The sequence below is a fragment of the Solenopsis invicta genome, chromosome 11 (genome assembly GCF_016802725.1).
Source record: "Solenopsis invicta isolate M01_SB chromosome 11, UNIL_Sinv_3.0, whole genome shotgun sequence".
Taxonomy (NCBI): domain Eukaryota; kingdom Metazoa; phylum Arthropoda; class Insecta; order Hymenoptera; family Formicidae; genus Solenopsis; species Solenopsis invicta.
This window is the reverse complement of record NC_052674.1, coordinates 17,107,871-17,252,049: the sequence shown is the minus strand read 5'-3', so window position 1 is coordinate 17,252,049 and position 144,179 is coordinate 17,107,871. Positions and strand designations below refer to the sequence as shown.

Below are 144,179 nucleotides of genomic sequence, written 5' to 3'. Positions count from 1 at the left end.
ACACCGACCCCGACAAGGTCCGTGTCGTCGCACAGTGGCCAACCCCAACCAGCGTGCGCCAGGTTAGGCAATTTATAGGATTCGCCTCGTGGTACCGCCGTTTTACACCAAACTTTTCTGCAACCGCCGCACCGCTCACTCACCTTACACGGAAAAATGCTCGGTGGACATGAGGATCTAACGCTTTCCGCGAGTTTAAGCGAGTACTAACCTCCGCGTCCACCCTTGCGTGCCCGGACTTCTCACGCCGGTTTATTTTACAAACCAATGCCAGTACGCACGGCCTCGGTGCCGTCCTCTTACAACACTTCGACGAGGGGGAGCGCGTCATCGCGTACGCCAGTCGCACGCTCAACGAGACAAAGAAAAATTACAGCGCCACGGAGCTCGAATGCCTGGCCGTGGTGTGGGGCATCTGGCACATGCGCGGCTACTTGGAGGGCTACGAATTTACGGTCGCAACTGACCACCAGGCCCTCCAGTGGTTGCGTCTCCTGGATTCCCCCACAGGCCGACTCGGACGATAGGCCCTTGAGCTCTAACAGTACTCGTTTGACGTTTGTTAACGCTGACACGCAGAGAAGCTAAACTGAGTCGCCAACGCCCTCTCCAGATTACCGGCCGTATGTAGCAACCACGCGCATCCCACGTGGTACCGCCGCCAATTCCTCCGCGTAAGAGAATGCCCGGGGAATTTTGCGGACTACGAAATACAATGCGGACAGCTTTACCGCCTCATACTCCATTCTACAAACTTCAAGGACGAATCCGCCGAGACACAGTGGAAGCGATGCGTGCCGCGCGACGAAAGGGGGCCGTGTTGACCCGAGTGCCCAACAACCCAACCGCCGGTCACCTATGCGTCGCTAAAATCATTGCCCGAGCTGCACAGTATTATTACTGGCCGGGTATGTTAGCCGATATCGCGCGCTACATACGGGCGTGCGCCAACTGTTTGGCGCACAAGAGTGCACAAGCCCGACCAGCCGGGCTGATGCACGCATCCCACGTAGAAGCGCCCTGGGAGCAAGTCACCGCAGACTTGGTGAAACCCTTCCCGCGATCTACGAACGGGCTTACCTGGTTAATAGTTCTGCAAGACCACTCCACCAAGTGAGTAGAGCTGAGCCCGCTACGACAAGCAACCGCCACCGCCATCGCCAGAACATAGCGGACCGTATCGTTTACCGCCACGGCTGTTGCGAGACCTTGATCTCGGACAAGGGGACACAATTCGTGGTAGGGCACGTGCAAAAGCTGCTGCGCAGCCTCGGCGTCGGGCACCGAATTGATCCGGTCCACGCACCTTACTGCAACCCTGTCGAGAGGACCAATAAAACAATCAAGACCATGATCGCGCAATTCGTAGGGCGGGACCACGGCCGCTGGGATCAACATGTCCCAGCTCTACAATTTGCATATAATATCGTTGTCCACAACGCGACCGGATATACGCCCGCCTATCTGAATTAGGGGCGGAAACCCGAAGTACTGCCACAAAACTGTGCCGGGAAATACGCATCGGCAACCGCTCCAACCGTCAACCAGCAGCGACTGCAAGAGGCGTGGTCCGGACAAATCTGGCTTGGGCCTTTAACTGACAAGAAAAATACTACAATCTAAGGAGACAGACATAAAATCCGGCTATAGAAGATATGGTCTGGAAGAGAGACCACTCCCTCTTGAACAAAAGCAAAGCATTCAATGCCAAGCTGGGGCCCAAGTACGTTGGACCCTTTGAAGTTCGAAAAATTCATTGGCCCGTCATCGTGGATCTGCGGAACAAACGCGGGAAGTGGCACCAACGCATACATGTACAGGACCTTAAGCCCGGTCACCTGCACGAACAGACCAGGGAAGCAGACGACGGGAAAGAAGTCGACGGGAAAGCAGTCGACGCGGAAGCAGATGATGCTGGCGCAGACCACACCGAGGTGGACACCATGACTGACGATGGCGGGACCGACGAATTCAAAGCAGACGACACCGACAATGATGCTGCAAGAACCATGGAAAAAGACGACGACCCCACTGACAACGGGACGCGCTGAGGATCAGGCTAAGACCTCGTGTCGACCGTAGGAAAGGAGCTACCTCCCCCGGTTCAGAGCGATATATAAGGGGGACTACCGCAACCAGGAAGATGCAGAAAAATCTAATCCATTATGAAACCAGACCTAGACGCATTGTTGACTGTGCCAGGCGACGACGCCAAATTCGAGGTGCTCTAGACCAGGGTCATAAGGACCGCACCGAATCGACCGGAGCTGTTTCTGGCACCACCACAACGATGGATAAATCCGGTCGAGATCGCTGCCAGATCACCAGGCCACGCGGCACGGCACCCAACGGCAGAGAACGCTACGGGAGAGCAGCGCCCAAAGGCGCAGGGACCTCCACCTACCAGCTCGGCCTGACCACCAGCACCGGCCCGGGCCACACGCGCGAAGTCCGTCACCGCCATTCGCGCACCACCGCCGGACCTAATACAGGAAGCCAGACCTGTCAAACGCACCGCGACCGCTTCGCCAACCAGGAGAAGAGGAGCCCCAATCATCGGGGTACGAGTACAACGGTCGTCCGCAATGAATGCCAGGAAACTCGCCGCGCTTATGGCCAAACCCCCGTCGTTACCGGGACGAACCAAGCAGCAGGCGACGCCGGGAAATCCGAAGCGGGACCAATTGACGGCACTATTCGGAGACTCGCTGTCCGATCTGGAGAACGAGGTGTCCCCGGTCTCTGCTCCGCAGACGCACGACAATGCCATCACCATGGCACAGGAGAAGACCGCCGCGACGTCTCCACCGACCACCGCAGAAAAGACCAAGACGGTTGCAACCAGCAACAAGAACATGAGGCAGCAAAAGGAGCAACGCATCGGAGTCACCACCGACGACCAGCTGGCAACCGCAGCACTCCCGACGCTAACATCAGTCGCAGCGCCAACCACCGCAACCACGGACAGCGTAAATCCTCCACCTAGAACTCCGGAAGGGACTACCACTGCAAACAAAGCCATCCTTCGCCCGGACCGACCTCCCATATCCGCCCAGGTGCACGACGACCTTACCGTCCATGTCCCTTATAACGCGGCCACGGTATCCCGCGTATACAAGGTCCGCCTCGCCACGCGCCGCTTTACACTGCGTTTCGGCCGGGACGGCCGTTCCCACTACATGCGGGAATTCCCGGCGTAATGGCCAAAGTTCGCCACTCACAAAGAGAAGGGGTAATGTAACAAAACGCCCTTCCATCTCGCGCGCACTGTTACTCCGCTCCGACCGCCCGAGCACCGCAACAGCGAAGACCACGTGCGCGCACCCGGCTAACCTCTCGGCGCGATCACGCGGTAACACACGCGCCGTCCGTGGCGTTCCGCAACGTTCCCACTCCAAGCCAACCGACCAAGCGCGCGGATTGGTGCGTCCAGCCGCGCGCTTGGATATACCAGCTGTAGAAGTATGAAACCGGAATTTCCCTATAGATGGTGTTAACCATCAGTTTAGGATAGAGACCCTGTAATAAGAGTCGCGCCATCAGGCAATCTTGGTAAAATCCAGTGAACGAGAAGTATATATATTCTTATCTCTTTTTTTCTTTAACCTAGATTAAAGAAAGAAAGAGATAAGAGTATATATACTTCTCGCTCACTGGATTTTGCCAAGATCGCCTGATGGCGCAACTCTTATTATAGGATCTCTAGTTTAGGGATTGTAAGACCGCTTCTGCAGCGCCATCATCTCCCTCTCACAGCTGACAAAGATTTTCAACACACAACAATCCAAGTTCCATACACCATATTTTTCTATGTAACGCTGGTACTTTCTCGGTGTCGGTTACGGGAATTTGGTTCAGGATCGGATGCTCGGATGTGCTCGCCGGATGTCCGGGTTCGTATCAAATGACAACGCCGTGGTTTGGTAGTGAAAACGAAAGAGGTTAAATATATTTGGCTATGCTGTAGTACAAAATGAATTATACAGTTCCGATATTGTTATCGGATAATACTGAACTCCTCGAATAGTATTGCGGCGCTTAATTGCGCGGTCGTCGGCCCGCGTGAAACTAAGAGAACGGTCACGATGTATTCGCGGCGTACTTACTATCTAAACGGAGCGGATTCCAGAAACTCCGGAAACGAACGGACAGGTATTATGCGCCAGGCGCTCGGAAGTAATGATCGGAGTGGCCGTGAAGCGGCTAACTTAACTTACGGTTAAACGGGCCGTCATTGGCCCGCGCGACGGACGGTCGCGATATGCAGAATCGGTAGTACGTGGTGCGGCGAACGGTTCCGCGATACGCAAGTGCGGTCGACGGTAGAGACCTAAGCGGTCTCTCCCTGCGGAGTGTTGTCACCCCGTAGGGAACAGGTTTGCGGAATGAGCCTTAGAACGGTGTCGGGCATCCCCAACGGCGGTGCTGGTCTTGAGAATCCCCGAGAACGGAATTGCGGGACGGACGGTTCCTGTTGACCGAGAATACCCAGCCGCGGAAATGACGAGTATTCCCGTCGCGGACGGAGGATGGGATTGGCCGAGTATTCCCAGCCGTTAGGACCGACGAGTATTCCCGTCGCGAGAAAGTTAGAACGAGAATGCCCGTTCCGGGGAAGTGCTTGAGAATGCCCAAGCTAAGGAGCGTCGAGAATACCCGGCGCAGGAGCGGAGTAGGTTTGAGATCGGTGGCTCGGAGCGATCTGATCTCGGCTGCTCGCTGTCGGCTTATATAGCAGTCCGCGCGGTCGCACGCACTAATCAGCGCGCGCGGTGGGGCCGGCCGGAGTGGGGACGCTTGCCGAGCGCGGCGCGCGGCACGCATGGTAGCGCGTGATCGCGGCATGCTTAGCTGAACGCGCGCACGTGTTTGATCTTACGCGTTGCGTTCGGCGGCGGAGAGGCGTAACGTTACATCTATAACCTTAAACATGCCGAGTTTTGTGCATACAAACTACGATTTGCGGACAGCATTGGTTTTCTGTTATCATTTGAAAAAACTGCTGCAGAATTGTATTGAATGCTTGTCAAAGCTTACGGTAAACATGCTCTTGGTAAAACACAGTGTTTCGAGTGGTTCAAAAAATTCAAAAGTGGTGATTTTGACGTGAGAAACGAAGAGCGTAGAAAACCATCGAAAAAGTTTGCAGGTAACGAATTGAAAGCCTTATTGGATGAAGATGATACTCAAACTCAACAAGAACTTGCGGATCAACTGAATGTAACGCGGAAAGTCGTCTCCATTTGTTTGAAAACTATGGGAAAAATTTAGAAAGTGGGTTCCGCATGAACTGAATAAAAGACAGCAAGAAACTCGAAAAACTACTTGTGAAATACTACTCAACAGATACAAAAGAAAGTCATTTCTCCATTGAATTGTGACAGGTAATAAAAAATGGATTTATTTTGAAAATCCTAAGCGTTGTAAATCATGGGTAAATCCAGGCAAACCATCGACATCCACTGCAAGACCAAATCGCTTTTGAAAGAAAACAATGCTCTGTGTTTAGTGAGATCAGAAGGGTGTAATCTATTATGAGCTCCTAAAACCTGGTGAAACCGTTAACATTGATCGCTACCAACAGCAAAATTTAAATCGAGCATTACGTGAAAAACGACCGGAATATGGAAAAAGGTAACACAAAGTCATTTTGCTCCATGATAATACCCCATCACATACAACAAAACGAGTCAGGGAAACGATCGAGGCTTTCAGTTGGGAAATACTATCGCATGCGGCTTATTCTCCAGACTTGGCTCCGTCTGATTATCATCTATTCGCATCACTGGGACACGCTCTCGCTGAAGAACGCTTCAATTCGTATGAAAATGTACGAAAATGGCTCGATAACTGGTTTGCTTTAAAAGAAAAACTGTTTTTTGGCGCGGCATTCATAAACTGTCGGAGAGGTGAAAAAAATGTATAAATAGCAATGGAGATTATTTTGAATAAAATATTTTTTATCATTTTCAAACAACAAACATGTGATTTTTACAAAAAAATTCCGGTTTCATACTTCTACACCTGGTATAAGCCGGCAGTGAGAACTCCGAAGACAGATCTTCCCGGTCCACCGAATCGTACGGGTCGAGTATCCTCGACCGCGTTTCCGACTCCCTCGAGGACGAGAATACTCGCCTCGTCTCGTACTCTTGACGAGAATCCTCGTCGTCCTGAGCAGCCGAGAATCCTCGGCTAACCGTGAGCTACCCTCGTACCGAACACCTTTGCCTCAGCCAATCACGGCAAGCATCCTCGCCAAGTCCCGCAGCCGAGCAACCTTGGCAAATCACATCTCCGCCCGCGATGAGCATCCTTGTCGAGTTCACAGGCTAGGCATTCCTGGCCAATCAGCTCCGTTCTCGAGCATTCCCAGGGAAGACTCACTCACCGCAATATTCGTAAACCAGAATATCATCAGGGCATCCACGCCCTGACGATTTACTCGCCTTTTTTGCACGAAGTGGTTCGGGCAAAGCGCGGAAACGCCACCGTCGCGCCGACCAATCCGCGTCCATCGCATCGACCACGCGTTCCGCAAATCCCCGATCACCCCGGACACCGGGTCCGTATAATCTACGCGTAACATTGTATCTCCATATAGCGATCTAGCAGCAATTGTCTTTTCGTTTATTTCAATTATTACGTTTAATTAAATTGTCGTTTTGTTTTTTCAAGCGGCGCTTTATATTTTCGTTTACTGTAATTAGCGTTTTTGCGTATCAGAGGCGTTTTGTTATTTTGATCCTCGCGAGACAATCACATTTCCGTTTTGTTAAGTTCACTCGTTACGAAATCTTTTTTATTACCAAACCATTTTCAGATGTAACTATTAAGTTCTTCTAAATAAAGATCTAGTATTTTGTTTCTATTTAAACTCCAAGTGCGATTATTTCACCGAACCCGGCAATCCGACAAGCTCATCCACAAACCGAATTCTCGCTGTACCGACACCGCCCGAAAACCACCAGCGTTACTAGCTGTATACCTTTTTCGCTGATCTGAGCTTGGCATTTGACAATGCTAACAGAAAGAAACTATGGGAAACTTTGGAGAAAAAAAACATCAATGGAGGATTAATAGAGAGGTTGAAGGAAATTAATAGAGACACAAGAACAGCAATTAAAACAAAGAAAGGATTATCGGAAGAGTTCAAGACAAAAAAGAGAGTAAGGCAGAGGTGTGTTCTGAGTCCGCTTTTTAATTTGTGTATTGCGGATTTGGATGAATGGTTTGAGAAGAGAGTAATAGGGGGACTGAAGTTACGGAAAGATAGAGTATGGATGTTGGCATATGCAGACGATTTAGTGTTACTAACGAAAAATAGGACTATGGGTGACATAATGGGAACTTTAGAAGAATTTTTAAGAGAGAGGAATTTAGAGCTGAATACAGATAAATAAAAAATGATGGTGTTCAATAAAGATGGAAGGGAAAAGAAAAGGAAATAGGAATGAGGAAAGAAAAAAATCAAGGAAGTACAGACATTCAAATATCTTGGTTTCCATTTTAACAGGAGAGGAGATTATGATTATCATAAAAAGAAATTAAGGAGAAAAGGAAGAATGGCAGCTAACATGGTACGAGGATTAAGAGAAAGAATTTGTAAGAAGGATTTCACAAGGAGATGGATGTTGTTTAGGTATTTGGTGAAGAGTGTCATGTCCTATGGGGCGGAATTATGGGGATGAGAGGAAAGAAAGAAATTAGAGAAGATTTCACTAGATTATATGAGATGAATGTTCAAAATAGATTTTTATACACCAAGATATTTGATTACGCGAGAATTAGGATTGGACAAGCAAAAAGTAGAATGGGGTATTAGAGCGAAAAAATATGAAGGAAAGATTGAAGAAATGGGAGAGGAGCGATCGGTAAAACTGTGCTGGTTGGAAAAAAAGAAGGATGGGTGGAAAAATTTATATGGAAGAGAGAGGAAAAAGTATTATAATAGGAATGACTGAGAGGTTGTAGCGATAGATGGCAGGGATAGAGAGAGGAATTTAATTAAGGAATTAAGGGAAAAGGAGAGGGACGTACAACGACAGGAGGAGCGTAGAATTAAAGAGGCTAGGTATAATAAAAGATATAAAACGTTCACGGATGGGAACAGGACATCTAGTTACTTGGAGGAAAGCAAAGTAAGAAAAAGGAAAAATAGGGAAGGAATAAGAGCGTTTGATGAGATTGAGATGTGGAAATATGGAAGTAGAGAATAAATATTGGTAAAAAGAGAAAGAAAGGAATTGCGTCTTCTGCGAGATGGGAAAAGTTAGTTTAGTGCATTTTACGGGAGAATGCGAAATAACAAAAAACTGAATTAAGAAGTTAGGAGAAAGCGTGAAGAAAAGAATAAGTAAGTTAAAGAGCGACAGTTTAGATGAAAAGAAGGAGGAGGTATTAGTTAAATTTTGGAGGAAAAAGTAGAGAGGCGTAAGAGGAAAACAAGAAGCAGGGGGAGGGGTGTTGATAGGTGTATTCAATGTGTGTTATGTTTGTGACATGTTTTATGTATTTTATATAATTGTTATGTTATGCATTTGTTTGTACAATATGTATTCTATGCATGTTTTCTGCGTGTTTTATATTTTTTTGGTTTTTGTTCCTGAGTAGTGCATAGTTTTTGAATGGAGAAGCGCGTATGTATATAAGAGGATATAAATACGTAGACACGTGCGTATGAAGAAACTCAATGTTTCTAAAACATATATACATATATGTATATACATATATACATATATATATATATATATATATATATAAAGTAGTCTAATAAAAAAGTAATGTACGTTGCTATTGTTATGTTCCATATATTCCAATGATTTATTTTAATTAGTTTCATCTTTTATCTCGTCGTCAGTATACATATAATATTGTCGTGCTTAAATATTAGGTGTTAAACTTAATTCCTGCCGCTCGCTATTAGAGGGTGCTGGCTCCAACGCTGGCTCAGTTTTGACGATGAAATCATATGTCTTTTGTAGTTTAGACATCGCTGAAAATAATTCAATCTTTATAGATTAGATTTCTCGACTCCAAAGACATTTTCCAATCAACTGAAAATGAATCGCGATAAGCTGTTTTTCCTACATGTGCTTCTTCACTACTTTGACCTTAAGAAAACCGCAGCTAAAGCACACCGCTTATTATCTGAAGTGTATGGTGATGCAACTCCATCGGAAAGTACATGTAGAGTTTGGTTTGAACGCTTCCAAAATGCTGATTTTGATGTAAAAGACAAAGAACGTCCAGGACAGCCAAAAAAATTTTTAAATGTAGAGCTGCAAGAATTGCTCGATGAGAATCTAGCCCAAACGCTTTTAGAGTTATCGGAACAGTTAAATGTTACTCCAATGGGCGTCTCAAAACGCATGCATGCCATGGGAAAGATTCATAAGGAAGGGAAATGGCTACCACATGCGTTGTCAGAAAATGCCATTTTGAATTGTTTGACTATTGCGACTTCTTTGCTTGCCAGGCAAAGAAGAAAGAGTTTTTTGTGACTTATCGTGACTGGCAATGAAAAATGGATTTATTTTGAAAATCTCAAGCGGAAATAATCATGGGTAAACTCCGGCCAACTATCCGCTTTAACGCCGAAGAGGAATATTCACGGGCATAAAACCTTGCTGTACGTTTAGTGGAACCAAAAAGGTGTGCTGTATTACGAACTTTTGGCTCCAAATGAAATCTTTACAGCTGATCGCTACCAGCAGCAATTATACCGATTGAATGACGTATTAATGCTAAAAAAATCATCCGTAATCAACAATCGATGCAAAGTCATTCTATTGCATGATAACGCTCGATCGCATGTCGCAAAAAGCGTGAAGCAAGTATTTCGTAAACTTGAATGGGAAGTTCTGCCGCATCCAGCGTACTTTCCAGACTTGGCACCGTCAGATTACCATCTCTTTCGATCAATGCAACATGCACTTACGGAGACACACTTTTCCAGTTACAACGAAGTTCAAAAATGGGGGTTCACCTCGAAAGACACCGCGTTTTACCGTCATGAGATTGCCCTGTTGCCGGCGAGATGAAAAAACGTAGTAAAAAATGAAGGAAATTACTTTGATTAAGGTATTCATTCATCTTCCCTTTGAAACCAATCGATTTTATAGATGAAAAAACGGCAGGAATTAAGTTTAACACCTAATATATCTTTTCAAATATTGTCACGTAATTTCTTGACGCCGGAAAGCAGCGGCGAAATACGCGATCAAACAAAGTAACCGGAATTACGCGCGAAACACGCGCGTGAGCGACGAACGAACCGATAGATATGTTCACACCAAATCGCGAAATTGGACGCCAGACGCGATGATACCGGTCGCGTTTCCGGGTTCACTTTTCAACGCTAAACGCGGATGCACAACACGCGATAGATCGCCAGACGAAAACGCGAAATCGTCGCTCACACGCGGCCGGCTAGCTTCTCTAACCGGTAAAGGGGCGGGGTAGCGGAGACAGGGACGGAGCGGCTCTCTTACGGGAGGAGACGGGTAGGCAAGAAACCAAGTAAAATCAGACCGATATAACAGGTAGAAATAACATATATTATAGCGTATAATAGAGACGGTGTACAGCCAAACACGAAGAAAATATAAGTCAAAGTAAGAAAAAAACGAAAAAAATGAAGAGTTGGCAAAAACGAATAGGCAGAACGCGAGAATTCTCTTAAATCCTACAACAATTACGCTAACGGCGCGAACCATGGCGGCTAGTTCCACGCGGAACACGACAGCCAATCACGCGCGTTCTGAACAGCGCGGTGAGAACACACTAGCCGAACTTTCGCTAACAGACATTAATTAATTCAAAACGAAGCATAATCAAAGAGATCCGCTGACGACAACGCCGTCGTCGCGGCCAAGTTACAAAATTCGTCCTAAAACGCGCGATACGACAACGCACTGATAACGCGGGCGGCCGTGCGACCGCGGCCGGAACACGACTCGCGCACGTGCGCGAGGGCTTTGCGGCTTCCCGAGGAGCCGGTCGTTCGCGAACTTCTACGGCGGAACGGCTCAAACACACGCGGCAACCGACAGCTGGGTGCCTCGACGAGGTCTTGTGCTTGAGGTAGAGAATCAGCCAAACACCAAGAAACAAGGTGCGTTCAATCGCTACGCGGCGGACGCACTCACACACTAACCTAACGGCTCCACCTCAGAGCGCGAGCCAGTCGACACCGACAGCTCGTGGCTTTACACAGCGGTTAGACGGGTCACCTCGACTCTCGGCACGGTCCTCTTCCTCGTCTCCGGGACCCCAGGCAGAGATCGCCAGGCCGGACACCCGATAGCCACTTGCCGGTAGCACAGAACGATATCCTTCTCGCTCGCTCCCGATAACACGCGCTCTCGTCACCGGGTCGCACGCAAAAGTCGAGAAGATCGCGCTCGATGCGCGATCGATGAGCGCCTCTCCCACAGAGTGCGCGATATCCTTGCGCTAAGCGACGCGGCCTATCAGCGGCCGCCCTTATCTAGCTGTGACGTCACGGCAGCACAATGTCGGGTCTCCGCAGGTGTCGCGCGGTCCCCGTCGGCATCCGACAACCTCGCCACTCTCGTCGTCCTCGCGGACGACAGCAGTAGCATTTTCTTGCGACGATTCTTCGCCGCTACCCTCCTCGATGGACAGCCGTCATTCGACGGCACTCGTCCTGGCCGATTGTCCGCCTCAGCCTGTCCATTAGCTGTGCCACTTGCGAGACTCTTTTGCGTGGCGCTTATCTGTCAACGCTTATCGTCACGTCTTGTCTCGTCCTCCTTTCCGTCGGCGGTTTCCTGTGCGCCGGCCCTGGACGATCGCCTTTTTCTTTTCTTGCCGCTGTCTATCTCCCTCGCCGCTGCTGGTCCTTAGGCGGCGTTTGTCGAGGTGCCCGCGGTTACATGAAATAAGCCGCAAATAAGTAAATGAAAATAATACGCTACGCAGCCTCGCCGGAGATTTCGCTCTCTCGCTGAGCGTACCCGGTCACACGCGCCTCCTTGCGCTATGCTTAGGTGGAGGACGAAGTAGCAAGGCAGATAAAACTGCCACGTCACAATATATATCTGTTTTATGTGACGAATGTCAGATATATAGAGATATAAGACCCAAGACGCGTATTAGCACTATAAATAATCATTACTACACTTCATATAATTTTCTTATTTTATTTTAATTTTTTTTTAAATTTATTTTTTTCTCTCTTTGACGTGAACGCAGAGAGCTAGTTTAATCAACGTATTATTTATTTATTGTGTATTATATATTATTTATAATTTATAATGTATTTTTTCGTATACTCTTAGCTACGAGACAATATAATAATCGTGATATACAATGGATAAAAAAAAATTTTCGTTATTAGAGGCCTGCTTGGTAACGAACCAGGAAACAAACTTTTCTGCCGACTCTCGTCACTGCTCCTGCTCGCTCCACAGGAATTGGCGCTCTCTTGCCTTGCTGTCAGTCAATGTCCCGTATGTTATTGTTTCGGCCGCTCGGTTGTGTTCCTGCTAAATGTGTTTCGCCAGCGTCTGTTATTCGTTCTGAAAACAAATACGCTGACTTAATACGATCTATCAAGATCGTTACCTCTTTTCTATGTACGCATATGACAAAATCCTTGCCACCACGTTTTACAACCACGAACGGACTGTCGTAAGACGGCTGTAACATCGTTTTTAGATTGTCGTGCCGGACGAACACCCGGTCGGTCATCTCTAGATCCTTTGAACACAAATGGGCGCCGTTCTCTAGGGCGTGTCCCCTCAATCGGTCGCAGATCGTCAAAGCGGCAGCGCAATTCCTTCACGAAATTAGCACCGTCCTCCGAATCCTCTATTGGCCGTGGAGTCAGAAATTGCCCCGGAAGACAAAGTATCTTTCTATAGACAAGTTTCGCTGCTGTTGTTTGCAGATCCTCTCTCTATGCCACTCGCAAACCCAGCAGAACAGTCGGTAGCACTTGGGTCCAGCGCCTATTTCCGTTACATTTCACCGCCGTCTTAAGCTGACGATGAAACCTATTCACTATACCATTTGCTTACGGATGGTATGCTGCCGTTCCCAGGTGCGTCGTTCCCGTTAATTTGCTCAGCTGGCAGAAGAGATGCGACTCGAATTGACGTTCTTGATATGTGGTGACTTCTAGAGATATTTCGAATCTGCAGATCCATCCTTTGTAGAAAGCTTTGGCAACTGTTTCCGCCTCCTGATCTTCCAGTGGAAATGCCTCCGTCCATCGTGTGGAACAGTCGACACACGTAAGGCAGTATCTCTTCTCTTCAAAGATTGGCATTAAAATAATGTCCAGGTAGACATGTTCAAATCTCTTAGATGGTGCAGAAAACTTTCCAACAAATGCCACGACATGCCGCGTAACCTTGGATTGTTGGCACACACACATGCTCGATCCCAACTCCAACAGTCTATGTTCATTGGCGGTCAAACATATCTCTGGGATATGAGTTTGGTCGTCGCTCTTATTCCTGGGTAGGCCAAATTGTCAATATTTTCAAAAGCTATTCGGCAAAAGGCTTTCATCAAAAATGGTCTCGGCATTGCCGTATTGCAATATACAGCCACCTCTGCTCCGGGATTGTCGACTTTCTTGAACTGTAGGCTTGTTTCATGGTTCAACAAAATTTAAAGTTTCTCCTCAATGCCGCTAGCGCTGCATAATCCATGGGTGACCGCACTTTGTCAACTCTGGAAAATGCATCGGCAACAACATTAATGGAATGTATGTCTGTAGTAAATTGTTTTATAAAATCTAGATGTCTAAATTGGCGCGGCGAGCACCTGTCGGGTCTCTATCAAAATGCAAAAGTCAACGGTTTGTGATCCGTGTATACTGTAAAAGTTCGCGCCTCCAACATATGCCAAAAACGTTTGATCGCAAGATATACCGCGAACAACTCTCTATCGAACGCACTATATTTTACTTTAGCTTGACTTAGCTTTTTCGAGAAGAACGCCAACGATTCCCAATCGTTGTCTCCCTCTTGTTGCAGCGCAGCTCCGACGCTGTGGTCCAAAGCGTCCGTAAACATAACCAGCTCACCTTTGGATGTGCTAACAAAGCGGCCTGTTCCAAACGCGGACCAATTGCCGTCAACGCGTATTCAAACTTTGTCTCGTCAATCCTGATCCCGGCGGCTTGGAAGCTACGATCCACGAAACTGAACCATAGCTTTGGATCCGTGGGTAAAAACTACGACATTTGCATGCTCACGCGACTCACTTCGGATTCAGGCGCAAAATATCCCGGCGGCTCCAATGCCGCAGGCTGCAACGCAGGCTGCGTTGGCGACTGCACCAGCTGCCTGCGGTTGTCCATCGTCATCTTGAAAGAAAGGCATATCGTTGCACACTTGTCCTGTCCGCGCACTCACAAAATCACTCACTTAACACGCCTTAATTCAGCCAAAATTTTCTCTTCAAAAAAGAAATATTAAAAGTCCGAAAAAAAACGAATAATCGATTAAAAGAAATAATAATCACGTCGGGGCCACCGCTTTGGAGATAATGAGTGTGTAAGAGCGAAATAAATAAAAGTCTGAAATTAGTTTTTGTGCCGATTTAATATACTTGCCTATATGGATATATGTATAGGACTCGAGTTACAATAGGTAATATGTATGGTACCACGGATACGCGACGAGTCTCCTTCTTCTCTTCTGCGCATTTTTAAATAACCTCGGTTCGATCGATGGATTTCGCCTAACGGAGATTTTACATTTCCTTGTTTTCCCGTGTATCGAAAGCTGCTGCCTTATTTGTCTTACTTCTCGAAGCTTCTATTTCTCTTCATATTTATACTTCTTTGTTTCGAGTTACCTAATAATACGCTTCTATTCTCAAATTTTTTTATCTATTATCATTTGTTGCTTGGGCTCGTGGCGAGATAATTGCCACACTAATATTTTTTTCTTGCTCTTTTCTGATCTATAATTATTCTATGCTTTCTGTATAATTTTTTCATTTTCTGTTTTTTTTATTTATATTGGTGAAAGTGCTGAAACGATAAATGCTTTAATTTTTGTACTTGCTGATATCTTTCCACGTTAGAAACAAATCGTCGCGTTTTATTTCACACCTAATAGTTATGATGGAGCATTGTTACATTCTATCGTACTTTAAATCATTCAAAAAACTGAAAACGGACTTTACGTGCATAATATTACAAACGACATAGGTTTGAATAATTTAGCAATTTAGCGTTAGTTTTTTTGTTGGTTTCGCTGGACGCAATTCAACAATAACAAACTGAATAATCTATCCCATTGACAATAATTATAAGTTTTGGTTTATCGCTGATGCTGGCCATCTTTTGAAAAAACTAAAATTTTGCTTATTTAATAACAAAATTATTACCTTGCCTTCGAAATTTATTAGCGAAAATAAACTAACGTCCTGTTCGGGATGGCGCGGGGAATAGGGATAGAGCGCGAGGCGTTGTCTCTCTTTCCGACAGACCAACGCGCGCGAGCGGGAAACGAGAGCCGGTCGTCGTCAGGCAATAACAGCCGCAAGTGCGAACATGCGCTCGAGCGTGGCAAACGGTGAGCGAGAACGTGCGCTCGAGCCGTGTTGAATAGCCAGCAAAAAAAATGCCAAATATTGATTCTTATTGTAATCAACGATCCTTCTATCCGTATAACAGGAATGTTGTTGACGCTCTATCGTTTTCCCGCCGAGATCTTTCTAAAAAGATCACAGTCTTTATAAAGCGCGAAAGCGAAACGCGCCTCGCAGTCGCAATTCAAATTTCGAGACGAGTAATATAACAAAATTAGAGTGAGTTATTTTGGAACGACTTTCTTTGTCGGACTTTGATTTGGCATATCGGTTCTGTATTGCTATCGATAGGCGTCGGTGCGTGCGTGACTGTTATGTCAGACCATTGTACGTGAGCAACTTAATATTTTCAAGAGCGGTAAACCCCGCGTCTTATGCGAATAAAACGCTTTCTTTGAGTTGACTCTCTTTTTTTTGTAGGGCAGTCGCCCAGACTATCTCTGTCTCCACTCATTCGCCTCACCGTCCCTCATCCTCTCACGTTACTGTCCTAACGCGAACATTTTGTTGGTCTTTCGAGCCGGATTTCCGTGTTGCCGGTGCCGGAATTTTTTGAGTGAGTACTATGACGGTGATATTGATGACGATCGTTTGGTAAGCGTGCATCTGCAAGATAAAAATGGCTAATCCGTGGGAGGATCTTGTGCAGGCTCAGCACGACCTGTTTGGACTTCTCTCTCGATCCTACGAGAATATGAGGAAGTCGGGAGAAGCTAACATAATACACGGGCTGCTTGAAACCCGCCTCCAGACTTTAGAGAGTTATTGGGGCAAGTTCATTACTCGACATGAGCAGCTGCTCATGAAGTACTGAGACGACTTTGAAGAGCACGAGTATTTGACGATCTTGTTCAGTGGGAAATACTTCAACTTCACGCACTGGATTTCTTGAACGTTTTATTTTTGCAATTGCACAGTTCAAACAAGTTATTACAGTTTTATTTTAATTCACACGTGTATTTATCACGTACTGCGAAACGATTGGAGAAGCACGCGTATGTCCAGAAGGGCGTATTTACCGCGACAACGCGAGAGGCAGTAGCCCTGAGTCCGTAAGGACATCGCCGTGGGACCACTGTCTTGAGTCGCGGAATTGTGAATATAATACATACCTTGTGAGCGTGTCTCTTTCTCGACCGCGGAGGATTACTCGCGTGCACGTCTTTATAGCAAAGCGTTTTCTCCGTCTCGGCAGCGTTAAGGGGCAGCCGCCCTGAGTCCACGAAGAGAACGCCGTAGAGCGATGCGACGCGACTACGCGACTACCCTGCGTCTTGATCCGTAATTGATCTTGACTTCGAAGGGAACAGCAAATGGCTTGCGTGATATTGCACTCGCGATAATTCGTAAATTTAAGAATACGTAATTACTCGTTTGCTCAGCTCTGCGGTGGAGGACGTAATGAAACCGAGACGCGGATTTGGAACAAAAGAAACTGATATTGAATTGCAATTATTTTTAATGAAAAGACGTGCGCTTGGTGACAAGGAATCCCAAAACGCACGTCCGCGTGGTAACAGGCAATCTTGAAGTGCAAAATTCCTTGAATTGATCGGGACTCCTCTTTTGTTTTAATCGCACCGCGCTACCCGTCCATCTTCCGCTCTCGTTGACCAATGCATACATTCGCACGTGTGTGCGAGTGCGTGCCTTGCTTTTATTATAATTATGTTCGCATGTGTGTATGTGGGTGTCGTGCACAACGCGCCTGTGTGAATGTACGTTTGTACTTAACACAAAGTACAAGCAATACTACTGCAATGAACAAATCAGATATCACTAATGCAACAGTGGAGAGATTAACGCAAATATGTTTAAGCAGACAGCGTTTTAATCCAATTACATATGCAAAGAACAAAGAAAAAGAACAGAAGCTTATAACAAAAATTAGAAGTCAAGAGAAATGGGAAACAACCGTTACTCAACAGGAAGAAAGAATACAGTGTTACGAAAAGATGCTAGAATTGAAAGCACCTAATGAGGATGAAAAATTACAGACTGCGAGACAAGACACAATGCTTGCAAAACAGCTACTAAATGAAACAATAGATAGAACTATTAAAAGCAAACGGGATATACACAAGTTGATGGACACATATATTGCAAAAAATCAACAGGGAATCGACAAATTTAAAGTCACGACATACATTGCAATTGAAAAATTATCAGATCAACCAGACGATACCTGCACCTTACTCATCAACTACAGCAACGACCAAATATTTACTAGTGTTTACGCTAACGATGAATCGATCATTCAACTTCCTTTCGAGGAATTGCAAACTGATTCGAATTTCGAAACGATAACCGAAGTAATTGTGTCAAACGCCACTGAAATTCCACCAGAAATTTCTCAATCTGACATTCCACAAACAATCGTTGCATAAGATATTATACAAAAACAACCTTGCACACCAACACATAACAAAGAAATAACAAAACAAAGTATATGTGATAATGAGAATATATTGCAAGACAAAAACGATACAATAGATGAAACAAATACAATTCAATCTTATAAAGAACCATCAATACACCCGTTTCTCTCCCGTCAGAAATACGTCTATTTGGTAAGAGGCACATTAAAAAGAAAATTGTCATATCCGATTCTGATGACTTGTCAATTTCAACGCAAAGTGTATCTACCAAACCAATAAGAAGAAGGAGAAATTTAAACCATCTAACGAAAAAGGAAAAAAACTAGAGAAAGCCAGATTGCGGAAACAAAACAAGAAAATTAATTTTCCCAATATGAGAGACGTATCAAACCGACAAAAAAATGACAAATGGAAATACATCTCCAAATGCAAATACAATCAAGAGGATAAGGAAAACAAAGCCGACGCCGGTGACCAAGACAAAACAAAGAAAACTCCAACAATCATCAACTCCCAAATATTCAAAGCATCACCACAACTTATGATAACGAATCACTTGACTCTTTCAGCTGACTTTCTGAAATTCCGATGTGGAAGTCCTTCCACACCAAAATTGACGGGGAATATGCAACCGCCGTCATTTACTAAGATCATAAAATGGATCTCATTATAGGCTAAGATAAATAGCTGCCAAAGCCCTAGGCAACTTAAGGTAGTAGCGGAAAGAGTGGACGGCGGACTGAAGACGGCATCATTCAAGGACATTCCGTTGAACCAAACGTTGGCCCACCAATCCAGGGAAAATACTAATTAGAATTTTACTTTCAATTATATGATTATAATAAAATAAATTATAACTTCTTTTTAATACAAGCGGTTATAATCCTTTTCCTGTATCTAGTTATATATTAGATTTAAGAAACCAACAGCATGACATAATAATTATCCAGACTCGAATCGCTTAAGACATTTTAGTTATAAAACTAATTATTAACATCATGCAATAATTAATTTTAGTTGTATTCATTGTTATTACACTATGATAGTGTTACGAGCCTTATTTAATTCATTAGATTGTGTTACGAGTCAGAAATGTCATAATTGTGCTTTCGCTCGACTCGACGAGTGACAGTTGCTGTATATTTAAGATTTCACATATCTTGCCGTTGCAAATTTGATTCAATTAGCCCAATTGCTACTTAGAGGTATGTTTTAAAACATTATTTTATTAATATTGATTTGTTTAAAGTCATAATTGACAAAGTTATATTTCATATGTGACAGCCAGAACGTAACTTCTTATATTTCAATTATTGATGCTTCACTATTACGTTAATCAGTTTGTTAATCTTTGTCATAGTTCTATTCTATGTACCACTAATTCAGTGATTTTATTTCATTTTATGTTTTATTTCAATGATTGAAATTTTTAAGTGGCAGGGCGTTACATATATAATCTTATTCTATTAACAATTGACACTTGGTTATTATAAATATAATTTTGTTATCTTATTTCTCACCCAAAGGGAACAATCATTAGTTTATTAATTTTATTTCATTAAAATAAAAAATTGACATTTTACAGATGTGAGGTGACAGGGCGTTACACTTATTCATTAATTATATGTGCATGCTTTTCGATAAAGCGTCTACAGTTTTCGTATAGTTTCTAAGTTACTTTAATACGTGTATGCATGTGTTATTTAGCATGTGCATGTGTTAATTAATAATTATTACTCTTGTACTATGCATGAGAGAGACAGGGAACCAACAATCTGTAATCATTGCCATCTGTGTTCCTAAGGTGGAACCCATTACTACTGCAACGGAAGCAGTAAGAGACCTGCTCTCTTTTGAGAACATTCGAAAAGCTTCTAAAAGGTTCTAGAAGCTTCCATGCTGGCGGGCACGTGACTTCCGGCAATCGTCGTTTCCGAAGGGAGAGCGTGCCATTCGGATAGTGACGGCCATAGGGAATGCACGCAGCATCCCGAGCTATCGTGAGAAAAGTTTCGCGATCTATCCTTTTCATAATTAGCAATTATAATTACTATCGGCGGAACAATACTGCGAGTGCGTAATTTTAGAATAATCGTGTGCGTGGATATTCGGTGAAGTCACCCGAAGGACAAAAATCCGTTAGCGGTTTATAATTATTATAATTACGCATCTTTTTCTTAACTTTAATTAAGTTAATTATTCTTTGCTATATCGCGTTGTGCGTATTGTGCGATCAATCGGCGCAAATTTCCTTTTCATTATATTGACGAGGATTTTGTCATCCTTAGAAACGTTACGAATAACGGCCATTTGGCTACGTGGCGTGCGTCGTTCGCAAAGACGCGATCATTTTGTAATCGGGCGTGTGCATGGACGTATACATGTGCGGGTAAGGCATAAGAAAAGGATGTAAATACGATCGAAGGGCGAACAATTGTGCTAATTCGTAATAAAATTTATTATTTAACACTTTACATCCATCTTGAGTCGAGTACATTATTTAACTTCCCGTGAACAACCCACGCTTCGCACACACGCACGTTATCGTGACGTCATCGATTGCATCATTCCTTGTGCGAGGGGACTCACGAGAAGTCTCTTGTCCAGAGAAGTATCCTGAGCCGAAGATCCAGAGAACCTCGTGGCGACAGCGATCCAGTAAAGGCAAATTTCCCCACGGATGACTATTTTACATCCAGCTTGCACTGTGTATCTTCGCCGTGACCCTGCAACAGCAAAGTAAGAGGTAATCGGTTGTAATCATTACTTGCAAACATCATCATTGCTTTCCTTCCTGTTTACGGTAAAAACAGGTTGCGACCTTCTATATGATATTTTAGTAACGATCCAACAATCGCGATGTTTTCGGGATATAATTAGTACCTACATTCTTCGTCCGGCTACAATCTAACCTTACCTTGTAACATATATGTAACATAAGATACGAAATAAAAAAATGTTTATTTTTAAAATATTTTTATCCAACGATCAATGAGATATTTCAAAGTCGATAAACTTGGAGAAATCGATCTAAAATATATGTCTGATGGACGTCTCGCGAGATCCTCTGTCAATCGGCGTAGTTGAATTTTTAGCGATTTTTCACGATCGAAAAACTTGGAAAAGTTTCGAAAGTTTCAAAAAGTTTCGGTCCAAAATATATGCGTCCAAAAGACGTCTCGCGAGATCCTCTATAGATTGGTGTAATCAAATTTTGGTTGATTTTGTACAAGTAATTCTAAGTGATGCACTTAGAAAATTTACAAAAATTTCAAAAAATTAGTCAAAAATATATGGGTCCAAAAGACATCTCGCGAGGTCTTCTATCGACTGGTATTATCAAATTTTGGTCGATTTTCAAAAAATTAAAAAAAAACTCGAGAACGGTGCGTCCTAGCAAAAAATGACAAAGAACAAAATTGTTCGTCAAGATCTATCAACAGGGATGGTTGAAAAATTTTTGGAAAATTTTTTTCAAGTTATTTCAGCGATAACTACGGAACGGTTGGAGCTACAGACTTTGGCTTTATCGCGTTCGAAAGGGCTCGAAAAATGCTTTCCAATGAGATAAGGTCGAAGTCTTTAGGTCCAACCGTTCGGGAGTTATCGCTGAAATAAATAAGTTTTGTCGATAGATCTCGACAAAAAAAAAAACGATTTTGTTCTTTAACATTTCTTGCTAGGACGCACCGTTCTGAAGTTATCGCGAATCAAAAATCGAGGGGGGGATTTGGTCCCCCCCCCCTCGTGGTACCACCGTTGGAAGTTTTCCCCTAGGTCCACCCGTTCAGAAGTTAGTAATTTTACAAGTTTTTTGCGGTCTCTCTCTATGATCCGCGCTTGTTTGAGGTGCCGGAGAAGACGTGGCTCGGGCCTGTTGCTTTTGGAGCTTCTTGAGGCATCGTAAGTGCAGCCCCAGAGTTTGTGTTTTTGTTAAAGGTGGAAAGTGGCCGTGTTTGGGTTCGTTGAAAAGGTCTCGGCGAGCACTTTCGAACGCGCCCGAAAATGACCCCCCCCCCCTCTTTAATTACAGCCAATTAAAGGGGATGAAAAATTTGATTGGCCATAACTCCCGAACGGTTGAAGCTAAAGATTTCAGTCTTGTCGCGTTCGAAAAGGCTTAAAAAATGCTTTCCAACGAGATAAGGACGAAGTCTCTAGGTCCAACGGTTCGGGAGTTACGGGACGTTTACTCGATAATACAACCTACCCCGGGACCCGTGTGTGGCTTCATCCTCGAACGAATGTTCGAGAAGACGCGAGGCCTATTCTCCAGTACGGAGATACTAATCTTCTCTTCCCTTTTCAGATATAGAGCGATCAGGGCGACCAGTGTGCAATTAACGTGTTACAGAGTGAGGAAACAGTCTTTTTCAAGACTCTCTTCGAAATAATCTTTCTTAAGACTATCCAACCAGTCTTTCTTAAGACTAATACAACGTGTCACGGTGTATTCGCCGAGGTAAGTGACGCAGAGGCGCGTCTATCGCCACGCGCGATCGCTTACGCTTGTTTCATTTTCTTTTTCCAGCATCGACCATCGTCCGAGCGATCGTGCATATTTCTTTGCGCATCACGTTCGCTCTCTGGGCGTGAGAAAAGGAGACGGAGAAATAGAGAAAGAGAAAAAGAGAGAGATGAGTATCTCGGTCCTCGTTGTAGGTTGTATTGTTACGAAAAGGCTCACCGCGCGCGCGAGCCCTTCGTAATAATACAACCTACCCTGCGGGACCCCGGTGAGACAAGATGTCTCGATCAGGGTCATTTCTTTTTTTTTTCTTTTCAGGCACGCGACACAGAGGCACGTCGTACAGCGAGTCACGCAATAAAACTTGTCGCGATTAGACAGGCGCGACCACCGGCGCCGCCTCTCTACGACGAACATCGACGACCATCGGCACCGAGGCCGCCGACACCGCCGTACCATCGACCTCTGGGGGAGAGATCTGGAGGAAGATGTAGTCGTCAACGGCGACATCGACTCGCTATTGACTTATAGCCGATACCGGTGTCGATACGATGCGTACGTTTACACCAGACCCAAATATTACGTCTGCAAAAACGACAAGTTGACGGCCTACCTGGAGGAGCGCGAGCGATTTCTTGCCGTCGATCTAGACGAACCGCGCAAACGCGTGTACCATCGCGGCCACGACGAGGTCGTGCAAAAGCGCGACAGGTACGAGGTCTGCCTCGCCAAGGTAGACGAGAGGCACCTCTTCCTACACTTTCAACTAAACTGCAATTAGAACATCTTGGAGGACGCCCCCAAAAACGCCACACTCAAGGCTCGCGGTCGCGTCGGCGTTGCCGTCAACGCGTTCGTCGACCGCGTGCTTCGCGCGGCGTTAAACAATATTCCGCTAGAAAGAAGAACCGCGCGCGACGGCGCAAGATATCTGACGGAGATCGTGGACACAATGTACATGGTCTACCACGAGGATTGATCCATTTTCGTAGACAGAATGACTACCTAGCTGAAGCCGACGGACCTGGCAAACGACGCCGCCATGTCGTTTGTCAGGTTATATACCTGCATTTACGGCCTGCGAATGACGATGAAGGCTGGACAAAACCTGCTCGACGAAATAATGGACGTGGACCATCCTCATGTGGATGTGGTACAAATCCACAAGGCCACGAGCCTATCGACTTTAAACGAGCAGGACACGTTGCTCGTCAACCTTGACCAGCTGCAAACATTGTACGAAAAAGGTACGAGGCAACGATCGCCAAAAGTTATACCGTACAGGATCGGCTTTCTGGCCGACTATGGCCATTTCAGGTGCCACAAGACACCAACGTATCGCCTGCCGGATAAAAGTGTTACCTTTGCCCAGGCGTACAACGACTTGGTGAAGGTAGCCAGACCAGCTGACTCCGGTTCGTAGGCCACGGCGATGTTATGCTCATTCTAACGCGGGTTAACATTAAAATTTTATGATGCGGGCACGGAAACAAAACAGTATCTCCTCAACCTGCTCAATCATTACTCGTGGAGCGTGCGACGCTCGGCCGTCCTGCGCGTGGAGTCGGTCATTACCGTTGACCCGCTCAGATGCGCGGAAGAAACGGTTTCGCAATTTCTCGCGGTAAGGAATGTCTTCTTATTGCGACACGTGGACCCGGTAACCGGCTAGTTGTTGAGGAACGGGGGATCCACCGCTTACATCTTTGGCAAGAATACGCCGACAGATGCGTTAGCGACGACGTCCGCTTTTTAGCGAGACTCGTCCTCGGCGATGACGAAGAGCGGGAGAACGAGGACGACGAAAACGCGCTGCCATGGACGTGCCCGCCACAAGTAGAGCGCAGAATGCGAGCGGAGTTCCGTCTCCAATTCTTTGTCAACGGCGCGTCGCATCAATACTCATATAAGTTGCAAGAATACATGTTCTGCAAGCAGACGGAATCCGCCTCGATCTACGCCGACACGGTGCGCATCTGTTCCCTCGACGACAACCCGAGGTACGAGGATCACCCCGCGAACTACAACGTGGACGTACGTAGACCAATTTTCGCGTACCCGCTCTACTTCTCGCACGTACCGACTAAAGAGATGCGCGCGGCAAAATTCGCGTAGGAGGTACTCCGCTACACGTGAAGAGTACGCTCCCTGCGGCTGCCCATCGCCGTCGATACTCTCGACGAAGCGGTTCTCATAATGATCACATTATACGCCACTTGGGGCTACGGCACCATTGCGTGGATGGATGAGCGCGAGACCAGCCGGGCACCCCGCTTCATTCATAACGTCGACGACGACGAGGACGACAACGACGACAACGCCGACGACGACGACGACAACGCCGGCGACCATCACCGCCGAGAAGAAAACGGCCGACGAACGACTGCACCGACCAACGTCGACGAGCGATTGCTCCAAAAAATATGCAACCATCCCGATCGCGCGTTCAGCCTCCGACAATTTTTTACAGTGGTACCGAAGACTCGGTCACGCCGGCGTTAAGAACACCACCGTGACCGGGTACGTAACGGCGCATCAATTGGCGAAGGCCATGGTCGAAAAAGCGACTACACTGTTCGGTCGCGTCGTCAAAATGATCATTAAAATCGACGATCGACGGGCCCTTGTCGAGAGGACGGAGAAATTCATAAACGCCTGCGTGCACGTTTTTCCGGCGCACGACTTGCAAGCCAAGAGACCGGCCAACTCCTGATTCTTGGTGAAACGATCGGACGGACGCTCGGCCACGACGATGCGAGATCTAAGAACCAGGCTGAGGACGATACACCAAAGCAAGAGACAACGTACGCCGCCGCGACAGCGACGACGTCTGACACCGCTGTCGACGACGCAGCGACGACCTCGCCCAACGACGCCAACGCAGCAGTCATCAATACCGACGATTCCACCGCAGCAGCCACTGCAACGACCTGCAACGCCGCCGCCATCGCCGCCGCAGGACCGACGACGCTCGGGCCGACCGGCGAAGAAACGACGCGGCCCGCTCGGTCGCGTCCTCGAACAATACAGACCGCGCACGGCGGTAGACAGAGAGCTCGCGCAATTCAAAGCGCACGTTCACGGTCTGGAGCTCGCCCAGACCCAGCCCTGCACGTCGCAGCAAGCGAACTACCTCGACGAGCAGCTTACCGTCGCGCTCGCGCGTCTGCGACAACTAACGCGATACCAAAGAAATTGCGCGTCAACGTCACCACCATCACCATCGCCGCCAGCGCCCGAGGTAGTGCCGATACCGTCGCGGCCCCGTTGCAGTCATCAAGAGGCTACAAATGACTCTCGTCGCGACCGGCGCTAATTCCAGCGGCGCATTTGCATCCCATTGTCTTACTCCACAAATTGCGAATGCCACGACCAGCGCCAGCACCCCGTTCGCCGACCCCGTTGCCGACGCTATCGCCGGAGTTGCCAGCGCCAGCCCCGTCCGAGCCTCGCTAACGCCATCGCCGCCGATCGCCAACGTCGTCTCGAGCTACGACGACGTGACATGGGCTGACTTATGGCCGACCGATGTCGTCGAGGTGCTGATGAGCGGTGACTCGTCAGACTCGAGCGACCGAGACAACGACGGGCTGTCGCGTACACCGGCCACATCACCGGCCGCGACAACGACGATGCGACCACCACCGCCATCACCGACCGCCACCGCCGCCACCTCCTCCTCGGCAATGTCATCGCCCATGAGCATTATTGTTCTCTCCAGCGACGATGACGACAAATTATCAATGGACGTGGACCCCCCGCTGGATCCAGCGCCAGCGCCATCGCCTACGAGCGTTATTGTTCTCTCCAGCGGCGATGACGACGAATTGTTAATGGATGTGGACCCCCCGCTGGATCTAGCGCCAGCGCCATCGGCGACTCTGGACCACATGACCAGCAACAACGACGACACGGACGTCTGGTGGACCACCAGACGACGCATGGCCGGGAGAACAAGGTTCCCATCGAGCGCCGACTCGAAATAGGGTTGTTATTTCTTCCTTTTGTAATATATTTTTCCTTTTGATTCTTTTTTCATTAAACATTTTGTTTCTTTTCCAATTTTTATTTTTTTCCGAAGAGTCATTTTATTTTTATTTTTTTTTGGCAAACTACCGCATTTTGTCTTTCTTTTTTTCGCTTTCTTGTGAATCTTCCGTGATACTTAGAATAATTTCCAGAAATGTTGTAAATCCTCCGTGATACTTGGAATGATTTTAAAGATTGTCTGACATCTGTAAAATTTTCAATGAAATAAAAGAACCCCTTATTTTTATATATAGCAATCATCCGCGTCCTCGTCCGTTGAACTCACACCGCCCCGTGCGCGGAAAAGTCAGGTCATTACAAGAAAGAGGGCAAGCCAGCAAAGGACCCCTTCGCGTACAGGCCCCTATGCTGGATAATGCGGGCAAAATTCACAAACGTGTGATTGCTAACCGCATCATCCGGCATCTGTCCCAGAAAGGTTCCATCTTATCCCCCGGTCAAAAAAAGCACAAAAGAATAAAAAAATACAAATATTTATTTTCATTGACAATGCAAACATTGCAAAAATAAGACAAAATAGGTACAAGCAACTAAAACGACGCAATTAAAGAATTGGTAGTAGATTTGGTACTTAATAAAGTTAAAATAGTAAGTGCAAAAATGATGTGATATTGCGAAACGATGACCCGATAGTTTCGACGATGACGGTATTACGCGTGACCTCTTTTGGCGAGCGCGTTTATTCCAATACGAACGCGTTCGAGCCCTGCCACCGCGACAAGGTGGAAGTCACATCGGCAGGGAGGCAAATTGGCGAAATGTGCAATGCCAATCGGCGGAGATATGTAGAAAGAAAAATATAAAAATGAAATATGTATCTTTTGCGATACCTTTTATTCGGACGACTCACTGGTCGTCAGACCGCATGTATAAATCCGGCGTCGTTTAAATTGTCGTTTATTGTCGTCGCTATTGCTCGTACTTGTGCGTGCAGATGATAGCGCGCGGGATGTAGAAACTCGTGTCAAGTCTACGAACGGATAGTGGTATTGTATCGGTGTAATGTCAAAGTCCGACTCCGTCGACAGAACGGTCTCTGTGTCGCTAAGTATTATTAAGTGTATGCATTAATTTCAAAAGATTTTAAGGTAAACTTACGGCTTTGCTGTGACGAAATACTTACCAAACGACTGGAAATCGTTGATTGATCAACATTTAATAATTCTACAAGTTCTTCTTGCATTTGACTCAGGTCTTGATCGAGGAAAGCTTCCAATTCCTCATCCTCAAACTTTTTCGGCTGGCCTGAACGTTTCTTGTCTTCCATGTTAAAGTCACCTTTTTTATAGCGTCAAAATCAGTACTCGCATGTCGAAATCGATGAAGCATAATTACCATAAGCTTCCGACAGCATTCGTTGACTTTCAGCAACATTTTTCTTTGAATGGAAGCAAAAAAGCAAAGCTTCCTGCAAATGCCGTTTTGTTGGCACAAATTTCGACATATTTAATGCTCAAGAAAACAATGTTGTTTACAATTCGGCATAGTGGCGCATACAGAAAACCAAAGACACTTGATGGTGCTTTGACATGAAGTTAGCAATAATTTGGCCCGATGCGATATAGTTACACTATCTCTTGTAAATCCTTTAAAATTAATGCATACACCTAATATTTACCAGAAGAAGTTATTCGTACTTGAAGGGATATTACCTAAAAGTATGATATAGACGTATAATATAGAGAAAGAAAAATGTTTCTTTTCTCAAGAAAAATATCTTGACTATGAGTAGAAGGGTATATAAACGCGTAAGTATACGTTTTTAAGCCGATGTTGTCAAGGCCCTAAGTCGTCTACAGACGATTCCGAATCTCGACCTCAAAAAACTCATGTTTACCGTTAAACGCCATGTCGTCATAGCGGTGAGATTCCGATCACGGACCGTGTTGCCGTACAGAAACGGTGCCGGCGCGCACACCACACACACACACACACACACACACACACGCACGCACTCACGCATGCATGCACATGCACACGCACACAGTAGAGAGGGTTTGGAGTCACAAAATACTGCGGAAGTGACAAAGATCTACGAACGACCCCCCGTGAGGTCCTTATCTCTGCTGACACACACACGCGCGCGCGATGATGGGACCTTGGTGCCATGGACACTTTTGTTCTACGTGTTGAGAACTGCAACATATCAAATTTTAAAAGAAATTAGCCGAGAGCCATTTCCCATAAGGATTCTGCGGAGTCCTTTACTGTTGTGCCCGGTGGTGGTCTAAGCACGTCGTTAAGTAATTCAGGATCGTTACAACGCCCAAAGAGTTAGGACTCTAGGAAAAGCCGTGTTGATGGGTTAGAGATTAGACACTTTTGAGTTCCCAACGTTAATATAAATGTATATTTTTTCAGTTTTGCTCTCGTTACACTTGTTATGCGACTATATGTGTCACTCGTACACTTGCTTTCCCGGACGGCCCGGTATATATAAGTCGGTGTGTTATCTCTAGATTATGTTACCGGCTCGACGTGTAAGTCACGCACGACAAGTAACATAACGAACAGCTGTTCGTTTGACTCTCCGTTGCTTTCTGATTTGGTCGCTCTATTTATTCACAAATTTGTCACTTGGTTTGACCAATCGTGTTCCTGCAAAATGCAGCTCCCACGGTTAGCCGAAATACGAGTACCGGAAAGCGACTCAGCAATAGCTGGCGTAGCGCGATAATATTTCGAGCCAGAAGCCCGAAAAACCATCAGCGTCTTTCAATTCTTTTATGTATGCGGAATTTGAATCCGCTGCGCATGTGCATAACAATGGGAATCTTAATTTTCTGTTGCTATGCACGCTATTAGCATGGTTGTACTGGGTTGTACAACAAATCACTCTCTTTTTTTCTTTTGGTTATGTGTTCCCCGATTGGGAACTAGTGTCTTTAACCAAATCCTTCGGCTATATGGCATAGGGTCACTTTTCTTAATAGGGATTGTTTTCTCCCCTTTTTTTTACTTTTTGATCTTGATAAACTTATATAATTTTTCCGATTCTCTTAACAAATTTGTAGATGCAGTCCAGTGTTTCCCATCTTCTTTTCTTGAGGGATTCCGTAATGTCAATTTCTTCTACGATGCTTTTTTGTCCAAGTATTGTGTCTAACTTAATTCTCTCGTCGTCGTATTTCTCACATTGCCATAACACTCTAAGCTCTTGCACTCGTTTCCACATTTGCACCTAGCGCTGTCTACAATCCCTTTCCTGACCAAAGATTCTCCGACATTGAAATGGTTTGATCTTAATCTATTTCTTAATGTTATAAAATATTTTTCTTCGTTAAATTTGTGGAACCACGGTTCTTTTTCCTTTTTATTATAAAAATTTTTTAAATAATTTTTAAAATAATATAAATTTATAAAATAATACCTTTAAATTACGGTTCTCTTACTATTGTTTCCTAAGTCATATTTCATGTTTTTTTTAAACTCCTTCCTATAGTCCCCTAGAAAGACTTCAATACTATTATCATTGGATTGGTTTGTTACTTTCTTTGCTAGCTTATCCGCTATTTTGTTGCCCTTTATCCCTACGTAAGCTAGTATCCATATAAATATAACTTTTCTGGCTATCTTTCTTTTTAATTTATATTCAATCTTCTTGATTTCTAATACATATTTATTTTGGTAAACGCTTATTTGATTATTGCTTAGTGCTTGTAAAACTGACTTAGAATCGAACATTATAATAATATTCTTACATTTATTATTAGGTTCTTTATACACAAGCTCCACGGCCGATTTTATTGCAAACGCTTCCGCTGTAAATATACTAGATTCTTTAGGTAGACTTATATTGTAAGCTATATCACGATTTTCTATCACTATGCTCGCTCTTGTAGCTACGCTTTTTTACAATTACTCTCTTCATCATTTTATAAGTTAGCATAACTATAATTAAAATTTCTGTCATATAATATTGCAGAATTCAACTTATCTGCATTACTTTGGATAATTAGTAATATTTTTCACTGATTAACAATGTCTCACTACTAAGAATCCCTGCTTAAAAATTCGCATTAAAACGAATTAAAGTGGATACAATTTGTATCCAAATATAGACATTTTCTATTCGATTACATCCATTTTTTTTCCACTGGAAGGAAAAATTCTATTCAAATCTATCCAATTATTCAGTTGTATTTGAAACTTTCCGAAATTTGTATTCAAAATCTATCTGAATTAATACGATATTTGAATCCTATACGATTTCATAAAGAAAATATATTCAAATCCTATCCAATTCCATCGGAAATCGAATCTTATACGTTTTTGTTCAAACACCGTATTGAGATCCTATCTGAATGATTCCGTGCTCGTATCCGAAATTTTGTGTCTCGTTTCTTTCCATTTCTATACGGCAGATCGGAACAAAAACTTATCTGATTCAGTCCGCAAATCGAACTTTATACATTTTAATATGTCACCGTATTAAGATAATATCCGAATGATTCCGCGCTCGTATCTAAAATTTCCTGTCACGTTTCTTACCATTTCTATATAGGCAATCGGAACAAAAACTTCCGATTCAATCCGCAAAAACTTTATTAAAAAAATTATTTTTAGTTATTGAATTTTTAAAAATAATAAAGGAGAAAAAAGTAATATGCACCCATTTTTATTTTATTGAATAACTTTGTTTATAATAAGTATTTTATATTGAAACTGAAACGATTCTATTTGTCAACGTATTGTTTAACAGATTTTAAAAGTAATAAAACATTTATTACTTAGGACGTGATTTATAGAAATATCCCTTATAGCCACCTGTCTGTGTTGTTGCTGCAATGTTGCCAAAAACTAAAGGTATTAGTTTTCAGCAAATTTAGAACAAAGTGTGGACCTCATTTGCCTTTGGTTTCACATCACACGAATTCAACACGTTTTGCTGCCAATATGCTGCATATTTGCTGTCAACGGTTTATCGCTGTACATAAAGAGCAACATGAAAACAAGTTGCCAACAATATATGCTGAGTCATAAATTTCAGCAAAAATTCAACAACATATCGAAAACGGTTATTTTGTACTCTTATTTATTTCAAATGTATAAAAAATAAATTAATTAATTCTTTTTTCTGTTAAATTGTCACACCCTGCAAAAATGTGCGATTAAAACCGATTAAAGAAAAAGTAATCCGAATTGATCGGGATTTCTGCACCAAAAATATTAACTGAAAATAAGATCGGAACCCAAATAGATTTATTAAAACAAAATATATTAATGTAAACGTAATAAACGTTAGTTTATAAAAGAATATTTCTTGTATCTTTTTTTGTTAAAAAGGATTAAAAAAGATTAAATTTGAATTAAACATTTAATTTATGTACAAGATTAAATAAAAATACAAATTGTTATTTACATGTAAAAATATAAAATTTTATGTGGAACAACGTTCCTCACACATGTCACGTTTGAAAAGAATGAGAGTATTCGTTTCAAGGTTACAACAAGCAGGTCCTAAAAGCTCACTGAAGTATGAGTTGGAGAGTCGACCGCGGTGACGCCTAGATAGAACGCCTGTGGCCGCACTCAACTTACAAGAAAATAGTGTGTGGCCGCCTAGCGGTGTGGCCGCCTAGCGGTGGCGCCAGCACTCACTTGTTAAATCCATTTCAATCCGATTTGATAGCCAAGCATGTTTTACAAACTTAGTACTGAACATGAATTTTCAACTAGTTGCTGTGTATTTACTGAAAATGTAACGCATACGTATTCAACAACATGAGAGCAGATTTGAGACATTTTATATCAGCAAATTTAGAGCAAACGGAGAGCAACTGTTGCTCATTCTGTTGCCAACAAAATGACTTCTATTCATGGAAAACATTTTGCTTTATCAATCGTTTTCAACAACATAAGAGCAACATGATAATAATAAAAAAAGGTAATGATGCTGTGCTTTCGTCGTGTATTTGTTAAAAATATTAAATATATTAATTATTGTCTTGTAGTTAAATAAAATGTCGAAAATGATCCATTTGTGTGTGTGCGCGTGTGCGCGTGTATGATTGTGTGTTTCCGCAAGCGTGTGTAATATAATAAATAAACAAGAGTAATAAATTTATTTTCTTTTATATTTCTATGCGGGCTATTGATATTAATATAAATAACATAAAATTTTATATATTCACATGTAAATATTAATATAAATAACATAAAATTTTATATAATTACATGCAAATACAATTTGTATTATTAGTTTAATTTTCTACATAAATTAAATATTTAATTCAAATTTAATCTTCTTTAATCCTTCTTAACGAAAAAAACGCAAGAAATATATTTTTTGTAAACTAAACAATTATTACGTTTACATTAATGTATTCTGTTTTAATAAATCTATCTGGGTTCCGATTTTATTTTCAATCGATCTTAATACCGTATTTTCGGTGAAGAAACCCCGATCAATTCAGATTACTTTTTCTTTAATCGGTTTTAATTGCACATTTTCGACAGGGTGGTGACAATTCAGCAGAAAGAAAAATTAACTTATTTAATTTTTATATATTTAAAATAAATAAGAGTACCCTCATGAAAAATACACCCAACTAGTGTTCAAAATGACACTCAAATGTGTGTTAACTCTCAAATAAACCTCTTGAAAGGTTTCTCTCAAGTAAACTTGAGAGTTAACACTCAATTGAGTGTCATTTTGAACACTAGTTGGGTGTATTTTTCATGAGGGTATAAAACATATATTTAACCGTTTACATGTTGAAATTTTGCTGAAATCTATGACTCAGCACATGTTATTGGCAACTTGCTCTCATGTTGCTCTTTATGTATAGCAATAAACTGTTAACAGCAAATACGCAGCATATTGGCAGCAAAACGTGCTGAATTCGTATGATGTCAAATCAAAAGCAAATAAGGCACACACTTTGTTCAAAATTTGTTGAAAACTAATACCTTTAGTTTTCGGCAACATTGCAGCAACAACACAGATAGGTGGCTATCATGGCACGTAAAATTTCGAAACAACTTACACACTTATAGCATTTATCACTGGGAAAACTAGTGCGCACTGAGTGTGCACTCGCTGCAGGTAATTAGGCGGTTCCGTTGATACCGTCATCGCGTTAACCGAAAACGTACAATTGCCAGCGGCGAGTGCACACTCAGTGCGTACTAGTTTTCCCAGTAAAAAACTCTATTAATGAAATCTGACTCGCATTTATTTAACTCTTCTGCGCGTGTTTTAAGTAAAATGTATATACTATTTGACGGTAACGCTAAATGCAATGTTGGGTAAGTTAATAAATCTATTTAATTTAATTAAATTAAAGTTGAAGTTAAAGTGCACATAAAATTCGTTTAGTTACGTTAAAAGATATATGAATAAAAAATTAACCGAGTTAAAGGTACGTTAAAATTAAATTAACGTAAGTTAAAATAAAAGTTAATTTTAAAAATCATTATTTACATAAAATTAGAATAACGTATACTGAGAAAAGTATCCAGAGGTTTTGATTGGAAATAGTCGATTAAGTCCTTTTCCGATAATTTTTTAATCGGAAAACAGATCGGATACGAAATGACTAATACTTTTATCCGATGAAATGCTATTTCCAATCAAATGTTATCGGAAATGAGCCGCCATATATTTATCCGTTAAAATATCATAGGATAAACCGACAACTAGATCGGATATTATACTTGAACTGATAAGAAGAGTACGTTTTATCAAATCAAATATGTCATATCCGATGAAAGATAATAACCGATTAGATAAAGGTGTCATTATATAACAATCATTGAAAATTATTATGCTATAGAATCTAAATTTGCGAATTCCTGCTTCTTGATGCTACATTATATTTCATGTGTTGTACAAGACTTTTTAAGTGTGTTGTTTGTAGGATAAAGAAATTCTCGAATCTCTCTGTCCTGCAGCCCAATCAACCATCTTAGAAAGGCTTTGTCGTATAATACGACCCAAGATAGCAAACAATATTTTTTAAATATTTGGAAAAACATTTTTAAAAACGTTAAAAATCATTTGTGAAGTCCCCTTTATTTCCTTAAAGAAAACGTTTTAAGGTATTTTAATAAAAGGATAACTTTTTTTTAACATTTAGAAAAGGTTTTAAAACATTTTAAAAGTATTTATTTAATATTAAAACACATTTTTTCAAATGTTGAAATAAATGTTATTTAATTCATGTTAAAAAATTATCTTATCATAAAAATAAGATAATTATTTTTATTGTATAAAATAGTACTATAATTCAAAAGAAAAAAGCACAAGTAGCATTACAAGTTCAACTATTTCAAGAAAAAAGAAAATGGATTAAAGAAGACTGATCTGTTCTTCTGAAGTGTCCAAATTCTATCAACAATAACAAAAATCCAAGCCCTTCTAATGATATATTTATCATCAGAAATAGTTGGCAACTTATGAATTCAAAAGAAGATGAGGTGCATTCTTGCAGCAAAGTGTTGATAGGTAATTTTTTTTTAGTATTTTTAATAAAATTATTTTTTGATATTTTTATTAAATATTTATATTTCATTATACATTTTTATTATTTATTAATTTCATGTGTGTAAGTAATATTTTGTTCCTTGTTTTTTTTCAGAAACCAAAGTGTATGGTGATAAAACTCCATCGGAAAGAACATGTAGAGTTTGGTTTGAACGTTTCCGAAACGGTGATTTTGATGTGAGAGACAAAGAACGTCCAGGACAGCCGAAAAAATTTGAAGATGTCGAGCTGCAAGAATTGCTCGATGAGAATTTAGCCCAAACGCTTTTAGAGTTGTCGGAACAGTTAAATGTTACTCCAATGCCGTCTCAAAACGCTTGCATGCCATAGAAAAGATTCATAAGGAAGGGAAATGGTTGCCACATGAGTGCTCAGAAAATGCCATTTTGAACCTTTGACTATTGCAACTTCTTTGCTTGCCAGGCAAATAAAAAAGAGTTTTTGTAGCGCATCGTGACTGACGATGAAAAATAGATTTATTTTGATAATCCCAAGCGAAAAAAATCATGGGTGGATTCCGGCCAACCATCCGCTTCAACGCCGAAGAGGAATATTCACGGGCATAAGACCTTGCTGTGCGTTTGGTGGGACCAGAAAGGTGTGCTATATTACGAACTCTTGGGTCCAAATAAAATCTTTACAGCTGATCGCTACCAACAGCAATTATACCGATTGAATGACGTATTAATGCTAAAAAGATAATCCGTAGTCAACAATCGATGCAAAGTCATTTTGTTGCATGATAACGCTCGACCGCATGTCGCAAAAAGCGTGAAGCAGGTACTTTGCGAGCTTGAATGGGAAGTTCGCACCCAGCGTACTCTTCAGGCTTGGCACCGTCGGATTATCATCTCTTTCGATCGATGCAACACGCACTTACGGACACACACTTCAGTTACAACAAAGTCCAAAAATGGATGGATGATTGGTTCGTCTTGAAAGACCGCGTTCTACCGTTGTGGGATTGCCCTGTTGACGGAGAGATGGGAAAAAGTAGTAGAAAATAAAGAAAATTACTTTGATTATGTATTCATTCATTTTTCCTTTGAAACAAATCGATTTTGTAGACGAAAAAACGGCAGGAATTAAGTTTAACAACTAATATATAAATCTATATAAATTTTATACGTATTTAGTCACATTTAATTAAAATTTATAAGATATATATTGGATGTACAATTTAGTTCGGTTCATTTTCAAAAAATGGCTTTAGGTGCTATAAATAGTTAACGGCGACAGCTGATTTTTGCAGTATCGTGAAGTGTCAACATCTGTCAATCAAATATTTACAAGCTTTTGAGTTTTGCACAAAAAGTTGAAGCGCATCGAATACTTATGGAAGTGTATAGTGAATCTGCACCATCGGCTAAATCTTGCAGAGAATGGTTTCGACGTTTAAAAGTGATGATTTTAGTGAAGACAAAGAGCGTTTAGGTCAACTAAAAAAGTTTGAAGATGAAAAATTAGAAACATTACTCAATCAAGATTCGTGTCAAACTCAAAAAAAGCTCGCAAAAACATTGGAAGTTACTCAACAAGCTATTTCGAAACGACTCAAAACCGCAGGATACATCCAAAAGCAAGGAAATTGGGTCCCATACGAATTGAAACAGAGAGATATCGGACGACAATTTTGCATGTCTAAAATGTTGCTTGAACGGTACAAAAAGAAGTCTTTTCTGCATCGAATTATTACCAGGGTCGAAAAATGGATTCATTACGACAACCCAAAACGCAAAAAATCATATGTAAAGCCCAGCCAACCGGGAACATCAACGCCAAAACTAAATATCCATGGTGTCAAGATAATGCTCTGCATTTGCTGGGATCAGAAAAGTTGTGATCCACTATGAGCTGGTCAAGCCATCACGGGAGACTTCTACAGGCAACAATTGATCCATTTAAAGCGAGCTATAGCCGAAAAACGTCCAGAATATGCGACCAGACATGAGTCCATAATTTTTCACTATGACAACGCTCGGCCTCATGTTGCTATTCCGGTTAAAATCTATTTAGAAAATAGCGGATGGAAAGTTCTGGTTCACCCGCCTTATAACCCAGACCTTGCCCCTTCCGATTACCATTTGTTTCGATCGATGCAGAACGCTTTAATTGAAATAAGCTTCACTTCAGAACAGGATATCAAAAATTGGTTCGATTCATTCTTGGCTTCAAAAGATGAACGCTTCTTCCGCGACGGTATCCATAAATTGCCAGAAAGATGGGAAAAAATAATGGCTAGCTATAGACAATAATTTGAATAAGATATTAATTCATTTTATAGTTCAAATAATTGCATTGTTTAAGCAAAAAACGGACCGACTTAAGTTGTACACCCAATAATTACAATATATTATATAAAATATGTACAAGCACGTATATGTACAAGCACATATATATTTTATTATTTTGAATAAAGTAACTTTGAATTATAACTAATCTTTCATTCGTATCTACACCTGACTGATACTTAACATTGACGCTCAAAATGCTTAAAATCGCACTCACTATTGAGTGTCTGCACCAAATCAACACCGAATATTGATGGTCACACTCAAACACCTAATATTGATGTTCAATGCTTAACCGACATTCAATATTGACGCTTAACACTCAACATACAATATTGATGGTTAATACTTAACTTTGATTGTAAACACCCAAATTTGAGTGTTAACACCTAAAATTCAGAGTTTTTTTTCGTGAATGTACCGCGAAAACCATGTGGAAAAGCGCGGAACACCGCGCTCGAATCATTAACATAAATTGCTTAATCTTTTTTTTTAGAATGAAACTAGAACTGTCAATTGTTAAATGATATAACAATACTATGGATGCGAATGACTCTAGTACTTTCAAAACTAATCTAGTGCCCGCTGCTGCAAGAATACGTCATGACTTTTCCGACAACCCCATACTTTTCTTGTTACAGAGAAAGAAAGACAGAGAGAGAGAAAAAGAGAGAGAGAGAGCATACTTGTGTCACAGATATCTATACTAAATTTAGATCGCTAACTTGTGCCATTAACACATGACAGTATTGAAGCAAGAAAGATTTCCGGTTTCAAACATGTTACCTATAACAAAATGGCCGCTTATAGATATAAATGCAGGAGCAGGAACCTTAGAAAATATACCAGGCACACCACTTGTGCTTGGTGTGTCCATATAATCCTCAGTTTTAAAATGCGCACTGCAAATAAGATGATTTTTGGGTGGTTGAAAAACTTCTCTTCCCATTGCGTCAATCCACATTTGCAATATTTCGTGCCGATTTAAAGGAAATTTAAAACGTGTAATAATTATTTAAAATAACTAATTAATTATTTAAAACCTTTATAATTATAAAATAATTATTTAAAACCTTAAAATGTCATAAAATTCGTATGTTATAAACATATACATTCATTTCTTTTTCAACCGGCTCAACTGACAACATATATGCACTAACATACGCATCGGAGCCATTTTCTTGTTGGGTAAGATGGGCGAATCCGGAAATCCTGCTGGACACAGTTATTCAGCCGAACTTAGCGATCTAAGTTCAGTATAGATATTTGTGGCTTGCGTGAACAAGTAGAGCTAGCATTGTGATGTGACAGAGAGAGAGACAGACAGACAGACAGACAGACAGACAAAGCGTTTATTGGCGTTCTAGAGCAGGCCCTCTAAGAACGCAAAAGAAGTAGATACATTGCAGTACAGGATGAAAGAATAAAGTGTCGTATAACAAAGTAGCAGACAATAGTTAGCGCAGGATAAGAAAGAAAAAATGATGACAAAAGTGCTAGAAGAATAAAGATAACGACGAGAATAAGTGTAAATATATAAGTAAAATAAAAATAAAAAAATAAAAGTAAAAACAATAATAATATCTCTCTGAGTACGCGAAGCGGTTGTAACATTAATATTAATAATATACAGGGTGTTTCAGACCACCCGTACACCCCTTTTCTCTTCGCAGGATTAGGACCAATCAAAAATATGTTCAGACGAAAGTTGTAGGGTTTCAAAAGATCTATTCATTGATCTTATCAGTTTGACCTTGGATGGCGTCGCCAAGGTCAGATCGAAATCACATTAAGTTCTTTAAATGGAACACCCTATTTTTGATTCCAGAATCTAATAGCTGGTGTCAAGACCTTTCCTAAACACTATAAGAATGTTTATTTTCGTTGACTACTTTCCGAGTTGTGCGGCTTGAAAGTTACACTACCGCCAGCATCAGCATTACTCAAGATGTACCATGTGGTGGTTACTTAGTCGGATTTAATCTTGTGTGTGGGTGTGTGCATACGTGCATGCGTATGTGTATGGGGGAGGAAAAGGGGAGTCAAAGTTTTATGTACTCTGCTTTTGTTTATTAACTGGATTGATTATGTTTGATGATCAATCATGTCCAGATTGACTGTATGCATTTTCCCGTGCTTAGCATTATCCAGAATGAACGACGTGAACGTGACGAGAATTTCATCCCATTGGGGTGCTTGATTCACGTGAGTCCCCTTGCCTCTCACGTTTGGGGTGCTTGATTCACGTGAGTCCCCTTGCCTCTCACGTTTGGGGTGCTTGATTCACGTGAGTCCCCTTGCCTCTCACGTTTGGGGTGCTTGATTCACGTGAGTCCCCTTGCCTCTCACGTTCGGGAATGAATAAGTGTATGTTTTGTTAAGCGACTAAATGTTCAAAGTGAGCACCATTCTCTGCGATGCAAGCATCAACTCTATTTTGAAAATCATTGGTTGCTCGAAGAATTTCCTCGGCACGTAAGGATCGAATTGCTTCACTTATTCTACGAATCATATTATCCCTCGTAGTCGGACGTTCATGATAGACCAAGTTTTTTATCCTTCCCCAGAAATAATAATCAAGGACGGTGAGATCTGGTGATCAGGGTGGATAATTGATTGGACCGTATACAACTCTCGATGTATGAGACGGACATGCATCTTGTTGGAACCACATGTTCAGGCGCAATTGCAGAGGAATATTTTCTAGTAAGACAGGAAGATCTGTCATTATCAAGGCGGAATATCTATCACCGTTTAGATTTTCGTCAAAGAAAACAGGACCTATGATTTGACTTCCAATAATTCCACACCAAACATTGACTTTCCAAATGGTTTGATGATCTACTTCTCTCAACCAGTGAGGATTATTTTGTGCCCAATAACGAGAGTTCCAAGTATTAACAGATCCATCACTTTTAAGTGTACATTCGTCAGAAAATAAAATTTTCAAGTGGAAATCAAGTGGTTGCTGTCTTATAAAGTTGCAAAATACAAGTCTCTGTCTAATATCGTTATAATTCAACGCTTGATGAACAGACATTCTGTAAGGGTGAAATTTGTTATTTTTTAGAATGCGCCAAACACTGATTTTACTAACACCAGAATCTTGTTCTCGTCGTCTTAAAGAATCATAAGGGTTCAATTCTGTCGATGCAAGAATTTCCACTGTTCTTTCATCCATAATCGGACGACGAATTTGTGTACCTTTGTTATGTTGAGGCTGAACGACACCTTTAATTTTGATTCGTTTAGCCAAACGTGAAAAAACATTTCGCGAGTGAGGAGTCCGATCAGGATAACGTTCCCGCCACAATCTTTCCGCTGCAATGAATGTACCTCGACACTCACCTAAAATTAGCAGTATATCATATGCTTCTTCATTGGAATAGGACATGGCTAAATAAACCTAGACTAATAAAGAGGGTCGGATTTTTGTTGCGCGATTGATACTGATATGACGGTTATTGAAGACGTAGGTGACAAGTTTGAGAGAGTTATTGTCACTCGTGTTGAGTTGAGTCACAATAGCGTTGTGGTGAATACATCTCTACTACATCCTATGCAAATAACAATATGTATAAAATCACGAGTTAGACATCGTTAGACGCAGAAAGCCGCACTCGTTATTGCTCGTGTGCTACCGTTAAAGTAATAATGTAATTACATAATATTATGACATACATATGTATGTGACTATCTACGGTCGCGACAGCTAACTTTCACGATTTTTCATGATCTGTTTTTGTTGGCCCGGCTCGCGTGTTTACTTTCTTTGTGTCGGCTGCACGGCTTTCTGCGTAACGCGTGATTTTATATTGTTATTTACATGGTGTTGGCGGTAGTGTAACTTTCAAGCCGCACAACTCGGAAAGTAGTCAACGAAAATAAACTTTCTTGTAGTGTTTTGGAAAGGTCTTGACACCAGCTATTAGATTCTGGAATCAAAAATAGGGTGTTTCATTTAAAAAACTTAATGTGATTTCGATCTGACCTTGGCGACGCCATCCAAGGTCAAACTGATAAGATCATTGAATAGATCTTTTGAAACCCTACAACTTTCGTCTGAACATATTTTTGATTGGTCCTAATCCTGCGAAGAGAAAAGAGGTGTACGGGTGGTCTGAAACACCCTGTATAACATTAATATAAGGTAACAGATGATAAGTTATTAGCGTAAACTAAGTATGAAACTAACAGAAGCGCAAGAATAATAAGGAAGAAAGCGAAATTAACAAAATAAAGGCAGTACGAAAATAAGATTATATAACTAGATAAGAGAAGAACGTAGACGTGTAAACGTAGAAAGAAGGAGCGGCAGCACGGCGTACCCGAGTATGGAAGAGGCAAGCAGTCCACGTCCACGCACCCCCGCAGGATCCAGGACTGTCAAGCCCGCCTCAGATGAGCGAAGAGTTCCTGTTTGAATGAGGTGATGGTGGGTGATGATCTGATATTGTCGGGAAGGGAGTTCCAGAAGGAAGCAGCGGAGTAGAGAAAGGACCGTTGGAAGGTTGATGTCCGGCAGGAGGGCAGGTCGAGATCCAGCGGAGAAGCGCGAGACGCGCCGCGAGCCCTGTTGATAAAACGGAGGTCGGTAGCAAGGTAGGAAGGAGAGCCAGAGGAGAGGATGTTGAAGAGTAGGGTACAAGTGAGATAGGCTCTTCGGTCATCCGAGGTGAGCCAATCCAGCATCTCGTACAAGTGAGAGACGTGGTCGTCCCTCCGCAAATTGAATATGAACCGTACGCAAGAGTTCATAAGGCGCCTGAGCCTCAACCTCATCTCCCCATTGAGATCCGTGAACACAGCGGCGCAGTAGTCGAAGTGAGGGAAGATGAGGGAAGTCACCAGACGAGTGCGTAAGGTCCGAGAAAGGCTATTTCTAAAGAGTTTCAACCTCCAGAGTATCCCGTTCACCCTTCCCGAGATGAATCGGACGTTTTCCGACCAGCTGAGGGTGGGAGTCATACGGACGCCAAGGTTGGTTACGCCGTCTGCGAGCTCGATGGGTCGGCCGCCAAGTCGAATAGCGATGCTGTTGTTGGCCCGAATGCTGTTGACAAAGCGAGAGCTCCCCAACAGCATCGCTTTTGTTTTGTCGAAGTTGAGGAGCAAAATGTTTGCCTCCGACCACCGCTCAATGGCATCGACGTCCTCCTGCACCCGCGCCACGGCAGTCCCAAGATTGCACGGAGAGAAGTGAAGATAAATTTGCAGGTCGTCGGCATAGAGAATATGGCGGCAGTGGCGCAGGTGGTGCCTGAGGTCGTCAATGAAGACAGCAAACAGCAACGGCCCGAGGACAGACCCCTGGGGGACGCCGCAAATAGTAGACCGCCAAGATGAGAAGGATCCATCTGGTCCGCGCACGCGCTGACGACGAGAGGAGAGGTAGGAGAGAAACCAGTCCAGGACAGGCTGGGAGATCGAATAGCCCGACAACTTACTCAGCAAAAGATCCTGTGCAACGCAATCAAACGTTTTCGAAAAGTCGAACAAGATTAGCAAGGTCACATGTCGCACGTCAACAGCACGGCGAATGTCATCGGTCAATCGGACTAGCGCTGTCTGAGTGCTGTTGCCCGCCCTGAACCCGGTTTGCCGTGGATCGAGGAGAGGCTGGAGATGAGGATATAGTTGGTCTTAGACGAGTTGCTCAAGGACTTTGGAGAGGTAGGGTAATAGGGATTTAGGACGGAATTCAGATGGGGAGGAGGGTGATTTGGATTTAGGGAGGGGAATAGTATGAGATGATTTCCAGGCGGTAGGAAAAGTAGAGGAAGAGAGGGATTTATTGAGGAGGTCAAGAAGGAAAGGAAAAATGATAGGAAAGCTGTCAATGAGAGTTCGACGGCTGAGACCGTCGGGACCAACCGAGTTAGAGCAGCAGCGTGTCAGCGCCCTATTAAGGGTGAAAGGAGTGATGCTGGAGAAGGAGAAGGTGGGTGACTCGTGGAGGCGTTGGAGATGAGTGAGGTGATGAGGGGAGAGACAGTGGAGCAGATGACGAAGGGGAGAGAGAGGGGAGGAGTTGGGACGAGGTGAAGAAGAGGTTAATCGAGGGAAAAATCAGGTGGGAGAGAAGGTAGCTTAGATTTGGACCTCGCGAGGCTAAGAGAGCGAAGCTCAGTCCAAAGGCGCGCGCCGCTCGTGACGCTATTAAGCCTGCGAGAGAGGTAGTTATCTTTGGCCATGTCAATCAGAGACTTGACCTCGTTACGGAGGAGGCGAAATGCGTGGAGTTTCCCGGGTGTAGGGGAAGATTGAAAGACTCTCCTCGCTGCATCCCGCTGCTGCATCTTGGCTCGAATCAACCGATCGAGCCAAGGGGCGGGCGGTTTTTTTGCTCTAAAGGACTGAAGAGGAGCATGGAAGTCCAGGGTATGAAGGAGACCATTGCTGAGAAAGTTAAGCTTCTCGTCAACAGTAGGCGCACAATTAAATACCGACCAGTCTAGAGAGGAGAGAGACTGTAAAAAGACTCTGGATCGAACCGTGAGTAATCGCAAGTAGTAAGAAGTCGAGGAGGAAAACGATAAGCGAGGAAGTTAAGTGTGATTTCAATTAAATCATGCATTGAGAGGAAGGAGAGTGGATATTGGCGGAAGGAGACAAGGAGAGTCTGATGAGGCAGTGGTCGATACGGATGTGGGAGTAGGGAGTGTGATGGGTGTTGGCAAAAGGAACCAGGAAAAGACGATTAGAGGTGCATAGGTCGAGCAAGGATTCAATGTCATGAGTCAAGCGGTTGAGGTCGATATTAAGATCTCCTATGAGCACGGCTACAGAGAAGGTAGGAAGGAGTCTCTCGAAGTCAGCGCGGAAGTTCACCAGGAACCCGAGTTTAGGGGGGGCGATAAATAACGCCTAATAAGAGCGGCAACCAGAAGTCGAGATGCGCACGAGAAGGTATTCCGGCTGGGCGCTATAAGTAGCGGAAGACGAGGCGAGGATAGAGACCCCCAGTCCAGCGCGCACGTAAAGGCCGAGGGAACGTCCCAGTTGCGCACAGAATAAATCGGACACAGCAAGTTGAACGAAACGGACACAGTGACAATTGGACACAGTAGGAAACGGACACACGGTGGTTGCAGTGGGACACAGTGACAATCGGACACAGTAAGAAACGGACACAGTGACAATCGGACACAGTAAGAAACGGACACAGTGACAATCGGACACAGTAAGAAACGGACACAGTGTCAATCGGACACAGTGTCAATCGGACACAGTAGGAAACGGACACACGGTGGTTGCAATCGAACACAGTAGGAAACGGACACACGGTGGTTGCAATCGGACACATATGTTCCGTGACAGTTTTCCTAACCCTAAAAATGTTACTTTAATAACTTTAATTTGTTGATTTTTCGCTTTCTTTCTAATATGTAAATAAATAATTCTGTATATAAAGCCTTCTCTGTTTTATTGCTTTCGTAAACTGTGGCTTATCCGTGGAACATGTTGTCTTCTTAGCATTTAAAATATGTAAGTACAGAAACTCTAACACAATATAAAATAATCATACTTTAAAAAATCAAATGTACATTCACAACACAAATATAAATTGTATACATAATAATTCATACACACAACACAAATTTCATAAATGTACATAAATTTCATCGTTTTTTCCATCACAAACGCATGCTTTTCTCTGAATTGATATGGAAAAGTTGTCTAAATAATTTTCTCATATCTCTAAAGATTTATATATAAATAATCATAAAATGTGATTAAAGATTGAAAGGTAGGCAATTTTTCTATCAATCACTTTAACAATCGTTCCGATTGAAATAGCTTTACGATAAACTTATCCAAGAAATTTTATCAAACATATCAAAGGTTTATGAATGATGTTTATGAATCAAATACACGATTCGATTATATTCAACTATTTTTATTTCATTTTAATAGATTCATAAAACAGAGAAGGCTTTATATACAGAATTATTTATTTACATATTAAAAAGAAAGCGAAAAATCAACAAATTAAAGTTATTAAAGTAACATTTTTAGGGTTAGGAAAACTGTCACGGAACATATGTGTCCGATTGCAACTACCGTGTGTCCGTTTCCTACTGTGCCCGATTGCAACCACCGTGTGTCTGTTTCCTACTATGTCCGATTGACACTGTGTCCGTTTCTTACTGTGTCCGATTGTCACTGTGTCCGTTTCTTACTGTGTCCGATTGTCACTGTGTCCGTTTCTTACTGTGTCCGATTGTCACTGTGTCCGTTTCTTACTGTGTCCGATTGTCACTGTGTCCCACTGCAACCACCGTGTGTCCGTTTCCTACTGTGTCCAATTGTCACTGTGTCCGTTTCGTTCAACTTGCTGTGTCCGAATTATTCTGTGCGCAACTGGGACTCACTCAAGGCCGATCCCCCCTCCGCCTCTTCCCATTCGGTCGAGTCTCACGAGGCGATATCCGCAGAGGTCAACGAGTGCGTCGGGAACGCAAGGCTTGAGCCATGTTTCAAACAAGGCGATGATGTCAAAAGACTCACCGATGAAATGATCGGAGAATTTGCTGAAGTGGGGGAAGAGGGACTGACAATTAACGTGGCATAGTCTTAGATTAGCGTAGCCGTCTGATGCGCGCATAGGGCGTTACTTGTTACGCGATGGGATGAGCCCAGGGTTCTTAGGAACAGCGCCAAGATCGGCGCGCGGCGATCCAGATCTCGCCGATTCCTCGGCCGGTGGGCCCGGGGCACGGGTGGAGCCCGAGGCGACCCCCGCTCCGAGCGTGGAGAGGGTTTCGCCACGAGCCGCCCCCGAGACGACGGACGAGGCCTGGATGGAACGCGGGGCATCGGCGACCAACGTGCGAAGATGGTCCCTCCACCGAAGGCGGATAGGCGAGGTCCCCGGCTGACGTCTGACCAGGACAGATCCATTCCGCACCCAAGCGTGCTGCAGGCGTCCACCCCTCACCGCTTTCCTCGCATCCCCCAGCACCGAGCGTGTTGTGGCCGGAAGCGGTTCATTCACCTCGATGACACCAGGATGCAGACCAGGAACATCGGTACCGTCCAAAGTACCCTTCCTGCGCTTCCCGGCAATCCATTTGTTACGGACTTCATTGGAAGTTAGTTTGACGACGACCGGGCGAGGGCGGTCGCCGTTCGCGCGTATGCGGTAGCAGCTTGCAATGTCGTCCCGAGCGGACGCGATGCCTATAGAATGGCCAATGTTTGCAACAAGTTCGTGGAGACTCTCAGAGGGAGTCTCCCTCGCACCGAAAATTATTAGCTCTGAATCGAAGCGCGCGCATTCGAGGGTCTCCAGAAGCCCCTTTCCAGACGGTCAAGGCCGGAAGACCCAATACCGGCGCTACCCTCGAGGACACTAATCCGCTCGTCGAGCCTGACGTGTTGTTTGCTGAGCTCGTTGATAAAGGCTGACAATGATGCCGTCGTCGCAATAAGCCCCCTCAAGGGCAGTGAGCTGCGGCTTAATAGAGGAGAGATCACGCAACTGCTCCTTGATGTCAGAAAAGTCCCGTAACTGCGTCTCGATCCCTGATAGCTTAGCAAGAAGTGTGCTGCCGATGTCTCCCGACGCGCCGAATCCAAGGCGAGAGGCACCAGACGCAGAGCAGTCAATGGCTGCGGCAGGACCAGCAACCGGAGCGGACGGTGCTCGTTTGGTATGTTGCAGTCTAAAGGGACAGACAACCAGAGATCCGGCCGTCGAGTCCTCAAGAGCTCCAGGACCAGCGAGAGAGGCATATCATTCGTCGTGATAAAAGTGCTTGGTAGAGCAGTCACATTGGAGCGAATGCGCGGCGGAGATAAACTTCTTGCATCCGGAACAGGCGAGAGGCATCCTGGGTTGAAAATCGAAGCCACAGCCAATTACCGCGATATAATAGGTGGAACCCTCTTTGGATGCGTTTAAGAACAGTCCCACTCGGAGTGCGTTCAGGAACGCGGCCCCGAAACGTGAGTTTGAGGAACGCCAAAGTAAACACCAGCGCGCTGCTGTGCACGTGCTCAGGCGTCAAAGAGCGCAGGCGCGTCGCCCGACAGTGATGTGAGGTGCAGCAAAAATCGAGAAAAACTCGTGCAATTTTGCAAGAGGGCTACTCACAGATTCGGAGAACGCGTCAAGCAGAATACCCTTGACTCAGACCTGGAAAATAAGGGCCCCGGAGGGCAGAAACCAGCAGAAAATGGGTCGGAAACACAGAGCTCACACAGACACGTCCACGAGGTACTTACTCTAGAGAGAGAGGGAGAGAGATAGAGAGGGGGGGGGAGAGAGAGAGACTTGTATGTTGTATCAGCTAAGCATATCAGCTGAGCGCAGCAGACGCCTCACAAAACACCCGCGCGTAACGGTGAGTGCGCCGCCCTTACGTACCTTCTGTATTCGACCCGCAATATGCTAACTTAATCGGTTTATATCTCGAAATTTAAGCCTCTGCCAAATTTTTGCCAAAGGAAAAATTGTCTTAGAATTCGACCAGGAATACGTCCCTTGAAGAACAACTAGTTCTTCTGAATCACTTTGTATGTACAAGGTGTGATCAAAAAATAAGGTGACTTTTCATTTTTATAAAAAAATATTCATTTATTCATCCAAAATTATGTTATCCCCTTCAAAATAATCCCCCTCTGATACAATGCATTTGTGCCAGCGCTTTTTCCAGTCGTCAAAACATTTCTAAAATGCACTTTTGGGTATTGCCTTGAGCTCCTTCAGCGATGCAGCCTTAATCTCCTCAATCGTCGCAAATCTTCGTCCTTTCATAGGCCTTTTCAATTTTGGAAAGAGGAAAAAGTCGCAGGGGGCCAAGTCTGGTGAATACGGTGGCTGAGGCATGATGATAGTATTGTTTTTGGCCAAAAAAGTACTCACTAGTAACGACGTGTGCGCATTATCATGGTGCAGAATCCATGAATTTTCTTTCCACACTTCCGAACGTTTTTTTCTTATTGATTCACACAAACGCCGCATAACCTCAAGGTAATATTCCTTGTTTACCGTACGACCTTGTGGTAGGAATTCTTGATGCCCAACGCCATGGTAATCAAAGAAAACTGTGAGCAAAACCTTCACATTCGAACGAACTTGGCGTGCCTTTTTCGGTCTTGGCTCTCCTGGGGCTCTTCCACTGGGATGATTGGGCTTTGGTTTCGACGTCATAACCATATACCCATGTTTCGTCACCAGTTATAACTCTTTGGAGCAGATCGGGATCATCATTGACGTCGTTCAACATGTCTTGGGCGATGTTCATGCGACGTTGCTTCTGATCAAAATTAAGCAGTTTTGGAACGAATTTCGCTGACACACGTGTCATACCCAAAACATCCGTTAAAATTGATTGGCATGAGCCAAACGATATGTTAAGATCATCAGCTATTTCTCTAATCGTGATTCGACGATTTTTCAACACAATTTTTTTCACTTCCTGAACATTTTCGTCGGTTTTTGACGTGCTGGGGCGTCCAGAGCGAGGTTCATCGTTAACATTTTCTCGGCTCTCTTGGAATAACTTATACCATTTATAAACAGTTTTTTTGCTCAAAGTTGACTCACCGTACGTCACTGTCAACATTTCAAGAGTTTGTGAACACTTAATACCATTTTTTACACAATAATTAATACAAACTCTCTGCTCCATTATTTTCAACAGCAAAAAATCGCCGAGCACGCAAATACGAGTCTAACCTTTATGCCTCTCACATAAAAACAACACATGCTATATAGTCAAAACTGTGAACATATGATCGTGACGAGTGTACCAACACAAAAAAAAATTTTAAAATTAGAGTGTACAGAGCGCGCGAAATTCAAAAAGTCACCTTTTTGATCACACCTCGTACCTTCTTCAGAAATTTGGTATCCGAGGTATTCAATATTTTCTTTTTTAAATTTGCATTTGTTATAATTAACTTCAAAATTATACTCCTTGAGGAGAATAAGAACTTCTTTTAAAACCGCTAAATTCTCTTCGATGGAATGTGAAGAAATTAATATATCGTCTATATACACCAGCACCTTGTCTTGGCATATAAACGGTTGCAAAATATGTAAGAGTCTCTTTTGAAACTCGGCCGGGGCCTCGCAATACCCGAAAGGAAGTTTGAAGTATTCGTATTGACTGTCCGGGGTCGCAAAAGCAAAATTTTTAGTCGAACCGTGATGTATATCTACTTGATGAAATCTATCACGTATGTCTAGTAGAGTCATAACTTCAATTCTATCGCCGATTCCGGCGATACAGTTTTTTATCACTGGAAAGGGATAATATTATTTGATCGTTCGGTCATTGAGTGGCCTAAGATCCACGCATAAACGCAAGCTTCCATCTCGCTTCCGCACCGGAACGACGCGAGAACAATAGGGAGAACTACTTTCTTTAATTATGCCCCGCACGAGCAGGTCATCAATTATATTTCTTAGTTGAAAGCGCTCCATCCAAGCGAATCTTCTTGACACAAATGCGAAAGGAGAATGATCTTTCAAAGTGACGGAGACGCAATAACCGTCTTCCACTTTAATTACCTCAGTGTTAATTACCTCGTTAATGATCTGAATCACGCTCTGATCTTCCTGATAACCGAAGTCCGTTAGTATTTCGATCGCGGACGATGACAGAAGGTTATCTTTGACAATGTCCGCGGAAGCGACTTCGTTAAAAAGTTGAATTCGATTTGATGCAACAGGATCAGAAGGATCGTATAACAATTTGAGATTGTTAGCAGTTATAAAATCTCGACCTAAAACTGCATGGGTTAACCATCCCGAATTTTTAAAATTGACTTTGGAGAATAAGTTGTATAACGGTTCTAACTCGATATCCAGACTTACTTCCCCATGAGTTGAGATAATTGAATTATTAAGAGCTTTAAAAGAAACCGTATTGTGAGTAACAACACTCGAGTCCTGACTTTGAATATTTTCAAAAGCTAAAATTTGCAAGAATGAAACCGGGCTACCGGTGTCAATCAACGCGAGTAAATTTGACTTAACGCCGTTAACCGCGATAATTTTGACAATTGTATCGCTTATCTTAAGCTCGTGCTGCAAATTGGTCTCGACGCATCCCACAGTCTCAGGCTCCCCTGGTGATGAGGCAGCGGGCACCGTTGACGTGACTGGATCCTCAGCAACACACCGACTTGCGACGAGGCAGCCTTGAAGCTGGCAGATGAGAGTGATGATTTGGAAGACGCTAGTGCATCAATGGAAGCTGTGGCCTGCTTTTGAGTTTGAAGCAGTCCTCCTTGCTGTGGCCTCTGGCTTTACAGTAGCCACAGTGTAAATCCTTGGCATCCTTTGACCTTTCTGGTTCGACTTCGTAGAAGAGGAAGGCGAGACTTTGCCTCTCTCTTTTTTAACTGACGGAGGAGACATCCTCTTCGACGAGGTAGCGTATGAGCTGGTGATCTCATACATGAGATCTAAGAAGTCATCAATCGTTTGAGCTCTGAGGGCAGCGGCGGTGCCGCTCAGTGATGCACTATTAATGCCGTTGATCAAAAGCTGGATGCAATCACGCTCAGGCAGTTGAAGCGGATGCATTAACTTCAATTTCTGTCTAGCATATTGCTGGAAGTTTTCTTTCAGGAAGTTCCACCTACGGGCGTCGACCTTTTGCAAGGCAAAGTAAATAGGTATTTTACTATTGGACGGAATGCTTTGATCAAAGCGGGCTTCAGCAAAGCCCAAGAGCTGGTAGCTGGCCCGATATTCATGTCATGCCAATCCTTGGCATCTTTGGCAAGTTTCTCAGATGCAGTTAATTTTATGACTTTGTCCGACACACCATGAGTATCGGCGATGTATTCTACTTTTCAAATCCAAAGTTCAACATCTTCCTCCTCTGTTCCACTGAAAGAAGAAATCTGAGATGTTAGCAGTCTCACGGCCTGTCCTGTTGACATGTCCGACAGATGCTGATCCTCGCTCTGAGTTGAGGTACTAAGAGGCGAAGGCCTTGAAGATCTTGGTACCTGCGCACCGGCAGCCTTTCCAAGATTCAGTTGAATCAACAGTTTGATCTGTTCGGTCAATGCCGCGTTTTGATTAGCTAGCTGCTAAAGAGATTGCTGCAGCGTAGCGTTGGAGACATCATAAGGTGTCACCGTCGCCGAAGAGCCACTGCCTGGGTTGTCTGCGCCAAGCAGGTCCAGTGGCCCGTATCTTTCTAGATGAGCCACGAGAGCATCGATACAACGCGACGGATTCTTGTGACTCGGTAGGCCATATTTTTTAAGTTCGGCGTGTAATTCCCCCATAGAGAGCTTTGCGAGCTGCTGGCGGTCCATCCTGGGTTGAGAACCACTTGCGAGAAAACTCGCGAAACCGCAAGACCGAATGCGCAGCGGCGAAATTGAACACACACCGACAAGTGTGAAACCGACGCACACACTCTTACAAAATGGCGACACTTTCGAGCCGTTACGAATGGCGAACACGCGGTCGTCAACGCTGGCTGTATTGCAGCAGCGAAAGAGTCGTGTAAGCGCAAGAACGCGAACACACGGTCATCGAAGCTAGCTGTGATGTAGCCGCGGGAAAGTCGCATAGACACGACACTAATGCGCGATAACGAACGCTGGCTGAGTCAAAGCCGCGGGAAAATGGTGTAGTCACGAAGACGATTTTCCGCACCGAGCCAATGGCGCGAGAATGCTGTCACGTGTGAAGGGTAACACAACGCGGAACGGTGGCGACGAAACACCACGGCGGCCGGGCTAGCTGTCCGAGCTGCATATACTAAGCCGGGTAGCGTGAATGCGCTACGGCGAGAATACCGGAAACCGGTGAACACTGCCCGATACACGTGGAAAACGTAACGCGTGTCGCAGCGGCCACACTCGCGTTTTCGTGAAACCATAAACCGGTGAGAGCCTTAAAACGAGGCACGAACTGTACGAGCACACCGCGAACACGAGAGACGGGAGAACTTGACTTCTGTGCCGGCTTCTTCCGTAGAACCGTCATGCTGACAAGGACAGAGGAAAACGAGGGTGTATCTCACTTCCAATTTTTTTTTTGCTGTAAGGCGGGGAAACTAGATTGTCAGGAATCGCCTGGGAATATTTAAGAAGCCGTAACTGAAGGGCAGAAAGGATGACACTTGTAGGTTTCAGAAAAATACTTTTATATAATAAATGACTGGATACACAAAATGTCCGTCAGCGATGGTTGCCGCACAAGAAGTGCCGTTCTCCTTGCTTCTCCTGCAATGCGGCTTCTTTAAGCCACCAGATGGCAGGTCCGCTAACTCAAGCGGCCAATCGCAGGCCGTCCTAGAGATCACGAGGCCTGAGGGACCAATGTAGTCTCGCGCTTAGTTTCGCGACTAACTGCGGCCAATCGGCTGCAACGGTACGCGAGCGAAGGCGATTCACAGCGCCTTCATGCTCATGCCCTAACCTAACGTAGAACTCCACACGAATCCAAAGGGTGTCGCTTACAACTTAAAGCGCAATTTTTCTCTTCGCACAGTCAATTAGCGACGTGAACAATCGGATAACTTCATTTATATAACTTTAATATCACTCCGGTGATGTTAGTGTTATAATAGTGTTGTTTACAAACAAATTAAAAAAGAAGCTTGTCTGCTAAAGTAAATAAATTATTGTAGTCTGCAGAACAACACAATCACGATAAAATGTATCGACAAAAAAAACATTAATTCTTTGACTATGTATGCGAATCTGAGGTACAACACAATGTAACTATGTCTTAGATAACATTTTCTTAGGTTAGGTAAAGTTAGGCTGAGGCGCGCATACGCCTACGCGGCCATGGCCGGGGCCCTGTACGGGGCCCCAATCTGGTTTCGCGAGGCGTTGGCCAGCCGCCGCATAAGGGATGTGCTGCACGCCGTGCAGCGGCGGCTGGCGCGGAGAATCGTGCGCGCCTATCGCACCGCCCCTAGCGCGGCGACCTTAGTACTGGCGGGACTCCCCCCGCGGAATTCACGGCCGACGCCCTGGCATGGTCATATGCCAGGGCGAAGGCCGTCCGCCTGCAGGGGGAGTGGTTACCCCCAGGGTCGCCGCGCTACTGCGAGAAAGGGCTCGCCGGCGGGCCATGAGGTCTTGGCGGGAGAGTCTCGCCAATGACCCGCCGGCGGCGAGATCTCGGATCTTGGAGGCCGTCCTACCCCACTTGGACGAATGGGTGGGCCGCCCCTGGGGCGGCTTGTAAACCGGACGACACAGGTGCTCACCGGGCATGGCTGCTTCGGTGAGTACCTGTGCAGGATAAGGAAGGAGTTGACGTCGCAGTGCCACCACTGCGAGGCCGACAGGGACTCCGCGCAGCACACGCTGGAACACTGTCCAGCGTGGGATGAGCTGCGCGGAGTCCTTAGAAGAGAAGTTGGAGACGACCTCTCCCTGCGAGCCATCATTAGCCAGATGGTCCGCAGGGAAAGCGCTTGGGTCGCGGTCTCCTCCTTCTGCGAGCAAGATATGCGGCAGAAGGAGGAGGCCGAGACCATCAGAGAGAGGGGGCCGGGGGGACGCATGCCCCCCGGCGACAACAACGACGACAGGGGCGGCGGGGACGGGGACCATGACCCACCTTGGCTCCCCCCCGGTCGCTTCGAAGAAGAAGAAGGCCCGCCCCCCGCCCTTCGGGCCGCAGTGGCCCGTCAGCCAAAAGGCGGCGGGGGTGCGGGCGATCAGCTGCCGTCGCCCCCTCCCTTCCCACAATTAGGGAGGAGGAGGAGAGCGACGGCGCAAACACTGTGAGGGGGCGACCCTCCTCCCCTGCGGCTGCCGGCCCCGCTTTCGGGACGCGCAGTCGGGCGTGGAGGGGGGCCCCTCGATACAATGGAGAACCCGGCGAGGCAGACCCGACCTGACGGTCCGGGGGGGACGACTCTGCGATGTAACGCGGAGCCGTACCCCCCTCTGCCTCGCCGGGGAAGGGGGCGAGGGAAGTTTCTCCCTCCCTCCCCCCCCAGTGCAGTTAGGAGGACCGCGCTGCCGCCAGCGCGGCGCGCGAAGAGGCCCGGGGCGGGGGCCGGATACCCCGGGCTTTACCACCAAACGATCAGGGGAAGAGGCGGGGGGGCTGGTGTCCCCCTCCCCCAACCTAGATCAGGCCCAGCCCTGCCGGGTGCGCCCACGTTAGGGTGCACCCGGCGTGACGAATCGGCCTATGGCCGACTGGGTCCGGGGGGCTCTGGAAGTATGCTGCACGCGTTCCCGGAGCCCCCCAGTCATGGACCAGGGCAGGACATCCGGAGAGGTTTCAGTGGGTATGTCCCCGCCGACACATCGTCGGCGGGGAAGAGCCCCACATAACCACCAGGCCTCCCCCGGGGCCTGTGGTATGCGGTAACGTATTTCCTCTCCGTAAACAAAAAAAAAAAGGGTAAAGTTAGGCTATGTTGCAAGAAGCATTAATTTGCATAAAATACGAAACAATATTATAAAATAACAATATTATAAAACAATATTATGAAGAAATATTATAAAAACTGCTATACCATTTAATAGAAGACACTGTCTAGTTTGTATTCATTTAAAAATTTTTTTTAATGGACCTTATATTGCCCACTGAGATACTCCGTCTTGCCCAACGTACCCGTGGAACAAAATTGGGCAAAATGCCTCTTTTAATTATTTTTAATAATGTTTAATTTTCTGAAGATTTTATTTAACGATAGTTGTATTGAAAGAATGATCTAAGGAATATATTTAAAAAATAACAATAATTCATTAATTATAAAAATTTAATTTTTATTCGTCATCAATTCATCAAACTTTAATTACCTATTGTTGGGTGTAACGTGAGGAAAAATGACACGTTGCGGCATCTCTCCCTTGAAACGAAGATGACTACTTTATTTACGAAAATGAAGGAACTTGCGCACAGTCCTTGTACGCAATCTTCTCGTATCGCTATTACAGGACAAACTAACTGGAGGAACAGAGGTCCCTCGCATTTAGGCCCGTGATATTTAACGGTCCCCTTGAGAGTTAGAATTTCACTAGTGAGTTTTCGTGCAGCGACAAAATTTAAATCTATAGCCTTAATACTCGTCTTGCCCCACCTTTCCCTACTGGGTGTTCCTATCTTAATTTTTCGGATTTGAAACATAAAGAGTTTCTGTAGACTAAATTTTAGACCAAAAAATTAGTTATTATCAATTATTTTGCGAGTTTTATGGAATAACCTGTATGTTTACATTTTATAATTCAATTTTATAAATGTAACCCTATTCCTAAAATAATATATACATTGTTCATTGAACAATAAGTTTTATATTATGGTATATCAAGTCAATTTCCATGTATCAATATTTAAAAATATTAGGCATTAAAAAGCTGCGCAGAATCAAACGAAAATTAGTCTCAAAAAAGACTTTATATTTTTTCACCATAGGACTACGCAGGGCAAAAATAGAAACGTTTATAATGTCACTACTGATAACACAAAACCACAAAAAAAATTTTTTGAGTTATCTCAAACCAGAGTAGGTGTTTCTTATAGATTTTGTGTTGTTGAATACAAATTTGTAAGCCGTTTTGTTCTATTACGTCCAATTTTTTAGGTAATCATGAAAAATCATGGAAAATCTGTGAAAATTGAAATATTTGAGGAAAGAGTAAAAGTAAATATGACATTAAAATCCTAGAATAAATTTAAATATATTTTAATAAGTTAAATAAAATGTAGAAAATAAAAAAAGTTTTTTTTACTAGTGTTATTACAGCCTATACGTCGTAAAACAAATCGACGTAAAGTCGATTATTGTGCAACAGACAGGCGATCTTTATAAGTCTTAGATCTTTTCAGAAATGGATTTTAATCGTTACTGTTGAAAAATAAGTTTGATAAATTAGAAATTAAGTTATTAATCAATTAGTTAATTTGTTAATAAATTAGTTAATTCCTTTTGCATAATTTCATATTTTCATTTTTATATATTATTTTATATTTTATATTTTGATCACATTTACTTAAAAATGTCTGATAGTAGAAAAATATAAAAATATGCAAAAAAATAATTAACTAATTAACTAATTGATTAATAACTTACTTTCTAATTTATCTAACTTATCTTCCAACAGTAATTAAAATCCATTTCTGAAAAGATCTAAGACTTACGAAGATCGCCTGTCTGTTACACAATAGTCGACTTTACGTCGATTTGTTTTATGATGTATAGGCTATACCCAGATAGCCAAATAATTGCAAGTTGTCGACAACTTGTCACAAATATTCATATTAGTTGTCAGCAAAGCAACAGAAGGGGGTATCCTCTTACCATTACGTTCTTGCCAGCAATAGTATTTAAAATATAATACCAGCAGGTATATAAAATATAATTCCAACAACTTATCAGCATTATACTTATTACAAGTTATAAATGGGAATTGTTGCTCACATGTTGCTGTCATGTTGCTATAAACAATTTTTAAAATATAGTAATGGCAAGTTCTAAACACAACTTACCACAATATAATAACACAGATTGACTTCAATAATTTTTCTACATTTGCTCGACAATAAAACTCAGCGTATTGATACTAAATTGACTAAAACATTTTTGTCGCATTAAATAAAAGGCAACGTAATAGCAATTAATAAGCAATTTAATCTGCGCGATGATTTGCTTTAGATTGAGTTATCACGTTTTACTATCTGGGTAATAACACTAGTAAACAAAACTTTTTTTACTTCCTACATTTTATTTAACTTATTAAAATATATTTAAATCCATTCTAGGACCACATTTTAATGTCATATTTATTTTTGCTCTTTCCTCAAATATTTCAATTTTCACAGATTTTCCATGATTTTTCATGATTATCTAAAAAACTGGACGTGATGGAACAAAACGTCTTACGAATTTGTATTCAGCGACCCAAAATCTATAAGAAACACCTACTCTGGTTTGAGATAACTCTCAAAAAATTTTTTTTGAGGTCCTGTGTAATCATTCGTCTATAGCTATGCATTGCATCGTTTGTGAACGTAATAGCCACGGCACCATATAGCTAATGTACATATCATCAAATCGGTGAAATAATAAAATATTTTGTCGGGATTTCATTGAGATTTCGAAAAAAATTTTGATCTTGCTAAGCTGTTGATATTCTAAATCTCGATCTTAATCTCGAATGTTTCAAGTAATCACAATCTCGAACTCAATTTCAAAACAAAATCGAGACAAAATTAGGATTTTTCGTCTCGTGCACATCTCTACTGTTTTAAATTTGGACATGTACGAAAAAAGTAAAATATATTTCAGATTATATAATTATGCATTTGTATTATCTTAAATATTAAAAAACTATACAAAAATTTTTTTAATTTTTAATTTAGAACCTAAAAACCCTTTGAAAAATGTATTACAACTATCTTACAAGTATCTAATTAAGCAAGGAAATTAAACGATATTTATGGAGGGATATCTGATAAAAAGTAATATTTTAAGAGCATTTTTTGAACTTTACTGTACAAGATTAATTATAAATTCGATTTTAAGTTAACATAAATAAAACTATATTCAAAAAATAATTTTTAGTTTGTTTATGAAAATATTTTGTTCGTCCAGAGACAGAAAAATGAATATTTTACTTAACTTGTATTGAATAATAGTAATACAATTGGAATCATGGATAATCATCTGTGCAAGTGCGATTAAGGATATGTTTTTTTTTTATTTTTATCTGATATAGAGAAACGGGGAGCATAGAAGGTACAATTCATATTTGCTGCCGCAATCAGAAATGAAGAGAATTGCACCTTTAATCAAGATTTCTACCAATTTGCGAGCACCGATGACGCAAAGACAAAGCCTATTGTTGCCGTAACTGGTTGGAGCTTCAAGTGTTCCAACGCAATGGTGAGAATCTGATGCATATATAACGGGTGTGCGAACGAGAAAGATCGATATATCAGTTTTCAATGTATCAATAATTTATTTATTATTGATATTAAATATTATTTCACTTTAAATTTTATGCATAATAATGTAGACAAGAGTCATGAGATAACATATGATTTATAATTTGTAAGAATTAATATGATTTTTAGTTATAAACTGATCATTTTTTGATAGTAAATATATGTTCTGTAAATCTGAATTTTTTCTAATATTTGGATGAATTTTTTCTATGAAATTTTTCTAGTATTTCTAAATGATATTAAAAATTTAGAATTATATGTATAAATTATAATGGTTATACTTTTAATTAATTAATATGTAGAAATAAAAGATATATTACTTAAAGTGTGCAGTATAAATGAATATAGACTATTTAAAGGATTTTACAATTTAAAAAGTACACGCGATATAAAATAATGGAAATATACTTTACTCTGAAGATTTAAAATTTTAAAAAGTTTTGAAGTAATTCCTTTTTGAATTACATTTTTATTATGTACATTTCTACTATATTATTTTATGGTACACTGAATTATCGAATTAATTTAGACTTAATTAATTAATTACGAGATGAACAACTACTTAAGGATTACCCCGTATACGCATATCTCCACTGTCGAGGCGGAATTGGAAGAGATGCGTATTCTGTAGTGGAGATTGACGTTCAGGGACTGTCGAACTAGTCGCTTCGCATCCCAGAAGCCTCTACCCTATCATTCGCTTCCGGCTAAATCGCGTCCCAGGCAACTTGAAGCCACTCATAGTTCTGTTTGTGTTTGCTAATTGTGAATTGTCTATTTCTTGCCGGTAGTTTATGTGCATGTGGTAACGAGGGAGATAGACGTTACTTTGAATATGTGAAAAGCAAAAACCGAATAAGAGAAAGATAGAGAAAGAGAGATGGCTAGAGGGAAAGATAAGAGAGAGAGAGAATTAAATTTCGAGCACAAGCCGGCCGCCTCTGCGAAGCAAAGTGAGCTTCCGGCTGAAAGCACATCACCTACGAAATGCTCAAGGAAGGCTGGAGGAAAAGTCATCATTTTATACGGATTAGTTTCTTCATTTTTATAAGTATATTTATATTCATTGTCGCGTTTTTATCAAACACTCAAAGTAGGATGTGTAAAAGTAGCCAATATTTCCCCTAACCGGGAAATAAAATTTGTATGTTTTTTTTAGTTTTGAAGACGCAGATTCACGTGGCGCAATTAGTTTTCCATGAACATGATGGAAACATACGTAAAAATGCAAAAAAAGTGAGTAAATAAGCATAAAATAAACCAGAACAATAAGATACATCTTTATTATGAAAAGTTTCACCCGTGAAAACCATTAAAAGACATTTCCTTGTAATTCCAAATGAAAGACGTTTTGTTGTAATAGGAGTAAAATAGAAAAAAAACAAACTCTTGAATTCATTTTTCATCACTACGCGACATGCGCGCGTGCGTTTCAGTAGTAATAAGAAATGTCGATATTAAAAGTGTATGTAGAAACATTAAGCTGTAAAATATGTTCTAAAACATTTATCATGATTTATCATTTTTATTGATTTATTATGTTTCACTATCTTTTGAAGAGTAACTTCTTTTAATTTTGCTGTTGAACGCTCACTCAATTTTTTCTGAAGTTGTTGAAATAAACTTCGTAAGAAAAAAGTGTAAAACAATCTTTCTGGGCTCATTTTAAACGGCGAAGCCTTTCGATTATCTCAGTTGATTTTCTTTAGAAATTCTTTTACACTAGGAAATGAAATTTAAATAGACAATTCAAAAAAGATTTTAAGGAATCAAAAATTTTGCAAAATTTATAAAAAAAATTTGAGATTTGACGCATCCCCATTTTAATGCGCATAACTTCATAAACAATCTGTAAATTATTTAATGACTTATCAATCTCAAAATTAGAGATTTCAAGCTATAAAATGATTTTTTGAACATTTTACACTTGTCAACAAATAATAGGGAACACTTTCCAGACACCAAAAATTAAGCTATTTTCAAATGGCTGTAGCTCGACGAAAAATTATCGCAGATAAAAAAATGAAAAAAGCATTTTGAAACTTGAAGTTTTAACTTTAACGCTGAATCGACCGATTTTTAAAGTTCTTTTAACTTGTTTTATGCAGTAAAAAAGCACACGTTGTATTGTTTCTTAAAATTTTGTAAGTTTGACACTTTGCAGCTCAACAAAAAAAATTTTTTTTAATAATTCAAACAAAACTTCATAAATTACAACATTTTGCCTACAGAATGTTTTTTTTTTAATTTTTCTACAATTTTTTTTGAGCTAGTTACGCAACTTTGAAGCTAAACCTGCATTTTTTATAAATGATATTTGTACTCCGTGAAAAATCATCGTACACAAAAAATGAAAAAAACATTTTAAAGCTTGAAGTTTCAGCTTCAACACGCTATTAATGATTTTCAAAAATTTTCTCAATTTCTCAGTTTTGTGCCTCAAAAAGATATACTGTTTCTTCCTTAAAATTACGTATTTTTGACGGTTTGTAAATCAATAAAAGAATTTTTTCTCTACAAATGCAATGCAAGTGCAATAAAGTATGACATTTTCTCTAGAAAATGCTTTTTTTTTAATTTTTCTATGATTTTTTTTTTGACCGAGTTACAAGACTTAAAAAAAAAACACATTTTTTACAGTACATTTTTCCGAAAATTAACGTTTACCGCAGACATTGTCATTACTCAATGTACACCACGTGGAAGTTTTTGGTCAGATTTTTGCACATTATATGCATGTGTGCGTATGTGTTTGTGCATGCATACGTGCGTGCGTGCGTGTGTTTGTGTATAGGATAAATACTTGCAATTAGTAATATGTAATTTGCGTGCAAATATCAAATGCTGTAGAAGTGACAAATTGCGAGCTCCTTATGTCTGCTGTAACACACCACACCCACGCACGCACGCAAGCACACACACACACACACACACACACACACACACACACACACACACACACACACACACACACGCAAGCACACACACACACACACACACACACACACACACACACACACACACACACAAACACACACACACACACAAACACACACACACACACACAATTTATTGTAAAGTTATAAAAAAAACCATTAAACAAAAATGAGAAATTGGTCAAAAATCCGCTTTTCCTTCAAAAAATCATATCTTCGCAACAAAAAACTATTGAGGACTTTCATATACGGCGTTTCAAAGCTAAAGAGTCACACTTTCAAAATAAAATTTGGCAAAGTCATTCCTTTTAAAAAGCATAATTATGTAACATGGAGAATGAAGTATTTTTGGAGGTCTAAAAATTCACTTTTTTTAAAGAAATCATATCTTTGCAACAAAAAACTTTTAAGGATTTTACAATACGGCGTTTTAAAACTAAAGATTCATGCTTTCAAAAAAAAGTTATATCATTGTCATTTCTACTAAAAAATGTACTTATGTAACAAAGCGAATATGAGATATTTTTGATTAAATGGTGTCTAAAATTGAAAATTGATGTGTTTCATGATATATTTCGGAAAAACTCCCTTTTCTACAGCATTTTATAGTATTCCATCTTTAAACAGAGTATATGTAAGTAACATCCGCGAACCGACTTGTTCGAACATATTTTGTCCAGCTTTTTTATATAAAATACTCACAAAAAAAGTTTCACTTACACACTATATGGGTCGCATTGACCTTAACAAAACTTTACTGCCGTGCCGTTCGACTTCTAGTTGATCAAAAAAGTTGATCAATCATATCAATCAAAAGAGGAGATTTCAAACTTTTTTTACGTCTTGGTCCGAACCTCCTATCTCATTCCGTCTTCACACAGCAAGCGTTCGAAACTTCATATGGGGTCTCTTAGACCCACTTACGTGTTTAAGGGTTAATAATAATTTGAGTTATTATATTACATTACATCTCATAATTCCAATGAGCAAAACAATATTATTATATTTTAAAAAGCAATTTTCACAAAAAAATTCCATTCTTAAAAATTTTTTCGGAAATTCCCAAGCGGTTACCCATCCATGTCACGATTTCGATGAACGTTGCTTGACCTCTGTGATCGCTGCGAACTGATCCCTCGTGATGACCTGTAAACACTTTGTGCTGATATGTATATATAACTGGTAAATCAGATCAATTATACGTTGTCGAAAAAATGAAATATGTATAATTAAAGCATATCATTTATATAAGGAGGAATAAAATTAGGTTTCACAAATGCGGAATAGCATCTGGAGTAACTTTTGTTATTTGTTTAAATAAGCATACAAATAGAAAAATGTTAATATCATACAATAATTAAATACAAAAAAATTTTTATTAAAAAACATTAAAATAACATTTAAAAAATATGGTCTGCTCATTAGGATATAGATCGAGGTTTCTTCATCCATGAACCTATTTTGTCTATAAGTTCATATGATTATATATCGGCACAGTATAAAAAAGAATAAAGAAGCTGCGCAACAATAATGTAAAGATATCACTAGTTACTTTATTTGTATGTGTGGGTGTGTAACATCACATGTACATGTACATTACATACACAGCCAAAAGTACCATTTTGCATTCTATTATAAGAAATATATGTAGCAGTCAAAACAAAAAATTATTAAATATAATATTTATATATTATTAAAACAGAATAAATCTTTTTATATTTTCTATAAATGAACAAAATATTTATAAAAATGTTTATAAAATATTACTACAAATATTTTTTTTATTTATTATAAATATTTACATTAATATTTTTGGAGGACTTCCGTTTCGGATAGCGAGAGTAATTGACGTGTGTGTGGAGAGTGCGATTGATAAGCAGGTATTAGGGGATAAGGTGAGACGTAATGGAGTGCGAGGAAGTGAAGGGAAAAAGAAGAGGCTGGTGATAGAGGGTGAATAAGGGTAAAAGGCGGGGGTAAGAGAGTGGAGAGATAGAAGGGAAGTAAGTGGATAGGAGTTGGAGGTTAGGCGAGCAGGAGGTAGAGCAAACCACGAACGTAGTTAGTGAAGAAAACACCAAACAAAAGAAAAGGCAGAGATAGCGCCGTCGTGGCAGAAGTGGGAAGCGCAAGGGAAGAGATCAGGCGGGGACGCGGGAAATTTGAAAAGGGAAAAGATAGTAAGATAGGAGAAAAACGGTATGGATGAAGGAAAAAGGAGCAGAGAGAAAAGAAGGGAGATAGAAAGCCAAGAAGAGGGGAAAGATGAGAAGAAGAGGAAGGTGGAAAGACCGAGCATATGTTGTTTTTATGTGAGAGGCATAAAGGTTAGACTCGTGTTTGCGTGCTCGGCGATTTTTTGCTGTTGAAAATAATGGAACAGAGAGTTTGTATTAATTTGTAACGATACGCCCCTCCGCCGTCCGTGCGCCTCCGTTCCGTCCACCGAACGACAAACACCGAGCGTAGCCGGGGAACACGTGCGCGCACGATCGAATTTCGACGTGCGACCACGCGGCGACACGCACGCCGACCGTGGCGTTCCGTAACGCTCCCACTCCGGCTCAGCCGACCGAGCGCGCGGATTGGCCTGCTCAGCCGCACGTTCGGATATATAAGCCGGCAGTGGGAATGCACACGGCAGATCCGTCCGACAATCCGACCCGTCCACAAGACCGAGCATTCTCGATCACTCCTTAAAGACGAGCATTCTCGTTGCACTCCGACATCCTCGACGGGCATTCCCGTCGCTATCCTCGACCAGTCGACTCAGCTATCCTCGACGAGCATTCTCGTCGTCATCACCGGCCGAGCATTCTCGACCAATCACGTCCAAGATCCTCGACGAGCATTCTCGTCGTTATCACCGGCCAAGCATTCTCGACCAATCGCCGTCGTCCTCGAATACCGTCACTGCCGCACCGACGTATAACCCGAATTTCGTAACCTATTCATCGGCAGGGCATAAGCAACCTGCCGATCAAGCGCCCCACTTGCACGGGGCGCACTCGGGCGAATCGCGGCGGCGACCGCGCCGGCAACGGATGTTTTGGGTATGACACGTGTGTCAGCGAAATTCGTTCCAAAACTGCTTAATTTTGATCAGAAGTAGTGTCGCATGAACATCGCCCAAGACATGTTGAACGACGTCAATGATGATCCTGATCTGCTCAAAAGGGTTATAACTGGTGACGAAACATGGGTATATGGTTATGACGTCGAAACCAAAGCCCAATCATCCCAGTGGAAGAGCCCAGGAGAGCCAAGACCGAAAAAGGCACGCCAAGTTTGTTCGAATGTGAAGGTTTTGCTCACAGTTTTCTTTGATTACCATGGCGTTGTGCATCAAGAATTCCTACCACAAGGTCGTACGGTAAACAAGGAGTATTATCTTGAGGTTATGCGGCGTTTTCGTGAATCAATAAGAAAAAAACGTCCGGAAATGTGGAAAGAAAATTCATGGATTCTGCACCATGATAATGCACCTGCGCACACGTCGTTACTGAGTTAGTGAGTACTTTTTTGACCAAAAACAATACTATCATCATGCCTCAGCCACCGTATTCACCAGACTTGGCCCCCTGCGACTTTTTCCTCTTTCCAAAATTGAAAAGGCCTATGAAAGGACGAAGATTTGCGACGGTTGAGGAGATTAAGGCTGCATTGCTGGAGGAGCTCAAGGCAATACCCAAAAGTGCATTTCAGAAATGGTTTGACGACTGGAAAAAGCGCTGGTACAAATGCATTCTATCAGAGGGGGATTATTTTGAAGGAGATAACTTAATTTTGGATGAATAAATGAATATTTTTTTATAAAAATGAAAAGTCACCTTACTTTTTGATCACACTTCGTATATATATATTTCAGCTATTTCCAATGGTTCCGGTGCGTAGAATTCTTTTAACTTTTCAACTAACGTATCGTACGTTAGTGTATGTGGGTCGACAGGATCGAGTCGATCGCTCAAAATTCCAAAAGCTTCTACGCCCACAAAATGTAATAAATAGGCCACTCTATCTTCCACAATTTGAAATACACGAAAGACACCTTCCAACCGCTGCAACCATCTTACTAATGGCTGCCGTTGCGGGTCGAACACGTCGACTTGTAACAGATTTGCAATCGCCACTTTTTGGGCTGGATTTGCTCCGATTACCGGGCTTTGTATACCCAAGCCCGACGACTGTCCTGTGGGCATTTTCACGTTTCTCTTAATTTACTTTTCTTTCCGCTTTAGCTAACGATCACTTTCGCCACGTGGCTCGAAATCTCTTGAACAGTTCGGCTTCACACACACACAGGCGCGCGCGCGCACAAAAAAAATTTTACTCCGTGCACGCTCGCTGCCCGTGTCCGACTAATTACAGCAAATAATCAAGGCAGCGGATAATCGCATCCTCGTCGCCAGCTGTTGAGTTCGTCATTAGAGGATCGCGGAAACTTGGAGGCAGAAAACGAAGTCTCTTTTCGGAACATACGCTATATATTTGACACAGAGATGAAGTACACGAAATACGTCTTTATTCTACGAGAGTTACGCACAGAAGTGAGCAGCGCGCTCCTGCTCGCGCGATCCGTCGGTCTCCCCCGGTGAGGATAACGTTACGCGACGAAATTGGAGTATTTCGCCGATCGGAGCTGAATTATTTGAGAGCGCCGTAAGATGTCGATCTACGGTGCTATTCTGGTATGTGAATACATAACAGATACATTACAAGCAGATATTTTTAAGAAAAGTTTAAAGGTATTGAGATCGCCAGAAAAACAGCAAGAAAAACAGCCGGAAAAGCAGCCGGAAAAGCAGAAAAAAAGGGGGTTGAGTGAGATATTAAGGGAGGTGAGGGAGGGTTTTAAGGAAATTAAAGCAAAATTAAGAAAGGTGAAGGAGGGAAAAGCAGAGATAAGAAAGTGGATGAAAGATATGAGAAAAAGATTAGACAGTTTAAAGAAAAGAGTGGAAGAGATCGAGAAAGATAGGGAGAGAGGAGAAAGAAGAAGGGGGTGAGGAAAGGAAGGAGGAGGAAAAGGTAAAACAGATAAAGAGAAGGAGAAAGGGAGAAATGAAGGAATTAGAAAAAAGGATGAAAAGAATAAAATTAAAAGGGAAAAAGAGGAAAAGGCTAGAGAGGAAGAGGAATATAATCATAAAAAAAGTGAAAGCAAAGGAGAAAGGGATAGAGGGGTTAAGAAAAGAGATAAAAAAGATAGTGGGGGCGACAGCGAGAGTGGAAAGGATAAGGAGTATAGGAAAGAAAGATAAGGAAGGAAGGGAAATGGTATGGGTAAGATTAGCGAGTGTAGAGAAGAAAGTTGAAATGATGAAAGGAAAAGCAAAGAAAAGAAAGGACTGGATAATAGATGATCTGACAGAAAAGGAGAGAAGGATAGAGTGGTGGATAAGGTAGGAAGCGGAAAGGATAAGGAGGGAAGGTAAAAAAGTAAGAGTAGGATATATGAAAATATGGATTGAGGAGAAATTATGGGTATGGGATGAGATTAAGGATGAGTTGAGGGAATAACACGGAAAGAAGTAAAAGAATGGAAGGGGGGATAGAGGAGGGTAAAGGGGTAGAAAAAGAGAAAGGGGATTTTTAGTAGGGTGGTAGACAAAGGGAAAAGGAGAGGGGAAAAAGAAGGAAATATAGAAAATGAGAAGCGCAGAAAAAAAAAGAGGAATAAGAAAAAAGAAGATGGTAAAAGGTATAAGATAGGCTTTTGGAATGTGGCAGGCATGGAAAATAAAGAGAAGGATTTCAGGGAAAAACTAAAAGAATGGGATGTGATATTCCTGAGTGAGACTTGGTTATAGAAGAAGGGATGGAAAGAGTTCAAAAATGGCTGCCAAAAGGATGGATGGGAAGTGCAAGAGGCGGCAAAGAAGAGTAAGAAAAGGAGGGCAATGGAAAAAATGATTATGGGGATAAAGGAAGGGATAGGAAGAGAAAAGGATGATAAGGAAAGAAAGAAGGAGGGATTACAAGCAGTAAAAATAAATTTAGGGTGAGAGTGGTAAAGGAGTGTATGTGAATGCAGATTTGGAGGAAAAAATGGGGGCAGCTGAGAGAGTGGATAGAGGATAGAAAGAAAGGGGTAAGGGTTAATAGGGGGGGGGATTTCAATGCTAGGATGGGAAAAAAGGGGGAAGAGTAGGTGAGGATGAAAAAAGAGGGGTAGAACAGGGGAAAAGGGGAGCTCGAAGGATAAAAAAGTGACTAAAGGAAAGAAATTATGTGATTATATAGGAGAAATGGGATGGTCGATATTGAATAGAAGCGTAAAGGGGGATGAGAAGAGGGAATGGACGTATACAGGCGGTAAAGGAGGGACCGTAATAGATTACGTGATCGGGAATGAGGAGACAAGAAGGAAGGTGGAAAAGATGAAAGTGGAGAATTGAGTGGACTCCGACCATCAGCCGATAACGGTATGGGTAGTAGAAAAAGGGCAGAGGGAAGAAAGGACCGGGAAAGGGGAAGGGAGAGGAAGAAGGATTTGGACGGAAAAGGGAAAAAAGAAATTTGAGGAATACTTTGGGAAGAGGGATAGTGATGATGAGGGAATAAGGGAAGTTTGGAAGAAAATGAAGAGAAGAGTAGAAGTAGCATTAGAGAGAGAGTAAAGAAGGAAGAGAAGAAAGAACGGAAAGGATGGTTGGATGAGGAATGTAGGGATAGGAAAAAAGTGGTTAGGGAGGAATTAAAGAGGTGGAGGAAAAAAGGAAGGGGGGAATATAAGAAAATGAGGAGGTACAGGGAACATTGTGAGGAGAAAAAGAAAAGGGAGAGCGAAGATGGGAGAGATAAATAGAAGGAAAAAGATCCGAAAAGGATGTGTGGAAGGAAGTGAATAAAGGAAGGAGGAAGAGAAAGAGAGTCAGGGAAGGAATTAAAATGGGGAAGTGGAATAAACGCTTTAGAGGGGTGCTGGGGGGAATGGAGTGGAAAATAAGAGGGGAGGTAATAAGGAGAGGGGTAGAGGAGGAAGAAGAGATTAGTAGAGAGAAAATTGGTAGGGCGATAATGAAATTAAAAGAGAGAAAAGCGGTAGAAGGGGATAGGATTATGAATGAAGTATGGGAAATAGGGGGAAAATAAATAAAGGAATAGCTTTGGGAAATATGCAACAGAGTGTGGAAGGGAGAAGGATGGCCGGAAGAATGGAGAGAGGGGATAGTGGTATCGATAGTAAAAAGGAGGGAGGGGGAAAAGATAGAAGACTCTAGAGGGGTTACGCTTACGCAAACGGCATATAGAATGTACGCGGCGGTTTTGGCAGAGAGATTGAAGGAAAAAGTGGAGAATAAAGGAATATTACCACCGAGTCAAACGGGGTTCAGAAGAGGGGTAGAAACGATAGACCACATATACGTGTTAAACTATCTAATAAATAAGAAAATAGCGAAAACAAAAGGCAAAATAGTAGTTATGTTTGTAGACATGAAAGCAGCGTTTGACTCGGTGGATAGGGAAATACTGGTACAGACAATAAGGAGGAAGAGAGTGAGAGAGAATCCGGTGGTGAAGTGTGAGGAAGTTTTGGAGAAGACAATAAGTAGAGTAAAGGTGAGGGAAAGGGAGGGGGGAAACTTTTAGACAGGTAGAGGAGTAAGACAAAAATGTCCGTTAAGCCCATGCATGTTTACACTACTGCTAGCGAATTTGGATGAGGAGTTAGAAAAGGGGAAATGGGAGGGGAAGTAAAGGTAAAGGGAAGAAAAATCTATTCCCTGGCGTATGCGAATAATGTGGCGGTGGTAGCAGAGGATGAAGCAAGGATAAAAGGGTTAATAAAAACATTAGAAAGATATGTAGAACACAAAAGATTAGAGGTAAATGTGGAGAAAACAAAAGTGATAGAAAATATAGAAGAGGGGGTGGGAAACAGAAAAAGGTAATATGGAAATAGAAAGAGAATAAAATAGAAGAGGTGAAAAGGTATAAATATCTAGGGTACATGATAATAGCAAATGGGGGGGCAAAAAGAGCATACAGAGAAGAGAGTCAAAAAAGGAGCGATGGTAATGCGAGAAGTATGGGGAATAAGAAAGAGAAAATTTGGAAAAGACTGGGCTAGAAGGATGTGGTTATTTGATAGGTTGGTGTGGACGGTAGTTAGCTAGGGTGCAGAAATTTGGGGGTGAAAAGAAAGGAAAGGGGTGGAGAGGATTCAAAACAGATATTTGAAATGGGTAATAGGAGTGGGAAGGTACACACCGGGGTACATGGTAAAGGAGGAGATGTACAGGGAAAAATTAAGGGGAAGGGCAGAAAATGAGGGCATGGAGTTATGAAAAGAAAGTGGTAGAAGGAGGAGGAGGAGGAGAGTTGATAAGGTTGTGTTGAGAGAAGATAAGAGATAGAGCGAAGAAAGGAAAGGTGATGGAAAAATGGGTGAAGAAAAGAGAGGTTTCTATGAAGAAAAGAGTTACAATATCAAGGAGATAGAAAAGTTGAGAGAAGAGGGGGGTTAAGGGGGAAGAAGTGGTAGCAAGAGAAAAGAGGCGACAGAAGGAGGAAAGGTGGGAAAGAATTCGGAGCTCGAGGTTCAATAAATGGTAATAACAGAATGAAGGGGAAAGGAGTGCCGGAGTACTTGAAGAGGGATTAGAAAGAGGAAAGATAAAAAAGGATTGCGAGATTTAGGTTAGGAGACGGTATGAGAGGAGGAGGTAGATACTGGGAAGAAAAAGAGGAAAGAAAGTGTAAGATATGTGGATGGGGAGAGGAAACGTGGGAACATATATGGAAGGAAGCACGGATTGGAGGATGAAAAAAGGATGGCAGGAGATGGTAGAAGAGGTTTTAGATGAGAAGAGGGAGGGAGAGGTTTGGATGAAGAGACCGTAGGAGATGAGGGAGGGAGGAGATTGGTTTGAAATGAATGGAAGTATGGAAGGAAGGAAGGAAAATGCGGCGGAAACGGAGGTCCAAGGAATAAGTGTAGAATGATGTATGGATGGATGAGTGTGTATTTCGTTCTCTCTTCTCTCTCGTGCAGACTAAAAAGATGCGAGAAGCATAGGTATTTTGTAAGCGGAGCAAAGGTCCGCAGTGTACCCCGCAAGGAGAATAAAGCACTACTACTACTACATATTTTTGTAAATATTTATCCTTCAATTACCCGGGGGTTGAGATACCTTACCGGGCGCGTCTCCGGGTGGCGGATAGGAGAACGGCCGGAGGGGCCGCGTTCTCGGGAATAAAATCCTGTGTGGGGGGAGGTACCAGGGTACCTCCGGTTAGTGGCGGCTATAATTGGCCTTCCAGGTGTAAAACCCTGCGTGGAGTCAGGAAGACCGCTGCCGTGGACCAGCTCCCTAAGTCAAGCTGTAAGCTATCGTGGCGACGTCTGCGTGGCACTGAGGGAGTAGTGTCTCAAACGATGCCTCTGAGGCACCACGCGACACCCCAGAGTAAATAGCCTTACCCACGCATGCGAGGCTCTGAGTGGGCGGACCTTTATGTCCTTAGCTGCTCGTGGGACTTATATGGACACCTTCAAACAACTGGAAGATGCGGTAAAGGAGATGGAGGGCTCGGGAGTGCGGGACCTCCAGTGCGGAGGCGGAGAGTGGTGCGGACAAGGCTCGTCCGGGCTCCGGAGGCGCCACTGCCGCCGCCTTAGAAAAAAGCTCTCGGACCCTCTTGGAAAGAGAAACCGCTCTGGTGCGGAGAAAAGGAGGGCTAAACGGGAACGAGAGAAGTCTCAGTGTGGGACCTCCTCGGGCACCGTGGTCCCCTCGATACCAAGGCCTAAGGAGAAGGAGGGGCATGCCGGCGGCAAACACCGGAAGGGCTCCATGGACACCCCTCCCTTCGGCGGAAGAACCCGCTAAGAAGCATAGGGCTCAACATACTGGGACTTATGCCAAGGCGGCGAACCCTTTAACTTTGTTAAGGCTTTTGAGACTGGCTGTCAGCAGGGCAATTAGTGGGATCCGAGAAGGACCCATTCCATGCTTTGTCGCACCTTCCTTAGGGGAAGGGCCGCGGTAGATTTAGGTAAGAATGTGGCGTCCCTAATCTGGCTCGTTGAGCGGATAGGGGACTCTCCCTGGAAAAACGCCAAGCTCAAGATGGTGAGCCCGGAGGTGCTTCAAAGGCAGCACAGGGCCGTGGTCTGGGTCCCGGGGGCTCCCGATGAACCGGCCGCGGTCTTGGAGCGGCTGAAGAGGCAGAATCTTGGGCTCAGCACCGGGAGCTGGAAGATTATGGCTGAAAACGTAGGAGCTACCAGGGATGGTAGAAACCTAGTTCTCAGGATTCCAGAGTCCTCAAGCTGAAGGCGCTGGACTTCAAGCCCTACCTCTGGCTCGACCAAGTCACCTTCAAGGTGAGCGGGGCCCCAAGATGGGGATAGGGAGGGCGAGAAAGGGCCCCCTATGGACGAATCGTAAAATTTGATCCTTCAGGGGTGACCTTTATTTAAATCAACTTGCACCATAGCAAAAGGGTGTCGAGGAAACAGGTTGTGGTGCACACTGCCATTTCACTGATACAAGAGTCTTGACTCGTTCGGGGCCGTATCAGTGGCGTGGCAACTTGCGGGAGAATATTTAAGTCTCCGACAGCCGGAAAGCCCAGAGCCTGCGTGGCGGTGAAGGGCATTGACGCCCGATCAATTCTGCATCTATGTTCTAGGGATGTGGTGGTGGTTGAACTTGACGTCGCCGATGCCTCGGGAGGCAGGAGGAAGGTAATAGTGTGCTCCGCGTACTTTCCTCATGATGAGGGGGGCCCGCCGCCGCCGGAGCCGGTGATTAAACTGATGGAATACTGCTAGAACAAGCGGCTTCCCCTGATTGTGGGGTGCGACGCTAACTCGCACCAATACCGTCTGGGAAAACACAGATACCAACGATAGAGATAGGAGGCTGTTGGAATTTCTAGCGTCAACAGATCTAGAGATTCTCAACAGAGGTAACGAGCCCACTTTTTGCACGGCGGTGAGGAAAGAGGTTCTCGATCTTACTGTCTGTTCTAAGTGTATACGAAGGTACGTGGTCGGATGGAGGGTCTCGTGTAAACCTTCACTGTCAGACCATAGGCAAATCATCTTCAAGCTGGCTTGGGCCAGAAGAAAAGTGGCGATGTTCGGGGATCCCAGGAGGACCGATTGGGACTCCTATCGGGTGAACTTGAAATGCTATCTCAAGGGCTTCCCAAGCAGGCACGGAACCGAAGAGAAACTGGAGCTCTACGTGGATCATCTGCAGAGGGCTCTGAGAAGAGTTACAAAAAGAACTGTCCGGAGAGGGCGGTTAAGAACTCCAAGGGCAACTCCTGGTGGAGTCCCAAGCTGCAGGAGCTCAGAAGTGTTGCTCGGAGGGCCTAAAATAGGGCCAAGAACACGGGCCGCCAGTTAGACTGGAAACTTCATAGAAGGGTCAGAAAGGCTACAGAGAGACTCTGTGGTGAGGGCCAAACAAAAAAGCTGGAAAGAGTTCTGCGAGTCCGTAAAAAACGTGCCCGAGACTGCAAAACTATGCAGGATTCTAGCCAAAAACCCAGATGCCGTCCTAGACTCCATTAGTCTCTCTGATGGGATGATGGTGACCGGGGAGCAGTGTCTGGTGCAGACACCGCTCCCCTCTTGCTGGAGGCCAGCTTTTCGGGCTTTCGTAGGGAGCACGGAGAACTGTTTGCCCATGATGCGGCGGGCTCGCGAAGGGCTCGTAAAGCGGACTGGAGATTAGCGGCCAGCATTGTCAAGCCCGAAAAAGTGAAATAGGCAATAATTACCTTCAAACCCTTTAAGTCGGGACCAGATCAAGTCTTTCCGGCTCTTCTACAAGAGGGGCTGAAGTTGGTCGCGGGACCTCTGACAAGGACTTTGAGGGCATGTCTGGCTCTGAGCTACATGCCTAGTGCATGGAAACTGGCGAAAGTGGTGTTCATCCCGAAAGCGGGAAGAGCGAGCTACTCTTCTGCTAAAGACTTCAGACCGATAAGTCTGACTTCATTTCTCCTGAAGACTCTGGAGAAATTGGTCGACGCGTTGTTTTTTTGCGGCGCCCCTTGCACTACGCGCAACATGCATACCGCATAGGGTACTCCACGGAGACGGCTCTTCATGCAACCGTGTCGTTTATTGAGGGGCAGCTGGAGAGGCGCGGCTATGCAGTGAGTACCTTCTTAGATATAGAGGGTGCTTTACACAACACCCCGCACAAGATGGTGTGTGAACAAGCGTTGCAGAGGGGTGTGCCGGAGAAACTTGTGGAGTGGATCCGGGGCATGCTAGGGCAAGGACAGGATTCGATAGCGCACGGTGCATTAGCCCACCAACCAACCATCTTAACTTATCTAACCCAAACACCGGAAAAACTCTAGGCATCGGCCGTTGTGAGTGGTGGTGGGCTATCGGCCATGCGCCATTAGGATCCGCCCCTAGAGCGACGAGTCGTAGCTTCGCCTGAAACAACGAAAGTCAGTGGACGGGTGGAGAAGGGGTGTCCCCAGGGTGGGGTGCTCTTTCCACTGTTATGGTACCTGATGGTGGATGGGCTGCTTGAGAAGCTGAGTGAGATGAGCTTTTTTGTACAGGGCTACGTTGATGACGTGGCTCTACTGGTTTGAGGACCCTTTCTTGAAGCTCATGCAGAATGCACTGGGAATGGTAGAGCGGTGGTGCAGGGGGACCGGTTTGTCAGTGAATCCACTGAAAACAGGGTTTGTTGTCTTCACACGCAAATATAAAGTGGGCACTATAAAAGGGCCCATCTTTGAAGGTACAAAACTAGCCCCAGCTAAATCAGTGAAATATCTGGGATCTTAGATAAGAAGCTGTCCTGGAGGGAACATCTTGAAAGCTGCTGTAAAAGCCTGTGCTCTTACTTCTGCATGTGCAGGAGAATCTTAGGCCAGATGTGGCTGAAGCCCAGGATGGTCTGTTGGATCTACACTGCAATACTTCGATCTAGGCTTACGTACGCAGCAGTTGTGTGGTGGCGCGAAAGAAAGCGGCGGTGGTAGCGCTTGAACACGTCAGGGCTCTGATTTTAAGAGGGGCTCTGGATGCAATGCAAACCACGCCAGTAGCAGCCTGGGCATTATGCTCGGGAGTTAACCACTTCACCAGGTGGTGGTGGGGGCGGTGGTGATTGCTGCACACCGACTAGCTTGTGAATTAAAGTGAAAAGAGAGAACTGCGCACACTAGGTTCCCCAGTGGCGTGTTGACTGATTCCATCTTTGGAATGAAGCAAGATAAGATGCCAGCAGTTCGGGCCTTGGACAGACGCTTTAAAGTGCATGTCACAGGGCTCGCGGACTGGAAAGAACCCGGGACACTAGATCAGGCCTGGGACGGGGAATTCTGGTTTACAGACGGCTCCAAGACGGGTACAAGCTTCGGCGCGAGCATCGTTTGTCGACAAAGGAAGGTGGCGGAAAGCCTGTCCCTGGATGGGTACGCCACAGTTTTTCAGACGGAGATTGTGGCGATCCTAAGATGTGCCCAACTGACCCTGGGAGGAAAGGAGACAGGTGGGCGCGTAAGAATATGCTCGGATAGCCAAGCTGTTATCAAGGCACTTGAGGCTCCGATTTATACCTCGCGGCTGGTCTGGGACTGCAGAAATCCACTGGAGAAGCTGGCGAGGGATAAAGAAGTTATCGTGACCTGGGTCCCCGGTCACTCGGGGATCGAGGGCAATGAGGAGGCTAATCGGCTCGCCAGAGCCGCATCAAGAATGGAGGTGTTCCGGCCGGGACCGCCGCTGGGGGTCCCTTTCTGTCTAAGTAGGAGGAGGATTCGGGCCTGGTTACGGAGTGAGCACCTCGAGTTTTGGAAAAATAAACTGAGGACCAAATGTCGACAGGCCGGAACTCTACTGGGGAAAACACCTGGTGAGGGCCTGGTAAGAGACATAAGGTTCTTGAGTAGAAGAGACGCCAGGCTAGTAGTGCAAATACTGATTGGCCATGGGGTCCTCAATTACAACATGCACAGGCTGGGCCGATCCGATACGGCCGAGTGTAGGGCTTGTGAGGAGGAAGAAAAGACTAGTCTCCACCTTCTTTGTAATTGTCCGGCCTATGCAGGGCTGAGACTAAAACTGCTAGGCTCGGCATTTCCCGAGCCAGGGCAGATTAGCAGGCTACCTATAAGAGACCTGAGTCTCTTTTGGAGAGAATCGGGGCTCTCGTAAGTAGCGAACGACTGGAGGGAGACACAATGGACAATAGTCTGCGTGTCATAGGCGGATCTTCAAACGAGGACCGCCCCTTCAGTTCTATTATTATTATTATTATTATCCTTCAATTACCATAAATATTTTAGAAAATATTTAATAAATATTTTAACAATATTTTGAATAAATATTTTTATAATCTTTTTTGTCATGTATATAAAATATGTATAAAATATTTCTATAATATTTATAAAAAAAAATTATGATAAATATTTATTAATATTGGAAATTTTATACTAATAAGTTTCGTACAGTATTGTCCTTCAGTTGCCTTAAAAACAGTTTCTTTCCTATTCCTTTAAATAGTCTTATACAAAGGGATTAACTTCTGCGATATAACAACATGACTGCAACCAAAGAGAAACTTGTAATTAGCAAGTATTTCTCTTTTTATGCAAAGAATGTAATGCTATCTGGAATGCATTCTTACTCTTGGTGCACATGTAATTACATTCAAATTTTGTGTCTCGTAGAAGCAACATTTTGCAATATAACTTTTTTTAGCTTATTTGTTATACAGTTACAAAATTTTGTACAGAGCCGATTTTTGTAATATGGTCTTTATATAAAATTAAGATAAGATAATAAATAAATTATCTGCACCTCAATTACACTATAGTGTCGATCAAATAACATATGATAAGTTTCTTCTTGCCTTTTTTATTCAATGAATCGCTGTTTACAAAGATGCAGGCAATTCTTCTGATTACAAATATCGTTGTTACATTACGATCTTTCACATCACGATCTTTCAGAAATTGAAAAGAAAATTAATAAAATTATGCAGGAAAATCTATCCGCGATTTTCTAAAATGTGTAAAAGGCGTTGTACATTTTCACATATACAGGGCGTACCAGTAGAATAAAAAAAAATCCATTGTAAGTTTTCAGAATTATTTATTTTAATAACAATCGTATGAAAAACATTTTTATATTTGGGTTAGGGCATTCTTAAAAAACAATTTTATTCTATATAGCCCCCTTCTACTTTGATGACCGCTTCAATTTTGGGCCAGAAGCGCGCGCATGTCTTTGTCAAAAATTCATTCACCATACACGTGAATCATGCCTCAATAGCGGCTTTCAGCAATGCAACGTTAGGATGTCGAGTCTTGTTGGAGTGTCCCTCAAACACGTAGCACACGAAATAATTCAGCGGACAAAGTCCAGGCTGTTAGCAAGCCAAAATGCCTTGCTCCGACACATTTTCATGTTTTCGAAAAGCCAATTCTGCACTAAGTGGCCGTCTTAGAACCTTCTTCGGATCTTTTGGAAGCCGTATAGCGATGAATAATGTCGATTTCGGGTAATCGGAGAACTTTATTATTCCGGATACGGTACGTCCCGCGCAAAGATTTTCAACAAACACGGCTCTTCTCCGGTTATATTCTGGACACTACTTTACCAGCTTGGCCAAGACAAAGTTATGTTTTTGTTCACAATAAATGACGTTTACTTGAATATTATCTAGTTACCGGCTCACAACTTATTATATGGCAAAAATTTTAATTGAAAAATTGTCCGGATTCTACTGGTACACTCTGTATAATTTATTATTTAAAAGAGATTCAGTTGGCGCCGATGTATGTTAAGGTAAGTAATAAAATCATTGTGTTACAACTGTTTGCGCTATGTGATGATATTCCGCTTCCACTTCGGAAATTCCGATCATTCTGCGTTAAAGCAGTACTGAGACCATGCTGATCTCACATGTTTACCTCGTGTCGGTACCTTGCCTTATTCATGTGTCCCAAGCATTTTTGGCCGACACGACGCTCGCCGTAATGTACTGAGTTCAGTTGCTTGAATAAACTCAAATGAGCATTATCTCGCAGTCTCTACTTTACTCAGATCCCTTTTTCATTTTCGAAGAGATTCGACGTCTATCAAAACTCGGCGGGTCCCGATAGCGCACAACCACTCACAATGGCAGATGCCTAGGGATTTTCCGTAGATTGGGTTAGATAAGTCAAGATGATTGGTTGGTGGCCTATCGGGATGTGCGCTATCGGAACCCTCCCATAAGTGGCCACCGCCCTTTATCTTGTAAACTAACAAAGATAGACGCAATAAATATAATATCAAATTAAATGATTTGAACTAAACTTTATTGAGCACAGTGTTACTTAAAGAATTTATCTATGTTAAAGAACGAAGAGACATGCACAACTTTTGCATGGTAAAGTGAATATTTTTATATGATAAAAGTTATAGCGTTTTTTCTAATGAATACAATGATGTATGATTTATCAAAACTATTTTACAAATTGTAGAAGTTATGTCGATTTAAAGTAGGGATGTTCGATTCTCTTATAAAAATCGATTCTTAAATCGATTTTGCATCGAATCATAAAAATCGATTCTGCAAAAAAATTGGAATCAAAGAATCGATCTTGCTAAAATCGATCTAAAAAATCGATCTAAAAATTTATATATATAATTAAAACGTACATTAATATTTAATTAATTATTAACGTTTTATCAATTTTAAATTAACTATTATTAGTTCTAAGATTTTCATTTTTAAAACTTTAACCAATAAATAAAACAGGTAATTATGTAATTAAGCATTAAGTTTTTGAAAAAAAAATTTGTTAAAATATAGGTTGCTTTCATATCATTTTTTGTTTACATACGTTCCTTTTATGTACTTTTATATTTTTTATTTGTAATATAAAATTATATAATGTTTTTATAATTACTAATCTTTAATGGACACTGAATTCAGAAATAACAGCATGGCCGCGTCCAGAATATCATACGTAACTTCAATTTCAGTCTCTATTGTAGACGACGCTTTAAGGGCAACAGGTAAAGAAAAAAAAATAATTTTTAAAAATAAGAATCGGTTTTTCGATTCTTAGAGTAAATAATCGATTTGCAAAAAAATCGAATACCAGAAATCCGATTAAAAAAATCGATTTTTAAACCAAAAAAATCGATCTTGTAAAGAATCGAATCAAACATCCCTAATTTAAAGTTTCGCGGGCGACTAATACCATTTCAGTTTCACCCCTGCGGTGTGGCTAACTTCTGACTCTCGCTTTGGCGATTGACGTGTAACGTGTTAACATCTGATTATAATATTCGATGTACGTAAAATCTAAGTAATAAGAATACAAAATTCTACAGGTTTATAAAATTATTACACCAAATATTATAATCAGATATCAAAATGTTACACGTCAATCACCAAAACGGAAGTCGGAAGTTAGCAACACCGCAGGGGCGAAACTGAAATGGTATTAGTTGCCCGCAAAACTTTAAACCGACATAACTTCTATGATTTGTAAAATAATTTTGATAAATTATACATCATTGTATTTATTAAAAAAAACGCTACAACTTCTGATCAATTTTGACCATTTTCTTAGCATCAAATTTGGATTCAAATCTGAGTCGTTCTTGCAAATGGAAAAAGAAAAATGATATCGAAACGTAAGGTTGGCCATTACAATCACAAGCAAATTCAATTGAGATGCGTGGAAAAAAGTATTTATGGTGAAACAATTATCTCGACAGATTCGATTGATTTGACGATGTATGCCTCGTCAGTGTTAAAAGTCAGAAAATAATTGATAACAGCGGTGATTAAACAGTTTATTAATATAGAGCGTTGTAGCACTAAAAATGTAATTCATATATAATTTTTAAAATTTGTTATAGTAATTTAAAATTTATCTTGGTCACGCTTTTATTAGATAGACTGTATGTCTATGCCGAGCTATGTCTTTAAGTACACATAAAATATTTCAATTTAAGATTTACATTTATTTACTGAATTTTTCTTATAAAAAAGTGTATGAAATCATGAAATTAAATGTGTTTTAATATAATGAATTATAGAAGCTTTATCTTTTCCTAGATGAATAATTATATATTCAAATAATGAATGACATTACAATGTACAAATGGATTCGTAATTATCTCTAAATAGTTATAAATTTTCAATGCTATTGTTTCATTATGTATCATGAACAGTGAGTACATACAGAACTAAGGTTAATTTCTTTCTGATTCCAATATTGAGAGAGATATCAAAAAAAATCTTTTGCCAAATTAACACAAAATATATATATTTACATGTATTTTTATCAAATTGTATTTTTCTGGCTTACTCAAGAAAAAACTACAATTTTTTACAGTTGAATGCTGTTGGAATAGACGATTTCAGCAAAATAATGTCCTGTTCTGGAATGAAATTGAAACAGCATTGGAAACGAAGATTCCAATATACTTAAAAAATTTGTTGACTTTAACTGGATTTGATAATGGGTTATCTTTACGTTCTTTCTCGGAAGAAAATGTAAAAGAATTGGAAGAATTTGGAAAAACCGATATGGAATATTGTCGTGATAAACAAAAACCTGCACAACATTATTATGGCTTGTATGCTAAATGCCCATCCTCATTCAAGATTCCATCAGGCCATAAAATTTTGTTACTTGCTATAGTCAAACATTTTCAGCAAAAAGTTAGAGCCCAAAGCAATGCAACAAAGCAATCGAAACCCAAAAACCTAGGTTGTTCGGTTTCTATATCAGTTGAGAATGACAAAAGTGTTACAAACGACAATATTGACCTAAACAAAGATAGAATGTTAGTGTCCAAATTAATAATAAATTGTATAAAATCGTTTACTGTTGCCAACAACATTAAACTAAAAAAATACGAAAGTGAAAAACTTGCAGTACTTAATATTACTGTGACAATTAATGATGACAATAATATTTCTCAACAAGAGCTTCCTCCGCCAACCACTTTCTCTGCAAGTTGATTGCATTTTTTGCGGTGTTCTACACCGCAAACTGTGGGCAAATTTTCAAATAGGCGGATAATATCAAATTACCAAAGACATTTAAAACGTTGTCATACCAATACCTCTAAAACAAAAACGATACATGAACCAAATGTCAATTCTCCCCTGGTTCAGATGTGGAACAAAAGCACTAAAATTATCTCTAATAAAGATTCAGAAAATATAACTATTGATGCGGATCCTTCTTTACTACTTGGCTATTCTAACGGAAAGGATTCAGAAGATGTCAATACAGGAAAGAAAAAAATATTCAGCAACAGTGGCAACTGTTTATCGTTCAGGTGGAGCAGAAAATTTTGCCGAGAAAGACATTGTCACAGAAGTTACAAAATCTATTTAAAAAAAAATTAAATGCGGATCGAATAAAAATGAAATTACAACTAGATCAGCATTGCAAAAAAATAATACTTCGAATTTTTTGAATTAGAAGAATCTGACGGGGTACAGTTTCTTCGGTGCAACAAAGAGCCCTAATTAAGCTCCAATGATTTGTCAAAATGGAAATTGCCAAAATATTCAAGATTAGAACAACAAAGACGATCTTTAAATCGTGCAACTAAAGGACAATTAAGAATTACGAATTATGTCGATATTCTTGATAGCATGGAATCGGTTTTGGTGAAAAATAATGATCTGAGGAAAACTATATCCGCTTGTTTGGAACAAAAATGTAATGAAAAAACTGCAATCGCGGACTTAATGTCAAATTCAAGTCATTTTCTCAAATCTTTGGTACAAACAGCTACGATTAATAAAAAGAAATATAACAAAAGGCATAGATATCAACAAGATTTAAAGTTGTTTGCATCATATATATTTATTTTAGCTAGACGGAACGTGTATGAAACTTTTAAAAAATATCTACCTGCTTCTTTTCCATCAGCAACAATCAATCGCTTCATACAAAAAGTAAACGAACCTATACGTGAAGGACACTTTTATTTTCATCAGTTAAAAATATAGCTACAAAAACGACGACTCTCTATGTCGGTATGGATAAGCAAAGATGCAACAAAAATTAACGGTCGCATTCAATGATTCTCGATGGGATGAAGTAGTGGGCTTTGTGTTTCCTCTTTAATTCTTTGAAATTAAATGTTATATATTCCATTGAAACTTATTAAAATTGAATACATCCACTTGGGTTAAAATAGAAATATTTTTCAATGGAAGTACAAACATAAGTACTACTTGAATTTTATTTTAGAAAAAATTAATATCACCACTTGGATTAGACTGATTTTGTACTGGGTTAGCATAGAAAAATTTTTCTGTTAAAGTACAAAAATATTACCACTTGGGTTTTAAAGAAAGAAAAATAAAGATTTGAGGTACGTTTATTATACAACAGTTATTTCAAAATAATTATAATTGGCGCAATTTAAAGATTTCACACATTTTTTTGAATACATACCACTTGGATTAGAATAGGAAAATTTTTCAATGAGAATACAAAGTACATTGTAATACTTCAAATTTGTAGAATTAGCAGATTTAATTTTGTAGATTTAAAGTTAAACGTAATTACCACATGGGTTAGCATAGAAAAGTTTTTCTCTTAATACAAAAACAGTACTTGGGTTTTGAAAAAAAATTAAAGACAAGCTGCGCGCGCGCGCGCGCGCACGCACACGCGCACACGCACACACACACACTTTGGCGCCTTTTTTACCTTTTTTTTTGAAAAAGTAAAAATTTTATACTGATCTCACGCGTTTTGTAGTGTTAAGCAATATGTATTTTTTTTTATAATAAAAGACATGATTTCAACATTACAAGATTGTGAAGAATAATAGAAACAACAAGTTCAAATAGATTTTTTAAAATCATTTTGGAACACTTATTAGTTTTCGTTATTACTCGCGTATAATGAAAAAAAACTGGTATGGATTAATCTCGTGTGCATCATAATTTTTTTCTGCATTTCATAGTACCAGAAGTGACGACAATAATTCATTCACCATAAAAATTTCCAATAAATCTTCAAATAAATATGGTTTGAAGTTCCCAGCAGTTTCTTTAATATAAAAATTAATTGATATGAATATTACACTTATCATATAGGACATGCAAGCAAAGGTGAACAAAAGTGTAAGTTGTTCACTGATTCTGAATGTTGAAAATAAAATATCATGTATTATGCTCTTATGAATGCTATGCATTAAATTTTCAAAGTGTTATAACATATGAATGACAAAGTGCACATAAATGTGGTAACCAAACAAAGCTAATTACAGACTGCGCGTTATTAAATCTATTTTTGTCTTCCTACTTTCCTATAATGTGTATTTTTCTCTTTTCTCAAGACAAATGTGCTTCACTCTGTCAGATCTACCTCCAATCATTTTATACTTCAATTTTTTCATTTTATCCTTCAATTATTTGATACTTTTTTCAAATATCAATTTATTCAAATTATACATTGCATTAATGAATTGCAGACAGATCTAACAGAGCAAAGCATATTTCCATTGAGAAAAATAAAAATACACATTGTAAGAAAGTAAGAAGACAAAGACAGAATTAATAACGCGCATTCCAATTAGCTTTGTTTCGTTACAATATTCATGTACATTTTGTCAATCATGTGTTATAACACTTGGAAAATTTGATGCGCAATACCAAGTGTTATAATACAATATATGATTAACATAGTAATATACGATATCTCATTTTCAATTTTTACAATACATACAGATTCATTTCAACAAATATAAACTAATATACAAGATATTAAACTACATGAAACAAACATTCTAATAACACTAACATTCTGTTTTTTCTTATATTTACAAGAAGTAAATTGATTGACAAATAACTTATACGACGTATAACTTACCTGCGATCTTCTATATTGATGAATAGACTCGATCAATTTGACGCGTTTTTACACGAAACAGACGAATTTGGTTGAAAAAGTGTCGGACTGCCCCGCGGACCAAGATTATTGTTAACGATTGACGAATAAATATCAGGTTAAAGAACCTGTCACAACGGCTATGATGATGATCAAGTACTACACCACAAGTCGCATACGGCTGACTGATGTATGCCAGCGCCACTCGTGTAGAAAATATGAAAGGGAGAATTCCTGAAAGGCGACGACGACAATGACGACGTTTCTTACATGTAAAACGTCGAAATTTAGACTTTGCGTCGCGATATCTCCGCTCGTAGGGCACGGAGAGAAAAAATAAAAACAATTTTATTATACAATTCGCCCCCACGCTATCAATTAAGACTACTCAGAACTTGATCATTCCAGCCGTTACTAAGATCTGATAATCTCGTATGTGTGGAACTCGTTGACTCGCGTAAAAGAGGTCGGTCTCTCGCTGGTGCGTCTACTTTGGCGCGACGCTCGACCGAGCCTCTTGACATATCTTTCAAAAGAATGAGGATAGTATTTGAAATTCGTGTATTAAAAAATAGAGAATGAAATAGAAAATAGATTAGACCTACGGGGGTAATCTATAAAAAAAGCGCGCCATGCTATTCTATCTCAAAGGTGGTGTGGAAATGATAGCAGTTTATTTCGTTAATAAAATTAATACTTTTTTAAAAAGTTCTAAAAGTTTTATTGCCAAAAAACAAAGTTTCACAACAATTTAATGAAACTTTACATACATTTAGGTAACATAATTAGATGATTTTAAAAAATATCAGTTGCTACCAATATACGGTTTTAAGGCTCCTGACTCCTCAGCCGAGAATTCCGCGTTGACGGTAGCGACATTCCGTCGCGAATAAAATTAGAATACACGTGAAACGTGACAGATAAAATTGACGATAAAATGTTATCGTGCGTGTCATTTTGTTATTACGTGTTTCATTGTGAAAATATGACTTGTCTCGTATTTACCAAATTCGTAAAAATAAACCGCGAGTAAAGTTTCTTTAAATTTTATACGTAAAAGTACATTTTTCACTCCTTTCAATAGTTGTCTGTGTGTTTTCCTGTCTGAATAGACGTCATTTTACATGCTTTTTACGACTATTTACTGATTGTCAGGCGAAAAAAGGATAGTCGTGACCGATATTTAGAAGTGTTTTAAAGTCATCTGCTTAGTCTGTTTTATTCAAATTGGCTTTATTTACAAATGACATGTTGGACAAAATTACGTGTCATTTCACGCAATTTCTCGCTTCTGACGTCACGACTTCAATATGGCCGCGGCGAGTACTCAGGAGCCTTAAGGGGTGAAATCAGTCCTTATGTGTAAAGCGATTTTTAGCTTTTCCATATTTCGATAACAATTCAAAATATAAAAAAAATGTTTTATACAAAAGTTTTATAATAAAATTATTTCTATTTATTCACGTCAATAATATTTTTTTAAAATAATTTTTTAAATAATTATTTTAAAAAATGTTATTAACGTGACTAAATAGAGGTAATTTTATTGTAAATCTTTTGTATAAAACATTTTTTGATATCTCGAATAGTTTCTGAGATATAACGAAAAAAAGCTGAAAACTGCTATACACACAAGGGATGATTTCACCTTTTAAAACCGAGTTTCGGCCAAAACTGATAGTTTCAAAATCATCTAATTATGTTACCTAAATGTTACCTAAGTGTGACACTCCCTTGTGAAATCGCAAAATAAATATATCACTTTTTATCGATTCCAAACGATAAAACGGCACTTAGACGAATTTTTTCGGGGATTACTGACATGAATAACTTCTATTTATCTTGTTCTAATCATGATTTTTTGTATATTGTGTGTGTCGAATCTGTGATGTGGTTTATTATGTTTGATATTTAATTGTTTTAGACAATGTAAATATCAAACATAATAAGCCACATCACAGATTCGACACACACAATATACAAAAAATCATGATTAGAACAAGATAAATAGAAGTTATTCATGTCAGTAATCCCCGAAAAAATTCGTCTAAGTGCCGTTTTATCGTTTGGAATCGATAAAAAGTGATATATTTATTTTGCGATTTCACAAGGGAGTGTCATGTAAATGTGATTTGAGAATTGTTCAAAATTTTAACTATTTCAATAATGCAAAGATTTTGAAAATTGTTTAATAATTTCGGCTGAAGAGGGTTAAGTTAAACCGAAACGTCCAAATGTTTTCAAATAAATTATCAATTACGTACAAATAACATCGTGTTGTTCGCTCGTTATTGACCTTTTCTTTGTTGACTTGCTTTCACTAAATCGAGCTAGATATAAGAATGATTTAATTTAATAAATTTGTATTTGCTTCTTTTGTCTTCTTAATTGAATTGTTTCGTCGATCATTATTTTTTCTTCTTTACATGTATCAAGTCTAATTATTAATATGTAATACTTCATATTATATCCCTTCAAATTTTTTCACAGATAGTTTAAGAAATAGTTTCACATATGTTGAGCATATACAGGGTGTTCGATAATGGTTGTGTCAACGTTTTACCATAGAAGCATGATTTACTGATGGATATATATTTCTAACATATTATTATATTAGAAATTACAAATGCGTGCTCCTATGGTAAAACGTGGGGACAAACATTATCGAACATCCTGTATATCATTTCTTATTTACAATGTTTGTAGCATTTTCTGAATAAATTTTTCATTTACACGATACTTCGTTTACATATTTTTTGAAGCTTTGAAGTTAATCTATGAAGCTTTTGAAGCTTTGAACTTCGAAGACGCCTTAAACTTTGAAGCTTCAAATTCTTCCAAAACTTCAAAGCAAGTCAAAAGTAACAGCCGTAGTATGTTTTCTTTTCTCCCGCTTATTATCAAATTAAGCAATTACACTCGATTTTCACGCTTGATCAACTTACCGATAATTGACTTACTAAATAGTTTCTTGCTATTGTCCTAAACCTTTTCCCTGCGCAGCGCTCTTCAGAAGAGAAACATTTTGAGACCCGGACGTTTGAAAATAAGTATTTAATTTCATTAAATACATCCGTACATTAACACGATGTTCTCTTAGCCAAGTACACAAAAGGAAAAACAAAGATATATCAGTAAGAATTTCTTTTTAATTTTTAAATTTTGATTAGTACGAACTAAATAATTTTTATATTCTTGAACTCACAATATATTGCTAAATTATCTGAAGAAATGTCGAATAAATTAAATAAAAAATGATTTCCTCTACTGATTAGCTCTTTATTTATATTATACATATTTGTTGAGTGATCTTTCATCAAATTCTTTGAAGGAACTTAGAAAAACGTACAAAAGTTTGAGACAAATTTATATTGATCGGCAAATATAATTAAATAAATTATTTTAAGAAAAAAGCTATTCCTGCAAAAATTGTTTTAAAAATTTGATAAAGAAAATATATAATTTGCAATTTAAAATTATAATAATTTTGCAATAACCTGTCTTGGATTTGATTACTGTATATACAAAAAATAATATAATACATTACTGCTTAGCTCTATTGTTAACAATCGGATACTCTTCATACAGCTAAACAAAATGTTTTTTTACATATACGAGGTGTGGCAAAAAAGTAATGACTGATTTTTTTGCAACAATTTTATTTTGTTTTTATATATCAATGTTATTCCTCTCAAAGTAGTTCCCTTGGGCAGCTATACATGAGCGGAGGCGTTGTTTTCAGTCTTTGTAGCACTGCTGAGAGGCCTCAACTGGAATCACCTACAGCTCCTCAGTTACGCTCTTTTGGTTATTGATAGTACCAAGATGACGACCTATAAAATGATTTTTGATATGGAATAAAAAGTCACACAAACTGAGATCCGGCAAATATGGGGGCTAAGAAACTACGGAAATCCTTTTTTTTTGAAATCCCTTTTTCCCTTTTTTGACAAAAAAAATGGATTTCTGTAGTTTTCAGCTCCCCTATTCGCCGGATCTCAGTTTGTGTGACTTTTTTTATTCCCCAAGATTAAAAATCACTTAAAAGGTCGTCATCTTGGTACTATCAATAACCAAGGGAGCGTAACCAAGGGAGCGTAACCAAAGAGCTAAAGGTGATTCCAGTTGAGATCTTCCAGCAGTGCTACGAAGACTGGAAACAACGTCTCCGCCGATGTATAGCTGCCCAAGAGAACTACTTTGAAAAGAATAACATTGATGTAAAAAAATAAAATAAAATTATTGCAAAAAAAATCTCATTACTTTTCTGCCACACCTCGTAAATAAACATGAAAATAGTATTGTAGATGTTTCACTTACAAGGGGAGGATTAGGTGAGTCACCCTGGGATTTTGATCCCAATTTTTTTAGTTATCTTGGAGACGAAAAAAAAGTTTACGTCTCCCGGCATTTGATCGAATAGGCCTTAGTTTCGGAATAATAAATTTGTGAAAATTGGCCATACCGCGGCGCACCATATGAGTCTTCTCGGTAAGTGTTTTCCCAACCAGTGTAGTCGGCTCCATGCGTTAGGTGCTTGCTTCACAATCGTAAGATCCGGGTTCGCTCCCGGATGTGTGCAATATTTTTTTATTTTTTTTTTAATAAGTGTATTTATCTTGATAATATTGATATAGTATGCAAATTTCTAAAATAAAAAATTTAATTTAATATCACTTTCTAAACATTAATTTAAATTTAATTTGAAGAATATTTGAATTCAAGTAATAATATTTGAAATAATAAATAGGTAGTAATAATAATAATATATAAGTTATTTAAAATGGATAACATAAAGGCAATGTATCTAAATTTTCAAATTGTTTAAATTTAACACTGGTATTCTTCTACGATTAATTGTTTTAAAAACTAGAATTTTAAAATACTGTTAATATTATTTCCAATTAAATTTTAAATTAAACAATTTGAAAATTTAGATACGTTGCTTTTATATGTTATCCATTTCAAATAACTTATATATTATTATTATTATTATTATTACCTATTTATTATTTCAAATATTATTATTTGAATTTAAATTAAATTTAAATTAATGTTTAGAAAGTGATATTAAATTAAATTTTCTATTTTAAAAATTTGCATACAAGATCAATATCATCAAGATAAATACACTTATTAAAGAAAAAAAAAAATATTGCACACATCCGGGAGCGAACCCAGATCTTACGATTGTGAAGCAAGCACCTAAAGCACGGAGCCGACTGCACTGATTGGGAAAACACTTACCGGGAAGGCTCATATGGCGCGCCGCGGTATGGCTAATTTTCACAAATTTATTATTTCGAAACTAAGGCCTATTCGATCCAACGCCGGGAGACGTAAACTTTTTTTTCGTCTCCAGAGTAACTAAAAAAATTGGGATCAAAATCCCAGGGTGACTCACCTGATCCTCCCCTTGTTAGTTTTTATTAACAAATGAATGCTGACTTAACAAAAAAAATAAAAATAGATATTAAATGACTTATTTTAATGGTATTGACAATTTTTTCATATTTAATTATGATAAAGAACAAATATAAGGCATGTAATTTGAAAAAGTTAAATGACTAATATATTGAGAAATTTGCATTTTAAAATAAAATAATTTTATGTATAGGAGACCCGACGGCTTAAATAATTTAAAGTATAGGTTGAGGAATTGAGTCGTAAAATTCGTTCATGCCAAGATATAAGATCTTTTACAATTAGAAAAAAATCTTAAAAATAAAAAAATTCCAAGACTTCTGAAACAAAAAAATTAGGATCAAAATTTCCAAGAATCAAAGATTCAGAACACTACAATTCATAACATGTAAAATGATGAGATTTTGGTGTTTAAAAAATTAATTGTATCTTTAAAAATCTTAAAAACCAAACCATCTTAATTTCTCTTTATATAAGAATCGATATTAAATTTATGATCCGAATTAATACTATCTACACTTCTGTACTCAAGTCAATTCAAGATGTAATCACTTGTAACGTTTTTATATTCCACGTTTATTTATATTCCATGTTTTATTTGCACTAGCATCTTCTTAGATAGGTGCTTAGGCAGTTTTCGCACGAATAGCAGCACGTTTTCCAGTGACAGCCTGAAATAAATATAAAAAAAATTATGTTAAAAATGAAATTATATTTGATAGAAAATAATTTAAAATTATAACTTGTGTTATTCAAAGGATGTTATGAAAGCCAGTTCTTGTTGTGCTTGGGGAAAATAAAATAGAAAGTAAACAAATTTCTTGTAGTTTTTAAGACGAGTAATCCAATAGTGATAGTTGAAATTGTTACAATATATGATGAATATATGATGTTATACATAAATTTTTTTTATTTCTTCTGTTCAATTCAATTATAATTTTAACGTGCATTTATTTTATATTTTTAACTATTAAACAGACTCTGGAAGACTTTCCTGAAAAAACTTTACTTTTATACCATTTTATTTCAGTTGAGCAATGAAGTTAGTCAACTATAACGATCGACAGGAGAAACTTCAAACTTTTTTTCACCCAGTCAAAATCTTTTTTATTCCGTCACAGTAAAAATCTTCTTTTTATTCCGTTTCCACACAGCAAGCCATCGAAGTTTCAGGAGAATTTCCAACAGTGTGTTTAAGTGTTAAAATTTGACTTTTATTTAATTTATTGAATTATTTTTAAGCTTTATTTATTGATTTATTTTTAACAAAGTATAGTAATTATTCTTAGTTTGACTCTCTCTTGATAATTATCTTATTCACTATTTTACTTTTATTCACTTATTTATTTATGAATTTATAATTCGTATCTATGCATGTCTGAACATGTGCTATCAGCAAAGAATGTCTCAAAAAATCTATCATAATCCATAAGACTATCATAGTCTATCACGATACGATCCAACATATGTTTATATAACGGAGACTTTATCGGGACAATTTTTGACTTCGATAAGCAACAAATTTTGAATTGTCAATCAGCAAAACATAATAATGTGGAAAATGCAACAAAATCTAAATTTTTATTTTATATGTTTAAACTTCTTTGTACATTAAAAAAGACCGTTAATTAACGTAAAAAAATTTATTTGTTTTAATTATGTATAGTTTGCGGTCATTGATCTCTTGCAAAACGTCCAGCTCGTAAGCCCAATTATTGTATATTCCTAAATTATATTCATACGAGTCTTATCAATATTATTGCTAATTTTATTAAAAAAATTAAGTTTAAATCAGGGAAGTGGTTAAACATCAGACGATATCAAACAATATTGCGATAGCGCGCAGTTTGCATGATTGTCTGGGGCAATTAAAATAGGATACTTAGAATTGTGTCAGAAAGTATATTTTATTTCTAGTTAAAAATTAAAGAATAATTTACCTGGAATCCAGATTTTATGCTGGCAACAGAACATCTTGAACCACAGGTTTCGCATTGTAAGAAAAAGAGTCGAGTGTCCTTTTGGAGAATAGTATCGGGTGAGCGACACGTATGACACGTGACATATTCCTTGATATATCTTCTAAGAACATTTTCTATTTGTTTTTGTTGAAAGCGACCCTTAATAATTAACTGGCTGTTACCATCAACTGAGCCACTTGTACCCAACTCCGCTAGCAAAAAGTCAAGTAAATGTTTTGGCTGTCTGTGTAATGTTTTACAAATCTGTAAAATAAAAATATTTCAGATAAAAATTATTTTAACAATTACAAAATAGTATGTTTTAACGATCGACAAAATATTCGGGGCGCAGTTTGCATGAGTTGGTGATTATATTAATAATATAATTATCAGAGTCCGATGGCGTTTTTCCTTACTCCGAGCACTGCAAGAAGTAGAACCGCCTAGGCTAGTAGTGGTCTAGCGTAGCAAACGGGATATTATCGTGTGCGGCCCTGCTTCTTACGGTGCGCGACGCTCGGAGTGAAAGAAAACGCCACCGAGATCCGGAATCTAATAATTATTATATACATACAAACATCTAGTGTCGGTTCATTTTGGCATTATTTTGTTATATTTCTCATTTAATTCTTCCGAGTCTAATACTTTACAATTTATTTTAAAAAATAGCAATATAGTTTAATCTCTGCTTTTTACATAGATATTATAAAATATTAATAAGTATTAACTTTTATGTTGTGATAATTTCAGTAATGATATTACAGTTTTTTTTTATGATCAATACATAAGCTTCTTTGTCAGCAAGAAAAATTTGTGAGCAGTAAGTACGACAAAAAGAATATTTAACTGTGATAAAACACATTGGAAAAAAAATTATACACATTTATTTATAAAAAATCTATGTTCTATAAATGTTTGATCATTAAATTACAGAGTTTTTTTTGTAACGTTTCATGCGTGTAATATTTTATAAAACTGTAATAAAAATATTTCAAATCAAATGTATTAAAAAAAATAAAAGCAGTATAGAATAGCTTCTGCTTTTTACATATATGCACAAGCATACAATATTTTAGTTCTTAGAGCTTTATATATAATATTACCAAATTTATAAATATATTTTATTTTATTATTTTATTTATTCAAGGAGGCTTTCCAGCTTAAAAAAGTGCAAGATACATTTTTTTCTCCTTTTTAAACCTTAAATGCCACACTTCTACTGCGCAATCGTAAATATGCCACACTAATACGAATTTGGTTTTTTGCATCGTTTATTTTGTTATGAAGTGTAAAAAAAATACTGACGGCAATGATTTAAGGGACACCACGCCAATGATTTTGGTTTTCAGATATATTACAAAGGTGAAGGTACTAATCAACTGTTTCTTATAAATTAATTGGCCATCTCGTATAGTTTCCGAAATACTTATACAAAGAAAAAAACGGATATTTTAAAAATTAGAGTAACGCAGTAAAAAGTTCGTCTTTACAATAAAAAAAAGAACGGTACTTTTTGTCAAAATACTAAGAGACATATAATTTATTTTTCTTGATATTTACTATTAAAACATTTTACATACATTTGAAACGTTATCTTCGATATTACTTAACCCTTAAACACACCAATCCCATAAAATACGTAAACACATTTCGGGTCTGGGAAACTTTTTCAAATTTGAAAAGTTATAACTTTGGTTCCAATCAACATTTTTCAACAATCTTTTTTTCACATGAAAGTTCAGAATCTCAGAAATGTGACTGCATAATCGGCATTGATGGAAAATAATTTATTAAGTTATAAAAGAAAAACAATTAAGCAAAAATTAGAAATTGTTCAAAAATTCACTTTTCCTTTAAAAAATCATATCTTCACAAAAAAAACTTTCAAATACCGCGTTTTAAAGCTAAAGAATCATACTCTCAACAAAAAATTATGGTATTGTCATTTCTTTTAAAAAGTATAATTATGTAACAAGGAAAATGAGGTATTTTTGGGTGTTTAAAAATCCACTTAAAAAAAAATCATTTTTTTAACAAAAAATGTTTAAAAACTTTACGACATTTTAAAACTACAAAATCAAATTTTCAAAAAAAAATTATGTCACTGCCATTTCTATTAAAAAATATACTTACGTAGCAAGGCGAATATAAGGTATTTTTAATAAACTCAAGATATCAAAGATTGAAAATTGATGTGTTTCATAATATATTTGGACCCTACCAGAAGTCTTTTTTTTTCACGGCACTATAGTATTTCAACTTTAGACAAAGTAACATACACAAACGGACCTGTTAGAACGTGTTTTGTCAAGTTTTTCTTTAAATAAGATTACTCACAAAAAAAGTTTCACTCACACACTATAAGGATCGCATTAACCACAACAAAACTTCGCTGTCATTCCGTTTGAACTGTAGTTCATCAAAAAAGTTGATTAACCATATCAATCAAAACATGAGATTTCAAACTTTTTTTACGTCCTGGTCCTAACCTCTTATCTCATTCCGTCTTCACACAGCAAGCGTTCGAAACTTCGTGTGAGGTCTCTCAGACCCACTTATGTGTTTAAGGGTTTGTTTCTATGTATTTCTAGGTATTTATAATTTCAAATCAAAGCAAAAATACTTTTGCGTTTTGCTTGTTGATAATGCCTTTTCAAAATTAACACATAAGAATAAACTTAAATCTACGCCTGCGTACAATGCATACTAAGGTTAGAATTTCACTGTGCATCTTTGAATACACACTTTAAAGGGTTACTCTGAAGTAAATCTTAACACGGAAGTAAAGAGCTCATGTCCATCTACACCCTGAACTATACCAAGTAATGATATTGACATTTTTCAAGACGAAAACATAAACACTAATAGATATCCAGAGAGGGATAAAGGCCTATTTATAGTTTACATTTATGACATTAACAAAGATAGTACAAAAATTATACATCCGTTGCAAATATACGACGTCGTAATCAAGATAGTTTCTAATGATATTATTGAGAATAAAAAAATTGGCCGAGGCAAAACCATGTTGACTTTAAGATCAGCGGCTGCTGTCAATAGCCTATTGGTCTCTACGTTACTGAAACTTCACGGCCTCAAGGCTTTCATTCCCACTTTTCGCATATTAAGAACAAGAATTATTAGCAATATTCCCCCTATTTTTAGAGGAGATCGTATCGCCAAAGCGATTAAGTCTCCTATCCAAAGTGTTAGAAGTTAGGAGGCTGTATAGAAAAAGGAAGGTTGACGAAATTTATCAATTTATTCCCTCCTCGACTATTCAGATCAAATTCGCGGGTCAGACTCTACCTAAGAACATTTTTATATTCAAGACAAAATACAATGTCAGACCTTTCGTACCAAAGGTTAAGCTATGCTATAATTGTTACAGGTTAGGGCACATAAGCCCTGCGTGCAAGAGTGCCGCCAGATGTCTGTACTGTGGAGGGGATAGACACTCCCAAGAACAGATACGCCCCATGAGACATGGCGCTTGTCTGTGTGAATTGCAGAGGACCGCACTTGGCCACTGATAATAGTTGTCCTCTTTTAGAACCCCAAAAACTAATCGCCTCTTTAGCGGCGACAGAAAACATCTATCTTGTTGAGGCCATGAAAAGAATTAATCAAAACCTCCTCTTCTTGCCTGGTCTGCACTCTAATATCAACCCGTTTAATGAGTATGAAGTCGGAATCGATTTCACTAATTTCCCCCAGCTTCCTCCGCTTAAACATTTATCTAATTTCAACTTAAATAACTTTCCTAACAATATTTTCTGTACAAACAGATTCGAGAGACTAAGTAATATGACGGAAGAAATGGCGTCCCCAAATGCCATAACCTAACATATCCTTAGAGTTATTCATACGCTAAAGCTACCGCTGGTACGTCATATTCTTCTTCCAGAAATTATGAAGGCCCTAAGGACAAGAAATCTCCGTCGCTCTTTAATATTTCGCAGTCCAAATCATCAAGTGAAGCGTTTTTAAAATACCTCCCTCTGATGCGGGAATCTCAGCCAAGGGAATGTAACAAATTCTTTAATACGAGACCCTTCCCCCACCCTCACAGATAATGGAGTCATATTCAAATTCATAAAAGAGCAATTATTCAGGCAATTAAGAGAACACTTCAGTTGGTTCTTCCTCTGGGGAATCTATAAGGTTTTTCCTCTGGGGAATTCCTATAAGAGTTATTCGTAACCATATCTAAGGATATCTAAGAAGATCTTTTTCTCAAAGGCAACTACAGTGCCATTCAAGAAAGATTCTGGAATTTCTATAAATCTTATTTCGGGGAACAGTCAACTCATTTGCACGGATCTAATGGTTATAATCGTAATCTCAGTAATGCACAAAACTTTGATGAAATTTCATGTGCCAGTAATGCTGGCGCCTCTAAATAATTAACTAACTTCTAATAACTTATTTATAAACTTATGTTTTTTCTTTATTTATAATTGCATTCACGCATCTGCACATTTTTCATCTATCTAAAATGACACATAAAAATCACAAGTTTTAAATTAATAATGACATTACTCCAAATAATCTCAGACTAACCCAGTGGAACTGCCAGGGTTTGAGAAGCAAGCTGCCTTTTCGGCAGGCACGAACTAAGCTGTTTGACATCATGTGCATTCAGGAAGGGTGACACCCTTTTGGACACAGCACGATTGGACACCACCACTCACAGCACTTGATCAGTGGAAAAACTCTAGACATCGGCCGCTATGAGTGGTGGTGTCCAATCGTGCGCACCCCATTCAGGAATCCATCCTTTATGAAGACTCTACATTCTCTCTTAAGAGCTTCCAGACTGTTAGGAAAGATATTGTAAATCAGGGAGAAAAAGGGATCTGTATACTGATCAGGGACAATATCCCTTTTTCTAAAATTGATCTGAGTCATATTTCCCATGCCTCCATAAAAATTATGGGTATATCTCTGTTACTAAACAAGCAAACTCTAGCCATCTGTAACATTTACCGGCATCCAGAACAATCTACGCCCAGACAAATTTTCGACAACTTACTCAATTTGAAAAATCTTTTTCACTATTCTATTTCTGTAGGTGATTTCAATTGCCACCACACGGCATGGAACAACTCTTTCAATGACATTATCAGTAACAGGTTATATGAAACGATAGAGTGTCACAATTTATTAATTTTAAGTTATGACCATCCCACTTTGCTGCAAAGGCCTGGTTTTAGAAATTTCATTATAGATCTAACACTTGTCTCTCCCAACCTGGCTCTTCTTTGTCTGACCTCCAAGAGCAAAGACACTTGGGGAAGCGATCACTTCCCAGTGCACACATCGATATGCGGCAAAACCGAAATCCGAGAGCAGTTTAAATATAAATGGATACTCAGTCAAGTACAATTAAATAAATTTTTTAATATTTGCAGTAACTTTCTAATTGAAGTTTCGTCGCTTGAGGGCTTAAACGCCGCTGAAAAATGACGAGGACTTTATTAATAAATCAAATCCAAACTTTTCAATGTTATTCCAAAAAACACAAATTCCCGCGATCTAAAAAATTTCCTCGACAACTACTATAATACCTCCGCCTTGGTGCAATGACACTTGTCAAACAGCAGTGGACGCAAAAAAACAAGCTTTATCAATTTACAAAAGGGTTCCTTCTTTGGAAAACTTTAACAATTATAGATTACAAAAAAAATCTGCTCTAAGATTCTTAAAACACAAAAATAAACAGCTTGAAAAAACTTTTATCAACCATTCAATCATAAAACACCCACTCCAAAGATCTGGTCCATTATTAAAGCTTTCAAGAAAAGAAATCTAGCTCAATTTAAGCTGGATCCCAAAATCATTTCTTCTCTTCAAACAGAGGCAATGCAAAAGTTGTGCATTGCCTCTGTCCTCCCACGTGTCTGCATGAATTCAGAACAGAGATCAGTTTATCTTTCCCTTCATCTCAAAACTATCTATTTGAGGAGAGTTGTCTGGACATGCCAATTTCATTTAAGGTCACTGGGGCACTGGAGAGTATGAGCGCCTCATCCACTCCGGACTAATTTGATTACAATATTCTCAATGCTTTTCCAAAAAATGAGTTAGAGACACTCATAGAAATTTATAATCTCTTTTTTGAGGGATGTTTCCCGGAATCATGGCTTAGAGTTTTTATCATATTCATCCCCAAATCTGGCGGGAAAAGTGTCAAACCAATCTCATTATTATCTTGTGTCTTCAAGCTCCTAGAAAAAACCATATATTTTAGACTTAAGTGGTATGTGGAAAGCAGATGTGTGCTTCCGTATTCAACTTCCAATCCGGTTTCAGAGCAGGTAGGGCATGTATGGACAACTTGACCACACTCATAAGCTTTGTTCACGCCGGATGGCTGAGAGTTCGTGGGCGGTGTCTTTCTGGATATTCAAGGGGCATTTGACAATGTCATTCCGTCAATCCTAGCCACAGATCTGCTCAACATCGGTATCCTCAAATTCATGCACAGATTCATTGAAAATCTTATCACTGAGCGAAAAATTTTTGTGGTCAACAATGGTAAACTTACGAGCCCCTTTTTGTCGCACAAAGACACTCCACAAGGATCCTCTTTAAGACCTTTATTATTTAATCTTCACCTCAAAAACATCAGTAAATGTTTACTAGAACATGTCTTCATCACCCAATATGCTAATGACATTATGCTCTCAGTGTCCTCTTCTAGCTTGGCATCGGCACATGAGCTCATTCAGGAGGCTTTGGAATATGTCTTCGCTTTTCTGCTCAATAGAAATCTTGTACTGTCTCCGACTAAGTCTCAGCTGATAGTTTTCACTAATAAGAGATCTGGTCAAGTCCTACTCCCAGAAGTTCTGAAGAATGATTTTCCCATTCCCAGGGTTAGAGAAACTCGTTTTTTGGGTGTTATTCTTGATGATAGGCTAAGAGGTCATGCACACCTAAAATATTTCATAAATAAGGATAGAAAACTTGCAGATATTTTTTCCTCTCTTGCGGGAAGTTGGTGGGGCGGTCACTCACAACTCTTACTTAATGTTTACAGAGCAATTCTCAGAGGCACTATTGAGTACGGCAATTAAACACTTAACTTTAAAAACAATTCTCGTCTTGCCTTGAGTTTAAAGAGACCCTAGTACAGATATATAAGAATAGCTCTAGGATACCGTAAATCCACCCCGATTAATGTACTGTTATCGGAGCCGCAAAAACCTCCCCTAGAAGCGCGTTTAGAATACCTTAATTCAAAATACTTATATGCATGTTTTGCCAATAAACTCAATCCTGTTGTAAGACACCTGGAAGCTCTTGCTTACGCAGCGGCACGTCCGGACGATCGCACCCACATCCTTAGAAAAGTACTCATTTTTTACACTTACATCCGCATCAGAAATGCTCAAATCTCCATCTATAAAAGCCATCTATAATCTGAATGGCCATGCTTCGCATACGATCTTATTCTATCAACCTTTAAGCCCAACACTGATCATTCATTTATTAGGTTAAAAAAAACGCTTCATGCGTTGAAATCTTTCAGATTTTTATGCTATTGACAGGCTCAATCTCCCACCAGACACTATTGAGATTTTCACAGACGGATCTAAATTAACGGAGCAGGGCTCAGTTGGCACTAGCATCTATATTTCACAACTCAATAAAAACATCAGTCACAAACTTCCATCGAAAATATCAATATTTTCTGCATGGGCTATTTTGGAAGCAGTAAATTTAATTGAAGACTTTGGATGGGAGAAAGTCACCATTTTCTTCGACCCTCTCAGCGTCATCAGGCCCTCTCCGGCCGAATCCGGCCGAATCCCGCCAAAACCAGTCACATCTTATTCAGAATTATTTATAAACTTCATATCCTCAAACTTAAAGAAATTCATGTTACTTTATGCTAGATTCCCGCTCATAAGGGTATTCCGAGTAACAAACTCGGCTAAGAAGGCTTGCAAGGAAGGATACGTGCCACTATTCCGGATATCTTTCTCTGATTTTTTCACTGAAGCTAAACTCAAATTATACAATTACAATCGGATGTATCTAGAGCTCTGAACACTAAAAAAGAACACGCTTTACTTTTTCAAAGATTTACCAAGAAGCCATGGTATTATAAATATCAACTTAATAGTAAAAAAAATTGTTCTCATCAACAGAATCCAAAGTAAACATTATAACCTAAACTACGAATTACATTAAAAGAATGGTAATCTTCTCGGCCTGTAATTGCGGATTTTATAAACAAGACGTCAATCACATCATTTTTCAGTGCCCTTTAACTTCTTATGCCTCCAAGCTCAGACATCATTTCCTGAACAAATATGACATCCCTATCACAAATGTATTTTCCACCCTTGTGTACCCTAGAGTAAAACTCTGCAGACTACTTTTATCCTTTCTGAATCATTACGCGCAATATGCGCATTTAAACCCTTCCGCCTTGCGGGCGCCTGCGCACGCAAGTTCATAGTTTTGCCATGATTTGAGGGGAGGTCGCTACTTGACTGCAGTCTGATACCGCCATTTTGAAGTCACTAAATTGGAAAATCACATTGAAGTTTGACTCTTTCATATAAGAAACTTGCAAATCTATACACGAAAAATGAAAATCCTGTGGAAGGTTGGAAGTGGTATATGTTTATGATCATAACGTCTCCAGACTTACCAAGGAAACAAGCACCATTAATTTAACTGACTGCTTTAAAAAAAAGAAAAAATTTCATTTCAACAAACATTTTTGCGGTGACTTAGCTGGGAATTACTAGAGTCCCTAGAGTCTGTGCTAAAATCATGTAGTGGCGATACCCTCACCATATGATTTGAGCACAGACTTAAACTATTTTTATCAACAGTATCGCAAAATGAATGTAATTTTAGTTCATATTCCGACTTAAATGAATGTGCGTCGTTAGTGCGTCGAAAATTTTAGCGTTATAAGATCGGTATTCATAGTCAATTTTTATTTCAAGATCGTCTTAAGTAACGTCTTAAGATGCTAATCGGCTCTCAGATTGGTTAATGGCATCTTAAGGTGATGCTTAACACGATCTTGAATATAATAATCGACTATAAATACCGGCCTAAGTAAAAGGCCGGCATAGCCGCTCTCAGGTTCCTCTCTGGTCAGGGAGAACACTTATGATATTTCGAGCGCTTACTGTGTGAAGACAAAATGAGATAGCAGTTTCGGACCAAGGGGTAAAAAAAGTTTGAAATCTCTTTTAATTGATATAGTTGATCAATTTTATTAGTCAACTAGAAATTGAACGACACGGCAGTAAAGTTTTGTTGGAGTTTGTGGGACTATTATTGTTTGTAAGTGTAACTTTTTTGTGAGTAATCTTGCTCTAATTAAAAAAAAACAGATAAAACATGTTCAAACAGGTCCGTTTGCGTATGTTACTCGTATACACTCTATTTAAAGTTAGAATACTATATGTATAGTACTGTGGAAAAAAAAGCTTCTACGCAGGATCTAAAATGTATCATGAAATACATCAATTTTCTATTTTTGATACCTTGAGTTAATCAAGAGACGTGGTTGCGCTTGTTTTTTTTTCTTTTTTTCTCATCTCTGAATCTCTCTGAACGAACGAAGCGAGAGACCAAGCCTTTTTTACGCGAGTCAGCGAGTTCAAGCATAACGAGATTATCAGATCTCAGCAACGGCTGAACCGATCAAGTGCAAAGTCGTCTCAATCGATAACTCGGGAAAAATTGCATATATAAAAGTGTTATTTTTTTCTCTCCATGCTTTACTTGCGGAGATATCGCAAGGCAAAATACATTTCATATAAGAGTTAAGATTCAGAGACGTCATCGTCGACCCTCAGGAATTCTCCTTTTCACATTTTTGACGCACTGGCGCTGGTATACATTAGTCAGCCATATGCGAGCACTTATGGTGTGCGTAGTATAGGTGGTGTAGTACCCCTTGATCATCATGGTTGCCGTGACAGTTCTAATAATAAGAGACTAATATCTCGTTTTTCACTGGTCAAAAATACCTCATATTTACCTAGTTACATAATTATATTTTTTAATAGAAATAACAATGCCATAATATTTTCTTGAAAGTATGACTCTTTAGCTTTAAAACGCCATATTTTAAAGGTCTTCAAAATTTTTTGTTACAAAAATGATTTTTTAAAGAAAAAGTAGATTTTTGACAATTTTTTATTTTCGCTTAACGGTTTTTCCTTTATAACTTCACAATAAATCATTCTTCGGCAATACCGATTGTGCAGTCAGATTTCTGAGATACTGAACCTTTTATTTGGAAAAAAAAAAAAAAAAATTGAAAAATATTGATTGAAACTAAAGTTTTAACTTCTTAAAATTGAAAGTTTCCCAGACCGGAAAATGTGTTAACGTATTTTACGTTATTAGTGTGTTTAAAAATTAAATTAATTAGCAATTTAACTTCGTGACATTACATTCGAAATTTTTCTGAAAAATCTGTGCTTTAAGTCCGGAAAAACAATTCGGCGCACAGTTTGAGGAATCTAGGAAATTCACATAGAAAAATGTTTAGCACTAAAAATTGCTTTGGACGGGTATGCCGTTTTTTCGTTAGTTAAATTGTTAGAAATAAAAATTGTGATGTATTTAATAAAATTATTCCCTTTTAAAATGATCAATATTCGTTATGATACGCTTACTGTAATTTATTTAACAAAATAATAAAAATTATATTTTATTTTGCATAAAAATTAATTGCAAAAAAGAGCAATTAAAAAATCTAATTTATAGCAATATAACTATAGATATGATGTTATTAAATAATATTACCTCAATCGTTAAGTTGATTTTTAAATAAAATTATATTTTGTATTTTTACAAAAATAAAACTGTTAAAAACAAATTGGTTTCTCCATTGTTTTAACTATCTTTGAATAATACTATGAGAAAAGTATTAATTCAAGACACCTTATTGGTTCCACCATATTTTATCGGTACCAATAGGCTGTCCAGACTCTTATTCTAGGGACTTCAGGAATTACCTGCTGGAAAGCCTAGATTTTATTGTTTTCAATCAAAAATTGATAAAACGACTAATATTTTACCTCAACTTTTTCTATTTTTTTAAAATAATAATTTATAATAATTTTATAATTCTAATCATTGTACTAAATTTTAATTGTGCATTTACACTTATCTTTATACAGAATTCTTTTGGATAAATGTAAAAACTGAATTCTGGAACAACAATACAGTGTTAAATGTCGAAATATATATACGCACGCACGCACACATTTGACAACAAAATTAAAACATTATCTAATTTAATCTCTAAAATAGACACATTTCAAAACTGTGTACCTTCGTAAATAATAATGATAATAAAATTTTCCAAAAAACATTTTATAGTTTAAAATCTCTACTTCATTAAATAATTTCCTAAATTTTTTTACAAAACTACATGGATTCCAATGATCAATTTTCCAACATTTTACAAACTTTTTAAAGTTTAATGGCCTGGATTAAAATCACATACGGGATTCGAGAGCGTAAATCTTCACCTTTAATTTATACACTCGATGAGCGTTGTACGATTTTTTTCACAGAGTAAAATAGTCCTTTTTACTTCAATATTAAATAACGTAGAGAAAAAGAATCATATTATATAACATTCGTCAAGTGCACAAATTGAAAGTAAAGATTTACGCTAAATTGCATTTGTCTGTGATTTTTTTAGTTCATGCCATGTATCTTCGAAAAGTTTATTTTAAAAAATACGTTAAATCTCAAAATCTACGAACTGCACGGTTCCATAATCCGAATTAAAAATAGTATACAAATACTATTTATTTCGTTTGAAAGCGTTAAATGTTTTTGTTTAATTTTTGCATTCGTTGATCGTTATGCAATTTATTTTATCGAGTTATTGTGATAATTACGATAACTTTAGTCCTTCAAAATAATTTTTGGAAAAATTTTTAGCGAAAAACATAAAAAAAATAGTAAAAAAAAACTTTAACTAACAGATACCAAGATAAATATTATTTACTGAGTAATCATATTGGTGATACGCGCGCACTAGTATTTCTTCTTCCAACTAGGAAACAAAAGATAGTAGCAAAATGAAATAAAATAAATTTTAAAGCTATAAATTTATACTTTCACATAGTAAAAAAATATCATTTTTCTTAAAATTGTGACGTGATAAGCAAATTTCGATGTGTTCAAAACGTAAAAATCTGTAAAAATCTATAAAAATCCTAGTCTCATTACATCCGCAAAATTTTGCAGCTTATTGTTCATGTTGTCGAGAAATGGCAAAAAGTATCAATTAAAAAAGCTTCCGAAAATCACTGTCATTTTGAGGGAGCAAAATTATCATGCCAAGTTATTCAACATTGAAATAAAAATATGATTCAATATCACACAATTCCGTGACAAAAAAATCGCACAACGCTCAGCAACTATGCAAATTGAAAATAAATATTCATACTTTCGAAAAATATAATCTAAAGTGTGATTTTTATTTTTTTTTAGGAATCCTGCAAAATTCGTCAAAAGTTATGCCACATTTTTTTTGTAATCTATATAGCTTTGTAAAAACATAGTAGAATGTCTTTTAAAATCAATATAAAAAGTAGAGAGCTTAGTAAAATATTTTTTGAAAAATTTATGTTTATCCTTTCATGTTTATTATGTAAATTTATTATTTTTAATAATGGTATACTCTCCTTTGAAGGATAGAAAAGATTTATTTTTACTGAAAAATTATCGAACACACGCACGCGCACGTATACGCGTGCACACACGCAGCATGCCATCGTAAAAAATAAGAAATTTTTCAAAAAACATTTTACAACTAAATTCTCTACTTTTTATACTGACTTTAGAAAACATCTTACTGATTTTTTATAAAACTATACGGATTAAAAATGAAAATGCAAAAAAACTTTTTACGAATTTTGCAAGATTCTTCGAATTGAATTAAAATTGTACAAAATTCAGATTATATCTTTTGAAAGTGTGAATCTTAACCTTTAATTTATAATCGTGTAATCGTAGAATGTTGTACGATTTTTTGTTACGCAGTATTGTTTGATATTGAATCATAAGGATCATTTTTACTTCAATGTTGAATACCACCTTGATCAAAAAGTTTCCGAAATTACCACCAGACAATTCTCTGAGTCAGCTCATTTGAGTTCTGCTTTTTTGGTTAGGTTGCCACATCTATCATTGACATTCCCACCCAATTTTATCCCCATAGCTTGACATTTGTGAAAGTTACGACGTCTTGAGTACATCTACCCCTGCGTGTTTTCGATTTTTTACAGTTTTAAAAATGGAATTGAATTTGCAACGAGATTGTATTAAATTTTGCGTTAGAAATGAATTCAATGATGCGAAAACCTTGGAAATATTGGGAAACTGTTTCGGCAATGATACTCTAAAGAAAACAACTGTTTACGAGTGGCATGAAGTGATCGTGAGAACGTCAAGGATGACAAACGCAGTAGCAGGCCATCGACATCGGAAACTGACGAAAACTTCAACAAATGTTTTAAAAACAAATTTGGGCATTATGAGACGTTTGCATGAAGCAATTCGTCAAAAAAAAGGGGGGAAGGGAATTTGTGAGCAAACAATTCGTGGATTTTGCAACATGATAACGCACAGTGGCACAGTGCCATCATTATCCGTGAATTTTTGACCAAGAATGAAACGAATACCATCCAACAGCTATCGAATTCACCTGATAAGGCTCCCTGCAATTTTTTCTGTTCGATCACGTCAAAAAACCACTACGGGAAACGTGTTTTAACAGCCGAAAGGTTATGAAAAAATCGAAAACGACTCTAATGGCTATACCGACAATAGTTCCATAAATTTTGAGAGCTGGATCAAACCCTGGCATAAGTGCGTTGCAGTCAATGGGAAGTACTTTGAAAGAAACAATATCACTTTTGATGAATAAACTTATATTTTGAATTTTCTGAATAAATTCCGGAAACTTTTTAATCAAGGTAACTCAATGGAAAAAAAATCGTATAATGTTCAGTAAATGCGCAAATTAAAAATAGAAGTTCACGCTTTCGAAACTGTAAACCGTATTTGCATACAATTTTTAATTCAGAGCTTTGCAAAATTTGTAAATTTAACAAATTTTTTATAAACTTTGCGTAATCTTATGAACTAAACATTATAGACAAATAGAGTTTACAGCGCTTGAAAACGTGAATCTTAATCTTTAACTTGCGCACTTGAGTGTTACACGATTCTTTTCTCCACTTATTCAATATTGAAACAAAAAGAATCATTTTATAACTTGGCAAAAAAATCATACAATGCTCGTTGAATGTGTAAATTAAAAATAAAGATTTACGTTCTCGAACGTTGTAAACCGTATTTACATGCAAGGTTTAATTCATGCCATAAAACTTCAAAGAGTTTGTAAAAAAATTTTGAAATTGATGCATTATCATTTGAATCCGTGTAACTTCATAGAAAAATCAGTAATTCGTTTAATAAAATAGAAATTTCAAGTTATAAATTCAAAAAATTTTATTATCATTTTTTACACACTTTTGAAATATCTATTTTTCAGGGTCAAAATAGATAATGTTTGAATTTTGTTGTCGTGTGTGTGTGTGTGTGTGTGTGTGTGCGCGCATGTGCGCGCGCGCGTGTGTGTGTGTGTGTGTGTGTGTGTGTGTGTGTGGTATTTTAAATATTAATTAAATTAGTGAAAAATTATTATAAATAATAACGGTAGATAAATGTTATAATCATTTTTGTAGTGATAATCACATCTAGCTTTTTTATAAACAAATAAATTTTTTTAATTAAAAAAAATATGAAAGATGAGGCTCCTGTGAATAATGATTCAAAATAGAATGAACGAGCTTAAGAGCCATGCTGGATGTTGTGCGCCAAAACAAAGACAAATAACCAAAATAAATAGAAGCAAACGTTTCAACTTTTAATAACCAGTCTTCATCGGTACAACTCTATAACAAACAATTAAATTATAGGCTTTATCGCAAACTTAAAAAAACGCAAGAAAAATTTATTGTACAGTTAAATAATGCGCGCACATGCACGCACGCGCGCACAAAATAAAAAAATTTTACATAAATTTGGTAATTTGAGCAAAGAACTAAATTCAATAAGTATAAACTAAAATGCCAATAAACGTCAGCACAAGATTCACGTATGCAAGTTACCTGATATTACAAAAAAATGTTTAATAAAAGCGTTTTTTGAACGCTAAACGCAAATACAAAATAAGTGCAAACATTTCGATTCACATATCAAATTTTCTTCAATGCACTCTTAAAAGTTTACTTAATATTAAAAAAAAATATTTATCTTTAAAAAATATCTCTGTAACAGAAATTATAGTAAAAAAAATTATATATGCATGTATTTATATAAATGACCTATTTTACATAAAATCTTTTTACCTTTATAGACTTTTTTATAGTTATGCATGCAATTACTGTGATTTTATAAATAATGCATACCTCAGTAAAGTTAGCAAAAGATGTCTTTTTCGTTCCAATGCGTACTACTTGTGGTGGACGCATAACGAACTTCTGTTTCTTACCAGCCACCATATCGGGATTCTTCTCTCGCATGATATTAAACACTCTAACTAGTAGTTCATCATACGTATAGTCTCTATCCGAGCCTACCCATAAGCTCGGTTCCTCCACTAAAGAAAAAATAAACACATTTCTATTAACTAAATCAGAAAAAATTATCAACAGATTTCATCGATTCCTACATGTGAGATTATTACAACTGAACAAGCAAGTGCAAATGAGAGTAATGTATAATATAGTCAAGATATGATTAAAGTACGTATAGTGTCATCAAATTAATAATTTAAAAATTGTTAAATTTAATCAATAGATTTTCTACAAGAATCAAACAAAAAGTTAAATTTTCAAGAAACAAAACACTTTCTATCTTAAAACCGTTTATTATATAAACATGGTATAAAAATAAAATTGTAAGCTTAATTAATATATTTTGAGGACGCATTATAAAAAATAAATAAATAAATAAAAAACCTCTAAACTTGTTTGTGATTCTTACGATTTATATATTTACTCTATTATATTTATTCTATTTTACAATTATTTTTTTTAGTAGCAATGATAGATAAACATTAACAATGATAAATATGAAGATAAAAGTGTTATTTAAATAATAGATAACATTTTCACTTTACATTTATAATATTTTACAAATTTCTTTTAAAAATATCCTTTTAAATTTCTCTTTGTATAAATACATTTCTTCTTTAAATACGAAGTGTGATCAAAAAGTAAGGTGACTTTTCATTTTTATAAAAAAATATTCATTTATTCATCCAAAATTATGTTATCCCCTTCAAAATAATCCCCCTCTGATACAATGCATTTGTGCCAGCGCTTTTTCCAGTCATCAAAACATTTCTGAAATGCACTTTTGGGTATTGCCTTGAGCTCCTCCAGCAATGCAGCCTTAATCTCCTCAATCGTCGCAAATCTTCGTCCTTTCATAGGCCTTTTCAATTTTGGGAAGAGGAAAAAGTCGCAAGGGGCCAAGTCTGGTGAATACGGTGGCTGAGGCATGATGATAGTATTGTTTTTGGCCAAAAAAGTACTCACTAGTAACGACGTGTGCGCAGGTGCATTATCATGGTGCAGAATCCATGAATTTTTTTTCCACACTTTTTCCGAACGTTTTTTTCTTATTGATTCACGCAAACGCCGCATAACCTCAAGGTAATACTCCTTGTTTACCGTACGATTTTGTGGTAGGAATTCTTGATGCACAACGCCATGGTAATCAAAGAAAACTGTGAGCAAAACCTTCACATTCGAACGAACTTGGCGTGGCTTTTTCGGTCTTGGCTCTCCTGGGCTCTTCCACTGGGATGATTGGGCTTTGGTTTCGACGTCATAACCATATACCCATGTTTCGTCACCAGTTATAACTCTTTTGAGCAGATCAGGATCATCATTGACGTCGTTCAACATGTCTTGGGTGATGTTCATGCGACGCTGCTTCTGATCAAAATTAAGCAGTTTTGGAACGAATTTCGCTGACACACGTGTCATACCCAAAACATCCATTAAAATTGATTGGCATGAGCCAAACGATATGTTAAGATCAACAGCTATTTCTCTAATCGTGATTCGACGATTTTTCAACACAATTTCTTTCACTTCCTGAACACTTTCGTCGGTTTTTGACGTGCTGGGGCGTCCAGAGCGAGGTTCATCGTTAACATTTTCTTGGCCCTTTTGGAATAACTTATACCATTTATAAACATTTTTTTGCTCAAAGTTGACTCACCGTACGTCACTGTCAACATTTCAAGAGTTTCTGAACACTTAATACCATTTTTTACACAAAAATTAATACAAACTCTCTGTTCCATTATTTTCAACAGCAATAAATCGCCGAGCACGCAAACACGAGTCTAACCTTTATGCCTCTCACATAAAAACAACACATGCTATATAGTCAAAACTGTGAACATATGATCGTGACGAGTGTACTAACACAAAAAAAAATTTTTGAAATTAGAGTGTACAGAGCGCGCGAAATTCAAAAAGTCACCTTACTTTTTGATCACACCTCGTATACAATAAATATACAATAAACAGGTGATGCTTCGTTGTTTGAATTTGCACGGCGCAACGGTCTAAATCTGCCGCACCGCGTGTACATAAACTGCAAAAATCAAATGTGTTATCTATAAAATGTCTAAGGAGAAGCTTCAGCTGAAATAACACATTTGATTTTTGCAGTGTGCAAACAACGCGTCACCTTTCCCGATGCGCGCCGTTGCCTACGAGCTAGGCGCGATGGCGTGGCATCACCGTACATTGGCTTAGACGTTTTATTTTATAACTCAATAATTGTAACAAATATTGCAAAATGGTATAAGACTTTTTTATCCTTTTCATATCCTCTATGTCACCAATAGCGGGAAAATACGCAATTGTAGGACACCCTGTGTGTGTACATACAGGGTGTTCATTAATGGTTGTATCCACTTTTTACCATTGGAGCATGATTTACCGACGGATATGTATTTTTAACATATTATATTAAAAATAATAAATGCGTGCTCCTACGGTAAAACGTGGGGACAACCATTACTGCAAAAATCAAATGTGTTATTTATCAAATGTGTAAAAAGCTTTAGCAAATTCAAACAGCGATGCGTCACCTTTCCCACCACATTTGTGTTGTCCACAATCGGTCGAATTCAACTTACCCTAATATTTATAAAGATTATTTAATTATCTGTTTTCCTGTTCAAGTATATATTCTTTCCAAATTTTCAAGTCGTGAAAAGAGTAAAATATTATTTAACTCAGTATATCATCAAGATTGTAATAAAAATTGATATTGTTTTATAAATGTGGACGATTCAATCTTATTTCTTTGATTAATTATAATTATACGATTTTACGTTTTATAAGTTGTGAAAAATATAAAAAATATAAAAATAATAAATTATTTGTATAATTACTTTTTATGTTGAAAACGTAAAAATTCTTGTTTCGCAATTGTAAAACTATAAAATTTAATAATTATAACAGTAATAATTAGTAATGTTCTTAAGAATCAGATGTGTAGTAAAAATCAATATTATGTGAAATCAGTGGCAAATGATAAACCGATGCTATCCACCTACAGGCCTGAACGCGCAAATTCTACACGACATTACTAGTTAACTTTGATCGGTTATAATTCAAGAACTACTATAGCCTCGACATTTTTGTATTAAGATTGTTTGCGCCACTTAATATCCAGAATACATTGTTAAAATATTGCTCGGAGATTCCAAGACAACAATCTGTTACACACACACACACACGCACGCACGCGCACACGCGCGCGTACGCACGCACGCACGCACACACACACACACACACACACACATATATACATATACACGCACGCACGCACAGTGTGTGTTTTGTAGCGTTTTGGAAAAATCTCGACATAAGCTACAAGAATATAGGAACAATAAAAAGTACAATATTAGAATATCGGTAGTTCCCTAATTAAAGAATATCGGTACTTCCCTAACATTCTATATTTTTTATTGCATTTACTTGTAGTCGATTTCGAGAGCTTTCCAAAACACTATAAATAAGTTTATTTTCGTTAAGGACTTTCCAAGTTATGACGTTACAAGTATTGAAGTTACAGTACACCGTAGCTTTCAAGCCTCACAACTCGGAAAGTACTCAACAAAAATAAACTTTCTTGTAGTGTTTTGAAAAGATCTCGAGATAAGTTCTTTACGTGACCTTTAAGCAACTATTCAAGGTCAAATTAATAACACCATCTTATGTCCCTCTCGAAACCATGCAACTTTTATCTGAAACATTTGTACTGAAAATGCTTCATTGAAGAATTATCGAGGTGCGTTTTTTAAAATGGCACATCCTCTGTGTGTGTGTGTGTGTGTGTGCACGCGCGCGCGCATTTTATATATATATGTGTGTGTGTGTGTGTGTGTGTGTGTGTGTGTGTGTGTGTAATAGTTTTAGACTTTGATTAACAAAAAACAATTTTACAAAATAAATAAAATATCTCTGGATTTGTTTAGTTAGTTGTTGTAGAAATTGTAGTATCTATTTGTATTCATAATTCTAATTTTTATTCTTGTTAAAACATAATTGTTTACGATATAATGTTAATAATAGAGAATGATTCAATGTCATAAGTTTTTTTAAAAATGTACTTGTTTCGTTTTTACAGGAAGTTCTTCAATTAATACATATGCAACATGTATAATACAACTTGATATTTCACGTGGAAAAACAGAGAGATGTATCGTTATTAAATAATACACATACATACACTGGATATCCCATTTTAACTTACAAGGGGAAAATGCGGTGTCTCATCCTGGGATTTAGACCATAATTTTTTTAATTATTTTTGAGATGACAAAAAGTTTGCGTCTTCCGACGTTTGACCAAATAAGTGTTAGTTTTGAAGTAATAAATTTGTGAAAATTGACCATACCGCGGCGTGCCATATAAGTCTTCCCGTTAACTCTCCTTCCAACCAGTGCTGTTGGCTCCGTGAGTGCTTGCTTCACAATCATAAGATCCGGGTTCGTTCCCGGAAGTGGGTAATAACTTTTTTTTTTAATGAGTCTTTTTATTTATGTTTATTTACTTTGATGATATTGATATAGCATACAAATTTTTGAAATAGAAAATTGAATTTAATATTACATTCTAAACATTAATTTAAATTTAATTTTAAGAGAATTTTAATTCAAGTAATATTTGAAATAATACATAAATAAGTAATAATAATAATAATATAAATACGTTACCTTTATATGTTATCCATTACAAATAACTTATTATTATTATTACTTATTTATTATTTCAAATATTATTCGTATTAAAATTCCCTTTAAACTTGTAACAAACCGCCTCCGCGCGACCCCCCCGACGGACCGGTCATCGTCCGCAAAACGCCGGCCGAACATCCGCCGAGCGTCAAACGAGGGGCTTCGCGCCGATAAATGACTTCAAACGCGCCAATGCGAGCAGCGAGGCATCCGCGCGTCGCGGTGACCGCGCACGCGCACCGGCCCCAAACCGGCACGCGCTAGCGACGTGCTCACTCGCCTCCGTCCGCCCACCACGCAACCGATCTCGAGCGGCGGGGACGCTGGCTCCGATACGAACCGAACCGCCACCGAACGTTCCCGACGTCTCGAAATGCGGGTATAAAAGTGCCGGAGCAGCGAGATGCTGCGCTTCTTCTCCGCCGACTGCTCGGACCGCTACTCTGCCGACTAGTCTCCGAAGAAGTCTCCCGAGGTAGTCCTGGGGTCAAGTGTCTTGGCCTCTGTCGAGCGTTCTCGACGGCTACCACTCTCGTACCCGTCTCTCCTCGCCGAAGCTGGGCTCAAGCGTCTTGGGCTCAGGCAAGCGTACTTGCTCGACCGGCTTTCCTCGACACCGATCCGATCCTACCGCGACGGCTACAGAAAAACGGGGTAAAGCGTCTTTGCCTCCGTCGAGCGTACTCGACGTAGCCGTCGCATACTGCCTGCGAGCGAGATCGCAACATAACAACTACGGATTTAAAGGGACGCTCGGCCGAGCGCCGCCCCGCGCCCCGCTACCGTGCTGACGACCGAGAAAAGCCGAGCACGCGACCTCGCAAGGCCGAAAAACACGAGGCCGCCGGCGCGCCGAAAAGAACGCCGACCGCGTAAACAACGCACCTGCCGTGTGAATAAACGGCAACCGCGCCGACGATGTTCCCCGCGCCGAAACCGTTGCCCGACGGTATTCTCGATCGCCGCGATCAAGATCGCCGTCACCCCGCGCGCGATACGGCCGACGACGTATAGGTGGTGACGCACCCTCTGTAAATACTAGCTTTAAGACAATTGTATTCGTCCCTTCACTCAATAAAACTTGTACATATTTTACAAGTTCAAACACACGAGTCTAATTCTCTCTTAACCCGGATCGTGCCCTGGAATTCCCGACGAGCTACGTCCGTGCGCGATATCTATCCAAGAAAAACGGGTTGTTACATGGCGCCCGAACAGGGACCGTTGCCGTCCGGAGAGAATTAGACCCGCGTTGGCCATGCCAAGAAGCTGGATCTACCGAATAGACCGTACCGCGCTAGAGTCTCACCTCGAAACTCTCAGGCTGGACACAACCGGGAACGTGGACGATCTCCGCCGCCGCTTACGGGAATACGCGACCGCGCATCCCGAATATCAGCCCGCGAACATGCCGCCCCCGGAGGACCACGCCGAGATCCGCATCGAGATACCGGACCCGCCACTCGCCGGCGGGGGACACGCGTCCGACGCCAAGCAAATGAATCAGATACGGAAGTGGGGATGCCACTTCGAAGGGAAAGACCCCATCGCGTTCCATGAGCGGGTCGACGAACTACAGCGAGAGTACGGGTTCTCCGACGCACAGTTATTGCGCGGTCTCCCCGAACTGCTGCGCGGGGAAGCGCTCCTGTGGTACCGCAACAATCGCGACTCCTGGGACGACTGGCAGGCGTTCACCGGCGAATTCCGGGAATATTACTTACCACGGCGATACGTCGCCAAATTAAAACGGGACATTCAGGCGCGAAAACAAGGTACCGACGAGCCATACCGCAAGTACGCGACAGAGCTCCTCACCATGATGAGACGCGCCGGCGGGTACGAAAAAGAGGAGCAGCTCGACCTGCTGTACGAAAACCTCCAACCGCGGTACAAGTTATACGTCCGCCGCGACGGCCTCCGCCGAACAACCGACCTGCTCCGTCAGGCGGAGGAGTTCGAGGAAATCAGCGCGCAATGTCGCGATCGCGGCGTCGCCCCCAAGCCAACCGCCACCAACACCGCCGCGACCACGTACGACAAGAACGAATGCTGCTGGCGCTGCAAGCAGCGCGGGCATACCCGGTTCGACTGCCGTCGCATCGCGAAAAAAATTCTGCTCCCAGTGCGGGAAAGACGGCGTCTACACACGCGACTGCCACCCGCCGCCGGGAAACGCCACCAGGGCCGGGGAAGCTCCTGCCGCACCCCGGTCCTCCGAGTAATATTTAAACCGCGACCGCACATCTACCTCAGCATCGACCAGCACGAGCTCGAGGTCCTCCTGGACTCGGGCTCAGAAGCCTCCTTCGTGAGCCTGGCTACCGCGAACCGTCTGCGACGCCGAGGGCGAGAGATACGACCCGTCACCGGCCAGGTCTACGTGGCGGATGGGTCGAGCGTACCGATTGGGGGATGCATCGTGCTACCGATCGTCATCGACAACCGAGCAATTTCGCACGAGTTCCAAATATTACCAGGACTCGACACCGACGTACTCTTCGGCGTCGATATCATGGCTCGGGCACAAATCGCTATCCCGCCGCCACCGAAACACGCCGCAAGGGCACGCACTCCCCCCCACGCAACCCTCCCGATACGACCCGCGGCAGAAGGGGAGGGAGAACAGGAACGCCTGCAAGCCTTCCTCGCCGAAGAACTCCCACGATTCGAAGCCGTACACGGACCGACCGACCGCCTGCAACACACGATACGCGTCAGAAATCATCCGCCGATTAAGCAACGGTACCGCCCTCGGAATCCGGCGATGCAGGCCATCATCGACCGCGAGGTCGACGAAATGCTCCGTAACGGAATCATCGAGCCGTCGCAAAGCGCGTGGAGCTCACCTATCGTGATCGTGAGGAAAAAAGACGGCAAACCACGCTTTTGCATCGATTTCCGCAGGGTGAACGATGTGACCGAACGCGACGCGTATCCGCTGCCACAGATCGCCGCAACGCTGGATAAACTTCGCGGCGCGCAATTCCTGACCACGCTCGACCTGGAGAGCGGCTACTGGCAGGTGCCGCTAGCACCGGAAAGCCGACCGATTACCGCGTTCACGGTACCCGGACGCGGACTAATGCAGTTCCGCGTAATGCCCTTCGGACTGCATTCCGCGCCCGCCACGTTCCAACGGTTACTGGACGGCATACTAGGCCCGGAGCTAGAACCTAGCGTGTTCGTCTACCTAGATCTACCTACCATTATCGTCGTTAGCCAAACCTTCGACGAGCACCTCGACACCCTGCGAGAAGTCTTTTCGCGACTGAGGTCCGCCCGACTCCGGCTTAACCCCGCGAAATGCCGGTTCTGTACGACAACAATCAAGTATCTCGGACACGTCGTGGATCGCGAGGGCATACGAACCGACCCGGAAAAGACCAACACGATCGTGGAGTGGCCGGTACCGCACACCGTGCGGCAAGTACGCCAATTCCTCGGCATAGCCTCGTGGTGCCGACGATTCATACGCGACTTCGCGACCCTCGCCGCCCCGCTAACCGCACTCACTCGCAAAAACGCCGCCTGGAGGTGCGGAACCTCGGAGCAGGAGGCATTTGACGCCCTGAAGAGAACGCTCACGACCGCGCCGGTATTGGCCTGCCCGGATTTCGAGAGACAATTCGTCTTACAAACGGACGCGAGTACGACCGGCCTGGGGGCCGTACTAACACAATACTTCCCCGAGGGCGAGCGCGTGATCGCATATGCCAGTCGTACCCTGAATTCCGCCGAACGAAACTACAGCGCGACGGAGCTGGAGTGTCTCGCGATACTGTGGGGAATACGCCGAATGAGGGACTACCTCGAGGGCTATCGCATTAAGGTCGTGAACGACCACCAGTCACTACGCTGGCTACAAAAACTCGATTCGCCCACCGGCCGACTCGGACGGTGGGCATTCGAGTTACGCCAATACGACTTCGACGTTCAGTACCGCAAAGGAGCGTTGAACAAGGTAGCCGATGCCTTGTCCCGCCGACACGCCGTCAACGTCATCGCGGAGCCCCGATGCCCGTGGTACCGGAAATGGTGGGGAACCGCACGCGACACGCCGCACGACGCTCCCGACTTCCGCATCGAAGACGAGAAATTATACAAACACGTGCTACATACCCTCGACTTGTCCGAAACGCCGAGCGACGCACAATGGAAAGAGTGCGTCCCCCGCGAAGGACGCACCGAGATCTTGCGGCGGTATCACGACGAGCCGACCGCCGGACATCTCGGGATTGCCACGACCATCTCGCGCATCGCCGCACAGTATCACTGGCCCGGCATGTTCCGCGACATAGCCCAATACGTGCGGCAGTGCGAGACATGCCTGGCTCACAAAGCGGAGCAGCGCCGACCCGCCGGACTGCTCCACCCGACCGTAATTACGCGACCGTGGCAACAAGTTGCCATCGACCTCATAGGACCGTTACCGCGATCCTCCCGGGGCCACACGTGGCTCCTCACTATGCAAGACCGGTTCACCAAATGGCTCGAGATGCGTGCTCTCCGCCGCGCCACCGCACAGAACGTGACAGCCGCCCTCACGGAAGCTATCGTGCTCCGCCACGGATGTCCCGACGAAATCCTCTCCGACAACGGGACCCAGCTGCGTTCGGCCTCTCTGACCCAGCTTCTGCAGAAACTGCAGATCCGCCACCGATTAACGCCGGCGTACGCCCCGCACTGTAATCCGGTCGAACGCACGAATCGGTCCGTAAAAACAATGATCAGCCTGTACGTAAAAAAGGACCACCGCAAGTGGGACACATACCTCGCTGAGCTGCAGTTCGCTTACAATACGGCAGTGCACGAAGCAACGGGGCATACGCCGGCGTTCCTAAACCACGGCCGCGAACTGCGACGTCCGGGAGAACGCGCGGCATCGAACGACGCAGAGGCACCGCACGCGCTGCAACGACGCCTACGCGAGGCGTACGAAGTCGTGCGCATAAAGCTTGCCCGAGCGTTTCAAAGGCAAGAACGATACTATAATCTGCGCCGCCGGAATTGGCGACCGCGGCTAGGCGAATGGGTATGGAAACGCGACCGCCCGTTGTCGCGGCGCGCGGATGCCTTCAACGCAAAACTCGCGCCAAAATACATCGGACCGCTAGAAATCTGGAAAATCATCTCACCCGTTATAGTCGACCTCCGGAGCAAAAGTGGGAAGTGGTACCGACACACACACATTCAAGATCTGAAGCCGGCCCCCACTCCACGAGCCGACGGTGACACCGACACCGAGGATGAAAACAATGCGGCCGAAGATGACAACACCGATCTGGGGGAAGGACGTCCGCCCGAATTTGAACGTAACGGCCCAGGCATCGCAGAGCTCACTTTGACACGAGCCATGGCAAGCGACGCAGCATCCGACAATATTCTGAGCATCATCCGGGACTTCTTGGGCGAACCCGTGGCCGAGTACGACCCGAAGCGACCCGGCATGGACGAAGCCGGACCAAGCCAGTCACGGCCAGCCTCCGGAACTGGACCCAGCCAGTCCACCGAGCCGAGAGAACGGCTGCGGAAACCAGCCGCTATAGCCGGTGTCAGACGGGGCCAGCTACGACAGCCGTCCGACCGCCAGACGCAGACCAAGATCTCTTGGCTCACAACGACACCACCGCCGCCGATAGCGACACGGCCGGAAAAACCGCAGCCGTCCCTCAACTCGATCCGACTGATGGGGCCGCTGCCGCCACCACCTGTGCCAGTGGAAGTCGCACCGGGTATCACGGTAGAGGTACCGTACTTCGCCATCCACTCCGGCCGCGAATACAAGGCCAGACTCGGAGCTCGACGGTGGCACCTACGCTTCGACCGTGCCGGACGACTCCGATCATGTCGAGAGAAGTCCTACGACACTCCCCGCACACCGGGAAAATAAATAGTATGCCTCTAATTTCAGGCATTCTTAGGAAGGGGGTGGTGTAACAAACCGCCTCCGCGCGACCCCCCCGACGGACCGGTCATCGTCCGCAAAACGCCGGCCGAACATCCGCCGAGTGTCAAACGAGGCGCTACGCGCCGATAAACGACTTCAAACGCGCCAATGCGAGCAGCGAGGCATCCGCGCGTCGCGGTGACCGCGCCGCGCACCGGCCCCAAACCGGCACGCGCTAGCGACGTGCTCACTCGCCTCCGTCCGCCCACCACGCAACCGATCTCGAGCGGCGGGGACGCTGGCTCCGACACGAACCGAACCGCCACCGAACGTTCCCGACGTCTCGAGATGCGGGTATAAAAGCGCCGGAGCAGCGAGATGTTGCGCTTCTTCTCCGCCGACTGCTCGGACCGCTACTCCGCCGACTAGTCTCCGAAGAAGTCTCCCGAGGTAGTCCTGGGGTCAAGTGTCTTGGCCTCTGTCGAGCGTTCTCGACGGCTACCACTCTCGTACCCGTCTCTCCTCGCCGAAGCTGGGCTCAAGCGTCTTGGGCTCAGGCAAGCGTACTTGCCCGACCGGCTTTCCTCGACACCGATCCGATCCTACCGCGGCGGCTACAGAAAAACGGGGTAAAGCGTCTTTGCCTCCGTCGAGCGTACTCGACGTAGCCGTCGCATCCTGCCTGCGAGCGAGATCGCAACATAACAGCTGCGGATTTAAAGGGACGCTCGGCCGAGCGCCGCCCCGCGCCCCGCTACCGTGCTGACGACCGCGAAAAGCCGAGCACGCGACCTCGCAAGGCCGAAAAACACGAGGCCGCCGGCGCGCCGAAAAGAACGCCGACCGCGTAAACAACGCACCTGCCGTGTGAATAAACGGCAACCGCGCCGACGACGTTCCCCGCGCCGAAACCGTTGCCCGACGGTATTCTCGATCGCCGCGATCAAGATCGCCGTCACCCCGCGCGCGATACGGCCGACGACGTATCGGCGGTGACGCACCCTCTGTAAATACTAGCTTTAAGACAATTGTATTCGTCCCTTCACTCAATAAAACTTGTACATATTTTACACGTTCAAACACACGAGTCTAATTCTCTCTTAACCCGAATCGTGTCCTGGAATTCCCGACGAGCTACGTCCGTGCGCGATATCTATCCAAGAAAAACGGGTTGTTACAAACTAAATTCAAATTAATGTTTAAAATGCGATATTACTGATATTAAATTAAATTTTCTATTTTAAAAATTTGCATACTATATCAATATCATCAAAATAAATAAACATAAATAAAAACACTCATTAAAAAAAAATATTACCCACCTACGGGAGCGAACCTGGATCTTATGATTGTGAAGTAAGCACCTAATTCACGGAGCCAACTGCACTGGTTGGAAAGAGAGTTACCGGGAAGGTTCATATGGCGCACCGCAGTATGGCCAATTTTTACAAATTTATTACTCCAAAACTAAGACCTATTCAATCAAAAGAAAGACGTAAACTTTTTTTTCATCTCTAGAATAATTAAGGTAAAAAATTGAGGTCAAAATCCCAGGATGAGTCACCGTGTCCTCCCCTTGTTAGAGATCAAAATATCTCGAAAAGAACGCATTTAAAAAAAAATGTTGAAAATAAAAGTTGTAGGATTCAAAGGTTATAAAATGAGCTACTGTGACTTTGGTTCGGGATCCACCTTGAGCCCAATAAGGCTCATGTTGATTTTGTTTCGCTGGAAACGCCTATGTCTTATTACAGATTCGTATGCTACTGAAAAAGGAAATTGGATAGTGGATTATAAACCATTTCATTTATCATTGCTATTACGTCATTCTATCAATCGAATGATCTGCTAATCTTGCTCTTATTGGTTAAATCGTTTTTTGATCACAAAATGTGTTTCAAAATAAAAACTTGAAGTACTTCGTGTCTGTTGGAGGTACCAAAAATTATCAAGAACAAACTTTCCTTACTTTTTTCAATAAAATAGGAATCTATAATAAAATACATTAATATATTACAGTTTTTATTTAAAAAATATCAGCCTGGACCCATAGTAGATATCAAAATAAAGGGGAGTTCTCGAAATCTGCCTCTACAATTTTAATAAAATTTGATGGCTGTGTGGTATTCACTCACACCTTTACAGTAGTAAAGCCGTTCGTTGCAAAACTTAGGCATTCTTGAGAAAATGACAATTAAATATTTCCAGCATCTATTAGTACCGTTACAGAAGAACGATTGTCGGATAAGCGGCGTGGCGTGAAGTGTTGAAACGTCGACTGGTATGCTTGGAATCCCAGGTCCGATCCCCGCGGATAAAAAGTTTTTTTTTATTTAAATGTTATATTTTTTAATTGTTATACATAATTGTTAAACTGCTTTTAATTAATATAAAATTTATTTAATATAAAATGTTATTTTAAAAAAGTCAAAGAATTTAAAATTGCTCTTATATTATTAATTAAATTAAAATTTCTTATAAACACAAAAATATATATTTGCAATAAAAATTTACAATGACTGTTTTAAAAACGTCAAAATATGTATTTACTTATGGAATCATTTATTTACTAATCTGCTGTTATGTAGTGGCACTAATATGTCAATACATAGTAGCCGACATGTGTCATAAGACATTTTTATTTTCGAGCATTTCAAACTTCTTCAAAGTATATTTAACATTTATTTATACATACTCCCTCATTTCTTTTAACATACTATCATACAAATGTATATACACTTGAGAATTTCTTTGATTATTTAATTTTTTATTCCTATACATTTCGAATTATGCAGGGTTATGTAAGTTAATACATTTTGTTAACTAAATCAAATTAAAATTAATTGTTTACAAAATTAATTTAATTATGTTAAAAGTTGCACAAACAAAAATTAAACTCAATTAAAAGTTACGTTAAGATTAAATTAAGTTAAATTGAAATTTAATTTTAAAAAACATTATTTATATTAAATTAGAAATTCGTAAATTTTAAAGTTAAATTACTCATTATATAATAAGAATCATAAAACAAATTTAATATTTTATTTGTAAATTAAGTTTATGTAAAATTACAAAGAAATATTTTTTATGTGGGAATATATGTTTTCTTTTACATAGATAAATGATTAACATAAAAAAAAAGAGTTAATAAATTAAAATGTGTTTCAAAAATAACTATTTAAATTAATCAGATAAAAATCAAATAAGGTGGAAAATTTGGTAATACTAATTTGGTTTAGTAAACAAAATTTGAATAAGATATTAAATAAAAAATTTTCTTTCATACAATTTACAATTTCACAGATCAAATTTACACATTAATATTACAAAAATTTTCAACTAAATTCTTTTATTGCGTCAATCAATATATTTGTTTGTCCAGAAAAATTTAGGTAATTAAATCAAATTTAATTTTATTCAACCACATAAAATTCTCAATGTAATGTTCACTTTGGTGACATGGAGATTCATTATATCATCGGCTGATTCAATTCTCTCTGCACATATAAGTCCGGATTTAAATTTTACTAATGTAATTTTTTTTAATTTATTTACATCACTACGATAATTAGTCATTTAATAAATTAGTATTTAACCCTAACTGCATTTATTTTACTGCAATTGAAGAAAAAACTTTTCAACTTTTGATAAAAAAAACGCGAAGACTTAATAATGCATGAACAATCAACATATTATAACATTGCTCAAACCTTGGTCAAGATATTTCACAAAATAAATTTCTATATAGTTTTTAGCGATAAGAAAAGAAGTCAAAATGTTTGTAAGAATCAAAATTATTAATTGATTAGCAATTTAATTTTGTAATATTACATTTCTGGATTCTTCTTAAAAGCTATGCTTTAAGTTTGGCAGGTATTGGGCGTGTAGTTTGAGAAATCTTGTAAATATTTCTAAATTTACCTAGAAAATTATTGAAACTAAGACTTGCTTTCGACCAATATGCCGGTTTTCGTTATTTAAATTGTTAAAAATAAAAATTGTGATGTAATTCAATTTTTTCTTTCTAAAATGACAAATATTTGATTATGCGCTGGGAACTTACTGTAATTTTTATTGAACAAAATAATGAAATAATAAAATTCTTAAAAATAATGAAAATTATATTTTATTAAAGGTTACTAAAAATGTTTAATAAAAGGTTACTAAAAAAATCTAAAATCTTTTTGAAATATTGCTGATCATAATCCTCTACATATAATAAATTTAAATATTATTTCTGAAGCATTTTACATTCAAAGTATTTCAGAAATAATTAAATTTATTAATCCTTTAGAGTCTGATTTATTTTTCGTTTAATTGTATTATATCTGAAGTCATGTTTTATATAAATGTGGATGCTAATACCAAGAAATGTTGTGACCATATGTAAACAAATATTTCCATGGTGTGCATTCTAAGACTGGTAAATTCGTATATAATGGAAAAACGGGATCTATTTGTAACATTAGACGCACTTAATACATGGATGGAACACATATGTATCGATAGACGCCAAAGGATTAAAGAAGGGGATAATATAGCACCCATTTTCATTTTATTAAATAACTTTGTCAATAATCAATATTTTATATTGAAACTTGAATTGTATTCGGTGTTTAACACAAGGTGTTTATTAGATTCAAGACTCAAAGTAATAAAATATTTATTACTTAGGACGTGATTTATAAAAATGTAATGCACTGTATAATTGGTAAAAGAGAAAAAAATTGTGGTAATATGGCTAGCTCAAAAATAAATTTAAAAAATTTATTTTTTTAAAACATAATATTTTGTTAAAATAAACCGTTAAAATGCCTACAATATAATACCGTGAAGTTCCAAAACAAATAAATGCTGACTCTTTCTTGTTTATAAGATTGCAGACATCTAATGCCTACAATGCATAATAATGTAACAAAAACAAATAAATGCTGACTTTCTTTATAATATCACAGCCATAGTGCCTATAATGTATTATAATACTGTGGAGTTTTAAGTCAAATAATTATTGACTGTGATTATAAGATCACGAAGTGTCAAAGACAAACGAATATGAGCACATACGAACCAACACGCACAAATAAGCAGACAGGCCTGTATTATTAGGTTAGAACATGATAGAAAGTAGGGACTCTGCCCGAAATAAAATATCAGTCCGGTTACAGCAGAATAGGTAAAAGAATAAGTTTAGAGAGGTATAATTAGCACCGCGGGCGCGAGGAAAAGAGAGAGAAATGCGTATAAAACAGAGTAGAGTAGGAACAAAGATAGGCTAATATGGAATGGAACGAGGTATGGATGGATGCGTCGGTTAATGATAAAGATTATAAACCAAGTCTCTTCATAGCTTTTTATAAGCTGAAGTAATAAATATCTATCTATGTAATCTTTACCGTTTAACATCTTCTGCATTGATGATAACAAACAGAGAGACATTGTTAACTTTATTTACATGTTTTAAAGGTAACGATATTCTGAAGGAAAATAGAAAAGTCAAAATAGTATCAATAACGTCAAATTGATCAAAATAATATCAATAACGTTAAATTAATTAAATTTATTATTTTTTAGTCAAATCGTAATAAAAATGTAATGTAAATTTGATCAATTTGACATTAAATTGATATTATTTTTGACTTTTCTGTTCTCCTTGGATTTCTAATGTTAATGTAAATAAATGTCATCTTATCAATCGTCACATTTATTCCATCTCTGCATATTTTACGTCACACTTCAGTAAACGCTGCTTTTTAAAAACAAAAAATATTTAATCATTAAACCTTTAATTGTAGCTGTTTTTCTTAACAAGTTGGTGCAACCTTTCACTGCACAAGTACTCATTCATTAAAAAAAAGTGTATGTCACTGTCAAATATCCACGCTTTTTGATAATAACAATTCACGTATCACGCTTTCAGCAGCGGACAGCCATATGTTATCAAGTTAAAGCATTTGTGCAACACGCGCGTGTCTTCGAATCGAAGCGCCCCGAAAAGTATCAAGTCTGCACAAATATGACGTAATCAAGATGCAAGATACGTTGCGCAGTAGCGGCGATGCTGGAGTCGTCTGTAAACGCGGCAACAAATCTTTTTATTGGAGACACGGACTGAAAAATCCTCTTACAGAATAAAACTACAGACAATAAGTGTGATAACTACAATTTGATATAAAAAACAAAAAGAAAAATTATAAAAATATAGTTGTTAGTTAACATTTGCTACGCATAGAAATTTGAGACTTTGTACGTGTAAAATAAGCATGGACCGGCCTCGGAATTACAACAAAGAACAATACTGTACTTTTGGAATGAGTCTAGAAACTTTAATATAAGAGAAACTCTGCATTGGGAATTTTATGTGTAAATTGGCCTGCAGAAGCAGTTTAAATAGTAATAGAACAGTAATTATATAACACAGTAGTTGAAGGATCTTGCATAAGATGGCGCTAAAGTCAAAGAACAAGGACAGATGAATGCGTTTGACAAAGAGCGCTAGCCTATTCCCTTTACTCTTCATCCCGGGCACGACCATGAGTCGCTTGACTTTCTATCGAAGAAAAATCTGCAGTACTGATATCGAGTGAGTTCCACCGTCACTCCAGCATCGCCTTAATATTCGGAACAGGGAAGATCATACCTTTGTCTTTCGATCACAGGTTAGACTGCATAAAGACATCATGAAGAAACAATGTGTATCGTCTCTGCACCTGAGTACACTTTATCCTTGTTTAACATTCGATAAACAAAAAGATAAATTAATAAATATTATATTTTGCCAACAAATATGAGCCAAATACAGGTAATCGCGTATATAAAAAATATATGTATTTAATAGCACTTTTTTCTAGTGAATATAATTTCGTGAAACTTGTTATCCAGAGTTTTTGAAGTCGCTGAGAATGAATCCAACGTGAAAAATATTAAGGTCAGTCAAATAAAAACCAAACAGACTGTATAATGAGCATGGCGCGGACGTTGGTAACCCTTTTTCGTGTGTTTATGGACGTGCTCTCTATTGGGAATTAGAGAAAAACGGCGCAACTGCTGTATCATTTTTTTGTTAGACGTGCTCGAAGTGAAGTCAGCGCGTCATGTGTGCGTCCAACATCACTATGGAGGCCAAGAAAAAAAAAACAGCAAAGTGTAGTGCGGTTTTTGACGGCGGAAGAGGTATCAGGAAGGGCAATTCATGCCCCAATGTCTGCTGAATATGACGAACACAGTATGTCACGTCTAACAAACAAATGATACAGCGGTGAACATTCGCGCCGTTTTCCCTAATTCGCAATAGTGGGCATGTCCATAAACATACGGAAAAGGGTTACCAACGTCCACGCCATGTTCGTTCTACAGTCTGTTCGGTTTTTATTTGATTGACTCTAATATAAAATTTAAAATGATGAATCCAATATGGCAAACGAAATTTTCAAAATCAACTAAAATTCGCTTGAAACATGTTACTCGCAAGTTTTGGAGGTTGCTAATTAGAAATCCAATGCCCAAGGTTCACAATTAAAAATAGTGAATCTAATATGGTGGACAAAATTTTCAAAATCAACCAAATTTGCTTAAAACTTTAAAAATTACATTTGCCACCATATTACATCTGGCATTTCAAAATTTTTGACATCAAATTCGTAATCAGAAATCTTGAAAACACCTGAATAAAAAGTTTCAAGTAAATCCGGTTGATTTTGATAACTCTGTCGCCATATTAAAGTTACCGTTTAAATTTTTGACATTAGATTCGTAATCAGAGACTTCAAAAACCCCTAAATAGCAAATTTTAAGCAAATCCAGTCGATTTTGATAATTTTATCCGTCATATTGTATCCATTATTTTAAATTTTAAATTTTTGACATCGGATTCGTAATCAGCGACTTCAAAAATCCCTAGATAATGGTTTTAAAGTATAGATTATTATGCAAACTTTTATGCAAATTTTAATCTCCAAAAACGACTACTTTTCAGTATACATTTATTAATAACAAATTATTTATTTAAAATAATTCTAAAACTTTTGTTATTAGAGAAAACCTTTAGCAATGCAACAATACCAAACATATTATGTGAAACAATTGATTCATTGATAAAATAAAACTTGGGTGGTAGGTGTAGCTCCCAGAGCTACACCGTGACGTAAAGGTGAAACAAATTACATTAGACGTTTTCGGTCGGATTTGAACCATCTTCAGTAATAATCTTCATCAACAAAATTATTACATTGCAGTATAATCGATAAAATGTTTATGTTGAGTTAATAGTCATAGAGATTCATAATATAATTGGTTCAAAGTGTCAAATTAAATATAATTATTATAGCGTGTGAATGTGAGTAAAAAATTGTAATTTATTTGTTTGTCAAATCCAAAGTAGATAAATTATTATGACTAGTATAATGTGATCAAAAACTGGAATAGGTTAGTTCTGTTATACTATGATGTTAAATAATCACATAACTTACATTATAAGACTGCAAGATAGAAATTTATCTGAACTGTACAGAGACATGACTTATTCTGAGTGATCGGTTCAAGTTAAATACATAGCTGACAATAATAATATTGAAAATAATTAAAAGGTAGATATCTCTAATGTTCCTGAACGCAGCTCTCAATCGATTTATTGATGAAATATTTCGATATAAAAATTTTGATAGTAACCATACTACGAAATCGCTTAGGTATCTACATGTCAAAAATGCTACGCTATTAAATAATTTTATATAACGTGAAATATTAATAACTGAATAAAAAGTTAAATATTTAAGAAAAACACTCAAATACATACAGGGATTGTTAATAAATGTCCCCATTTTTTACCATAAGAGCACGCATTTGTAATTTCTAATATAATATGTTAGAAATACGTATCCGTCGGTAAATCATGCTCCTATGGTAAAAAATGGGGACATTCATTAATAATCACACTGTATATTTGCGATAATACGCTCTCAAATTTAAAAAGAATAAAGAAATATGTGTAATTAAATGTCAAAGTGTACTTTGTCAAATTCCAAATACTCAAAAATAAAAATGCCTTATAATTGTCGACGGTTGTGTATTAACATATTGATGCCATTAAAGAACAACAGGCACTAAACGAATAATTCCATAAGCAATCATTAAAATTCGTTACCAAATAACGGAGATAATAAGGATAGTAAATGTCGTAATGTCCACAGCAGCCATTATTACTCTCTTTCCTTTACATTAAGAGAATTATACGTATTTAAAAAAGTTATAATAAAAATTGTGTACAATTAGTGTCTTTATTGTACGTTTTCATTTATTATTTAAAATTTAATTTATATAATAATTGAAAATATAATTTTTTAAATACTTAATAAGAAAAATGCATAATATAACATATATAAAACAATAAAATTTTAAAACTTTTTTACAATTTTCGAGATAAGGGAGGAATCGTAGAGATGCTTATAAGCATCAAAATTATTAAATTAGTTAGCAATTTAATTTTCGTAATATTACATTTCTGATTCTACAGTAAAATTTTAAAGTTCAGCAAACATGCAGTGCACATTTTGGGGAAATTTATAAATGTAAATTCACCTAAGTAATTTATTTATTATTATTATTAGTATTATTATTATTATTATTATTATTATTATTGAGTATCAAGATCTGCTTTCAACCGGTATAGCCATTCTCTTAATTTAAATAAAATTTTATTTGCATATATTCTTAAACTGCTTCTTCTATTTTTAATAAACTTAGCACACGCCATAAGCGGATTTAGAAAATTTTTACTTATTCAATCAGCGAAAGCAGCATGCTACAATTGCCGAATTTAGAAAATTGTTGTTTGTTCAGTTGGCGAAAACAACAAAGCAAATTTTTTGCTTGACTATGTTAACCAGCAGAAAATTTACCCAAATTAAAAAAAAAATCCAAATTAAAAATTTACTACAAGTGATAGAAACATTTATATTACAACATTTCATATTACAGATTTTAAAAATTTCTGTTGCAATATTTCATATGACATTTTACAAAAATCCTTTCAAAAGTGTTACATATGAAATGTAAAAGGTTGAAACATTTCTGAAAGCTCTCTGTAACAATAGATAGTACTTTTTTTAAATAAAAAAAGGCGCTAAGTATATGTGCTCCTTAATACTAAAACTATAGTATTAAGGAGTAAGTACTAAAAAACTCAAGTAGTAATAACTCTAATACTTAACAAAAAAATAATAATATCACAAAATTGTGTAATTTAACTTAACTAAATACAGGTATGTACAAAAAAAGTATATCTTTAAATTACACTAAAGAGAAAAAGAATGTATATTTCCACAAATTATAATTGTTATATAAATATTTTTTTTAAAAAGTAAATCAGTATATATTTTATTCCCATTTAAAAGTCTTTCTATTTCAATATAAATAATATATTTTAACAAAATATAAAATTTTTACCATACAGAATTAAAGTAACAATATAAAATAAAAAAAATTGTAATGTAAAACAATTTGACGCTGCTAGACCTCTAATATAGTATAATAAGTAACGTTCATTTGTATACAGAGAAATTTGTATACATTGAGAAATAATTTCATTATTATTTATAACTTGATTTCCTTACTTGGTTTAGCGTTTTTTTATATAAAATTTTTTTATTTGAATTAAATGTTTTTATTTTATACTTTTATACTTTTTAACTCTTTATGATTAAATTTTATATTCAATTAAAACATATCATTTGGATTAGAATAAAAAGACATAAATGGGAATGCAAAGATACACACACTTGATGTATTTTTTAAAAGTGGTTGTACAACAGTTATATTTCGAGAAAATATGTAGTATATGTAGGTGTATTTTCATTGTTGATGTGCGTTGTAACTTTCATACATAATTATTTGTGTCGCAATCGTTAGGTAGAAGACAACACAAGTCAAAAATTTCAAGAACAGGGAGCAAGCAAAATGTTTCTCGAAATCTGTGATTAGTTTTACGGAGTCGCACAATTGTCTAAGATTAACTACCCCCTCGCGAATCCGGTCCAGTCCCGAATACTAGCTGTCCAAAATTTGCATTAGCATCTTATTTCATTAAGTCGAATCGATGATCGATATCGATTCGGTCAGATATTATATTAATATTCATCCTGTAAATATTCTGTAGTTCATACTCTGTAAATAAAGAAGTAGTTTTCTTTAATTATCCTTTCCATAAAAAAGCATAGACCATTTACAACATTCTCTTTCTAATTAGTGCAAATTAAAGATATTACAGTTTTCTTTTAATACATATTACTTGAGTTAAATTCCACAATTTTGTGATATTATTTATTTCAAAAGAATTAAAGATAATAGTACTTAAATTTTTTGGTACAACAGTATTTTCATTACGAAACACACACTTGTCGCCTTCTTTTCAGCTAAACGCATATATTAAAGAATAAATATACAAATTATATTTTTAAAAAATTGACTTTTTAAATTATAAAATCAGTTAAAGATGTTTCAATATTATTTCTAATCCTCCGAGGTCCAACTGAAACTTTGCAGGCACGAGCATATTTTCAATTTTGAATTATTCGTTACACAATAAAAAAAAAGATTTGCTTTCCTCCTTCCCTCTCCCTAAAGAAGTTGATAGTAAGAACTTATCAGTTAAAAAACACCGTATTTTGTTAATTGTGTTTTGTACGGCGATAAGTTATATTTAAGCGCATGCCACCAATGAATCAAGATGATCAAGATGGACTGACAAAATAATATTTGGTGCAAGTAAATGAATCGTGTTTTTTGATACTTTTAGCCTTAATTTCGATATATAATATAAGTAAAAAATTATTATTATTATTATTATTATTTATTATTATTATTATTATTATAAATATAGATATTCAGAACAAAGTCATATATTGAGATAACAGAACACTCTGCAGCAAAAACTTTATTTTCTCAGAAATGTGATAAAATAAGATAAAAACCATTTAAATGAGCAATTTTATTATGAAATACTGATTTCTTTTGCAGAAAGTAATTTTTTTTTTTAACAAAGGTATATAAAAGAAACGCTCGTATTAATGTTAAAAACATGAATTTAAAAGATAGATCAAAATGAGCTCAATTGTTCTGGATGTCAATTAAACATTTAATATGATAATGAGCATAAACGCAGTACAATATGATACGTTTCGGCTATACTTAGCCTTCCTCAGCCAACATAAATAATTTAAATAAACATGTTAAAAAATTTCCTTTTACAAATGGCGAACGGAAAACAAAAAAAATACGAAAAATGTAGCCGCTCAATATGCATTTCTACGAATGTTACATCGTTGCTCACGTAATGTTGTTATGGATGCAGGATCGGTGACACATCCCGACAATGCCTTTCTTTGTGTAACACAGATTCACTAATCCGTTCCTTCATTTATTGACCAGAGTGAGAAAACATATGAACAATATAAAGCTCGATACTTCGAGACATTGATTACCGAACATCGAATAAATTATAATCACACCTTCGACTGAGAAAAAGTAAAAATTCACGACTCTGAACCAAATTTTAGAAAAAAATCAGTTTCAAAAATGATACATATTAAACAACAAACTAACCGAATTCTCTAAAGGATACAGAACTTCTACATGATACATATTTTCATTTGCTTGACTCGGTCAAAAACAAATAGAGATACAGAACACAAGCCTCGTTTACCGCTCTACTTCATTTGTGCTCGGTCTGTTACGGCAGTAAGATCGTTAACCGTTTACATTTGCTCACATATTTTTTGCTTTTCAAGATGTATTGGGTGTACCAGTTAATTCGGTTCGTTTTCAAAAGATGGTTCTAAGTGCTATAAATAGTTAGTTAACGGCGTCAGTTGATTTTTGCTGTATTGTGAAGTGTCAACATCTGTCAACCAAATATTGTTTACAAGCCTTTGAGTTTTACACAACAAGTTTAATTTTTACTGCATTGAAAATGTCAAATTTCGTTCCAAATGAGCACCAATAGCGGGAAGTTTTAATTTTCTGTTTCAATTGGAAGAAAAGTGCAGCTGAAGCGCATCAGATACTTGTGGAAGTGTGTGGTGAATCTATACCATCGGATAAATCTTGCAGAGAATGGTTTCGACAATTTAAAAATGGTAATTTTAGTGTTAAAGACAAAGAGCGTTCGAGTCAACCGAAAAAGTTTGAAGATGAAGAATTAGAAACATTACTGGAAGATTCGTGTTAAACGCAAGAAGAACTCGCAAAAACATTGAAAGTTATTCAACAAGCTATTTCAAAACGACTCAAAGTCGCGAGATACATTCAAAAGCAAGGAAATTGGGTTCCATACAAATTGAAACCGAGAGATATCAGACGATGATTTTGCATATCCAAAATGTTGCTGGAACGGTACAAAAAAAAGTCTTTTCTGCATCGAGTCATTACCGGGGACAAAAAATGGATTCACTACAACAACCCAAAATGCAAAAAATCGTATGTAAAGCTCGGCTACCCGGGAACATCAACGCCAAAGCCGAATGTTTATGGTAATGCTCTGTATTTGGAGGAATCAGAAAGGTGTGATCCACTATAAGCTGCTAAAACTTGGTCAAACTATCACAGAAGACTTCTACAGACAACAATTGATCTATTTAAAGCAAGGTATAGCCAAAAAATGTCTAGAATATGCGACTAGAGACGAGTCCATAATCTTTCACCATGACAACGCTCGACCTCATGTTGCTGTTCCGGTTAAAAATTATTTGGAAAATAGCGGATAGGAAGTTCTGGCTTACCCGCCTTATAACCCAGACCTTTCCTCTTCCGACTACCATTTGTTTCAATCGATGCAAAACGCTTTGGAATGCGCTTCACTTCAGAACAGGGTATCAAAAATTGGCTCGATTTTTTCTTGGCTTCAAAAGATGAACGCTTTTTCCGCAACGAAATCCATAAATTGCCAGAAAGATGGGAAAAAGTAGTGGCTAGCAATGGACAATACTGTGCATAAGATATTAATTCATTTTATCGTTCAAATAAATGTGTTTTTGAAGCAAAAAAATGGACCAAATTAAGTTGTACACCTACATACATCACAGCAAGTTCTCGATCTATCGTATGCGGTAGTGATTCATATTATTTTATGTACAATTTTATTTTTCCTTTTATCGCGCAGACAACTTTTGTTAATTACTGTCATCAAGTGCATATGAATCCAGTTCAGTGCCACTGTTCATCGTTTGACGAGTTCAAATTTTGACGTCCTTCTTACATTGTCAATAAATGAAAGAACGGATTAGTAAATCTGTGTTACACAAAGAAAAGCATCGCCGGGATGTGTCACCGATCCTGCATCCGTAACAACATTATGTGAGCAACGATATAACATCCGTAGAACTGCGTATTGAACGGCTACATTTTTCGTATTTCCTTCGTCTTCCGTTCGCCATTTGTAAAAGGAAATTTTTTAACATGTTTATTTAAATTATTTATGTTGACTGAAAAAGGCTAAATATAGCCGAAACGTACCATACTGTATTGCGTTTATGCTCATTATCGTATTAAATATTTAATTAACATCCAGAACAATTGAACTCATCATTCTGACCTATCTTTTAAATTCAAATTTTTTTTATTTTATATTATTCCTATATTCCTTGTTTCTTATTTTCTATAAACCAAAATTACTAATTTTTATATTACCAAATAATTATGTCTTTTCAAACACTATTTTTCCAAGTATGAACTACCTTCGACTATTTGAAGCTAAGAAGGTTCTTTGTTCATAAAAAAGTTATGATTTTTAATGCATTTACGAATTTTGTCGATTCTGTCGCAAATTCGAATACATAAAAAAAATGAAAAACATTTTTTGTTGAATCAAAAAGTCAAAATCGTATTCTGGAATGTTGAAAAAGTATACCAAAACTTTTTCAAATTTGTTAAATTCACAAACCTTTTCAAAAACACGATCACAAAGCACAAGTTAGCCTAGTTGGACTAGGAAAGTAGCAAAAAATATGTTGGACCACGGAGGATTAACATAAAATGCACAAGTGCAACGACAATAAAGAATAATTAAATGCATGGTAATTAAAGAACACCAAGCATATGTCTTACCATACTCTGCACTTCGCTCAGATTCAGTGCAGCATGTTAACAAATAATGAATAACATAAACAACTAGATGCAAAAACATATTGGCAAAAATCATTTCTTATTAATACATACCATTCTCCTTATCTTCAATCTCCTTGCGCTCTTCTTCAGCCACCAATTCATCAAGATCCTTCTTCTTTTTCTTCTTTTTCTTTGTCTTTGAAAAGTCCATATCTAAATCAAAATCATCATCCACTACCATTTCTTCGATCTGTTGCTCCACAGGTTCCTATAAAGTGAACAAGATTCGCAAAAATTTAAAATATGCTCTAATCAAATTAACCAGATAAAAAGAGAACAATGTCGTATAAATTTCTGACAATACTTTCAGCAGCTATCAATGTTCGTGATACAATGAATCAAACGAACATTAGTATAAATATATGCGATTAATAGGTCATGTTAAAATTTAGAGTATGTTAAGTAAATAAAAATATGATTTGTTAAGACGTGCAGTTTCTTTTTGGGAATTAATACCAATTTCTTTGTTCCTTAATGTGCAACAGAAACTTATCTCTTATTATAAATTGGTTCCGGATCAAGAATTTTTATGTTATTCCAATCAAAAGCATGTTTATGTTTTGTTATATATTCGATGATTACTAAATATTTTGACTCGTTCGTTCTTATATTATTTCCACGTTCTTAAATTTTAGTTCCGAGTTGTCTCTTCGTTTGTCTAACGTAAAAAGCAATATTTGCATCTTATTTTATGTATTTATAGACTACATTGTTATTCAACATACATTCAGATGTATCTTGTGTACTTTGACAAATTTGTAATTTGTTAATATATATATATATATATTAACAAATTAATATAGTCGGAGATATATATATCCGACATAAAGTTCAGATGTTTCCCTGATTATTATAGTTGCTCTTTCCGTTATATCAAGTGTTCGGTAAAGAAAGATTTTTAACCTTATAGCGTTGGATAAATGTAAACTATAAATTATTTAATAAGAACTATTTCTCTCTCCCAAATACAATTTTTAAAATATTGTAAATTAAAATATTTCTATCACATTTAAGCTACGGTCCATTTGACGCTACAAATGCTTCAAAGCATTCTTTGATTGGTCGTAAAATTCTTTGTTCCCAATAGTCAATCAAACGCCTTAAAGCATTTATAGCAAAAGAACCGCAGTCTTAATAAGAAATATAAATAAACATTTTAAGATTTAACCATTATAAGACAAATTAGAAACTTAATAACAAACTTCACAACTTTAGAATGATTTCTTCAATTGAACTTCATTTTTTATTTATAGGGAATCATAGACAAACTTAATAGATAATTACTAATAACGCGTTGAATATTGCTCAAAATACAAGCTATAATTCTCTTTTCAATAAATTACTATTATACTTTATACCTAAAGATTTTCTTATTCGTATGTAACCACCACCTTTCTTGCAAAATTCCTCAGAATTCACTTCCATTATACAACAGTTTTTATATTTAAAAAATTAATATATTAATAAATTAATGTATTAATGTAATGTTTAAAATTCAATTTTATAAATTAATTAATTTTAATTTATTTTTTAATTAAAAAAATTTTTTTCATTCAATTTTTTTCTTGTGTTTGCGATTTTTGTTTATAAGTAAATAATAACAAATATTGCTATAATTCCTAAATACATTTTATTCGGAAAATTATGTTAACACATTTCTCATCTGGTTAATCCCACTGACAACTTTAAGAAGCTATAACTTTAGTTCAAATTAATATTTTCCAACAATCTTTTTTTTTTAAATAAAAGTTTAAAATCTTAGAAATGTGACTGCATAATCGGCATTGCCGAAAAATAATTTATTGTGAAGTTATAAAGGAAAAACATTTGAAAATCCACTTTTCCTATAAAAAATTATATCTTTGCAACAAAAAAATTTTTTAAGGATTTTAACCTTTAAACACGTAAGTGAGTCTGAAAGACCTCATATGAAGTTTCGAATGCTTGCTATGTGAAGACGGAATGAGATAGAAGGTTTGGACCAAGACGTAAAAAAAGTTTGTAATCTCCTCTTTCGATTGATATGGTTGATCAACTTTTTTGGTCAACTAGAATTCGAACGGCACAGCAGCAAAGTTTTGTTAAAGTCAATGCGACTCATATAGTGTGTAAGTGAAACTTTTTTTGTGAATATTTTATATAAAAATGCTGAACAAACTACGTTCGAACAGGTTGGTTCGCGGATGTTACTTGTATATACTCTGTCTAAAGTTGGAATACTATAAAATCAGAAAAGGAGTTTTTCCGAAATATATCATAAAACATCAATTTTCAATTTTAAATCAATTTTAATCAAAAATACTTCATATTCGCCTTATTACATAAGTACATTTTTTAATAGAAATGGTGGCAATGACATTTTTTTTTTTTTTGACAGTATGAAGCTTTAAAACGCCGTATTGTAAAGTCCTTAAAAGTTTTTTGTTGTAAAGATATAATTTTTTTTTAAGTGGCTTTTTAGATGCCTAAAAATACCTCATATTCTCCATGTTATATAATTATACTTTTGAAAAGGAATGATTTTGCCAAATTTTATTTTGAAAGTTTGACTCTTTAGCTTTAAAACGCCGTATTTGAAAGTCCTTAAAAGTTTTTTTGTTGTAAAGATATGATTTTTTGAAGAAAAAGTGGATTTTTGACCAATTTCTCATTTTTGCTTAATGGTTTTTCCTTTATAACTTCACAATAAATTATTTTACAGCAATGTCGATGGTGCAGTCACATTCGTAAGATTCTGATTTCATAAAAAAAAAAATTGTAGAAAAATATTGATTGTAATCAAAGTCATAGCTTCTCAAAGTTGAAAAAGTCTCCCAGACCTGACAATGTGTTTACGTATTTGACAAGATCAGTGTGTTTAAGGGCGTTTTAATCGGGCGTCAAAATACGGCGTTTTAAAGCTAAACAGTCATACATTTAAAAAAATTGTCATTGTCATTCCTTTTAAAAAATATAATATGTAACAAGAATATGAGATATTTTTGATTAACTCAAAGTGTCTAAAATTGAAAATTGTGTTTCACGATATATTTCAAATTTTGTACAAAAGTCCTCTTCCCCACAGTATTATACAGGGTGTTCCAAAAATACGTGGAAAATCTTCGGGAGCATATCCCTCGCGTCAAAACAAGACAAAAAAATTCCCATAACCATGTATTCGCAAATGCGCTATTTCCAAGATACAGAGCGCCGAAGGTAAAACATAAGAAAAAAAGGCCACTCAGACAATGGCTGCGTTCAGCAGAACCCAACAGTTTTGCAACCGTTTTATAATTATCTGCTAAACGATCCTAAACGCACTCAATCTTTCAACATGTTTAGTCAGCAGTCGCCATGATTTTCAGCAAACTAAAAGTACGCTGAGTAATAAGCAAAACGTGATTAGTAAGTAAAATGGTGACGTCCAGTGCATTACTGTTCAAAGCACAATACACATGTAATACTATTTACAACGCTGAATTAATTTTCTAATCCATTAATGTTAACTTAATTCAATTAAAAGAATTTTATCTTACTTATATTTTATTTATATTTTTCTGTTATATGTTATACACCGTATTCCGTAAAGATTAAGTTCGGTGTATTTACGTATGTGTATTGTCAAATACGTTAGCTGACATTAAAGCGTTCAACAGAACTCAACACTTTACAACTCAGCAATAAACCGTTGAGCAGCCGCTGAATTCTGCTGAACGCAGCCAATAGCAACATGTTCGCTCACTGTGAGGTAATTTCACTCACTGTGAGGATCTCTTATTTAGTTTATGTTAATCTGTCTGGCTGTTTATTCGTATTTGTTTGAAAAATGGAACGTTACACTAACAAAGAAAACACTCCAAGAATTTTCAAACGAGTTAGGCAATCAATTTGGATATTTCAAAGATGTATCGAGAGGAGTGGTAGCCACTTTGAACATTTACTGTAAAATAATTAAATTTTTTGTACTAATTAATAATAAATAAAAATTATATCACATTTTGTGGATTTTATCTTCGACACCCTGTATCTCGGAAATAGTGCATTTGCGGATACATGGTTATGGGAGTTTTTGTCTTGTTTTGACGCGAGAAATGCCCCCAAAAATTTTCCACGTATTTTTGGAATACCCTGTATAGAATTCTAGCTTTAGACAAAGTATATGCGAGTAACATACGCAAATGGACCTGTTTTGTCCAGCTTTTTTATATAAGATAAAAAGTTACACTCACATATTATAGGGATTCCATTGATCACAACAAAACTTCGCTGTCATGTCGTTTGAACTGTAGTTGATCAAAAAAGTTGATTAACCATATCAATCAAAAGAAAAGATTTCAAACTTTTTTCACATCCTGATCACATCCAAACCTCCTATCTCATTTGTCTTCACACAACATTGAAATTTCACAGGCGGTCTCCCAAACCCCCTTGTGTTTAAAGAAATTAAAGAATAATAAAGGGATTTAATCAAAATTTTAATCAAAATGCATATTTTAAAATTGTTTAGTATTTTAAAGAGTTTACATGTTAGTGTTTCAATGGAAAAAAAAAAAGAAAACTGTTATACATTACATACAATTATATGTACAAAGAGTTTACTGTTCCTCATTTACATATTTACATGTAAATTTTTTCAAATACTGATTGGCTTTAACAAATATATGTTGATCAAAATTTCGTCCTTTAATACCTTTTAATGTGTGTTGCTATTTATAAATTATTAGTTATAATTAAAAATCACAAAAATTAATAAATATGTCAAGACATACACTTTTCCGTAATTTTAATATTAAATTGCACAAAACTTATTAATATCAAGCTAATATTATCAAACTAATTTTATTAGAAAAGTCCAATTTGCTGCTTAATGTGATGAAGCAGTCAAGATGCAACTCTGATTTACTACGTTTACACATCGTCATTAATCAGATTTAGTAACATTCGCAGTTATAAAATTGGCCAATTACTGTCATTCCCGAGGTCATTCCATTCTTCAAAGGAATACTTATAATTGGACAATTTTATAACTATCGATGCTTAAACCCAATTAATGGTGACGTGTAAACGTAGTAACTGCGCAAGAGTATAACTCTTGTATTTCTATGGTACAAACAAACAAGTACTAACAATGTTCTTTCCAATGCCGTTAATCGTTTTTCGATTCTTGTAAGACGGTTTAATTCCTTCTCAAACAGCACACAATATTTACAATAAACATCTATAAATGTTTATGAAAATATTTTTATAGTATTAGACTGAATATCATCTGTTCATAATTATCATAATATTTATGATAAATATTTATCATAAATATTGTATAAATATTTATGATAAATATTGTATAAAATATTATTAAAATAGATTAAATATTTTCTACATTTATCATAATATTTATGAACTGTTGAATCTAAAAGAGAAGATCCAACCATCACAGATTTTGTCAAACTTGAAATATGTTGTAGTATATTCCTCACTATTGCACAGTATAACTGTTGTCAATGCGAATAATTTATAAGAAATTATCGTTTAAAGTTTACCTTGTACCTATTATATTGAACCAATAGAGGTCATTATTATATATAGAGGTCATTGTATTTGTTACATGCGTTTGGTGTAGAGTGATGTGCATGTTTTTACGATAAATATCCAAAAATATGCAATAATGCAAAACTAATTACTTTAGAGTAATTTAATTTTTTTTTGTTAATTTTCAATATTTTATTTTTAGATTATATTTATATCTCCTTCTATTATCTAAATTTGTATTATATTAATAAATTTTATTATTTTATTTATTTTACAAATAATTTTTTTTTTACTTCCATCTCTAGTAAAAATCTGAATTTTTTAAATATTGGTTAAAAGTATAAAAAAATTTAATTAAAAAATATTTTTGTAAAATAATTTTTTTAAAATAACGATTTATTTTATTTGATTGCATAATAAAAAAACTTATGAAAAAAATAGTTATACACAGCAGGATCTGAACTGGAAACCTCTAGCATCATACATAAAAAATAACTTTTGATTATAAATTCCAGCATTGTACACTTTACTCACTCAGCTCCGAAATTTGCTGCCAGTACTGAAAATATACAGTATATGTAACAAACTATAGATTTTCAGTACTGGCTCTGAATTTCAAAACGCAGACTATGTTTAATGTATGGTAATGACCTCTATTGCCTCACAAGGAGATGCCTGCGAAACACAGAATTAGATGAGCCTTAGTTTATAATAGAGCCTTAGTAAACATACATGATATTAAATTCTTATATTATTTTTTTATACAATGTTTATGGTGTATAGTCAATTTGTGTTTCCAATGTTTTTACGTAAATTTTCACCCACAACATTATACAGCAATGTCAGAATTGTATAATGAATAAAAATAAATAAATAAACTTGAATAAATATGCAAACTTTCTGATTATTACATTTTGTTACATGTAACAAATAATATATAACGATTAATATTTTGCTAAGAATAATAAAAATTGTTTTCAATTTATAAATATAGCTATTATTGAAAAAAAATGACACTACAAAGTTTCGAACACCTCTCTTCACGCAGCCGCCGAGGACAAAATAGAATGCGTGCACCTTAAGTCTTCTTGGCCACCGCGCTTCATGCTTTAATCTACCGCACAATAGTACTTAATGTACCGCGCGGCGAATGCCAAACTTTACATACAAATCTCTCTAAAACGAAGGCCCATGCACGCAAACGCTCTGACACTTCTTATACTCTCGACCTCCCCTTTCGAATAAACTAAAGCTCATCTAATTCCATGTTTCGCAGATTGCAGCATCTCCTTGTCAGTATAATAGGCACACAATAAACTTTAAACAATAATTTCTTGTAAACTATTGCGCATTGGTAACAGTTATATTAGAAGTGTATAGCAAATAGTAGTGTGAGAGATAAATTACAACATATTTGAAGTTTGGCAAAATCTGTGATGTTACACAAGGAGGTGTGGCATCACACCTCCCCATGTAACATCACAGATTTTGCCAAACTTCAAACATGTTGTAATTTTTCCCTCACAAAGTTGGATAAGATTGGGTCTCCTCTTGTTAAATCTTGCATGATGCTACAGTACAGAAAAATTCATCTTGTCCCATTTTTCTATACTAGATTTTCCATGCTAGATTCAATTCATGATCAATATTATTTCCTTATAAATAGTTGATTTCAAAATATTAAAAAATTGTGATAAAATTTGGTGGCCCATTTTTTTGCAGGTGAGTATAGATTTTAGAATGTTGGAAACAAATCCGTAAATGAAATTATTCTATTGCATTATTTTTTAGTTATTTTAGCTCAAAAATTTCCAAAAGTAATATTTTTGGCAACTTTAAAGTCAATTTTCTCAAATATGTGAGTGATAGAGCAATTTTATTTGCGAATTTGTTTTCACTGACAAAGAATCTACAAAAATCATCTAATCTAGTTGTAGTCTAAAAAAGTTTAAATTTGTCACACAGTGTTAGCTATAAATATTTTGTAAATATTGTATGCTGTCTGAGTTGTGACAGGGTTACGCTGAAAATGAAAAGCACTGTATCTCCATATCGTTGGCATTCAAAAAAGAATCATTTGTATTTGTTTATACTTTTTTTGTTTTCATTTATATTCGTTTTTCGATATCTTATAAAATTGCCTATGAGGGGTACATTAAAATTAAAAAATGTGTTTCCAAGCCTAACCTTTTGTAGTACAAATAAAAACAAAACAGGTAAAAGGTTACAAATGATTTTCAAATGGCATAAACAAAATTTAAAAATCTTGTATTTGGATGCTGACCATTTTTCCACTCCTCTGTACTATTTACTCTTTGATATAAATACAAAACAAGCGGTACAAACAAGTAAAAATAAAACACAAATGAACTAGAATAATCATTATTATTTATTATAAAGTTGGGCGACAAATTCACGTTGTCAAAGTTTTGTGTCCAATATATTCAAATTTCATTAATATTGGATTAATAATCAGCAAGCTTTTACTTGTTTTGTTATTGAGTTTTTATACAAGATCAGTTTCTCTATTGAAAAACGAGCGTATATTTAGAAAGGGTATTTAATGATTATAACTGGCAACAAAACACGGTGTTACAATCCACAAACAATAATTATCTGTATAAAAGAGCCAAGACAAACCAAGATCATTAAAAGTGCGTAAAAAAACCAAAGGTGAAAACAATACCCAATATATTTTTTTAATTCCAATCCTTTAAGAAATCACTTCAAAATCTCTAAATAAAACTTGACTTCACAGTTTGGCCTAAAGACACAAATTCCTGATAAATCAGATCTTAGGAATTAAAAAATGATTTTTGTTAACACATTTTCAATGATCTTAGTTTGGCTCGATTCATCTATGCAAACTATGATTGTTTTTCTTTGTGGATTGTACATGATACATCTTGTATGAGTTGTAAGAACGAAAAATTATGCAAGTGCCTGTAAGATGACAAAAGGTTATAAAACAATACAATTACATAATTGATTTTAGATATTTTTTAAACATGACCAATAGTATGTTTATATTATATTTAATTATAAAATGAATATTTACTGTTTTTTTTAATTTATCAAAAAATCTTATTAAAAAAATACAATAAAAAATAATTAAGTAGCTAATATATAAAAAAAAAGTGTTAGGATGGGGGGATGGAAAAGGAATGGCAAGAGATGATGGAAGAGGTTTTAGGTGAGAGGGGGGAGGGAGAGGTTTAAATGAAGAAACTGGAGGAGATGAGGGAGGGAAGGGGGTGGCTGAGTATAAATGAGAGTGTGGAAGGAAGAGAGGAAAATGCGGCGGAAACGGAGGTCCAGAGAATGAGTGTCGAAGTATGAATGGATGAGTGATCTTTCTCTCTCTCTCATGCGTTGTAAAGGATGCGAGAAATAAAATGTTGTAACTATGTAAGCGGAGCGAAGGTCCGCAGTGTACTCCGTAAGAAATAAAGTACATTTATATATATATATATATATATATATATATATGTTAAAATTATTCAATATAATTTCCAAAAAACGTTTTCTACCTCTTTCTTTGTATCAGGCAAAGCTGCTTCCAATTCATCTAAGTTAAATGCCTTCTTCTTTTTTTTCTTTTTTTTGCCAAAGTTTTCCAAGTCCAATGCCTCATCATCTTCAACAATTGCAGGCTCTGGTTCCTGATTCTCTTTGTCAATAATGTTTTCTGGTGCATCACCACCACTACCTCCTTCATTGAAAGCTGCATCAATATCAAAAGTAGTCTTCTTCTTCTTTTTCTTTTTCTTCAGAGTTGGATCAAATACCTAGTTATTTTTTACAAAAAGAAATGAATTAAAAAAGATTGTACTAATTAATAAACACAAAATCATAAATTAAAGTATTAACACTTAACACACATCTTGAGATTTCTGTAGTCTGCATAATTATTTTCTTTCTAATACATTGTCAGCTATAATCAGTTATAATATCCTAAACAAATCACTTACGTTTAAAAAATATTAAAAATCATTTAGCTGATACGTTAAGATATATAAAAATGCTCATTAAATCCTCAAAAAGTCTTAGGGCCAGTTTCACAACCTTCAGTTAACTTAATCGGCTGATTTTTCTATCGGAATTGACCAATCGCATTTGTCGTTAAGTAAAATTGGCCAAAAATAACCAATCACGGTTGACACTTAACCGTCAGTTAATTTAACCGGAGGTTGTGAAACTGGCCCTTAATAATTAGTATTTTAAAGTAAAAAAAAAGTGTTAAATAGATGTTATAAGTTTTTATAAAATGTTTCTTATTGTTTATTAAATAATTTTTAAAAATATATTAAATTTTTTACATGTTAATTTTTTCTACTACACAAAATTGACTTTTAAAATTTATTAAATATATTTTAAACCTATGTTGTTTAAAATTTATGTAGTACATAACCATACAAAATAATTTTTAATACATCTTTTTTAATACCTAATTATATAAATAATTTTAAAAAATATATGCAAGTCAATGAATAAATTTTGTATAATATGTATATTTTAAGTAATTGTATAATATGTATATTTTAAGTAATGAAAATTTTATTATTGACACAAATAATCCATGCTATGTAATAAGAAAAACAAAAATGTTTTAAATGTTAATAAAGATATATGTAGCTCACTTTTTGTTATAAAATTATTTTACAATTTGAAAGATTATTAGTAGGGATTTTGAGATTGAGATTATTTCTTTTGCTTTCTAAGCATTCTTACGTACAATTCCTTCTAAATGTTGAAAAGAAGCAAGACTTTAACAGAAGTTTATTTCAACAGAAAAAATTGAAGTAGAACAGCACAGCATGTCATATCACGTATATTTATGTTCAACTTGAGCATTCTTGTATTTTACGTACCGAATCTTCTTCCGTCATTTTTCTGATTGTAAAGCGTCCTCGTTTCGAATAAAGAATATTTTTTGTTCACCGCAAACTTAAGCGACATAAAGCATATGAGAAAATTGAACGAAATGATTTCAACCTCCAGTGCCACACGCTACTCCGAAAAGATTGCATCAGACAATTTGATGGCATGGTGACTTTGCTGCAGAGGGTCCAACCTCCTAAAAAGAAAAGAACAAATTTCAGCGGTGACATAGGTCTGTTCGTATTGATTGCATTCTTGCACTCACAAACACTTTTGAGTGCAATAGATTTTATAACGTTTTCACTGGGGCTGTCGAATTAACTCGGATCAATTTCGAAAAAACTATTTGATTGCTAATCGTTTGCTAGTGTTTTTTTTGTTTTGTTTGCATATTAATTAGTTTAGATAATAAATCAAAATTGAAATTTGAACAAGTTTTATTAGGTGAAATTGCGATTGGACCTTTTATCTCATGATTATTTTGTGAATATTTTGGTATCAAATCGTTTGCTAGTCGTTTACTAGTTCCGTATATATAAGTATTATTCTTATTACATAGATAAATCGCATTATAATTTATTTATTAGGGCCACTTTCACCAACGTCGATTAACTCAATCGCTTATTAGTCTATCGGAATTGACCAATCGCATTTGTCGTTTTTACTTAACGACAAATACGATTGGTTAATTCCAATAGACTAATCAGCGATTAAGTTAATCGGCGTTGGGGCAAGTAAGGGTGACACTCTTTTGGACACAGCATGATTGGACACCAACCAATCATCTTGACTTATCTAACCAAACCAACGGAAAAACTCTAGGAATCAGCCGCTGTGAGTGGTGGTGTCCAATCGTGCGGTGTCCAATCGTGCGCACCCCTGCAAGTGACCCTTAATAAATGTGAATTGTATAGTAACTTTAGCCCTAGTTCCTTTTTAGGTGACCCAATGCGCATGCGCCAGTTTTGTTCTCCAGGGTGGTATACCTGCAATTGCATGAAAATCCGGCGTAATTGTATATAACCTTAAAATTTACAACAGACAACAGATAGTGGTAGCCCAAATAGCACAAAATATTTATAAAACATTTACTAAATATTTATAATATTTATTTTAATATTTTATAAACATTTATCATAAACATTTAATAAATGTTTTCATGGTCGTAAATAGGACTGATCATAAATATTTATCATAAACGTTTCAAAAATATTTATGATAAATATTATGAGAAATATTTTGAAAATGTTTATTAATTATTATTGTTACTTATGTAAATAAATTTACTATTATTTTTGTAGTAATAACATTATTTTATTAGTGGAAAATAAATTACTGAACGTCTTGTTACAACGAAAGATAATAACGAAGTGAAGATCATAATTATAAATAAGACATGCATCATTACATAGCAACTAATTATAATTTGTTTTTACGATTATTATGATCGTACATTCATGCAGTATTTACATTTATAGCGTTTTCGATTGGGAAAAAGTTAGTGCGCACCAGTGCGCACACAGTTCACGCCAACATTGGACAAGTTCCATGAGTTGCACTGAATAGTGCAAATGCAAAAGAACACGCTCAAATTTTCAGTGCAAGTGTCACTTGAGTTAATTATAATAGATCAAGCAAAAAAGAAAAAAGTAACCTTGAAAAAGTAATCTCAGTGCTCAGTAAGTAATGATTTTTACTATATGTAATTAAATAGTATATAATCATTAAAAAAATGCTATTATATTATATCAAGTAATTAATTATATTTTAAAAAAGGTATAAAATCGATATACTTGTATAAAAGATATAACACTTACGGTGTCATTATCCATTTTTTTCCCACATGCTACATAATTTACAGTTTTTGGAATCATTCTTCTAGTTCGGAAGATTGCAATTATTTCTTCTTCCTCGCTTGAACTAGAAGAAGATTCCAAAAATGTTTCCAAAATATTAAAAAGATCCAAATCCGGATTGCTCATTTTTTCAAATTTGAAATTTAGTTCGTTATTGCTTACAATAATGCATTGATGCTTGCATGCATTCA

At 38.6% G+C, this 144,179-nt stretch overlaps 2 protein-coding genes across 4 annotated transcripts; one reads left to right on the top strand and one right to left on the bottom strand.

Moving 5' to 3' along the window:
- The first annotated feature begins 74,293 nt into the window (after positions 1-74,293).
- LOC105202890 lies at positions 74,294-75,247 on the top strand. Its single transcript, XM_011171579.2, has one exon. It carries the CDS (start codon positions 74,294-74,296, stop codon positions 75,245-75,247), a length of 954 nt encoding a protein of 317 aa, XP_011169881.1.
- Positions 75,248-88,438: 13,191 nt separating this feature from the next.
- On the bottom strand, positions 88,439-142,300 carry LOC105202889 (eukaryotic translation initiation factor 2 subunit 2). Of its 3 annotated transcripts, none has more exons than XM_039454777.1 (7): positions 142,123-142,300; positions 140,782-141,039; positions 131,798-131,954; positions 131,687-131,719; positions 105,839-106,029; positions 90,330-90,614; positions 88,439-89,060 (listed from the first exon to the last, which is right to left on the bottom strand). In XM_039454777.1, the coding sequence occupies exons 1-7, from the start codon at positions 142,138-142,140 to the stop codon at positions 89,016-89,018; spliced, it is 987 nt and encodes a 328-aa protein (XP_039310711.1). In that variant the 5' UTR covers positions 142,141-142,300; the 3' UTR covers positions 88,439-89,015. The 3 variants fall into 3 exon arrangements, with proteins under 3 accessions (XP_039310711.1, XP_039310712.1, XP_039310713.1); XM_039454778.1 differs by having other exon boundaries at positions 131,687-131,692; XM_039454779.1 differs by lacking the exon at positions 131,687-131,719 and having other exon boundaries at positions 142,123-142,299.
- Positions 142,301-144,179: the final 1,879 nt, after the last annotated feature.

Excerpts from the sequence above, each read along its gene's own strand:
- LOC105202890 (XM_011171579.2), top strand. The coding sequence starts at position 74,294 with ATGAAGCAAGATAAGATGCCAGCAGTTCGGGCCTTGGACAGACGCTTT.
- LOC105202889 (XM_039454777.1), bottom strand. Across the intron at positions 131,955-140,781 it reads TGCCTGATACAAAGAAAGAG|GAACCTGTGGAGCAACAGAT; the intron begins GTAGAAAACGTT and ends TTCACTTTATAG. Across the intron at positions 90,615-105,838 it reads CTTTTGCTAACTTTACTGAG|ATTTGTAAAACATTACACAG; the intron begins GTATGCATTATT and ends TTTATTTTACAG.